Here is a 144179-nt window from a genome sequence, read left to right as displayed (position 1 = left end):
TCACTCATCTTACCAGCATTATGTGCCTGTTCCTTCATATTACCGGCATTATGTCCCTATTCCTTCATATTACAGGCATTATGTCCCTGTTCCTTCATATTACAGGCATTATGTCCTATTCCTTCATATTACCGGCATTAGGTCCCTGTTCCTTCATATTACCGGCATTATGTCCCTGTTCCCTCATATTACATGCCTTATGTCCCTGTTCCTTCATATTACAGGCATTATGTCCCTGTTCCTTCATATTACAGGCATTTTGTCCCTGCTCCTTCATATTACCGGCATTATGTCCCTGCTCCTTCATATTACAGGCATTATGTCCCAGTTCCTTCATATTACCGGCATTATGCCCCCGTTCCTTCCTATTACCGCCATTATGTCCCTATTCCTTCATATTACCGGCATTATGTCCCTGTTCCTTCATATTACCGGCATTATGTCCCTGTTCCTTCATATTACAGGCATTATGTCCTATTCCTTCATATTACCGGCATTAGGTCCCTGTTCCTTCATATTACCAGCATTATGTCCCTGTTCCCTCATATTACATGCCTTATGTCCCTGTTCCTTCATATTACAGGCATTATGTCCCTGTTCCTTCATTTTACCGGCATTATGTCCATGTTTCTTCATATTACCGGCATTATGTCCCAGTTCCTTCATATTACCGGCATTATGCCCCTGTTCCTTCCTATTACCGGCATTATGTCCCTATTCCTTCATATTACCGGCATTATGTCCCTGTTCCTTCATATTACAGGCATTAAGTCCCTATTCCTTCATATTACAGGCATTATGTCCCTGTTCCTTCATATTACATGCATTATTTTGCTGTTCCTTCATATTACTGGCATTATGTCCCTGTTCCTTCATATGTCCGGCATTATGTCCCTGTTCCTTCATATTGCCGGCATTATGTCCCTGTTCCTTCATATTACAGGCATTATGTCTCTGTTCCTTCATATTACCGGCATTATGTCCTTATTCCTTCATATTACCGGCACAATTTCCCTGTTCCTTCTTATTACCGGCATTATGTCCCTGTTCCTTCATATTACAGGCATTATGTCCCTGTTCCTTCATATTACCGGCATTATGCTCCTATTCCTCCATATTACCGGCATTATGTCCCTGTTCCTTCATATTACCAGCATTATGTCCCTATTCCTTCATATTACCGGCATTATGTCCCTGCTCCTTCATATTACAGGCATTATGTCCCTGTTCCTTCATATTACCGGCATTATGTCCCTGTTCCTTCATAATACCGGCATTATGTCCTTGTTCCTTCATATTACCGGCATTATGTCCCTATTCCTTCATATTACCGGCATTATGTCCCTGTTCCTTCATATTACCAGCATTATGTCCCTATTCCTTCATATTACCGGCATTATGTCCCTGTTCCCTCTTCTTACCGGCATTATGTCCCTGTTCCCTCTTCTTACCGGCATTATGTCCTTGTTCCCTCATATTACCGGCATTATGTCCCTGTTCCTTCTTATTACCGGCATTTTGTCCCTATTCACTTATCTACCTGGCATTATGTCCCTGTTCCTTCATATTACCGGCATTATTTCCCTGTTCCCTCATATTACCGGCATTATGTCCCTGTTCCTTCTTATTACCGGCATTATGTCCCTGTTCCTTCTTATTACCGGCATTTTGTCCCTATTCACTTATCTACCTGGCATTATGTCCCTGTTCCTTCATATTACCGGCATTATGTCCTTGTTCCCTCATATTACCGGCATTATGTCCCTGTTCCTTCTTATTACCGGCATTTTGTCCCTATTCACTTATCTACCTGGCATTATGTCCCTGTTCCTTCATATTACCGGCATTATGTCCTTGTTCCCTCATATTACCGGCATTATGTCCCTGTTCCTTCTTATTACCGGCATTTTGTCCCTATTCACTTATCTACCTGGCATTATGTCCCTGTTCCTTCATATTACCGGCATTTTGTCCCTATTCACTCATCTTCCTGGCATTATGTCCTTGTTCCTTCATATTACAGGCATTATGTCCCTGTTCCTTCATCTTACCGGCATTTTGTCCCTATTCTATTACAGCGTGTAGAAGAAACCAGAAACTGCTCCTCCAATAACCAGGCAATTACAATAACGACTAAACACACTAGAGTTTGCGGCTACAATAACCTTGCACCAAAAAAAAGAAACAACAAAGTTTGCTCCACCTGTATTACAATAATCCGGAACAGACTGGCAACTATAGTCTGCTCCACCTGTATTACAATAACCCAGAACAGACTAGCAACTATAGTCTGCTCCACCTGTAATACAATAACCCAGAACAGACTAGCAACTATAGTCTACTTCACCTGTAATATAATAACCCGGCACAGACAACAAACTATAGTCTGCTCCACCTGTATTACAATAACCCGGAACAGACGAGCAACTATAGTTTGCTTCACCTGTAATACAATAACCCGGCACAGAATAGACACCAGAGTCTACTTCACCTGTATTCATAAAACCCAGCACATACGTATTGATGTAATACAGATGGAACAGATTCTAGTGTACTGTAACAGACAAGACATTAGAGTACGCTCCACCTGTATTACAATAACCCAAGTCCCAGCACATACAGTACGCTAGAATCTGCTCCACCTGTATTACAAGAACCCAGCACAGGAAAGACACCAGCGACTGCTCCTTTCGTAATAGAATGACCAGGCACATACAAGACACTATAGTCTGCTCCACCTGTATTCAAATTACCCAGCACAGACAATACACCAGAATGCTCCTATTTTACTACAATGAGCCGGAATAGACTAGAACTAGAGCAGGGGTCTCAAGCACTCGGCCCGCGGGACACAGACCCGCTAATACAGGCTCTGCTCCGGGACTCTGTGGAATTCCCTGACATCGCTGCCCATATATGGACAGTGTTGTCAGGGTCTTCCCCAGAGCGGAGTCCCGAGCAGAGCGCTAGTACAGGCTTTGCTCCGGGACACGCTGGAATTCCCTGACATCACTGTCCATATATGGACCGAGTCCCGGAGCAGAGCCGATACTAGCGCTCTGCTCGGGACTCCGCTCTGGGGAAGACCGTGACAACACTGTTCATATATGGACAGCGATGTCAGGGATTCTAGAGTGTTGTCAGGGTCTTACCAAGAGCGGAGTCCCAGGTAAAACGCTAGTATAGGCTCTACGCCAGGACTCTGTGGAATCCCCTGACATCGCTGTCCATATATAGACACGCATTGTCTAGGGCTTTCCTAGAGCCGGAGTCCCAGGCAGAGCGCTAGTATAGGCTCTGCTCCGGGATTCTGTGACATCACTGTCCATATATGGCACTGTGGCAGCATCTACAGAGGGCACTGTGGCAGCATCTAGAGAGGGCACTGTGGCAGCATCTACAGAGGACACTGTGGCAGCAGCTACGGAGGGCACTGTGGCAGTATCTATAGGTGGGTGTGTGGCAGCATCTACAGAGGGCACTGTGGCAGTATCTACAGAGGACACTGTGGCATTATCTAGGGGTGTGTGGCATTATCTACAGAGGGAACTGTGGCAGAATTTACAGAGAGCTCTGTGGCAGTATCTTCAGAGGGCACTGTGGCAGCATCTACAGAGGGCTCTGTGGCAGCATCTACAGAGGGCACTGTGGCAGCATCTACAGAGGGCCCTGTGGCAGTATCTTCAGAGGGCTCGGTTGCAGCATCTTCAGAGGACACTGTGGTATTATCTAGGGGTGTGTGGCAGTATCCTCAGAGGGCTCTGTGGCAGCATCTACAGAGGGCACTGTGGCATTATCTAGGGGTGTGTGGCAGTATCTACAGAGGGCTCTGTGGCACTATCTACAGAGGGCTCTGTGGCACTATCTACAGAGGGCTCTGTGGCACTATCTACAGAGGGCTCTGTGGCAGCATCTACAGAGGGCTCTGTGGCAGTATCTACAGAGGGCTCTGTGGCAGCATCTACAGAGGGCACTGTGGCAGCATCTACAGAGGGCACTGTGGCAGCATCTATAGGTGGGTGTGTGGCAGCATCTTTAGAGGGCACTGTGGCAGCATCTACAGAGGACACTGTGGCATTATCTAGGGGTGTGTGGCAGTATCTACAGAGGGCTCTGTGGCACTATCTACAGAGGGCTCTGTGGCAGTATCTACAGAGGGCACTGTGGCAGCATCTAGAGAGGGCACTGTGGCAGCATCTATAGGTGGGTGTGTGGCAGCATCTTTAGAGGGCACTGTGGCAGCATCTACAGAGGACACTGTGGCATTATCTAGGGGTGTGTGGCAGTATCTACAGAGGGCTCTGTGGCACTATCTACAGAGGGCACTGTGGCAGCATCTACAGAGGGCACTGTGGCAGCATCTATAGGTGGGTGTGTGGCAGCATCTTTAGAGGGCACTGTGGCAGCATCTACAGAGGACACTGTGGCATTATCTAGGGGTGTGTGGCAGTATCTACAGAGGGCTCTGTGGCAGTATCTTCAGAGGGCTCTGTGGCAGTATCTACAGAGGGCTCTGTGGCAGCATCTACAGAGGGCTCTGTGGCAGCATCTACAGAGGGCTCTGTGTCAGTATCTTCAGAGGGCTCTGTGGCATTATCTACAGAGGGCTCTGTGGCAGCATCTACAGAGGGCTCTGTGGCAGCATCTTTAGAGTGCTCTGTGGCAGTATCTTTAGAGGGCTCTGTGGCAGTATCTTCAGAGGGCTCTGTGGCAGCATCTTTAGAGGGCTCTGTGGCAGTATCTACAGAGGGCTCTGTGGCAGTATCTACAGAGGGCTCTGTGGCAGCATCTTTAGAGGGCTCTGTGGCAGCATCTAGAGAGGGCTCTGTGGCAGCATCTACAGAGGGCTCTGTGGCAGTATCTACAGAGGGCACTGTGGCAGCATCTACAGAGGGCACTGTGGCAGCATCTACAGAGGGCACTGTGGCAGCATCTACAGAGGGCTCTGTGGCAGCATCTACAGAGGGCTCTTTGGCACTATCTTAATAGGGGCTGCCCAATCATGACATTTGTGTGTCTGCCAAACGCTTAGCGACACTTAATTGCTGAAATGCAGCCCGTCAACTTCTATTTATTCCTATATGTGGCCCACTTACCCGGCCGAGTTTGAGACCCCTGAACTGGAGGCTGTTCCACTTGTATTACAATTACTAGACGAGACACTAGAGTCTGCTGCTACTCTTCTACAATAAACCAGCACAGATGAGACACCACAGTCTGCTAATCATGTGTAACAATAACAAGACATACAAAACACCATAGTCTGCTCCGCCTGTACTACAATAACTTGACAGAGAACACACTGCAGTCTGCTTCACCTGTATTACAATTACACGACACACACTCAAGACACCATAGTCTGCTCCGCCTGTACTGCAATAACTTGACAGAGAACACACTGCAGTCTGCTTCACCTGTATTACAATTACACGACACACACTCATGACACCAGAGTCTCCTTCACCTGGATTACAGGGTAACTGAATGGTCAAATAAATTCTGACAGGTGATAGTGCCGGCAGTGCTCCGACCCCCAAACTTCTGAAACCCCGCCCGATCGCTAAGCCAATCAGCGGGAGGGATTGGTAATGTGAATTTACTGAAAGAAACGCCCATGTAAAAATACGCCCGCGTCAAACAAGTGCAGGACGCTTCTTGGGACGTTTTTGGAGTCGTTATTCATCGACTCCAATGAAGAACAGCTCCAATTACGTCCGTAAAAGACGCCACTAAAAACGCGAGTACTTGCAATTACGTCTGAAATTCAGGAGCTGTTTTCGCCTGAAAACATCTGTCATTTCAGAGGTGTTTTGCGTTTGCGTGTGAACATATCCTTCTTGTTACACATGATTAGCAGACGGTGGGGTCTCGTCTGTGCTGGTTTGTTGTAGAATAGTAGCAGCAGACTCATTGGCGTAACTACAGCAGCTGCTACGGGGCCCGCGGCTTGTGGGGGCCCGTGCCGCCAGCTGACACGCTCCCCCATATGCTCCCCCATAGCAGCCGTTATGGCTAGTACAGCGGTAGTGCTGCTATTATGTGACCCACGCCTCCGAGTCTCTAACAAGTATGGGCAGGACGACACAGGCCCTCTCATGCTCGTAGACGTCGCTACCACCGGAGGGGGCCCCAGTGCTAGCGACAGCCAGATACATGCATTAGCGCTGAATGGCCAGGCATGTTTCGTGCCTGACCATTCAGCGCCTTACAATGACGCTGATTGGCTAGCGGTGCGATGACATCATCGCGCCGCTTCCGTGCTTGAAAGGTGCTGATTGACGGGGCAAGTCATTCTGCCCCGCCAATCAGCGTCATTGAGCGACGTGTCGTTCAGCTCCTGCAGACCCGCTCAGTAGAGAGCATGTCAGCATTGTCAGCGGACAGGGTGGGAACGGGGTCATGTGAGTATGTAAAGTTTTTTTTCTCATAAAAATGTGAGTAGCATTTTCTATAGTGGGGGCTCTATCTACAGGGGGCTCATCTATATGTGGGCCACTATATACAGGGGGGTCTATTTGTGGTGATGTGGGCACTATCTACAGGGGTGGTCTATATGTGGGGATGTGGGTAACTATATACAGGGGAGGATCTATATGTGGGGATGTGGGGCACAATCTACAGGGGGGTCTATATGTGGGGATGTGGGCCACTATATACAGGGGGGTCTATATGTGGGCCACTATATACAGGGCGGTCTATATTTGGGCCACTATATACTGGGGTGGTCTATATGAGGGCCACTACATACAGGGGGTCTATATTTGGGCCATTGTCTACAGGGGGGTCTATATATGGAGATGTGGGCCACTATATACAGGGGGTCTATATTTGGGCCACTGTCTACAGGGGGGTCTATATGTGGGGATGTGGGGCACTATTTACAGGGGGTCTATATTTGGGCCACTGTCTACAGGGGGGTCTATATGTGGGGATGTGGGGCACTATTTACAGGGGGTCTATATGCGGGGAACTATATACAGGGGGAGCTATATGTGAGACTATACAGGGCTGGGCTATATGTAGAGCACTATCTATAGGGGAGCTATTTTTTTAGGGCACTTTCTATAGGGGTGGGCTATATGTGGGACACTATATACAGGGGTGGGTTACCTGTGGGCACTAGCTACAGGGTGGCTATATGTAGGGCACTGTCTACAGGGGTGGGCTATATTTGGGACTCTATATACAGGGGAGCTATATGTGAGACTATCTACAGATGTGGGCTATACATTGGGCACTGTCTATAGGGGAAGCTATATGTATGGTGGCTTAGTGGTTAGCACTATTGCCTTGCAGCTCTGGAGTCCATATGTGGGCAGTATCTACAGAGGACTGTATGTGGGACACTATCTACAGGGGCTTCTATGTAGGTCGCTTTCAACAGAGGCTCTATGGGGGTCACTATAGGGGGCTATGGGGGCACTATTTACAGGGGGCACGGTGTGTGTGACAGTGTATGGTACGATTATAATCAGGGACACAGTGTATGGCGCTATTATAGTTAGAGGTGCAGTGAATGGCGCTTTATTATATTTAGAGGTGTTGAGAATTTTTACTTTGTTTATAGGTGCAGAAATGTTTTAGAAGTGAGAAGCTGAAGACATCTGAGCGGAAAACTGCAGAAATGGGTCATGGCTGGTAGAAATCCATCATAGAGGTCTGGACCGGAGGGAGAAGAAAAGGACTCGAATCTGAGACGTCACCGGTGAGTCACTTAATGTAAATGTTTATTCTGCCTCTAATCAGCACTGTAGTCACTGTATGATCTGCAGCGAGATGATGGGTGGTATGATTTTTTTTGTGTGAAACAGCATCTCTCAGAATATCCTCACCATTGTTCAGGCCATGCTGGGAGCTGTAGCTTTACACCGTACAAACCTATACGGCAGGGGTTGCACTAAATTGAGCTGTATTTGATCTGGTGTTGTATATATGTACTACTCTTGGTTCTAATGCTGTATGTAAGTACTGAGCTTGGTTCTGGTGCTGTATATACGTATGAGTTTTGTTCTGGTGCTGTATATATGTAATGAGTTTTGTTCTGGTGCTGTATATATGTAATGAGTTTTGTTCTGGTGCTGTATATACGTATGAGATTTGTTTTGGTGCTGTATATATGTAATGAGTTTTGTTCTGGTGCTGTATATATGTAATGAGTTTGGTTCTGGTGCTGTATATACGTATGAGATTTGTTTTGGTGCTGTATATATGTAATGAGTTTTGTTCTGGTGCTGTATATATGTAATGAGTTTGGTTCTGGTGCTGTATATATGTAATGAGTTTGGTTCTGGTGCTGGATGTATTTATGTACTGAGGTTGGTTCTGGTGCTGTATTTATGTACTGAGGTTGGTTCAGGGATGAATTTATGTACTGAGCTTTGTTCTAGTGCTGTATTTATGTACTGAGCTTGGTTGTGGTACTGTATGTATGTACTGAGCTTTGTTCTGGTGCTGTATATATTTCAGAGCTTGTGTAAAGGATCTGCCAGGCACAGCTTCTGTGTCGACGCCCGTGGGTAATCAGTCTGCACCTGCTCCTATGTCTGTGAGACTGACTCCATCTTCCACCACTCAGGATGGCAGGCTTAGGAGTGGGAGAGCCTATCACAGCCTGGCCAGACGGAGCTAGCTCCCGCCCACTGTCTATTTATACCTGCCTTTCCTGTTCCTCCTTTGCCTGTGATTCTGCTCTGCTTGTTTCCTGGCTCTGCTGCTGCTGCTGCTGCTGCTTGAACTACTTATCCTCTGCTTGTTATTGACCTTGGCTTACTGACCACTATCCTGCTCAGCGTTTTGTACCTCGTGGACTCCTGGTTTGACTCGACTCGTTCACTACTCTCGTTGCTCACGGTGTCTCCGTGGGAAGTTGCCCCGTTTCCCTAGCTTCTTTGTACCCTTGTCTGTTTGTCTGTCGTGCACTTACTGAGCGTAGGGACCGTCGCCCAGTTGTACCCCATCGCCTAGGACGGGTCGTTGCAAGTAGGCAGGGACTGAGTGGCGGGTAGATTAGGGCTCACCTGTCTGTCTCCCTACCCCGTCATTACAGCTTGGCTCTAGTGCTGTATTTATGTACTGAGCTTGGTTCTAGTGCTGTATATATGTACTGAGCTTGGGTGTGGTACTGTATATATGACAGAGCTTGGTTCTATTGCTGTATATATGTACTGAGCTTGGTTCTGGTGCGGTATATATGTCAGAGCTTGGTTCTAGTGCTGTTAGGGATCTGCCAGGTACTACGTCTAGGTATACTCCTGGGATTAATCAATCCACACCTGAGGCCAGACCTGTTAGACTTACACCGTCTCCCACCAATGAGGGTGGCAGGCTCAGGAGTGGGAGAGCCTATCGCGGCCTGGTCAGTCGGAGTTAGCTCCGCCCCCTGTCCTTTATTACCTGCCCTGTTCTCTTCCTCAGTGCTTGTAATTCTTCTGGATTCCTGGCCCCACTGCTGCTTGCTCCAGCCTGCTTCTGCCGTGCTTCTGCCTTGCTGCAGTTCCGCTTAACCTGCTTCGCTTTGCCCCTGGCTTGCTTCCTTCTCCGTGCTCATGTTGGTATACTCCACTTCATCCTGGTCCTGACTACTCATTCACCGCTCCGTTTCCTCGCGGCGTTCCGTGGGCTACTGCCCCTTCCCTTGCGTGTTCCCTGTTTGTTCTCCCGTGCACTTAGACAGCGTAGGGACCGCCGCCCAGTTGTACCCCGTCACCTAGGTCGGGTCGTTGCAAGTAGGCAGGGACAGGGCGGTGGGTAGATTAGGGCTCACTTTCCCTTCACCTCCTTCCTGCCATTACATAATTACAAGCCCATACCTAGTCTACCATTTCTCCTACGCTGACGCTATCATGGACCCCCTTGAGACCCTGACCCAGCAGATGCAGGGCCTCTCCCTACAGGTCCAGGCCCTGGCCCAGAGGGTCAACCAGGGTGACGCTGCCTTAGTAGTACCCCTCACCTCACCTCTAGAACCCGACCTCAAGTTACCTGACCGGTTCTCAGGGGACCGTAAGACGTTTCTCTCCTTCCGGGAGAGTTGCAGACTGTATTTCCGCCTAAAACCCCACTCCTCAGGTTCCGAGAACCAGCGGGTGGGTATCATCATATCCCGACTCCAGGAAGGGCCCCAAGAGTGGGCCTTCTCCTTGGCTCCTGACGCCCCTGAACTTTCCTCTGTTGATCGTTTTTTCTCTGCCCTCAGACTCATTTACGACGAGACTGACAGGACTGCTTTAGCCGAGAGTCAGCTGGTGACCTTACATCAGGGTAGGAGACCGGTTGAGGAATACTGTTCTGATTTTAGAAAGTGGTGCGTAGCTTCTCGGTGGAACGATCCGGCCCTAAGGTGCCAGTTTAGGTTAGGATTATCTGACGCCCTGAAGGATCTGCTGGTTAGCTACCCCTCTTCTGACTCCCTTGACCAGGTTATGGCCCTAGCAGTACGACTTGACCGACGTCTCAGGGAACGTCAGCTTGAACGTTTCAATGTGCTCCCCTTTGACCTTTCTGCGATCCCCCCCGAGGTCCCGTCTCCTCGCCCCTCCACGGAGGACTCGGAGGTACCTATGCAACTTGGGGCCTCCATGTCCCCTCGACAACGTAGGGAGTTTCGCAGAATGAATGGTCTCTGCTTCTACTGTGGGGACGACAAGCATTTACTGAACACCTGTCCCAGGCGCAAGAATAAAAAGCCGGAAAACTTCCGCGCCTAAGTGATCATCGGGGAGGTCACTTGGGCGCACAGGTATTTCCCGTTAATGTGAAACGCAATAAAATTTTGCTTCCCTTTCAGGTCTCGTTTGCTGGCCGGTCTGCCACGGGCAGTGCTTTCGTGGATTCTGGCTCATCTGCTAATATTATGTCTGTGGAATTTGCTATGTCTCTAAAGATGCCTTTTATTGATTTACCTTATCCTGTCCCGGTAGTGGGTATCGACTCAACTCCCCTTGCTAATGGTTATTTTACACAGCATACTCCTGTTTTTGAACTCCTGGTTGGCTCCATGCATTTGGAGCAGTGGTCTGTACTGGTGATGCAGGGATTATCGTCTGATTTGGTTTTAGGCCTTCCCTGGTTGCAGTTGCATAATCCCACGTTTGATTGGAATACTGGGGAGCTAACCAAATGGGGTAATGAATGTCTTATGTCATGTCTTTCTGTTAACTCTATTTCTCCCCGGGAGGAGGTAAACACGCTTCCTGAGTTTGTTCAGGACTTCGCCGATGTGTTTTCTAAGGAGGCCTCCGAGGTGTTGCCCCCCGATAGAGATTACGATTGCGCCATCGATTTGGTGCCTGGTGCCAAGCTTCCTAAGGGTAGGATATTTAATCTTTCATGTCCTGAACGTGAAGCTATGAGGGTGTATATTCAAGAATGCTTGGCCAAGGGTTTCATTCGCCCCTCGACTTCTCCTGTAGGTGCTGGCTTCTTCTTTGTGGGGAAGAAGGATGGTGGTCTTAGGCCGTGCATTGATTATCGTAACCTGAATATGGTCACCGTAAGGAACCAGTACCCACTTCCTTTGATTCCGGATCTTTTTAATCAGGTTCAGGGAGCCCAATGGTTTTCTAAGTTCGATCTACGGGGGGCATATAACCTTATCCGCATAAAAGAGGGGGATGAGTGGAAAACTGCGTTCAACACACCCGAGGGTCATTTCGAATACCTGGTCATGCCCTTTGGGTTGTGTAATGCCCCTGCTGTCTTCCAGAATTTTATTAATGAAATCCTGAGAGATTACCTGGGTAATTTTCTTGTTGTGTACCTTGATGACATACTGGTGTTTTCCAAGGACTGGTCCTCCCACGTGGAGCATGTCAGGAAGGTGCTCCAGGTCCTTCGGGAGAATAATCTGTTTGCTAAGACTGAAAAATGTGTCTTTGGGGTACAGGAGATACCATTTTTAGGGCAAATCCTCACTCCTCATGAATTCCGCATGGACCCTGCCAAGGCTCAGGCTGTGGCGGAATGGGTCCAACCTGCCTCCCTTAAGGCGTTACAGTGTTTTTTAGGGTTCGCCAACTATTACAGGAGATTTATTGCCAACTTCTCGGTCGTCGCTAAGCCTCTTACGGACCTTACTCGCAAGGGTGCTGATGTCCTCCATTGGCCCCCTGAGGCCGTCCAGGCCTTTGAGACCCTCAAGAAGTGCTTTATCTCGGCCCCCGTGCTGATTCAGCCCAACCAAGAGGAGCCATTTATCGTGGAGGTTGACGCATCCGAGGTGGGAGTGGGGGCCGTCTTGTCCCAGGGTACCAGCTCCCTCACCCATCTCCGCCCCTGTGCTTACTTCTCTAGGAAGTTTTCGCCCACGGAGAGTAACTATGATATTGGCAACCGTGAACTTCTAGCCATTAAATGGGCTTTTGAAGAGTGGCGGCACTTCCTGGAGGGGCCAGACACCAGGTAACGGTCCTTACGGATCACAAGAATCTGGTTTTCCTAGAATCGGTACGGAGGCTTAATCCTAGACAAGCTTGGTGGGCACTATTCTTTACCAGATTTAATTTCTTGGTTACCTATAGGGCTGGGTCTAAGAATATTAAGGCTGATGCTCTGTCACGTAGTTTCATGGCCAATCCTCCTTCCGAGAAGGATCCTGCTTGTATTTTACCCCCTGGTATAATCGTTTCTGCCACAGATTCTGATTTAGCTTCTGATATCGCGGCTGATCAGGGTTCAGCTCCCGGGAACGTCCCTGGGGACAAACTGTTTGTTCCCCTGCAATACCGGCTAAGGGTACTCAGGGAAAACCATGACTCCGCTCTATCTGGTCATCCTGGCATCTTGGGCACCAAACACCTCATTACCAGAAACTATTGGTGGCCTGGGTTGCCTAAAGACGTTAGGGCTTACGTCGCCGCTTGTGAGGTTTGCGCTAGGTCCAAAACCCCTAGGTCCCGACCTGCGGGCCTACTACGTTCCTTGCCCATTCCCCAGAGACCTTGGACCCATATCTCCATGGATTTTATCACCGATTTGCCCCCATCTCAGGGCAAGTCGGTGGTGTGGGTGGTAGTAGACCGCTTCAGCAAGATGTGCCACTTTGTGCCCCTTAAGAAGCTACCTAACGCCAAGACGTTAGCTTCTTTGTTTGTGAAACACATCCTGCGTCTCCATGGGGCCCCAGTCAATATCGTTTCTGACAGAGGGGTACAATTTGTTTCCTTATTTTGGAGAGCTTTTTGTAAAAAGTTGGAGATTGATCTGTCCTTCTCCTCCGCCTTCCATCCCGAAACTAATGGCCAAACGGAAAGGACTAACCAATCCCTGGAACAATATTTAAGGTGTTTCATCTCTGACTGTCAATTCGATTGGGTCTCATTCCTTCCCCTTGCTGAATTTTCCCTGAATAACCGGGTCAGTAACTCGTCAGGGGTCTCCCCGTTTTTCTGTAATTTCGGGTTTAACCCAAGGTTCTCCTCCGTTTCCCCTGGTTGTTCCAATAATCCTGAGGTAGAGGATGTTCAGAAGAACCTAGAGGCGTCCCAGAGCGCACAAAAGATTCAGGCTGATAGTAGACGTTCTGCTAACCCCCGGTTTGTCGTCGGGGATTTGGTCTGGTTGTCGTCCAGGAACTTGCGCCTTAAGGTCCCGTCCAGGAAGTTTGCTCCCCGATTTATTGGACCTTATAAGATCATTGAAGTCCTCAACCCTGTATCCTTCCGTCTGGAGCTGCCCCCATCCTTTCGCATACATGACGTCTTCCACGCCTCCCTCCTTAAACGCTGCTCCCCGTCCTGGTCCCCCTCGAGGAAACCTCCTGTTCCCGTTCTCACCCCTGAGGGGGTGGAATTCGAGGTGGCCAAGATTATGGACAGTAGGATGGTCCAGGGCTCCCTCCAGTACCTGGTCCATTGGAGAGGATACGGGCCGGAGGAGAGGACTTGGGTACCTGCCCGTGATGTTCACGCTGGGGTATCGATCAGGAGGTTCCACCTTCTCTTCCCTACTAAACCGGGTCCTCTTAGTAAGGGTCCGGTGGCCCCTCATAAAAGGGGGAGTACTGTTAGGGATCTGCCAGGTACTACGTCTAGGTATACTCCTGGGATTAATCAATCCACACCTGAGGCCAGACCTGTTAGACTTACACCGTCTCCCACCAATCAGGGTGGCAGGCTCAGGAGTGGGAGAGCCTATCGCGGCCTGGTCAGTCGGAGTTAGCTCCGCCCCCTGTCCTTTATTACCTGCCCTGTTCTCTTCCTCAGTGCTTGTAATTCTTCTGGATTCCTGGCCCCACTGCTGCTTGCTCCAGCCTGCTTCTGCCGTGCTTCTGCCTTGCTGCAGTTCCGCTTAACCTGCTTCGCTTTGCCCCTGGCTTGCTTCCTTCTCCGTGCTCACGTTGGTATACTCCACTTCATCCTGGTCCTGACTACTCATTCACCGCTCCGTTTCCTCGCGGCGTTCCGTGGGCTACTGCCCCTTCCCTTGCGTGTTCCCTGTTTGTTCTCCCGTGCACTTAGACAGCGTAGGGACCGCCGCCCAGTTGTACCCCGTCGCCTAGGGCGGGTCGTTGCAAGTAGGCAGGGACAGGGCGGTGGGTAGATTAGGGCTCACTTTCCCTTCACCTCCTTCCTGCCATTACAAGTGCTCTTTTTATGTACTGAGCTTGGTTCTATTGCTGTATATATGTCAGAGCTTGGTTCTAGTGCTCTTTATATGTACTGAGCTTGGTTCTATTGCTGTATATATGTAATGAGCTTTGTTCTGGTGCTGTATATATGTCAGAGCTTGGTTCTGGTGCTGTATATATGTCAGAGCTTGGCTCTAGTGCTGTATTTATGTACTGAGATTGGTTTTGGTGCTGTATATATGTCAGAGCTTGGTTTTGGTGCTGTATATATGTACTGAGCTTGGTTTTGGTGCTGTATATATGTCAGAGCTTGGTTCTAGTGCTGTATATATGTCAGAGCTTGGTTCTAGTGCTCTTTTTATGTACTGAGCTGGGTTCTATTGCTGTATATAAATGTACTGAGCTTTGTTCTGGTGCTGTATATATGTACTGAGCTTGGTTCTAGTGCTGTATTTATGTACTGAGCTTGGTTTTGGTGCTGTATATATGTCAGAGCTTGGTTCTAGTGCTGTATATATGTCAGAGCTTGGTTCTAGTGCTGTATTTATGTACTGAGCTTGGTTTTGGTGCTGTATATATGTCAGAGCTTGGTTTTGGTGCTGTATATATGTACTGAGCTTGGTTTTGGTGCTGTATATATGTCAGAGCTTGGTTCTAGTGCTGTATTTATGTACTGAGCTTGGTTGTGGTACTGTATATATGTCAGAGCTTGGTTCTATTGCTGTATATATGTCAGAGCTTGGTTCTAGTGCTGTATTTATGTATTGAGCTTGGTTCTATTGCTGTTTTGATGTACTGAGCTTGGTTCTGGTGCTGTATATATGTCAGAGCTTGGTTCTAGTGCTCTTTTTATGTACTGAGCTTGGTTCTAGTGCTGTATATATGTCAGAGCTTGGTTCTATTGCTGTATATATGTACTGAGCTTGGGTGTGGTACTGTATATATGTCAGAGCTTGGTTCTAGTGCTCTTTTTATGTACTGAGCTGGGTTCTATTGCTGTATATATATGTACTGAGCTTGGTTCTGGTGCTGTATATATGTCAGAGCTTGGTTCTAGTGCTCTTTTTATGTACTGAGCTGGGTTCTATTGCTGTATATAAATGTACTGAGCTTGGTTCTGGTGCTGTATATGTGTACTGAGCTTGGTTCTAGTGCTGTATGTATGTACTGAGCTTGGGTGTGGTACTGTATATATGTCAGAGCTTGGTTCTAGTGCTCTTTTTATGTACTGAGCTTGGTTCTATTGCTGTATATATGTCAGAGCTTGGTTCTAGTGCTCTTTTTATGTACTGAGCTTGGTTGTATTGCTGTATATGTATGTACTGAGCTTGGTTCTGGTGCTGTATATATGTCAGAGCTTGGTTCTAGTGCTCTTTTTATGTACTGAGCTTGGTTCTATTGCTGTATATATATGTACTGTGCTTGGTTCTGGTGCTGTATATATGTCAGAGCTTGGTTCTAGTGCTCTATTTATGTACTGAGCTTGGTTCTATTGCTGTATATATATATGTACTGAGCTTGGTTCTATTGCTGTATTGATGTACTGAGCTTGGTTCTGGTGCTGTATATATGTCAGAGCTTGGTTCTATTGCTGTATATATGTACTGAGCTTGGTTCTGGTGCTGTATATATGTACTGAGCTTTGTTCTGGTGCTGTATATATGTACTGAGCTTGGTTCTGGTGCTGTATATATGTACTGAGCTTGGTTCTGGTGCTGTATATATGTCAGAGCTTGGTTCTAGTGCTGTATTTATGTACTGAGCTCGGTTCTATTGCTGTATATATGTACTGAGCTTTGTTCTGGTGCTGTATATATGTACTGAGCTTGGTTCAGGTGCTGTATATATGTCAGAGCTTGGTTCTAGTGCTCTTTTTATGTACTGAGCTTGGTTCTATTGCTGTATTTATGTACTGAGCTTGGTTCTATTGCTGTATATATATGTCTGAGCTTGGTACTGGTACTGTATATATGTCAGAGCTTGGTTCTGGAGCTGTAATTATATAGGATATATTTATAACAAAATTGCAGGGCAGATGGCATTTTTCTCAATTCATTGTATATTTCATGGGAACCTGTCTGGTAGTTTTAACCCCTTGAACCGTCACCATGCGGTAATACATGATCTGACTGTATTCCCCTGTATGTTTTTTCAGATGCAACAAAATCCTTAAAATCCACTTTTAAAACGACGCACACTATATGCTAATTACTCATTAGAGGGTCATGGGGTGGTGCCGATATCCTCACGAGTCACATAGTCCTGCCTCCAAACCCACCTTTTCATGTTTGAGTGACATCTCCCTGGCTGATACAACTTTCTCGGATGCGCCATTGCCTTGTGGCACTATACACAAGGGAGAGAGCTGTGTGGCACTATACACAAAGGGGGGCTGTGTGGCACTATACACAAGGGGGAGCTGTGTGGCACAATACACATAGGGGGGCTGTGTGGCACTATTTACAAGGGGGAGGGATGTGGCACAATCTACAGGGGGCTGAGTGTGGCACAATCTACAGGTGTCTGTGTGTGGCACTATCTACTAAGGGGGGGCTGTGCTGCACTTTCTACTAAGGGGGGCTGTGTGGCACTATATACAAGGGAGGGGGCTGTGTGGCACTATATACAGTGGGGGCTTTATGGCATTCTACAAGGGGGAGGTGGGTGTGCTATCTACAAATGGGGTGACACTGTCTATAGGAGGGGCTATATAGCACTGTCTACAGGGGGGCTGTATGGCACATTCTACAGGGGGCACTATTTATATGGGGGGGGCCCGGCCAAGAGTTTTCTTTGGGGCCCAGTCTTTCCTAGTTACGCCCCTGAGCAGACTAGTGTCTCGTCTAGTTATATAATGCAAGTGGAACAGCCTCTATAGATGATGCGCTGCAGGAAAAAACTTACAAAGTATAGAGAGCCACGGTGTGGTCACCGCGGGGAACTGTTTACAGTCAGAATCTTTGCTGTCCGTTTATTACGTGTCAGTGTGTGACGCATGATGCGCGTAGTATAAACATATTCAGCTTCTTTGTATGTGAGATTTTTACTAAAATGCTTATCAGGCGGATGATGAACGCAATCTGTACTATGGCCACCAGGTGGCGCTATGACATAACATTATTATATTATTACCATTTACATGTTCCAGAATCAAACCCAGTGGCGGATTATCATATGGGCGATTCGGGCGGCCGCCCGGGGCCCGAGGCTCGCAGGGGGCCCATGGCAGCCCGAACCGCACATCGACATGTAACCCTATTCAGCGCGCTAGCGCTGCTAACTTCCGAAGATGGGGAGGAGCAGGGAATTGGCCAGGATCCAGGGGTAGGACACGCCTCCCTGACAGTGCGGGCGCCGCCATTGAGTAACAGAACAGCGACGGACGGCTGTTCTGTTACTCCAAAGCTGCAAGAGAAGAGCCGGGCGGGCGGTCATCGGCGCTTAGGTTAGTTGACTTAACCCTGCCCAACTGGTTCCCGACCGCTGGCTGTATTTTTACGGCCAGCGGTCAGGGACGGGTCCTTAAAACCCGAGCCATAGACTTTCTACGGCTCGGGTTTTAACTTGCTGCCCGCGCGATCGGGCAGCTGAATGTCGGGTCTCCGGCTGTCAGTGACTGCCGGGGACCCTGAGAGGATAGAAGCAGCTTTCGCTGCTTCTGTCTTCTCTGATCACTTGTACACAGCGCTGAATGCGCGCTGTGTACAGGAATAGAGACAGCAGCAGCGGCGCTGTCTCTATTCCTCCCGGTGATCATGTGACTGGTCACATGATCGCCGGGTGCCGTTAGTGGCAGGCTGCTGCTGGGTCTTACTAGACCCAGCACAGCCCTATTAGTGACAATCGTCACTATGAGAGGGCTGATTTCCCCTGTAACTGGGGCTGCTGTGCAGCTCCAGTTACAGTGGAAAAACATGGTGTAAAAGAAAGAAAAAATATATATAAAGTTCCCCAAAGGTCTTCTTTGACCTTAGAGGGACAGACCATAGTAATAAAAAAATAATAAAGTAAAGTGCAAAAAAAAATGTAAATAATAAATACACATAAAATACCCACCCCAAAAAAAACGTTCCCCCCCGCCAATCATTGTTGTAAAGCTAGCGCTGACCCAATTACCCTAATATAGACATGTAATATATAAAAATTTACGGTAGACAATGACGATCACAAATAACAGGTCTATTTTAGGGTAAAACTATGTTATTACCAAAAAAAATAGCTGAAACGTAAAAAAGCTTATTTTTTTACTATTATATTCAAACTTTATGAATAAAAGTTCTAAAATAGCAAAAAAGGTGTGTATAAAAACGATAAAAAACGAAACCTGCATTGTCTACGGAAAAAACGTCGCAAAAATCACGTCGGTTTTATTTTTTTTTTAATAAAAATGTGTGTTTGGTGCAACTTTGTAATTACGTTTTATTAAAAAATATTTTCGCTTTTTGAGATACAGCTGCTTTGTATCCTGTATCCGTCAGGTCAGCAGGACTGACGGGATCAGTGAAACGGGCCCTGCGCTAAATTATAATCTTAGATGTGATAGATTTGAGGTGGATCCTGCGTGTCACTGATCCCGTCAGTCCTGCTGACCTGACGGATGCAGGATACAAAGCAGCTGTATCTCAAAAAGTAAAAATATTTTTTAATAAAATCAATCACACTGATACACACACATACTATATATATATATAATAAGTTTTTAAATGTGTACATAACCTTGTGGCACTATATACAAGGGGGAGCGCTGTGTGCCACTATATACAAGGGGGAGCGCTGTGTGGCACCATATACAAGGGGGAGCGCTGTGTGCCACTATATACAAGGGGGAGCGCTGTGAGGTACTATATACAAGGGGGAGCGCTGTGTGCCACTATATACAAGGGGGAGCGCTGTGAGGTACTATATACAAGGGGGAGCGCTGTGTGCCACTATATACAAGGGGGAGCGCTGTGTGGCACCATATACAAGGGGGAGCGCTGTGTGCCACTATATACAAGGGGGAGTGCTGTGAGGTACTATATACAAGGGGGAGCGCTGTGAGGTACTATATACAAGGGGGAGCGCTGTGTGCCACTATATACAAGGGGGAGCGCTGTGAGGTACTATATACAAGGGGGAGCGCTGTGTGCCACTATATACAAGGGGGAGCGCTGTGTGGCACCATATACAAGGGGAAGCGCTGTGTGCCACTATATACAAGGGGGAGTGCTGTGAGGTACTATATACAAGGGGGAGCGCTGTGAGGTACTATATACAAGGGGGAGCGCTGTGTGCCACTATATACAAGGGGGAGCGCTGTGTGGCACCATATACAAGGGGGAGCGCTGTGTGCCACTATATACAAGGGGGAGTGCTGTGAGGTACTATATACAAGGGGGAGCGCTGTGAGGTACTATATACAAGGGGGAGCGCTGTGTGCCACTATATACAAGGGGGAGCGCTGTGTGGCACCATATACAAGGGGGAGCGCTGTGTGCCACTATATACAACGGGGAGCGCTGTGAGGTACTATATACAAGGGAGAGCGCTGTGTGCCACTATATACAAGGGGGAGCGCTGTGTGCCACTATATACAAGGGGGGGCTGTGTAGTGCTATCCACAGTGGTATGTGTGTGGCGCTCTTTATAGGGGGGGCTTTTTGGTGCTATTTACAAAAGGGGAAGGGCTGTGTGGCGCTCTCTACAGGGGGGCTGTATGGCACTATCTATAGGGGGCTGTGTGTAACGCTCTCTACGGGGGGGTGATATATAGAGGGGGCTGTGTATGGCGATATCTATGGGGGTGTGTAATATCTACAGGGGCTGTGTGTGGCACTATGTACAGGGGGCTGTGTGTATGTGGTGTTTTACAGTGTGTGGTATTATTATATTCAGGCGCGCAGTGTTTGGTGCTATTATATTTAGGGGCACAGTCTGTGGCACCATGATAACTTTATTTTCGTTTATAGGTGTGGAAATGTTGGAAAAGTGAGGAGACGTCTGAGTGTCAAATTCTGCAGAAATGAGTCATGGCCGGGAGAAGTCGTCATGTGCTCTGGACCGGATGGAGAAGAAAAGAGGAAAAAACCTACTAGAATCTGAGACGTCGTCACCTGTGAGTCACTAGATTTATAGAGAATCTGTCACCTCTCCTGACATGTTTATTATAGGAAATCCTTGTATTTCACAAAAAGTCTTTCTGCAGTCCAGGACTGATAGACAATTCCCCTTGTCAGGAGGACGTGTCCCTGCACAGTGTGATCCTGTCATTATGTAGGGACACCGCGCTGTGACAAGGGAAATCGTAACACTGTTAATGCTTGCCCAAAAAGGTAGTGTTAAAAATAGTTACGACGCGGCAGGGCGGCGGTGAGGAAGGGGGGCCCAAGTTTGGATAACAGCCCAGGGCCCATGGTCTACTTAATCCGCCACTGCCCGCACGTTAGACATTGTGGTAAAGAACCCTGTGATAGTGACAAGTGCCGGGAATAGAGGGCACGAGCTCCCGCAAACACATTTATCTTGTCCGATCACAGCGATGTGCAGATCGGCAGGACTATGGCAGAGATCCCGGGGCCTCCTCCCGGCTCCTTCCCAGCATCTCTGCCAGTGAAGGCTAGAAATGAGTAGGGGGAATGTCAGGGAGGGGGAAGTCACGTCAACTACAACTCCCAGCATGTCCAGGCTGTTATTATGGGATATCAGAGGACATTACAGGAGGAGGTATAAGAGGAGAGAACTACAACTCCCAACATGTCCAGGCTGTTATTATGGGATATCAGAAGACATTACAGGAGGAGATATAAGAGAGAACTACAACTCCCAGCATGTCCAGGCTATTATTATAAGATATCAGAGGACATTACAGGAGGAGGTATAAGAGGAGAGAACTACAACTCCCAGCCTGTTCAAGCTGTTATTATGGGATATCAGAGGACATTAAAGGAGGAGGTATAAGAGAGAACTACAACTCCCAGCATGTCCAGGCTGTTATTATTGGATATCAGAGGACATTACAGAAGGCGGTATAAGAGGAGGGAACTACAACTCTCAGCATGTCCAGGCTGTTATTATGGGATATCAGAGGACAGTACAGGAGGAGGTATAAGAGGAGAGAACTACAACTCCCAGCATGTCCAGGCTGTTATTATGGGATGTCAGAGGACATTACAGGAGGAGGTATAAGAGGAGAGAACTACAACTCCCAGCATGTCCAGGCTGTTATTATGGGATATCAGAGGACATTACAGGAGGAGGTGGTATAAGAGGAGAGAACTACAACTCCCAGCATGTCCAGGCTGTTATTATGGGCTATCAGAGGACATTACAGGAGGAGGTATAAGAGAGAACTACAACTCCCAGCATGTCCAGGCTGTTATTATGGGATATCAGAGGACATTACAGGAGGAGGTATAAGAGGAGAGAACTACAACTCCCAGCATGTGCAGCCTGTTATTATGGGATATCAGAGGACATTACAGGAGGAGGTATAAGAGAGAACTACAACTCCCAGCATGTCCAGGTTATTAATATGAGATATCAGAGGACATTACAGGAGGAGGTATAAGAGGAGAGAACTACAACTCCCAGCATGTCCAGGCTGTTATTATGGGATATCAGAGGACATTACAGGAGGAGGTATAAGAGGAGAGAACCACAACTCTCAGCATGTCCAGGCTGTTATTATGGGATGTCAGAGGACATTACAGGAGGAGGTATAAGAGGAGAGAACTACAACTCTCAGCATGTATAGGCTGTTATGGGATATCAGAGGACATTACAGGAGGAGGTATAAGAGGAGAGAACTACAACTCCTAGCATGTCCAGGCTGTTATGGGATATCAGAGGACATTACAGGAGGAGGTATAAGAGGAGAGAACTACAACTCCCAGAATGTCCAGGCTGTTATTATGGGATATCAGAGGACATTACAGGAGGAGGTATATGAGGAAAGAACTACAACTCCCAGCATGTCCAGGCTGTTATTATGGGATATCAGAGGACATTACAGGAGGAGGTATAAGAGAGAACTACAACTCCCAGCATGTCCAGGTTGTTATTATGAGATATCAGAGGACATTACAGGAGGAGGTATAAGAGGAGAGAACTACAACTCCCAGCATGTCCAGGCTGTTATTATGGGATGTCAGAGGACATTACAGGAGGAGGTATAAGAGGAGAGAACTACAACTCTCAGCATGTATAGGCTGTTATTATGGGATATCAGAGGACATTACAGGAGGAGGTATAAGAGGAGAGAACCACAACTCTCAGCATGTCCAGGCTCTTATTATGGGATGTCAGAGGACATTACAGGAGGAGGTATAAGAGGAGAGAACTACAACTCTCAGCATGTATAGGCTGTTATGGGATATCAGAGGACATTACAGGAGGAGGTATAAGAGGAGAGAACTACAACTCCTAGCATGTCCAGGCTGTTATGGGATATCAGAGGACATTACAGGAGGAGGTATAAGAGGAGAGAACTACAACTCCCAGCATGTCCTGGCTGTTATTATGGGATATCAGAGGACATTACAGGAGGAGGTATAAGAGGAGAGAACTACAACTCCCAGTAAGTCCAGGCTGTTATTATGGGATATCACAGGACAGTACAAGAGAAGGTATAAGAGGAGAGAACCACAACTCTCAGCATGTCCAGGCTGTTAATATGTGATATCAGAGGACATTACCGGAGGCGGGATATAAGAGGAGAGAACTACAACTCCCAGCATGTCCAGGCTGTTATTATGGGATATCAGATGAGGTATAAGAGGAGAGAACTACAACTCCCAGCATGTGCAGGCTGTTATTATGGGATATCAGAGGACATTACAGAAGGAGGTATAAGAGGAGAGAACTACAACTCCCAGCATGTCCAGGACGTTATTATGGGATATCAGAGGAGGTAAAAGAGGAGAGAACTACAACTCCCAGTTTGTCCAGGCTGTTACTATATGATATCAGGGGCCATTACAGGAGGAGGTTTAAGAGGAGAGAACTACAACTCTCAGCATGTCCAGGCTGTTGTTATGGAATATCAGAGGACATTACATGAGGGGGTATAAGAGGAGAGAACTACAACTCCCAGCATTTCCAGGCTGTTATTATAAGATATCAGAGGACATTACAGGAGGAGGTATAAGAGGAGAGAACTACAACTCCCAGGATGTCCAGGCTGTTATTATGGGATAGCAGAGGATATTACAGGGAGGAGGTATAAGAGGAGAGAACTACAACTCCCAGCATGTGCAGGCTGTTATTATGGGATATCAGAGGACATTACAGAAGGAGGTATAAGAGGAGAGAACTACAACTCCCAGCATGTCCAGGACGTTATTATGGGATATCAGAGGAGGTAAAAGAGGAGACAACTACAACTCCCAGTATGTCCAGGCTGTTACTATATGATATCAGGGGCCATTACAGGAGGAGGTTTAAGAGGAGAGAACTACAACTCTCAGCATGTCCAGGCTGTTATTATGGGATATCAGAGGACATTACATGAGGGGGTATAAGAGGAGAGAACTACAACTCCCAGCATGTCCAGGCTGTTATTATAAGATATCAGAGGACATTACAGGAGGAGGTATAAGAGGAGAGAACTACAACTCCCAGGATGTCCAGGCTGTTATTATGGGATAGCAGAGGATATTACAGGGAGGAGGTATAAGAGGAGAGAACTACAACTCCCAGCATGTCCAGGCTGTTATTATGGGATATCAGAGGATATTACAGGAGGAGGTATAAGAGGAGAGAACTACAACTCCCAGCATGTCCAGGCTGTTATTATGGGATATCAGAGGACATTACAGGAGGAGGTATAAGAGGAGAGAACTACAACTCCCAGCATGTCCAGGCTGTTATTATGGGATATCAGAGGACATTACAGGAGGAGGTATAAGAGGAGAGAACTACAACTCCCAGCATGTCCAGGCTGTTATTATGGGATATCAGAGGACATTACAGGAGGAGGTATAAGAGGAGAGAACTACAACTCCTAGCATGTCCAGGCTGTTATGAGATATCAGAGGACATTACAGGAGGAGGTATAAGAGGAGAGAACTACAACTCCCAGAATGTCCAGGCTGTTATTATGGGATATCAGAGGACATTACAGGAGGAGGTATATGAGGAGAGAACTACAACTCCCAGCATGTCCAGGCTGTTATTATGGGATGTCAGAGGACATTACAGGAGGAGGTATAAGAGGAGAGAACTACAACTCTCAGCATGTATAGGCTGTTATTATGGGATATCAGAGGACATTACAGGAGGAGGTATAAGAGGAGAGAACTACAACTCTCAGCATGTCCAGGCTGTTATTATGGGATATCAGATGAGGTATAAGAGGAGAGAACCACAACTCTCAGCATGTACAGGCTGTTATTATGGGATGTCAGAGGACATTACAGGAGGAGGTATAAGAGGAGAGAACTACAACTCTCAGCATGTATAGGCTGTTATGGGATATCAGAGGACATTACAGGAGGAGGTATAAGAGGAGAGAACTACAACTCCTAGCATGTCCAGGCTGTTATGGGATATCAGAGGACATTACAGGAGGAGGTATAAGAGGAGAGAACTACAACTCCCAGTAAGTCCAGGCTGTTATTATGGGATATCACAGGACAGTACAAGAGAAGGTATAAGAGGAGAGAACCACAACTCTCAGCATGTCCAGGCTGTTAATATGTGATATCAGAGGACATTACCGGAGGCGGGATATAAGAGGAGAGAACTACAACTCCCAGCATGTCCAGGCTGTTATTATGGGATATCAGATGAGGTATAAGAGGAGAGAACTACAACTCCCAGCATGTGCAGGCTGTTATTATGGGATATCAGAGGAGGTATAAGAGGAGAGAACTACAACTCCCAGCATGTCCAGGACGTTATTATGGGATATCAGAGGAGGTAAAAGAGGAGAGAACTACAACTCCCAGTATGTCCAGGCTGTTACTATATGATATCAGGGGCCATTACAGGAGGAGGTTTAAGAGGAGAGAACTACAACTCTCAGCATGTCCAGGCTGTTGTTATGGAATATCAGAGGACATTACATGAGGGGGTATAAGAGGAGAGAACTACAACTCCCAGCATGTCCAGGCTGTTATTATAAGATATCAGAGGACATTACAGGAGGAGGTATAAGAGGAGAGAACTACAACTCCCAGGATGTCCAGGCTGTTATTATGGGATAGCAGAGGATATTACAGGGAGGAGGTATAAGAGGAGAGAACTACAACTCCCAGCATGTCCAGGCTGTTATTATGGGATATCAGAGGATATTACAGGAGGAGGTATAAGAGGAGAGAACTACAACTCCCAGCATGTCCAGGCTGTTATTATGGGATATCAGAGGACATTACAGGAGGAGGTATAAGAGGAGAGAACTACAACTCCCAGCATGTCCAGGCTGTTATTATGGGATATCAGAGGACATTACAGGAGGAGGTATAAGAGGAGAGCACTACAACTCCTAGCATGTCCAGGCTGTTATGGGATATCAGAGGACATTACAGGAGGAGGTATAAGAGGAGAGAACTACAACTCCCAGAATGTCCAGGCTGTTATTATGGGATATCAGAGGACATTACAGGAGGAGGTATATGAGGAGAGAACTACAACTCCCAGCATGTCCAGGCTGTTATTATGGGATATCAGAGGACATTACAGGAGGAGGTATAAGAGAGAACTACAACTCCCAGCATGTCCAGGTTGTTATTATGAGATATCAGAGGACATTACAGGAGCAGGTATAAGAGGAGAGAACTACAACTCCCAGCATGTCCAGGCTGCTGTTATGGGATGTCAGAGGACATTACAGGAGGAGGTATAAGAGGAGAGAACTACAACTCTCAGCATGTATAGGCTGTTATTATGGGATATCAGAGGACATTACAGGAGGAGGTATAAGAGGAGAGAACCACAACTCTCAGCATGTCCAGGCTGTTATTATGGGATGTCAGAGGACATTACAGGAGGAGGTATAAGAGGAGAGAACTACAACTCTCAGCATGTATAGGCTGTTATGGGATATCAGAGGACATTACAGGAGGAGGTATAAGAGGAGAGAACTACAACTCCTAGCATGTCCAGGCTGTTATGGGATATCAGAGGACATTACAGGAGGAGGTATAAGAGGAGAGAACTACAACTCCCAGTAAGTCCAGGCTGTTATTATGGGATATCACAGGACAGTACAAGAGAAGGTATAAGAGGAGAGAACCACAACTCTCAGCATGTCCAGGCTGTTAATATGTGATATCAGAGGACATTACCGGAGGCGGGATATAAGAGGAGAGAACTACAACTCCCAGCATGTCCAGGCTGTTATTATAGGATATCAGAGGACATTACAGGAGGAGGTATAAGAGGAGAGAACTACAACTCCCAGAATGTCCAGGCTGTTATTATGGGATATCAGAGGACATTACAGGAGGAGGTATAAGAGGAGAGAACTACAACTCCCAGCATGTCAAGGCTGTTATTTTGGAATATCAGAGGATATTACAGGAGGAGATATAAGAGAGAACTACAACTCCCAGCATGTCCAGGCTGTTATTATGGGATATCAGAGGACATTACAGGAGGAGATATAAGAGGAGAGAACTACAACTCCCAGCATGTCCAGGCTGTTATTATGGGATATCAGAGGACATTACAGGAGGCGGTATAAGAGGAGAGAACTACAACTCTCAGCATGTCCAGGCTGTTGTTATTATAAGATATCAGAGGACATTACAGGAGGAGGTATGAGGAGAGAACTACAACTCCCAGCATGTCCAGGCTGTTATTATGGGATATCAGAGGACATTACAGGAGGAGGTATATGAGGAGAGAACTACAACTCTCAGCATGTCCAGGCTGTTATTATAAGATATCAGAGGACATTACAGGAGGAGGTATGAGGAGAGAACTACAACTCCTAGCATGTCCAGGCTGTTATTATGGGATATCAGAGGACATTACAGGAGGAGGTATAAGAGGAGAGAACTACAACTCCCAGCATATCCAGGCTGTTATTATGGGATATCAGAGGACATTACAGGAGGAGGTATAAGAGGAGAGAACTACAACTCCCAGCATGTCCAGGCTGTTATTATAAGATATCAGAGGACATTACAGGAGGAGGTATAAGAGAGAACTACAACTCCCAGCATGTCCAGGCTGTTATTATGGGATATCAGAAGACATTACAGGAGGAGGTATGAGAGGAGAGGACTACAACTCCCAGCACGTCCAGGCTGTTATTATGGGATATCAGGGGACATTAATGGAGGAGGTGTAAGAGGAGAGAACTACAACTCCCAGCATGTCCCGGCTGTTATTATGGGATATCAGAGGACATTACAGGAGGAGGTGTAAGAGGAGAGAACTACAACTCCCAGCATGTCCCGGCTGTTATTATGGGATATCAGAGGACATTACAGGAGGAGGTATAAGAGAAGAGAACTACAACTCCCAGCATGTCAAGGCTGTTATTATGGGATATCAGAGGACATTACAGGAGGAGGTATAAGAGAGAACTACAACTCTCAGCATGTCCAGGCTGTTATTATAAGATATCAGAGGATATTACAGGAGGAGGTATAAGAGGAGAGAACTACAACTCCCAGCATGTCCAGGCTGTTATTATGGGATATCAGAGGACATTACAGGAGGAGGTATAAGAGAAGAGAACTACAACTCCCAGCATGTCCAGGCTGTTATTTTGGAATATCAGAGGATATTACAGGAGGAGATATAAGAGAGAACTACAACTCCCAGCATGTCCAGGCTGTTATTATGGGATATCAGAGGACATTACAGGAGGAGGTATAAGTGGAGAGAACTACAACTCCCAGCATGTCAAAGGCTGTTGTTATGGGATATCAGAGGACATTACAGGAGGAGGTATAAGTGGAGAGAACTACAACTCCCAGCATGTCCAGCCGGTTATCATGGGATATCAGTGGATATTACAGGAGGAGATATAAGAGAGAACTACAACTCCTAGCATGTCCAGGCTGTTATTATGGGATATCAGAGGACATTACAGGAGGAGGTATAAGAGGAGAGAACTACAACTCTCAGCATGTCAAGGCTGTTATTATGGGATATCAGAGGACATTACAGGAGGAGGTATAAGAGGAGAGAACTACAACTCCCAGCATGTCCAGGCTGTTATTATGGGATATCAGAGGACATTACAGGAGGAGGTATAAGAGGAGAGAACTACAACTCTCAGCATGTCCAGGCTGTTATTATGGGATATCAGAGGACATTACAGGAGGAGGTATAAGAGGAGAGAACTACAACTCCCAGCATGTCAAGGCTGTTATTATGGGATATAAGAGGACATTACAGGAGGAGGTATAAGAGGAGAGAACCACAACTCCCAGCATGTCCAGGCTGTTATTATGGGATATAAGAGGACATTACAGGAGGAGGTATAAGAGGAGAGAACTACAACTCTCAGCATGTCCAGGCTGTTATTATAAGATATCAGAGGACATTACAGGAGGAGGTATATGAGGAGAGAACTACAACTCCCAGCATGTCCAGGCTGTTATTATGGGATATCAGAGGACATTACAGGAGGTATATGAGGAGAGAACTACAACTCTCAGCATGTCCAGGCTGTTATTATAAGATATCAGAGGACATTACAGGAGGAGGTATGAGGAGAGAACTACAACTCCCAGCATGTCCAGGCTGTTATTATGGGATATCAGAGGACATTACAGGAGGAGGTGTAAGAGGAGAGAACTACAACTCCCAGCATGTCCAGGCTGTTATTATGGGATATCAGAGGACATTACAGGAGGAGGTATAAGAGGAGAGAACGACAACTCCCAGCATGTCCAGGCTGTTATTATTGGATATCAGAGGACATTACAGGAGGGGGTATAAGAGGAGAGAACTACAACTCCCAGAATGTCGAGGCTGTTATTATTGGATATCAGAGGACATTACAGGAGGGGGTATAAGAGGAGAGAACTACAACTCCCAGCATGTCCCAGCTGTTATTATGGGATATCAGGGGACATTACAGGAGGAGGTGTAAGAGGAGAGAACGACAACTCCCAGCATGTCCAGGCTGTTATTATGGGATATCAGAGGACATTACAGGAGGAGGTATAAGAGGAGAGAACCACAACTCTCAGCATGTCCAGGCTGTTATTATGGGATATCAGAGGACATTACAGGAGGAGGTATAAGAGGAGAGAACTACAACTCCCAGCATGTCCAGGCTGTTATTATGTGATATCAGAGGACATTACAGGAGGAGGTATAAGAGGAGAGAACTACAACTCCCAGCATGTCCAGGCTGTTATTATGGGATATCAGAGGACATTACAGGAGGAGGTATAAGAGGAGAGAACCACAACTCTCAGCATGTCCAGGCTGTTATTATGGGATATCAGAGGACATTACAGGAGGAGGTATAAGAGGAGAGAACTACAACTCTCAGCATGTCCAGGCTGTTATTATGGGATATCAGAGGACATTACAGGAGGAGGTATAAGAGGAGAGAACTACAACTCCCAGAATGTCCAGGCTGTTATTATGGGATATCAGAGGACATTACAGGAGGAGGTATAAGAGGAGAGAACTACAACTCCCAGAATGTCTAGGCTGTTATAAGATATCAGAGGACATTACAGGAGGAGATATGAGGAGAGAACTACAACTCCCAGCATGTCCAGGCTATTATTATAAGATATCAGAGGACATTACAGGGAGGAGGTATAAGAGGAGAGGACTACAACTCCCAGCATGTCCAGGCTGTTATTATGGGATATCAGAGGACATTACAGGAGGAGGTATAAGAGGAGAGAACTACAACTCCCAGCATGTCCCGGCTATTATTATGGGATATCAGAGGACATTACAGGAGGAGGTGTAAGAGGAGAGAACTAGAACTCCCAGCATGTCCAGGCTGTTATTATGGGATATCAGAGGACATTACAGGAGGAGGTATAAGAGGAGAGAACTACAACTCCCAGCATGTCCAGGCTGTTATTATGTGATATCAGAGGACATTACAGGGAGGAGGTATAAGAGGAGAGTACTACAACTCCCAGCATGTCCAGGCTGTTATTATGGGATATCAGAGGACATTACAGGAGGAGGTATAAGAGGGAACTACAACTCCCAGCATGTCCAATACCTTCCGTTCACGTTACGGTGAGTGTTATACATAGTGGTATATTATATCACGGACCTGTAAGAAATCCTATGGCCGTCATGGTGGAGCTGTGGTAGGTAACGCACCGGCCACGGTTAGTAATGTGAACACTGTGCACAGGCGTCGTCTATAAAAACTAACTGTAAAACTGTCTTTGTTGCCTATAGCAACCAATCAGAGCTCACCTTTAATTTTTAAAACTGTTCTAGAAAAATAAGAGTTGAGCTGTGATTGGGTAACACGGACAGCTTTGCTTTATGAGGCCCTCAGTATTTCGGCAGCATGGAGGCCTTAGGGTATGTTCACACGGCCAAATTTCAGACGTATACGAGGCGTATTATGCCTCGTTTTACATCTGAAAATAGGGCTGCCATACGTCGGCAAACATCTGCCCATTCATTTGAATGGGTTTGCCGACGTACTGTGCAGACGACCTGTAATTTACGCGTCGTCGTTTGACAGCTGTCAAACGACGACGCGTAAATTTACTGCCTCGGCAAAGAAGTGCAGGGCACTTCTTTGCCACGTAATTTGAGCCGTTCTTCATTGAACTCAATGAAGAGCAGCTCAAGATATACGAGCGTCTCAGACGCCTCGTAAATTACGAGGAGGAGCTTTTACGTGTGAAACGAGGCAGCTGTTAACAGTCTGTCTTTTCACACGTAACTGCCTCTCAGCGTGTGAACATACCCTTAAGACAACTGTCTCTTCTAGCTCCGCCCCCTCACGTGACTGATCACATGATGGTAACAGCAGCACAGGTCCTTCACCTCCTACTTATACTCTCCACTGCTGAGCACCGCCCCCTCATGTGACTGATCACATGATGGTGACATCAACACAGGTCCTTCAGCCAGTCTGATTGAGCAGATACAGATAAACTCCTGCTCTGGGTATGTATGATTGTAGTCACTGTTATATAGTATACATTAGACATGTTTGTATACAGTGTGTGTAATATGTATGTGTATATATGTATACAGTCTGTACGTGACACTCTATAATATTCTCTAGGACTCCTCTGTATTGCAGCTCGTCCATTATATATGATGAGGATGGTCTGGTTACTAGGGTCAGTTTTCCCTAGTAACGAGCTGTTTACAAAGTCACCACGCCCTTGTGACATCACGGCAGGGAGTTCCATGTCATTGGAGGATGAGAGTTCTGCATATACTTCGTGCTGGACGCTTTGTCAGCTCCACGGTATAAGGCGCCGTTTACACATACCGGATTTCCACGTGAAATCCGTCTCATTGATTTTAATGGGAAGTCGCTTCTCTGTACAGATTCGGCGGAAATTTTCCGCCCTCGATTTCACCAGCCAGTTTATAAAGCCAGAACGTCTCTTACAGATGTACCTTCTTGATCCCGCAGCAGTCCGTGCTTCCACGCCAACTTATAAAAAAATGGGAACTCCGCACTCCAAGGTGTTAGGCAATAAGTGATATTTTATTTCACATGTAGCGAAAAGCAGTAATCCAAAAACAGGTTTAACGTTTCAGTCTAGACATTCGACACTACAAAATGAATATACACAGAAATAAAAAAATGTCAAATGAAAACCACCAATATATACATTCAATATTAATCTCCCCTGGGCTTAGGTGGAGAGAAATCTTGGTTGACATTCTGGTGTACAGAAGTTTATCTATAGCTAGATCTGTTTTACAATGTATGGATCATTTAGAAGGATACATAGGACAAGATGTGTTTATGGGAGAGGGAGACACGGAGAGAGAAACTGTGATCTGACGTTGGTACAGAGCACACATTGAAGTGGTTACCAGTAATAAAGCAATGAGAGAAAAAGTAGTCTCTTACAGATGTAACATATGTGACATACTCCATACTTCTCAATCTCACGGGTGCTGGGTCCTCATGACACTCACCTCTCCATGTTCCTGCAGTCCTCTTCACTCCCGGGTGCTGGGTACTCATGACACTCACCTCTCCATGTTCCTGCAGTCCTCTTCACTCCTGGGTGCTGGGTACTCCTGACACTCCCCTCTCCATGTTCCTGCAGTCCTCTTCACTCCCGGGTTCTGGGTCCTCATGACACTCACCTCTCCATGTTCCTGCAGTCCTCTTCACTGCCGGGTGCTGCGTCCTCATGACACTCGCCTCTCCATGTTCCTGCAGTCCTCTTCACTCCCGGGTGCTGCGTCCTCATGACACTCACCTCTCCATGTTCCTGCAGTCCTCCTCACTCCCGGGTGCTGGGTCCTCATGACACTCACCTCTCCATGTTCCTGCAGTCCTCTTCACTCCCGGGTGCTGGGTCCTCATGACACTCGCCTCTCCATGTTCCTGCAGTCCTCTTCACTCCCGGGTGCTGGGTCCTCATGACACTCGCCTCTCCATGTTCCTGCAGTCCTCTTCACTCCCGGGTGCTGGGTCCTCATGACACTCCCCTCTCCATGTTCCTGCAGTCCTCTTCACTCCCGGGTGCTTGGTCCTCCTGACACTCCCCGCTCCATGTTCCTGCAGTCCTCTTCACTCCCGGGTGCTGGGTCCTCCTGACACTCCCCGCTCCATGTTCCTGCAGTCCTCTTCACTGCCGGGTGCTGCGTCCTCATGACACTCGCCTCTCCATGTTCCTGCAGTCCTCTTCACTCCCGGGTGCTGCGTCCTCATGACACTCGCCTCTCCATGTTCCTGCAGTTCTCTTCACTCCCGGGTGCTGGGTCCTCCTGACAATCCCCGCTCCATGTTCCTGCAGTCCTCTTCACTCCCGGGTGCTGGGTCCTCCTGACACACCCTGCTCCATGTTCCTGCAGTCCTCTTCACTCCCGGGTGCTGCGTCCTCATGACACTCACCTCTCCATGTTACTGCAGTTCTCTTCACTCCCGGGTGCTGGGTCCTAATGACACTCACCTCTCCATGTTCCTGCAGTCCTCTTCACTCCCGGGTGCTGGGTCCTCATGACACTCTCCTCTCCATGTTCCTGCAGTCCTCTTCACTCCCGGGTGCTGCGTCCTCATGACACTCAACTCTCCATGTTCCTGCAGTCCTCTTCACTCCCGGGTGCTGGGTCCTCATGACACTCACCTCCCCATGTTCCTGCAGTCCTCTTCACTCCCGGGTGCTTCGTCCTCATGACACTCACCTCTCCATGTTCCTGCAGTCCTCTTCACTACCGGGTGCTGCGTCCTCCTGACACTCCCCGCTCCATGTTCCTGCAGTCCTCTTCACTCCCGGGTGCTGGGTCCTCATGACACTCTCCTCTCCATGTTCCTGCAGTCCTCTTCACTCCCGGGTGCTGGGTCCTCATGACACTCGCCTCTCCATGTTCCTGCAGTCCTCTTCACTCCCGGGTGCTGGGTCCTCATGACACTCGCCTCTCCATGTTCCTGCAGTCCTCTTCACTCCCGGGTGCTGGGTCCTCATGACACTCGCCTCTCCATGTTCCTGCAGTCCTCTTCACTCCCGGGTGCTGGGTCCTCATGACACTCCCCTCTCCATGTTCCTGCAGTCCTCTTTACTCCCGGGTGCTTGGTCCTCCTGACACTCCCCGCTCCATGTTCCTGCAGTCCTCTTCACTCCCGGGTGCTGGGTACTCATGACACTCCCCTCTCCATGTTCCTGCAATCCTCTTCACTCCCGGGTGCTGGGTACTCATGACACTCCCCTCTCCATGTTCCTGCAGTCCTCTTCACTCCCGGGTGCTGCGTCCTCATGACACTCCCCGCTCCATGTTCCTGCAGTCCTCTTCACTCCCGGGTGCTGGGTCCTCATGACACTCACCTCTCCATGTTCCTGCAGTCCTCTTCACTGCTGGGTGCTGCGTCCTCATGACACTCGCCTCTCCATGTTCCTGCAGTCCTCTTCACTCCCGGGTGCTGCGTCCTCATGACACTCGCCTCTCCATGTTCCTGCAGTTCTCTTCACTCCCGGGTGCTGGGTCCTCCTGACAATCCCCGCTCCATGTTCCTGCAGTCCTCTTCACTCCCGGGTGCTGGGTCCTCCTGACACACCCTGCTCCATGTTCCTGCAGTCCTCTTCACTCCCGGGTGCTGCGTCCTCATGACACTCACCTCTCCATGTTCCTGCAGTCCTCTTCACTACCGGGTGCTGCGTCCTCCTGACACTCCCCGCTCCATGTTCCTGCAGTCCTCTTCACTCCCGGGTGCTGGGTCCTCATGACACTCTCCTCTCCATGTTCCTGCAGTCCTCTTCACTCCCGGGTGCTGCGTCCTCATGACACTCACCTCTCCATGTTCCTGCAGTCCTCTTCACTCCCGGGTGCTGCGTCCTCATGACACTCACCTCTCCATGTTGCTGCAGTCCTCTTCACTCCCGGGTGCTGGGTCCTCATGACACTCACCTCCCCATGTTCCTGCAGTCCTCTTCACTCCCGGGTGCTTCGTCCTCATGACACTCACCTCTCCATGTTCCTGCAGTCCTCTTCACTACCGGGTGCTGCGTCCTCTTGACACTCCCCGCTCCATGTTCCTGCAGTCCTCTTCACTCCCGGGTGCTGGGTCCTCATGACACTCTCCTCTCCATGTTCCTGCAGTCCTCTTCACTCCCGGGTGCTGCGTCCTCATGACACTCACCTCTCCATGTTCCTGCAGTCCTCTTCACTCCCGGGTGCTGCATCCTCATGACACTCACCTCCCCATGTTCCTGCAGTCCTCTTCACTCCCGGGTGCTGGGTACTCATGACACTCCCCTCTCCATGTTCCTGCAGTCCTCTTCACTCCCGGGTGCTGCGTCCTCATGACACTCACATCTCCATGTTCCTGCAGTCCTCTTCACTCCCGGGTGCTGCGTCCTCATGACACTCACCTCCCCATGTTCCTGCAGCCCTCTTCACTCCCGGGTGCTGGGTACTCATGACACTCCCCTCTCCATGTTCCTGCAGTCCTCTTCACTCCCGGGTGCTGCGTCCTCATGACACTCACCTCTCCATGTTCCTGCAGTCCTCTTCACTCCCGGGTGCTGCGTCCTCATGACACTCACCTCTCCATGTTCCTGCAGTCCTCTTCACTCCCGGGTGCTGCGTCCTCATGACACTCCCCGCTCCATGTTCCTGCAGTCCTCTTCACTCCCGGGTGCTGGGTCCTCATGACACTCACCTCTCCATGTTCCTGCAGTCCTCTTCACTGCCGGGTGCTGCGTCCTCATGACACTCGCCTCTCCATGTTCCTGCAGTCCTCTTCACTCCCGGGTGCTGCGTCGTCATGACACTCGCCTCTCCATGTTCCTGCAGTCCTCTTCACTGCCGGGTGCTGCGTCCTCATGACACTCGCCTCTCCATGTTCCTGCAGTCCTCTTCACTGCCGGGTGCTGCGTCCTCATGACACTCGCCTCTCCATGTTCCTGCAGTCCTCTTCACTCCCGGGTGCTGCGTCCTCATGACACTCGCCTCTCCATGTTCCTGCAGTCCTCTTCACTCCCGGGTGCTGCGTCCTCATGACACTCGCCTCTCCATGTTCCTGCAGTTCTCTTCACTCCCGGGTGCTGGGTCCTCATGACACTCACCTCTCCATGTTCCTGCAGTCCTCTTCACTCCCGGGTGCTTGGTCCTCCTGACAATCCCCGCTCCATGTTCCTGCAGTCCTCTTCACTCCCGGGTGCTGGGTCCTCCTGACACACCCCGCTCCATGTTCCTGCAGTCCTCTTCACTCCCGGGTGCTGCGTCCTCATGACACTCACCTCTCCATGTTACTGCAGTTCTCTTCACTCCCGGGTGCTGGGTCCTAATGACACTCACCTCTCCATGTTCCTGCAGTCCTCTTCACTCCCGGGTGCTGGGTCCTCATGACACTCTCCTCTCCATGTTCCTGCAGTCCTCTTCACTCCTGGGTGCTGCGTCCTCATGACACTCGCCTCTCCATGTTCCTGCAGTTCTCTTCACTCCCGGGTGCTGGGTCCTCATGACACTCACCTCTCCATGTTCCTGCAGTCCTCTTCACTCCCGGGTGCTTGGTCCTCCTGACAATCCCCGCTCCATGTTCCTGCAGTCCTCTTCACTCCCGGGTGCTGGGTCCTCCTGACACACCCCGCTCCATGTTCCTGCAGTCCTCTTCACTCCCGGGTGCTGCGTCCTCATGACACCCACCTCTCCATGTTACTGCAGTTCTCTTCACTCCCGGGTGCTGGGTCCTAATGACACTCACCTCTCCATGTTCCTGCAGTCCTCTTCACTCCCGGGTGCTGGGTCCTCATGACACTCTCCTCTCCATGTTCCTGCAGTCCTCTTCACTCCTGGGTGCTGCGTCCTCATGACACTCAACTCTCCATGTTCCTGCAGTCCTCTTCACTCCCGGGTGCTGCGTCCTCATGACACTCACCTCTCCATGTTGCTGCAGTCCTCTTCACTCCCGGGTGCTGGGTCCTCATGACACTCACCTCCCCATGTTCCTGCAGTCCTCTTCACTCCCGGGTGCTTCGTCCTCATGACACTCACCTCTCCATGTTCCTGCAGTCCTCTTCACTACCGGGTGCTGCGTCCTCCTGACACTCCCCGCTCCATGTTCCTGCAGTCCTCTTCACTCCCGGGTGCTGCGTCCTCATGACACTCACCTCTCCATGTTCCTGCAGTCCTCTTCACTCCCGGGTGCTGCGTCCTCATGACACTCACCTCTCCATGTTGCTGCAGTCCTCTTCACTCCCGGGTGCTGCGTCCTCATGACACTCACCTCCCCATGTTCCTGCAGTCCTCTTCACTCCCGGGTGCTTCGTCCTCATGACACTCACCTCTCCATGTTCCTGCAGTCCTCTTCACTCCCGGGTGCTGCGTCCTCATGACACTCCCCGCTCCATGTTCCTGCAGTCCTCTTCACTGCCGGGTGCTGCGTCCTCATGACACTCGCCTCTCCATGTTCCTGCAGTCCTCTTCACTCCCGGGTGCTGCGTCGTCATGACACTCGCCTCTCCATGTTCCTGCAGTCCTCTTCACTGCCGGGTGCTGCGTCCTCATGACACTCGCCTCTCCATGTTCCTGCAGTCCTCTTCACTCCCGGGTGCTGCATCCTCATGACACTCGCCTCTCCATGTTCCTGCAGTCCTCTTCACTCCCGGGTGCTGCGTCCTCATGACACTCGCCTCTCCATGTTCCTGCAGTCCTCTTCACTCCCGGGTGCTGCGTCCTCATGACACTCGCCTCTCCATGTTCCTGCAGTCCTCTTCACTCCCGGGTGCTGGGTCCTCCTGACACTCCCCGCTCCATGTTCCTGCAATCCTCTTCACTCCCGGGTGCTGCGTCCTCATGACACTCACCTCTCCATGTTACTGCAGTTCTCTTCACTCCCGGGTGCTGGGTCCTCATGACACTCACCTCTCCATGTTCCTGCAGTCCTCTTCACTCCCGGCTGCTGGGTCCTCATGACACTCTCCTCTCCATGTTCCTGCAGTCCTCTTCACTCCCGGGTGCTGGGTCCTCATGACACTCTCCTCTCCATGTTCCTGCAGTCCTCTTCACTCCCGGGTGCTGCGTCCTCATGACACTCACCTCTCCATGTTCCTGCAGTCCTCTTCACTCCCGGGTGCTGCGTCCTCATGACACTCATCTCTCCATGTTCCTGCAGTCCTCTTCACTCCCGGGTGCTGCGTCCTCATGACACTCTCCTCTCCATGTTGCTGCAGTCCTCTTGACTCCCGGGTGCTGGGTCCTCATGACACTCCCCTCTCTATGTTCCTGCAGTCCTCTTCACTCCCGGGTGCTGCGTCCTTATGGCACCCACCTCCCCATGTTCCTGCAGTCCTCTTCACTCCCGGGTGCTGGGTCCTCCTGACACTCACCACTCCATGTTCCTGCAGTCCTCTTCACTCCCGGGTGCTGCGTCCTCATGACACTCACCTCTCCATGTTCCTGCAGTCCTCTTCACTCCCGGGTGCTGCGTCCTCATGACACTCACCTCCCCATGTTCCTGCAGTCCTCTTCACTCCCGGGTGCTACGTCCTCATGACACTCACCTCTCCATGTTCCTGCAGTCCTCTTCACTCCCGGGTGCTGCGTCCTCATGACACTCACCTCTCCATGTTCCTGCAGTCCTCTTCACTCCCGGGTGCTGGTTCCTCATGACACTCCCCTCTCCATGTTCCTGCAGTCCTCTTCACTCCCGGGTGCTTCGTCCTCATGACACTCGCCTCTCCATGTTCCTGCAGTCCTCTTCACTACCGGGTGCTGGGTCCTCCTGACACTCCCCGCTCCATGTTCCTGCAATCCTCTTCACTCCCGGGTGCTGTGTCCTCATGACACTCCCCTCTCCATGTTCCTGTAGTCCTCTTCACTCCCGGGTGCTGCGTCCTCATGACACTCCCCTCTCCATTTTCCTGCAGTCCTCTTCACTCCCGGGTGCTGGGTCCTCATGACACTCCCCTCTCCATGTTGCTGCTGTCCTCTTCACTCCCGGGTGCTGGGTCCTCATGACACTCCCCTCTCCGTGTTCCTGCAGTCCTCTTCACTCCCGGGTGCTGGGTCCTCATGACACTCCCCTCCCCATGTTCCTGCAGTCCTCTTCACTCCCGGGTGCTGGGTCCTCATGACACTCACCTCTCCATGTTCCTGCAGTCCTCTTCACTCCCGGGTGCTGGGTCCTCATGACACTCACCTCCCCATGTTCCTGCAGTCCTCTTCACTCCCGGGTGCTACGTCCTCATGACACTCACCTCTCCATGTTCCTGCAGTCCTCTTCACTCCCGGGTGCTGCGTCCTCATGACACTCCCCTCTCCATGTTCCTGCAGCCCTTTTCACTCCCGGGTGCTGCGTCCTCATGACACTCCCCTCTCCATGTTCCTGCAGTCCTCTTCACTCCCGGGTGCTGCGTCCTCATGACACTCCCCTCTCCATGTTCCTGCAGTCCTCTTCACTCCCGGGTGCTGGGTCCTCATGACACTCCCCTCTCCATGTTCCTGCAGTCCTCTTCACTCCTGGGTGCTGCGTCCTCATGACACTCACCTCTCCATGTTCCTGCACTCCTCTTCACTCCCGGGTGCTGGGTCCTCATTACACTCTCCTCTCCATGTTGCTGCAGTCCTCTTCACTCCCGGGTGCTGCGTCCTCATGATACTCCCCTCTCCATGTTCCTGCAGTCCTCTTCACTCCCGGGTGCTGCGTCCTCATGACACACTCCCCTCTCCATGTTCCTGCAGTCCTCTTCACTCCCGGGTGCTGCGTCCTCATGACACTCCCCTCTTCATGTTCCTGCAGTCCTCTTCACTCCCGGGTGCTGCGTCCTCATGACACTCACCTCTCCATGTTCCTGCAGTTCTCTTCACTCCCGGGTGCTGCGTCCTCATGACACTCCCCTCTCCATGTTCCTGCAGTCCTCTTCACTCCCGGGTGCTTCGTCCTCATGACACTCTCCTCTCCATGTTGCTGCAGTCCTCTTCACTCCCGGGTGCTGGGTCCTCATGACACTCACCTCTCCATGTTGCTGCAGTCCTCTTCACTCCCGGGTGCTGGGTCCTAATGACACTCACCTCTCCATGTTGCTGCAGTCCTCTTCACTCCCGGGTGCTGCGTCCTCATGACACTCACCTCCCCATGTTCCTGCAGTCCTCTTCACTCCCGGGTGCTGGGTCCACATGACACTCCCCTCTCCATGTTCCTGCTGTCCTCTACGCTCCCGGGTGCTGCGCCCTCATGACACTCCCCTCTCCATGTTGCTGCTGTTCTCTTCACTCCCGGGTGCTGGGTCCTCATGACACTCCCCTCTCCATGTTCCTGCAGTCCTCTTCACTCCCGGGTGCTGGGTCCTCCTGACACTCACCTCTCCATGTTCCTGCAGTCCTCTTCACTCCCAGGTGCTGGGTCCTCCTGACACTCACCTCTCCATGTTCCTGCAGTCCTCTTCACTCCCGGGTGCTGGGTCCTCCTGACACTCCCCGCTCCATGTTCCTGCAATCCTCTTCACTCCCGGGTGCTGCGTGCTCATGACACTCCCCTCTCCATGTTCCTGCAGTCCTCTTCACTCCTGGGTGCTGCGTCCTCATGACACTCACCTCTCCATGTTCCTGCACTCCTCTTCACTCCCGGGTGCTGGGTCCTCATGACACACTCCCCTCTCCATGTTCCTGCAATCCTCTTCACTCCCGGGTGCTGGATCCTCCTGACACTCCCGCAGTCCTTTTCACTCCCGGGTGCTTCGTCCTCATGACACTCCCCTCTCCATGTTCCTGCAGTCCTCTTCACTCCCGGGTGCTGCGTCCTCATGACACTCATCTCTTCATGTTCCTGCAGTCCTCTTCACTCCCGGGTGCTGCGTCCTCATGACACTCACCTCTCCATGTTCCTGCAGTTTTCTTCACTCCCGGGTGCTGGATCCTCCTGACACTCCCCTCTCCATGTTCCTGCAGTCCTCTTCACTCCCGGGTGCTTCGTCCTCATGACACTCCCCTCTCCATGTTCCTGCAGTTCTCTTCACTCCCGGGTGCTGCGTCCTCATGACACTCACCTCTCCATGTTCCTGCAGTCCTCTTCACTCCCGGGTGCTGCGTCCTCATGACACTCACCTCTCCATGTTCCTGCAGTCCTCTTCACTCCCGGGTGCTGGGTCCTCATGACACTCCCCTCTCCATGGTCCTTCAATCCTCTTCACTCCCGGGTGCTGCGTCCTCCTGACACTCCCCTCTCCATGTTCCTGCAGTCCTCTTCACTCCCGGGTGCTGCGTCCTCGTGACACTCACCTCTCCATGTTCCTTCAGCCCTCTTCACTCCCGGGTGCTGGGTCCTCATGACACTCACCTCTCCATGTTCCTGCAGCCCTCTTCACTCCCGGGTGCTTGGTCCTCCTGACACTCCCCGCTCCATGTTCCTGCTATCCTCTTCACTCCCGGGTGCTGCGTCCTCATGACACTCACCTCTCCATGTTCCTGCAGTCCTCTTCACTCCCGGGTGCTGCGTCCTCATGACACACTCACCTCTCCATGTTCCTGCAGTCCTCCTCACTCCCGGGTGCTGCGTCCTTATGGCACCCACCTCCCCATGTTCCTGCATTCTTCTTTACTCCCGGGTGCTGGGTCCTCCTGACACACTCGCCTTTCCATGTTCCTGCAATCCTCTTTACTCCCGGGTGCCACGTCCTCATGACACTCCCCTCTCCATGTTCCTGCAGTCCTCTTCACTCCCGGGTGCTGCGTCCTCATGACACTCGCCTCTCCATGTTCCTGCAGTCCTCTTCACTACCGGGTGCTGCGTCCTCATGACACTCGCCTCTCTATGTTCCTGCAGTCCTCTTCACTCCCGGGTGCTGCGTCCTCATGACACTCACCTCTCCATGTTACTGCAGTTCTCTTCACTCCCGGGTGCTGCGTCCTCCTGACACTCACCTCTCCATGTTCCTGCAGTCATGTTCACTCCCGGGTGCTGCGTCCTCATGACACTCCCCTCTCCATGTTCCTGCAGTCCTCTTCACTCCCGGGTGCTGCGTCCTCATGACACTCACCACTCCATGTTCCTGCAGTCCTCTTCACTCCCAGGTGCTGCGTCCTCATGACACTCACCTCTCCATGTTCCTGCAGTCCTCTTCATTCCCGGGTGCTGGATCCTCATGACACTCACCTCTCCATGTTCCTGCAGTGCTCCTCACTCCCGGGTGCTGGGTCCTCATGACACTCACCTCTCCATGTTCCTGCAGTCCTCTTCACTCCCGGGTGCTGCGTCCTCATGACACTCACTTCTCCATGTTCCTGCACTCCTCTTCACTCCCGGGTGCTGCGTCCTCATGACACTCACCTCTCCATGTTCCTGCAGTGCTCCTCACTCCCGGGTGCTGGGTCCTCATGGCACTCACCTCTCCATGTTCCTGCAGTCCTCTTCACTCCTCGGTGCTGCGTCCTCCTGACACTCACCTCTCCATGTTCCTGCAGTCCTCTTCACTCCCGGGTGCTTCGTCCTCATGACATTCCCCTCTCCATGTTCCTGCAGTCCTCTTCACTCCCGGGTGCTGCGTCCTCATGACACTCACCTCTCCATGTTCCTGCAGTCCTCTTCACTCCCGGGTGCTGCTGAAGCTGCTGTCCAGACGTCTGCAGTGGCGCCTGGAAATAAAGTGGACTGTAGGACCATGGAGAGGTGTCTACAGAGGTGTTTCGTATCTTTGTTCTTTCTGAGGTATTTATGGGGCGTGTATGGTTTTTTTAGGGGCATTTATTTGTTTAGGTGTACACTGAGATATAATCTTATGTGAATATATGTTTGCTGCCCAACTATTAATTACATGGTGTCATAGTATCTCATGACAACGGTTACAAGTCATATATTATAACATACGTGACACTACATTACTCTGATGCCAGCCGTTCAACCCCGTATATACAGAGCATTTCTAATACATTATCTCAAACTTAAAATCATAAGTAATATTCCCCTAGTGGGGCGAAAACTAAAAGTAAAAATAAATCTGTTAATAAAATGGCAGTATTTATTTTTTTTAAGCACATTCACAAAGCAATTATTGAAAGTTAATCATTAGCCCCTGTCCGTCGCAGCCGGTTTTGTCCTTTCTCACAGAGTCTCATTTTTCAAGCCTGACATGTGGTAATAATTTTGTAGTGCTTTTACTTATCGAAGCAATTCGGAGATTTTCTCGTGATACATTGCACATCGCAGGGAATCCTGGGTGCAAAAACGCACCAAATTGTGGTGCAGTTTTTTGGGTGGAATGTCCCCTGCGAAAGACAGCACTTAAAAAACCCAAAAACCGCTTATACTTACCTGCAGCTGTAGCGACGCGTCCCTCTGATGTCCTGCAGCCCTTACTCCTGAGATGACGTTTCATCCCATGTGACCCCTGCACCCTGTGATTGGCTGCAGCAGTCACTTGGGGTGAGACATTGTATTATGCTTATTAAGCTCTGGATTAAGTAGATGGCGAAACCTGGAGAATAGCCATAGCAACAATCGTTGGAGTCCAATGGGATTCTAACTTTTTAAATTCCACGATCGCTATTAACTGCGGCGTCTAAGGGTTAAACAGCTGGGATTGGGACTAGTCAAGCGAAAAACAAAAACATTATAGCCATCCCTCCCTATGACACCCACTGAACTGCAATGTGAGGAATGCAATGTGACTGTGAGGAAGGATGGCGGCCTATGTACGGACATAAGTATCGCTGCAATGTCAACACATAGCGCACTCCGTTCAGTGGGCGCTGCTCTGAGGGACAGCATTAGTTTTTTGGTTTTTATTACAAACCTTAAAGGGTTTTCCCATAATCCATTATTTATCACCTATTTACAGGAGAAGTGATAAATATCTGATCGGTGGGGGTCCAGCCGCTGGAACACCCAACGATCACGAGAATTGGGTTTACGTTGTCGTTCCTGGGAGCCCCATAGGAAGGGAGCGGTAGTGCGCATGCTCGGCCGCCACTCCATTCGTTTTTATGGGGCTGCCAAGCTCGATCTTCAGTAGCCCCCTAGAAATGAATGGACGATGAAAAAATAACTTGGTCCTTAAGGGCCTAAAGGGAACTTCAAGATTAAGAGGGTTTAATAATAATCGTGGAGAACCCCTTTGAGTACAGGGTTCAAGGCTACTGTGTTAGGGTCAGTAAAAGAGGATAAAATATGGACATCTCGAAGATCACCGGGGAGTGAAGGGTTAAGGTCCCATGCATACGACCTTAAAAATTCCCTGTAATTGCGGACCGTGATGCCATTCAGTTCTATTGGCCGCGGACACCTTTCCATATCACTACGGATGGGTGTCTGTGCTGTAGAACTGTGCTGGGAATTATGGAGCATGTCCATTTTTTCGTGTTTTACGTGCCGTGCTCCCATACTTTGTATGGGAGCACGGCCCGAATATGCGGGTGGCCGTCAGATGCTGGTCATGATTACGGGCACGGCCGCGTGCATGGGGCCTTAGTTGTGAAGATTTCTGTGCATGTGTGATTTCTACCAAGGCGGTGGTTAGGGATGGGGGCAGAGGAAGCCAAAAAAACAATCCGTTATATCAAATTAATAACACTTGGGATATCAGAGGAAAGGAATTTGTAGAGCCATTCAGATAAATTGTCGTAGATACACTATATGGACATAAGTATTGGGACACCTACTGGAACTTTTTTGACGTCCCGTTCTACATCCATACACGTTAATATGGAGTTAATTCCTCCTAGGCAACTAAAACTTCTTCCACTTCTAGGAAGGCTTTCTACAAGATTTTGAGCATTTGTGAGGTCAGGCGCTGATGTTGGAGGAGAGGGCCCGGCTTGTAATCTCCGTTCTAGTTCATCCCAAAGGTGTTGGATGGGGTTGAGGTTAGGGCTTTGTGCGGCCAGTCAAGTTCTTCCACAACAAACGCAACCAACCAGCCAAACATGTCTTTATGGAGCTTGTGCTCTGGGGCGCAGTCATGGGGAACAGAAAAGGCTGAACCCCAAACTGTTCCCATACAGTTGGAAGGTACAATTTTCCAAAATGTCTTGTGTGCTGAAGAATTAACCCTTCACTGGAACTAAGGGGCCGACCTCTAAAAAACAACCGCATAGCATTACCCCTCCTCCACCAAACTTTACAGCTGGCACAATGCAGTCAGGCAGGTAACGTTCTCCCGGCATTCACCAAACCCAGACTCCTCATCAGACCTCCAGATAGAGAAGCGTCACTCCAAAGAACACGCTGCTCCAGAGTCCAGTGGCGGCGGCTTTACACCCCTCCATCTGACGCTTGGCATTGTGCTTGGTGATGTTCGGCTGGCATGCAGCTGCTCGGCCCCCATGCCATGAAGCTCCTGGGCACAGTGTGGATTTAAATACCAGAGGAGGTCTGTACTCTGCAGTTATGCAGTCAGCGGAGCGTTGGTGATTTTTCTGCACTATGTTCCTCAGCACTCAGCGCCCCCGCTCTGTAACTATTTTTGTATACAGAAAAAAAGAAAAGGGATGGAAGCGCATGGGAAATAATACAATCCAGTTTGCACATGTAATATTGTGTAATACATCGAGAAACATTCAGTCATATAGTACAATTACAAGTATTATGAACATACCATATACTATGCTAGGTACCGATATTAATATACTCTAATGTACAAATGCTGGTATTCAGTCCATGTTTCACGTGACCATACTTGATGAAAACTCCCATCCGGGGAAAAGGGGTAGAGCGAAGGCAGGAAATAAGAAGGAACGAGAAAGAGGAGGGGAAAAAAAACCTCATTCCCTCTCTGTCTCACCTCCCACATCACACTAAGCAAGAAGGGTCCTAAACATCCTTCGAGCTATCTCCAGAAGGCACACTGGGAATCCCTCGACATCTATCTGATGTATAAAAGGAGTACCAGTAAAACCAAGTCTTGCTAAATTGGGTTGCACGATCAGTTGAAGAATGGAGCAGATCGTCCATCCTCTGGATTTCATTAACACTCTTAAGCCATTGTCGAACAGATGGGGCCTCAGAGGATCTCCAACAAGCTGGAATACAAGCCTGTGCTGCATTCAACAAGCGTCTCCGCAATGATTTCTTATATTTCCCTATAGATACATTATAGTGATGTAGAAGAATCCAGGCTGGGTCATCTCTCAAGGACCACCCCGTCATCTCATGTATAAGATCTTGAACCTCATTCCAAAAATGTCTACGTTTGTCACCGATCCAAAATATGTGTAAAAGAGTCCCTTCTTCCTGACCACATCTCCAACAAAGGGGAGACACGTCAGGGAACATTTTGTGTAGAACATGTGGGACTTCGTACCACCAGGAAAGTTTTTTTTAAAGTTTGTTTCTTGATATTCATTACTAATTGATGCTTTATGAGATAGGCTCTTGATTTTTTCCCTCTGTTCCCTCAATAATGAGATCTGGAGATCTCTCTCCCATTTCTCAATATATGGAGGTGCGTATCCCTCATCGGGTGTAAGCAGCAGGCTATAAATAGTCGATAATGTACGTCTCACATGGCCCTTTTGACAACACAGGAGGTAGAAAGAAGTTAATGTGCGAGCATATGTAGAGGGCACTGGGAGAGAAGACCGATAATGTGTCAGTTGTAATGTCTGCCACTAGGTAGCCACAGGGAGGTCTGTAGGCATCAATAGCTCCTCTCCCTGTAACCAGATGTTGTTCTTGTAGAGATGACTAACCCTGAAATGTCCCCCACTCGTTCAAGTCCTAAATTTATGATCAGTCAGGCCTGGATCGAAGTCCGGGTTGCCCAAGACCGTGGTCATAGGTGAATGCAGGGGCGAAATCAAGTTACAGGTGTGTAAAGTCCTAAACACCTGCAAGGTCGGATAGATAGTGGGATGGTCAGCTAGAGACCTCCAATGAGTTGGTGCTATCCAAGGTAAACATTTCAGGGGGATGTTAATAAAACTTTGTTCCACAGCAATCCAAGCCTTGAATGGGTGCTGTCTGCGCCAGTGTACCATCCTAGTCCGATTCCCCCCCACGCCTTGGCAAGAGAAAAAATCTTTCTCTGACGGATTATGAGCCCACACAAAGGATGTGAAGAATTTATATAATGTCTTAAAGAAAGAAGGCTGTATCTTAACTGGCAGCGCCTGCATTGGGTATAAAAGACTAGACAGAATATTCATTTTAATAATACCCACACGGCCAAACCAAGAAAAAGTCCCCCTCGTCCACCGATCCAAGTCACCCTTCACAGATTGCTTAAGAGGTATGTATAAAGTTGAGTTTAAATGTCTGATCTAAATGACTTGGCAATTGGATGCGCAAATACTTGATCGAGTCACATATCCGCCTAAAAGGAAACCTAAAACTCCGTAGTCCTCTCTGGTCTTGTGGAACATTTTAGTGTCATCGCCTCCGACTTCTGAAAATGTATTTTAAAGTATGATAAAGAGCCAGATTTCCGAAACTCCTCCATAAGGTTGGGGATGGATATACAAGGAAAGGTCAAGAAGAACAATAAATAATCTGCATATGCAGCTATTTTAAAGGGTTGACCCCTCATCACTAAACCCTCCACGTTCATGTTATTCCTAATCCTACAGAGGAGAGGTTCTAGGGATAGGGCAAAGAGCAGGGGTGATAAAGGGCAACCCTGTCTAGTGCCATTATGAATCAGAAAAGAGGAGGAATAAGTACCATTAACCCTCACAGAAGCCGAAGGCAAGGAATAGAGGGCTCTACCCCATGCCAGGATATTAGGACCTAGACCAAGATGTTCCAGAGTTCCAAATAGAAAAGGACACCCGACCCGATCAAAGACCTTTTCTGCATCCGTAGACAAAATCGCTGTTTTGGATTTCTGTGTATTGGCCGAATGGACGAGATTAAGGGACTTGGTCGTATTGTCTATCACTTCTCTAGATGGAATAAATCCTGTTTGATCTCCATGAACCACAGAAGTTATCAGCGGAGCTAAGCGAGGACGGATAATTGCCTTCTTTTGGGATAACGATAGTAGCTTTTAAAGAGTTTGAGGGGACTGAACTGCCCGATGCCACCGCGTTAAGATCAGTCAATGGTCTGAGAGCTGGTCTATAAACATTTTATAGTAGCCAACAATCCGTTGGGGCCTGGAGCTTTTCCTGATTAGCTATCTTTCAAAGCTCTCGAAAGTTCCTCAGAAGTGATTGGATGATCTAGAGTGGAACATGCCTCTTCAGGAAACTGAGGGAAACATGATGAGGATATATAGTCATGTATGTCCGCATGAGTGGATGGTCTATGTGGCTCCAACTGGTATAGAGAGTAGAACTCCAGAAGGGAGCGGGCGATGTCCCTCGGAGATGTAACTTTTGTGCCCATCGAGGAAGTGATATGTGGAACGTAAATGCTCTTGAGTTCTCAGAGCATTTGCCAAGATCATTCCAGGTTTATTGCCACATTCATAGAATGCTTTACGACATCTAACCAAGGCTTCTTTGGCTTTTATTTCATAGAACGATCTTCGTTCCTCCCGAAGCGAGATCAACAGCACCTTAGTTTCCTGTGAATGGCCAGGTTTATGTTTGGATTCAACATCTCTAATCTGCATCCGTGGTGTATTTGCTCTCTTAGTCCTTTCTCTCTTAGTCCGCCCCCCATTTAATGAAAACACCTCTTATGTAACCATTATGAGCCGCCCAGAGAATCAGGGGGTTCGATACTGAACCGGAGTTAGTAGACAAATATTGTTCCATCTCTTCGTATTTCGGATTGATCTTCAGGATGTCGAAGTAGAATGTCATTGAGTTTCCGGAACGGACTTCTTACAATGGTGGCGTCCTATTACAGGACCGATCTGGAATTCAGTGAGGTCTTTACCACAATCCATTCTATCACTGTCTGTAACGTGACAGCAGGGCGAGTACCGGATGTTATACACCGGGGGGGACGGATGAAACACCGGAATACAATGATTAAGAGGGGGGCACATACTTTTCTCCATATAGTGTATCTCAGAACGACATGAAGGAGGTCTATACTGTGGCATGGAGAGTAGATACGAATTACTGGTGCTCAGAAGAGGGAGAGCAGGTATAGGAAGCATTATCAGGGTACCGACTCTAAAATTAGAATGCCGAGGGAAAACTAGATATTTTCGTTTAGGGATTGGGAAGGTGGATGAAAACTGTCAGGTGTAGGGACAAGGACTAGTAGCAATATCTCCAGTAATTGGGAAGATAAAGAAAAGGTATGACGTCACATACCACCAGTACGTATGCCAAGATGACACTCTTTTGGCATATTTCGGGTCAATTCCTGGCGTATACACCGAACGTAAAGTATGATGTGAACATAGCCTTACATACTATGATAAAGAAAGTCTGCGGTGGTGAAAATGTAATGTATCGTATAGCAAAGAAAGCCACGACTCTTGTGGATCAGATTTTAAATGTGAATGGGATATCTTTAAAGGGTTTGACCACATTACATATGTATAGTCTATACAAGTGTGTGGGAAACCTGAAGATAGCCAACTTTTTTACATATATTAGCTAGAAATGTTCCTCCGTTTTATCCCTCTGGATTCATGACGCTTGGTTACCAAAGTCTTCTCCAGTTTTCGAGCAACCATACGATAAAAGGAAAGATATGATAAATATGCCGATTAAATTCTAGTCTCCCTTTATTGTCGAGTATATGTCACAAATCCTCAGTCATCAGGACACCACTAACCATTCCCCTCATCCCTGACCCCCAGGAGCTCGCCGTCTATACTCCCTACGTTCCAGGGATCCTAGACTTCGCTTCAATATATTCTTATGTTTTCATTTATAATTCCCAATTAGTGATATTACATATGTCACACAAGACAATGAGATTTATCAAAAGTAGTCCAAGAAAAAAAGGAAGTAGTTTCCCACAGCAACCAATTATATCCCAACTCTGATTTTTTTCTTAGAGGCCCTTAGGGAAATTAATTGATTGCTACGGGCAACTGCTTCATTCATCATATTTATCCAGTTTTGATAAATCTCCATTGTTTTGTAATGTGGTTTTAGAATCGGTCCTCTTTTTCCCAATCAGGTTCCTACAGTGTAGGATCCTCCACAAGACAATGGTCCTTTTCCTGCCTGACCCACCGAGGATGGACCAGGACAGGAGCAAGATGACTGAGAAGATATTAAACCTCACCCTGGAGATTATCTACCTACTTACCGGAGATGTAAGGGATTCTGGGAATTATGTCACATGGCATCAATCTTATCGCTATTAAAAGGGTATTCCCATCTTAGACATTTATGGCATATCATTAGAATATGCCATAAATGTCTGGTAAATTCATGTCTCCGCTCATGGACCTGCACCTACCTCGAGAACTTGGGTCCCCAGACCTGGTTTCCGCCATAGATGTGAATGGGGGTTACCGAAACAGCATAGCGAAGAGAGCTTGGCTGTTTCCGAATCCCGGCCACCTCTCCACCGAGTCTCCGCATGGATGCGTAGGCCAGTTGGATCTATGTTCTCGAGATGGTTTCGGGTTCAAGAGGTGGAACCTCTGACATTATCCTGTGAATATGCCATAAATGTCTAAGATGGAAATGCCCCTTTAATATTATAGTGACATGACCAGATAGGTGGGCGATTCTGTCAATGTATATAGTGATATTTATCAGGGACTCTTTCCATACACAGAATTACACCATAGCGAAGAAGAAATCTAGAGAGTGTGTGACATCAAGCAGCCATCTCTGTGTGCTGGGAGGATGGAGCAAGACCAAAAGCCCCATCACGGAGCCTCCACCGCATCCATCAATAAATGAGAGAAACCATGATGAGAAGATCCTGGACCTCACCAACAAGATCATCGAGCTGCTGACCGGAGAGGTGAGGATGCTGGGACATTGTACATTAACATCCCGGCATAATATGGCAGATAAATGAACATGGTCCTAAAGATAGACGGGATAGAAGTAGACGGGATAGAAGTAGACCAAATGGGCTAAAAATACATTTGCCACAACTGGCTAGACACTTTTCCTTACACCACTTCTTGGCTGCCGTACTAAAGCCCTTACCGACCCATAATCTACATTTACGTCATATGAACAATCCAGTACCCGCGAAATGACGTAAATATATGGCATGGAGCTGTGCCCTCTCCATCAGCTGCGGGTGCCGGCTGTATTATTTAGCTGGCATCTCGCTCTATCGGCTGGGATCAACCCCTTTGATTCCGCTGTCCATGCTGATCGCAACATCTAAGCGTTTAGACAGAGCGGACTCCCTCTATCACCCCATCCTTTCCTGGTGATGCAATCGCGGGAAGCCTCCAGGTCTGCCACCTTTGCCACACCTAGAAGCATTTCGCAGACCGTCATGCACTACGGTACAGAAGTATTGCAGTGTATTATTATATGAGCGATCACATAGTCTAGTGCCCTACTGGGACTAACAGTAAAGTGTAAAAAAAACAAAACTTAAACCCTTTGCTGTATTGTGTAAAAAAAAAAGTTATTTGGTATAGCCACGTCTCTAAAAAGCGAAATTATAAAAGAACGCAATGACGAGAGTTGCTTTTTATCCTGCCTCACAAAAAAACACAGTAAAAAGCCAACAAAAAGTCATATGTACCCAAAAAAAAGTAGTAAAACGTAAAATAGATTGTATAAGTTTGGTATTGCCATAATCGTACTGACCGGCATAGTAAAGTTAATGTCATTTATACCGCCCGCTGAATTTCAAAAAAACAAAACCTGAAAAATAATGGCAGAATTGCTGTTTTTTTCCAGCCCCCCCTCCCTCAAACAGAAATTTATACTATGTACCCCCGAAACGGTGCCATTGAAGAATACAACTGGTCCCACAAAAATCGAGCCCACCTGCAGCTACATTGATGGAAAAATAAGTCTCTTAGAATGTGACGATGAAAATGCGAAAAACATCGCCGTGTCCTGAAGGCCAAAATAGGCCGCGTCCTTAACCCCTTCCCTCCTCGGCCATTTTTCGGATTTTCACTTTTTAGTTTTTTCCTCCCCACCTTCCAAAAGCCATATTTTTTCTTTCCGTCTATATAGCCATATGAGGGCTTGTTTTTTTTGTGGGACAAGTTGTAGTTTTTAATGGAACCATTTATTCTATCGCATAATGTAGTGGGAAGCTGTAAAAAAATAATTTGTGGGGTGAAATGCGCAAAAAACTGCGATCGACGCCATTTTTTGTGGGGGTTTTTTACGGTGACCAAAAAACAGCAATTTGCGTGTTTGTTATATTTTAGTTTTTTTACGTTTTTTTAACTTATAATACTTTTTTTTTTTGGAACATAAAAAAAAACCTGATTTTTTTTTACTTTTTTTTTATTAGTCCCCCTAGGGGACCTGAAGCAGCGATGCAGGCTGCTATAACAACCATTGTAACCAGCCGATCGTGCCGCCGGGGGGGGGGCTGGGGTGCAATGGCGTGTTTGAGGAGGCGTCCCCCTTGATTCTAACAATTTAAATGCTGCTGTCTCGATTGACCGCGGCATTTAAGGTGTTAAATGGGCGGAATCAAAGTGATCTTTTATTCCGCCCATTGCAGTGAGGTGTCGGCTGTATAACACAGCCTTCTTCTCACGTACAGTTACGTGATAATGCGTTAAGGGGTTAACACCAATATTTTGCGTTGTTTAAAAAATATGGCGCGTTTTATGAATTAACACTGGGTGATGACTGTATCGTTGTGTGTCAGGTTCCTATAAGGTGTCAGGATATCACCGTCTATTTTTCCATGGAGGAGTGGGAATATGTAAAAGGACACAAGGATCTGTACAAGGAGGTCATTATGGAGGACCAAAGGAACCGCACACCTCCGGGTAAGAGGGATCTGTACAAGGACGTCATGATGGAGGACCACCGGGACCGCACACCTCCGGGTAAGAGGGATCTGTACAAGGACGTCATGGAGAATCGCCAGCCCCTAAAAACACGAGGTAAGAGGACACTTATTAATAGTAAAGGTGAAAGCGTTTTTCAGGTTCATTTTGATTCATCCTCTGATCATTCCATATAATGTGCCAACGCTGGGGGGAATTTATAAAGAGATTTCCGACAGTTTTCTGGCGTAAAAAAGATGTTGGTGCACGCCATAGTTGTGCTAAAATTAGTTTTTACTTTTCTCGCCACTTTCAGAAAGTGCAGAGAAAAGAGACGGTGCTTTGCCGAAGGGGGCATCCACCGGAATGACAAATTTATTATAATTCACGCCAGGAAACTGGTGTAAATTATAGCAAAAACCTCCCAGCTGGCGTGGGTCTCAGTCTGTGTGCCATGCAGGTTAGAGGCCCATGCCAAGTCTCTACCTTGCCCGCCCTTCCAGTTTGACTACCCCCACCCTTCCTTTTTGGACCAAAAAAAAATCAAAATTCACACTCCCCTTACCGCTCCTCTTCTCCACACAGGGTTCCCTCTGGCACCCTCTTCATCCGGCGGCTATTTTGAGGTACTGATGGCGGGCAGCATCAGTGCCGGTGCAACACTCAACGTCATCAATTCTGTGTTGTTGCTTGGTTACTGACACCGCCCCGGCATCAGTACTTGGATTTAGCTGCGGCATGAAGAGGGAGTCGGAGGGGAGAAGAGGTGAGTATGTATTTTTTTTACATTTAAGTGTTGGGGATGGTGGGCGTTTCGTCTCTTAATAATTGTGTCTTATCTTTTGCCCGTGAATTGGTTATTAAGACTTCAAAAATCTGCCCCATTATCCTAATTTTACACCGTTTAGAACTTGAGTAGATGCGCCAAATTTATCACAGTGGCTGATGCTGGATGATGAATTTGGCGCACCTTTAGACACTTTGGCTTTTTATACCACCTCTTGGTTGGCTTACTTTGGACCAACCTATTGGCACATCTTAAGCCACACCTTTTCCGTTAAGCCACTCGCCTTGTCGGATGAGACACAAAGCGTTTCAAAAACACTTTTTAAATGTGGCTAACGCCATGTGCTCTAGAACTGCGGTGCCTTTTGATTTGTAAAACTGTCCCCTTGTATTTAACCGCTATGTGTGGGTTTCCTACAGATGGACCCAGTAACAGAAACCCATCAGAGAAGTCTTCGAGGCCTCAGTATTCCCAGGATTGTACAGAAGACGATCTCAATGTCCCAGAGGATCATCAGGTACATGGAGCTCCGGTCCCAACATATTCTTGATTCAATCTGAAGAGGAGCTGTGTGGCTCTTATCCTCCATTATTCTTCTTATCACTATTTAGAATGAAGGTTTCCTCAATATTAAAATTGAAGATTTCGACGATGAAGATGACACCTATTCTATGGAAATGGAACATCCTACTGATATCAGCGCGGGTGAGTAATAACCATTATATACACAATATAAGCTCTTATTTCCAGTGATCCATCTTTTAGGAACCATATTATACATTTGTTTTTCTGATTTGTTCTGGTTCATTTCAAGCTGAAGATCAAATTGTTTTGTTCAAATTTTGAATACACCGTGAATGAATTGGAAGTGGTCGCCAACACTAAAACGTTAAGGATAGACTGACCTATCTGACCACAAATTCAGAAACCTCATTGTATGCGTCAATGAGCTTTTATTTCTTACAGAGGAGTCCAGTAAGGGAAATCCACCGGAGACATGTTCCAGTCCGTCATGCACCCAGGAAGGTCCAGATGAAGATCTCAATGTTTCTGAGGATCATCAGGTACATGGAGCTGGGGTCCCACCATGCACTTTCAGAGGCGTAGGGATTTAGCCCAGGGGGCCCCCCAACGCATGTAAGACGCAGGATCGAGCTGTTACCGATCACATCTAAGGCTTCTAATCATGGGTTTCGTCAGACTTTTCCATCAGGGGAACCCATGAACGGAAACCGAATGGAAACCATAGCTAGTCAACTGCGCTATTGATTCCACCGTATAAACGGAAAACCTTACGGAAAGGAGACAAATGGAAACCATTAGCAACGGAAGCATTACCTTGGAAATGGTAATTCAAATGGAAAGCTATGGTTTTCATTTGGTTGCCGTTCATGGGTTCCCCTAAAAGAAAGGTCTGACAGAACCCATGAATGGAACCACAACGCAGATGTGAACGAAGCCTAAATTCATAACTTTGATATGATAGAGAACAGGTGGATCCTAGATGTCAGACATGCAGGACCCGCTGACACTGAGCCAGTCAGTTCCACTGACGTGATGGATCCAGGTCTCCGTGCTAGATACGGCCGCTCTATATACAGGATACAAAGCAGCTGTATCTCAAAAAGTAATACATTTTCTTAATAAAAACTAATTAGAAAGTTGCACGAATCACACTGATATATATGTCTATTATTATACACTTGGGGGTCATATACAGGCATGATGGCTGGTGTGTGTGTGTGTGTGTGTGTGTGTGTGTGTGTGTGTGTATATATATATATATATATATATATATATATATATAATATAGGGATGATGGGGGTTGTATACATGGTTGATGCCTGGTCTAGCCGTCGTCCCTGTATAAAACCATCATCCCCATATATAACCCCATCATCACTGTATATAGTCTGGCTGCTATATGCAGAAATAATGGGGGTTATGTACAGGAATGATGGCTGGTATATACAGGGATGATGGGGGTTGTATACAGGGATGATGGGTAGTACTAGAGTGCGGCTCGTCTGCAAGATTGAATAATACTGCAGTGCTGCCATGCCAGTCATAGTGGGAGTGGCGGGCTCCACCATCTCAGTGGGCCCGGGGCCACCCCCCCCCCCCCCCCCCCGACATCTTGCCAGCTACGCCACTGTGCATTCTATATGATTGGTAGAGGAGCTGTGTTGGTGTCTTGGTCAGTCTTAGTTCATATAATATGACCTGAAGTGTTAATTTTATTTAATTCGGGGGAGCAGAAGAAGGTAAATTATTGTTTGTATTTAGTCATTTTGTCATGCAAGTTATTGGCTGCTAATTCTATTCTGTTCCCTAAAGCTGGCCATACACATTATACGCGTTTCAGCGGGACCGGCCGACCATCTAATGTGTATGGCGGTGTCTAGACTCTCAACCGATGGCAAATGTCAGGAGAAAGAAGGGTCGGCATGTTGAATATTAACATGCCCGATCCTTTCATTCGTTATTAGAAAAGCCACTGCCAGAGGAGTCCCTGAGAACATGTGTATGGGGGAGTTGGGAGGAGCAGCAGCCATATAAAATGTATGACCAGCCTTAAAACTGTTCCACTAGACGTCTCCGGCTGTCATGTGAATTGTACTTTTATTTCTTTTATTCGTTGAATCAGGATGAAGATCTGCTTGATATTAAAGTTGAAGTTGTTGATGAAGAAGAGGAGGAGGAGATGTATTTCAGGGCTGATCAGCAGTGTAAAGAGGAGGAGGAGGAAATCCCTGTATTTATTGGTATAGGTGAGCTATTGGCTGTTCTTGTTTGGGATTCCTTCCTCCAATCTTACACTACCAATTCAAGATGGCACATGTGAGGTTCTATGACAAGTGTCTTCATATTTCAGCCCTTAGAGACGGCCAATACACCTTTTCACAGCGGTCACTAAGGGGCCTTATTCTGATGTATTAGCCTTTTTAAGGTGCCTTGGAATAAGCCTGGCACGGGTGTCCCATGCCGGGAGGAGCAGATGCTTAGCTGTGTGATGACATCCGGGCTCCTGCTCTAACGCCCGGAATCAGAGTTCCCTCCAAACTCGGCGGTTTTGCCCCTTAGATGCTGTGGTCAGTAGCAATTGCGACATCTAAGTGGTTTACAGAAGCAGAAGGCTCCCTCTGTCACCCATCCGTAGCAATCACGAGCTGCCGATGGGTTGCCATGGTAGTCTAACAAAGGCCCTTAAGCCTGCCAAGACTATACGCCTATCGGGCTGTATAGACTGCCTGTCCACTTTACACTGACAGGCAGTAATGCTTTGGTATACCAAGTACACCAAAGCATTGTCAGCGATCAGAAGATGACATTGTGAAGTCCCCTGGTGGGACTAAAACAATAATTAAGGACAAATAAATGTAATTAATAAAACGTTGCACAGTGAAAAAATGTCCCACGTAAACCAAGTGATACCAAAGAAAACGACATCTCGTCATGCAAACCACAAACCCTCGTATGACGACGTCGACGGAAAAATAAAGTTATGACTTTTTGAATGCGACGAAGAAGAAAACTGAAAAAAATGGATTGCTCATTAAGGGCAAAAATAGGCCGGTCATTTAAGGGTGAAGGTGGGAAGTTACATGTGACACCGACCTAGGCAGCTCCTGGTGTGGAGATGCTGGGCAAACGGCTGCCCCTCGCTAGTGCTCATCCTGCCTCTTTGGGATCCTTGGTATAAAAAACAAAACAAATACAAGAGTCGTGTTTTCTCTGTCCAGTTACATTGTTATAAACTATAAACTAAGCCCTAATGCACACGACGTGTGTGCCAACCGAGTCCCGTCCGTGCTCCGTGGAAAGATAGGACATGTCCTATCTTACTATGGATCGGAGAGTCGGGTCGGTTTTCATGGACCCGATTCACCCGCTAAAGTGCAGGGGTCCGTGAAAACTACCGGGCGCCACTCGGATGCCGTGTAAAACAGCCTAAGTGGCACTTGGTCGTGGGCGAACATCAACTATATGACAAAAAAGTAGAGCGGATCTTGCCCCTAAAAGCTTACAATCTAAACGGGATTTAAGTGGGATGGTTTAAGGTAAAAGGTTTTATAGGATGAGTGCAGGGTGGGAGCAGGACTGGGCAATGAGATAATCTAATGAGGGAAGATGGTAGAGATGAGAGCTGAAATTTATGATAGATGGTGCAGTATTGTGGAGCGCTTAGGAGTTTTTAACTTAATCCTAGGACAGTTTGGTAGAACCGAGGGAGGTCCAACTATTCCAAACAAAGCTGCGGGCGAAATACGGAAACGAATGGGCTCCTGCGTTACGGCCATCTGAAAGCAGGCTAAGACCCCCTGCGCACCAAGTTTATGCCCTACGTATATCTCCTGGCATACATGCCTAACATGTCCATAGGGCACCATTGACCCGACGGAGTCAAAAACAGTGTCCGTTTGGCCTCAATCGGGCTGGTATACACCAGTACAGGGTGGGCCATTTATATGGATACACCTAAATAAAATGGGAATGGTTGGTGATATTAACTTCCTGTTTGTGGCACATTAGTATATGGGAGGGGGGAAACTTTTCAAGCTGGGTGTTGACCATGGTGGCCATTTTGAAGTTGGCCATTTTGTATACAACTTTAGTTTTTTCAATGGGAAGAGGGTCATGTGACACATCAAACTTATCGAGAATTTCACAAGAAAAACAATGGTGTGCTTGGTTTTAACGTTACTTTATTCTTTCATTAGTTATTTACAAGTTTCTGACCAAAAATGTGTTCAAAGTGCTGCCCATTGTGTTGGATTGTCAATGCAACCCTCTTCTCCCACTCTTCACACACTGATAGCAACACCGCAGAAGAAATGCTAGCACAGGCTTCCAGTATCCGTAGTTTCAGTTGCTGCACATCTCGTATCTTCACAGCTTAGACAATTGCCTTCAGATGACCCCAAAGATAAAAGTCTAAGGGGGTCAGATCGGGAGACCTAGGGGGCCATTCAACTGGCCCACGACGACCAATCCACTTTCCAGGAAACTGTTCATCTAGGAATGCTCGGACCTGACACCCATTATGTGGCAGTGCACCATCTTGCTGGAAAAACTCAGGGAACGTGCCAGCTTCAGTACATAAAGAGCGAAACACATCATCATGTAGCAATTTCAGATATCCCGTGGCCTTGAGGTTTCCATTGATGAAGAATGGCCCCACTATCTTTGTACCCCATATACCACACCATACCATCAATTTTTGTGTTCCAACAGTCTTGGAGGGATCTATCCAATGTGGGTTAGTGTCAGACCAATAGCGGTGGTTTTGTTTGTTAACTTCACCATTCACATAAAAGTTTGCCTCATCACTGAACAAAATGTTCTGTGTAAACTGAGGGTCCTGTTCCAATTTTTGTTTTGCCCATTCTGCAAATTCAGTGCGCCGATCTGGGTCATCCTCGTTGAGATGCTGCAGCAGCTGCAGTTTGTAAGGGTGCCATTTGTGAGTAGCTAATATCCGCCGAAGGGATGTTGGACTGATGCCACTCCAGTGACCTGCGGCTAGTGCTACGCTGTGGGCTCTTGCTGAATGAAGCTAGGACAGCCACTGATGTTTCTTCATTAGTGACAGTTTTCATGCGTCCACATTTGGGCAAATCCAACACTGAACCAGTTTCATGAAACTTGGCAAGCAGTTTGCAAACTGTAGCATGGGAGATGGGTGGTCTCGTAGGGTGTCTTGCATTGAAATCTGCTGCAATGACCCGGGTACTGCGTTCACCAGACATCAACACAATTTCTATCCGCTCCTCACGTGTTAACCTCTGCGACATGTCAATGGCTGTAAACAAAGCGAAGCTTGTAAATAACTCATGAAAGAATAAAGTAACGTTAAAACCAAGCACACCATTGTTTTTCTTGTGAAATTCTCGATAAGTTTGATGTGTCACATGACCCTCTTCCCATTGAAAAAACTAAAGTTGGATACAAAATGGCCGACTTCAAAATGTCCGCCATGGTCAACACCCAGCTTGAAAAGTTTCCCCCCTCCCATATACTAATGTGCCACAAACAGGAAGTTAATATCACCAACCATTCCAATTTTATTTAGGTGTAACCATATAAATGGCCCACAATGTAGTTAGAGAATGTTAGCCTAAGTTCGCACCATGTTTAGGAATGTGTACATATATATATATATATATATATATATATATATATATATATATATAATTTTGGAGAAAAAAAACATGAAAAATGAAACTTTGGTATAAGTTGCACTTATCGAAAAAAATGGGATACCTTACACGTGTCTAAATGCGTTTTTTTAGGTAAGAAAAAAGATTTTCAAAAGAAGATGGTGTGCAAGGGGCTTTACAAGTAGATTTTGGGGAGAGAGCTAAAGGTAATAGCATTTTAAAGGAAAAAGATATTTGGGGAATTGATGAAGTCAGAAACTAGTGAAAATCAGATGACAAGATTTGTTGGTGGACTGGTGAGTTGGGGAACTCAGAGGCAAGGAAATGTGTGAGCCAGGCAAAAGAAATATCAATAATCAGAGTGGGTGGGCACAGAGGACTGGAACTCTCATAAAAAATGGGTGGCAGGACCCTCACAATTACTTATGCCAGAGACTTTACTTTAAACTACGACATTGGCTTGTCATCTCGGAAGATATCGGTGACGGTTTGTGTCGTGTGAAGACTATGCCCCATTGTGTTCTGACCAGGAGATCTTTGAATCTCCTAGTCTGTAGACAGAATTTTATATTCTCTTCAATGGGACTACATGTGCATTACAGTATGGTTGAGGGGAATGGTTGTAGATGAGCTTAAATCGATCCTCTGGTCTCAGGACAAAAAGATAAATGTGATGGTGTATATGGAGTAATATTACCTGGTGCCCTCCAGTTGAGTCCCTATGCCGTGGATCTGCTGTCTCAGGGTCCCCTCTGTGTTGTCTCAAAATGGCCACAGTGCTTCCCAGACTCAGTCCAATACACTCTCTCTGTTCATGGATTGGAAAGAACTGCTCATGTGAGCACCTCTGGCCAATCCGAGAACAGTGGGAGTGCCTCAGACTCGTAGTCTAAGAAATGCTGCAGAAAATTTGGGGCAGCTGGAGGGAACCCTGAAACGGTGGATCCACGTCCGAGGGGCACAACTGGAGGGCATCAGATATTATTGCTCCATATACACCATCATATTTAAAATGTTGTTCCGTGTTATATATATATATATATATATATATATATATATATATATATATAATACAAAGTTTTCTTTTTCCACAGATGGTCACAGCAAGAACCTCTTTTTATCCCCAGATTGTGAAGGAGAGGATAATATAACACCAAATTCTGCAGTACGAAATCAATTTTCATGTTTGGAGTGTGGGAAAAGCTTTCCACGCAAATTAGATCTTGTTAAACATCAAGAAATTCACACAGGCGAGAAGCCGTTTTTATGTTTGGACTGTGGGAAAGGCTTTGCCAGAAAATCTAATCTAATTCAGCACCAGAGGACACACACGGGGGAGAAGCCATTTACATGTTCAGTTTGTGGGAAATGTTTTAGCCAGAAGTCAGGACTTCTTGGGCATCAGAAAACTCACACGGGGGAGAAGCCTTTTTCATGTTCGGAATGTAGGAAGTGTTTTACCCAGAAATCATGTCTCGTTGAACATCAGAAAATTCACTCAGGAGAGAGGCCGTTTTCATGTTCAAAATGTTTAAAATGTTTTATCCATAAATCAGATCTTGTTAGACATCACAGAATTCACACAGGGGAACGACCATTTTCCTGTACTGAATGTGGGAAATGTTTTACCCAGAAACAAGACCTTGCTAAACATGAAAAAATTCACACGGGGGAGAAGCCATTTTCATGTTCAGAATGTGGAAAATGTTTTACTCTGAAATCTGATCTTGTTAAACATCAGAGAATTCACACGGGGGAGAAGCTATTTTCGTGTTCAGAATGCGGGAAATGTTATACCCAGAAATCGGGTCTTGTTGACCATCAGAAAATGCACACGGGAGAGAAACCATTTTCATGTTTAGATTGTGGAAAACGATTTACCAAGAAATCAAGTCTTGTTGACCATCAGAGAACTCACACCGGGAAGCCGTTTTCATGTTTGGAATGTGGGAAAAGTTTTAACAGAAAATCATCTCTTGTTGAACATCAAATACTTCACACGGGGGAGAAGCCATATTCTTGTCTGGAATGTGGGAAAGGTTTTAACCAGAAGTGGGGTCTTGTTGAGCATCAGAAAATTCATAGAGGAGAGAAGCCGTTTTCATGTTCAGAATGCGGGAAATGTTTTACCCAGAAATCGGGTCTTGTTGACCATCAGAAAACTCACACAGGGGAGAAACCATTTTCATGTTTAGAATGCGGAAAATGTTTTACCCGGAAATCAGTTCTTGCTGAACATCAGAGAATTCACACCGGGGAGAAGCCGTTTTGCTGTTTGGAATGTGGAAAATGTTTTTCTAAGAAATCCGTTTTTGTCGACCATCAGAAAATTCACACGGCAACAAAGCGGTTCTCATGTTTGGAATGTGGGAGAGGATTCAACCGGAAATTAGATCTTGTTGAACATCAGAGAAGTCACACGGGGGAAAAGCCATTTTCATGTTTGGAATGTGGCAAATGTTTTTCTAAGAAATCGGTTCTTGTCGACCATAAAAAAATTCACACAAGGAAGAAGCAGTTTTCTTGTTTGGAATGTGGGAAGTGTTTTTCCAAAAAATCAGTTTTCGTTGACCATCAAAAAATTCACGCAGAGAAGCCGATGAATCGTCAAAATGCAGATAATCTTTCGAGCAATGATCAAACTCTTTAGTTCGTCCGATTCTTCACACATAATCCAGTCTCTCCAGTTTTTTAATGTTTTTTTTTTCTCATTGAATTTCCTTTGAACTTTCATCACAAATTGGACTTTTGTGAGATTTATGATGGCTATCCTCCAAAAAGGGATAAAGAATCGCAGAGAGCATACATAGAATGCTGTGCATCAGGCCCAATGCTGTAAATGTATCCAATTGGTTAGACGTTTTTGTTCTGTTTCTAGTAAAAATTGAACATTTGATAAAATGATCCACCAACATTTCAAAAGTTGTCTGGTAAGCATTTTTAATAGCTTGTTTGTACCATTTCAAGGTTTTTTTTATTACTATTATTCTTCTTATTGTTGTTGTTATTATTAATATTATTATTATTATTATTATTTAGTATTATTATTAGTATTATTGTACATTGAATTACAAAAAGAAAAAAGTTTTTTGTATCCAATTAAATGCCTTGTCAATTTTGGTTTATGAAGTTTTGTTTTTTGTTTTGTGTCTGACGTATGACTGGAAAACCAAGAATGCCGGACACATCTAATCGATAAAAACTAAGAAATGCACAATGGGGCTTTTTTTGCTAGAATGATTGGTAATCTTGATTCGCGTATTAAAATAGGATAACCGAATTGTATTGGGGGGGGGGGGTGGTGAGCTACCATACATTTTCTGACAATACGGGGGAACATAGAAACAGAAATGTAGAAAGACAACATGTCCGATCCTTCTTTTCCCTGGCAGTTATCAGAATATTGTTTGGCTACCCCCGTACACCCTAAATTCTTGGACAATCCTACTGAAATGGGAGTGTGGATGATATTTATCTGAGTATGGTCAGTTTAAGGCCTTATTCACACGAACGTGTTATACGTCTGTGTGACGGTCGTTAAATCAACGGCCATCACACGGACCTATGTTATTCAATGGAGCCGGTCACACAGCCATTGTTTCAATGGACCGTGTGAAGAGTCCGTGAGAAAATAGCACATGTTTTTTTTTGCGCTTCACGCATCCCTACATAGACTCTAGTCTGTAGGGGAGGCGTGATCACGCATAGCACAGGGAAAAGCACGGATGCACCTTGGTCGTGAAAAATGGTCATTTTTCACGGCAGAGATGCGCAACGCTCGTGTGAAAGTAGCCTTCGAGAGATCATCTCTGCTTAATCATTTTTAGATTTATCACTTTTCCCGCCTCCCCCCTCCCACCATACATTCATCAGTGATTTATCTTCCAATCCTCAGATTCCTAGGCCATGCTGGTACCACAATGGTTTAAATTCTAACTCTATAAAAAATCTAACAATCTGTAAGGCTTGGTTCACATATGAGTCAGGGCTCTATTCTGACGTTCCGTTAGAGCTTTCCGTCAGAATGGAGCCCTGTAAACCATTGGCACCGGACCCGTCACCATTGAAATCAAAGGTGATATAAGTGGAGACCTAAGGTTTATGTTTGTTTCAGTCAAGGTCCCGTTCTGACGAAAAGCTCAGATGAAACGTCTGAACGGGACCCTGACGCAGATGTGAACAAAGCCTTAGTTCTAAGTAGATTTTCAACCTAAGGCTGGGTTCACACGACCACATTAACGTCCCTAATGGACGGACGTATTTCGTCCGGAAGTCCCGGACCGAACTCAGTGCAGGGAGCCGGGCTCCTAGCATCATAGTTATGTACGATGCTAGGAGTCCCCGCCTCTCTGCAGGACAACTGTCCCGTACTGTAATCATGTTTTCAGTACGGGACAGTAGTTCCGCGGAGAGGCGGGGACTCCTAGCATCGTACATAACTATGATGCTAGGAGCCCGGCTCCCTGCACTGAGTTCGGTCCGGGACTTCTGGCCGAAATACGTCCGTCAATTACGGACGTTAATGTCGTCGTGTGAACCCAGCCTCAAAATGATAGTCAGTATTTTTGGGGCTTAAAGAGGCTCTGTCACCAGATTATCAAATCCCTATCTCCTATTGCATGTGATCGGCGCTGCAATGTAGAGAACAGTAAAGTTTTTGTTTTTTTTAAAAACGTTCATTTTTGGCCAAGTTATGCGCTATTTTATATATATATGCAAATGAGCTTTGAAATTAACAACTGGGCGTGGTTTTTTTTTTTGTATCTCCAACTGGGCGTGTATCGTGTTTTTAACTGGGCGTGTTTACGTGTTTTACTAACTGGGCGTTGTGAATAGAAGTTTATGACGCTGACGAATCAGTGACCAATCAGCATCATGCACTCCTCTCCATTCATTTACACAGCACATAGTGTTCTTACTAGAACGATGTGCAGCCACATACACAAGTGTCCTGATAATGAATACACATGACCTCCAGCCTGGACGTCATGTGTACTCAGAATCCTGACACTTCTGAATCTTTTCTGTGAGATTCCAGCAAGCCACTCGTAATCTCGCGAGATTACGAGGTAAACGAGATTTCGTTTCCCTTGCTGGAAATCTCACAGAAAAGAGTCAGAAGTGTCAGGATTCTGAATACACATGACGTCCAGACTGGAGGTCATGTGTATTCATTATCAGGACACTTGATTAACGTTAATCTCTGTGTATGTGGCTGCAGATCGCTGCTGTGTAAATGATTGGAGAGGAGTGTATGATGCTGACTGGTCACTGATTGGTCAGCGTCATACACGTAAACACGCCCAGTTAAAAACACAATACACGCCCAGTTGGACATATGAAAAAAACCACGCCCAATTGTCCATTTCAAAGCTCATTTGCATATATATATATAAAATAGCTCATAACTTGGCCAAAAATGAACGTTTAAAAAAAAACTAAAAACGTTGCTGTTATCTACATTGCAGCGCCGATCACATGCAATAAGAGATAGGGATTTGAGAATCTGGTGACAGAGCCTCTTTAATATCTCTCCATAATGGCCCAATTGTCAAATAGAGCTGTAACTGCACACACATTATACCACCAGACAACTACAACAGCACCATGTCATAAAATAACGACATTTACTGCTAGCTTCCCGGCTTTGACCCTGGTCCTGCCTTTCTATTCTGTTCATGGTTTCTTTTTTTAGTGACACCGATTTTGGTTGGCCATCCTAGATTTGCTCTTCAGATGCTCCTGGTTCGGGTTAGCCAAGTCCATACCTTATTGTGGAAGTTTAGAGTGAATACTTGCGAAATGCCGTAAACTTTGTGATTGATTATTGATTGTTATCGGCTAAAGACCTACCAAGGCCCACGCTTTTCCTAGGACGTGTATCCCTCTGCTCCTCTTAAGGCCTCTTTCTTATGGTAGCATTTTTGGACGGCATTTTGCATCAGTATTTGGAAGCCAAAACCAGAAGTGGTCCAAAAACACTCAAGAGGTTCATGTCTTTTCATTATACTTTTTCTCTGCTTAGGTCCCACGACAACACTAAGGGTATGTGCACACACACTAATTACGTCCATAATTGACGGACGTATTTCGGCCGCAAGTACCGGACCGAACACAGTGCAGGGAGCCGGGCTCCTAGCATCATAGTTATATACGATGCTAGGAGTCCCTGCCTCTCTGCAGGACAACTGTCCCGTACTGTAATCATGTTTTCAGTACGGGACAGTAGTTCCACGGAGAGGCAGGGACTCCTAGCATCGTACATAAGTATGATGCTAGGAGCCCGGCTCCCTGCACTGTGTTCGGTCCGGTACTTGCGGCCGAAATACGTCCGTCAATTACGGACGTAATTAGTGTGTGTGCACATACCCTAAAGCAAAATACTTACATAGTTACATAGTTAGTACGGCTGAAAAAAGACACATGTCCATCAAGTTCAACCAAGGGAAGGGAAAAGGGAAGGAAAAATTTCTACACATAGGTGTAAAAGATCTGCCAGGCACAGCTTCGGGGTTAACTCCCAGAACTAATCAGTCAGCACCTGAGAATACATCCCTGAGACTGACTCCTGCTTCCACCATTCAGGCTGGCAGGCTTAGGAGTGGGAGAGCCTATCGTAACCTGGCCAGACTCAGCTAGCTCCCGCCCTCGGTCTATTTAAGCCTGCACTTCCTGTCCCTCGGTGCTTGTGATTCTTTCCTTGTGGTTTCCTGGCCCAGCTACAGCTCCTGCTATTTCTGATCCTGCTCCATACAGACCCTGGCTTACCGACTACTCTTCTGCTTTTCATTTTGTACCTCGCACACTCCTGGCTTGACTCGGCTCGTTCACCACTCTGGTTGCTCACGGTGTTGCCGTGGGCAACGGCCCCTTTTCCTTGCTTGTGTTCCTTTTGTATGTTTGTCGTGCACTTACTGAGCGCAGGCACCGCCGCCCAGTTGTACCCCGTCGCCTAGGGCGGGTCGTTGCAAGTAGGCAGGGACAGAGTGGCGGGTAGATTAGGGCTCACTTGTCCGTCTCCCTACCCCCTGCCATTACAATAGGAGCTAATATTTTTTTGTTCTAGGAAATTATCTAACCCTTTTTTAAAGCCATCTACTGTCCCTGCTGTGACGGCTCCTGCGGTGTCTCCTGTCCCTGCTGTGACGGCTCCTGCGGTCGGCTATTCCATAGATTCACAGTTCTCACGGTAAAGAAGCCTTGTCGCCTCTGCAGCTTGAACCTTTTTTTCTCCAGACGGAGGGAGTACCCCCTTGTTTTTTGAGGGGGTTTTACATGGAACAGGATTTCACCATATTTTTTGTATGCGCCATTAATATATTTATATAAGTTAATCATGTCCCCCCTTAGTCGTCTTTTCTCATGGATAAATAGGTTTAATTCTTTCAATCTTTCCTCATAACTTAAATTCTCCATGCCCCTAATTAGCTTCGTTGCTCTTCTTTGTATTTTTTCCAACTCCAGGGCATCCTTTCTATGAACTGGAGCCCAGAACTGAACTGCATATTCTAGATGAGGCCTCACTAATGCTGTGTAAAGTGGTAATATTACATCCCTGTCTCGCGAGTCCATGCCTCTTTTAATACACGACAATATCCTGCTGGCCTTTGAAGCAGCTGATTGACACTGCATGCTGTTATTGAGTTTATGATTTACAAGTACACCCAGATCCTTCTCAACAAGTGAATCCGCCAGTGTAGCTCCCCCTAGGACATATGATGCTTGCAGGTTGTTGGTACCCAGATGCATAACTTTACATTTATCTACATTAAACTTCATCTGCCAAGTGGACGCCCAAACACTTCGTTTGTTTAAATCTGCCTGCAATTCATGAACATCTTCCATAGACTGAACTATATTGCATAGCTTGGTGTCATCTGCAAAAATAGAAATAGTGCTATTAATCCCATCCTCTATATCATTAATAAATAAGTTGAATAATAGTGGTCCCAGCACTGAACCCTGGGGTACACCACTTATAACTGGGGACCATTCAGAGTTGGAATCATTGACCACAACTCTCTGGATACGGTCCTTGAGCCAATTCTCAATCCAATTACAAACTATATTTTCTAAACCTATAGTCCTTAATTTACCCATTAGGCGTCTATGGGGGACAGTGTCAAATGCCTTTGCAAAGTCCAAAAACACTAAATCCACAGCGGCCCCTCTGTCTAGACTTCTGCTCACCTCTTCATAAAAACAGATTAGGTTAGTTTGACAACTTCTGTCCTTAGTAAAACCGTGCTGGCTGTCACTTATAATGCTATTTATTGTCACATAATCCTGTATATAGTCCCTCAATAGCCCCTCAAACATTTTCCCCACGATGGATGTTAAGCTTACTGGTCTATAATTACCTGGGGAAGACCTAGAGCCCTTTTTGAAAATAGGCACCACATTTGCGCTGCGCCAGTCCCTTGGCACTATACCAGTCACTAGAGATTCTCTGAATATTATGAAAAGGGGGGCAGAAATAACTGAACTAAGCTCCTTAAGAACTCTAGGGTGTAACCCATCTGGTCCCGGGGCCTTGTGCACATTTATTTTATTTAATTTAGCTTGGACCATCTCTACATTCATCCAATTCAGTATATCAACTGATATATTAACAGCACTGGCACCGGCTACATCAGCTGCTCTTTCTTCTGTTGTATATACAGAGCTAAAGAACCCATTTAGTAACTCTGCCTTCTCTTGATCCCCTGTGACCAACTCCCCATTACCATTATCTAGGGGTCCTACATGTTCAGACCTTGGCTTTTTTGCATTTATATACTTGAAGAATTTTTTAGGATTTGTTTTACTATCATTGGCCACCTGCCTTTCATTTTGTATTTTTGCTAATTTTATTAAATTTTTACAGATTTTATTAAGCTCTTTATATTTTACAAAGGCTGCAGCTGTACCCTCAGATTTGTATTTTTTAAATGCCCTTTTTTTGTCGTGTATTGCCCCTTTCACAGAAGGTGTAAGCCATGTGGGGTTTAATTTGAGTCGTTGTGAAAGAGTTTTTAGGGTATGTTCACAGGGCCTATTTTCAGCCATTTTTCGGGCCGTAAGTACGGGGACTGAACTCGTCCAAACATCTGCCCATTGATTTCAACGGGAAAAATTGCGTTTCGTTCCTACGGTTCATTTTTTTACGCGCCGTTCGTAGAAGAACGCCCCATAAGAAAGTGCTTGTCGCTTCTTGAGCTGTTTTTGGAGCCATTTTTCATTGTCTCAATAGAAAAACAGCTCCAAAAACTTCCATAAAAAATACCGCCTGATGCTTAAAAAAAACGGCTGTAAATCAGAGGCTGTTTTCCCTTGAAAACAGCTTCGTATTTTACAGCCGTTTCTTGTTAAGTGTGTGAACATCGCCTTAGCCTGTTTAGTGACTCCTGCTATGTTTTTAATACATTTTGGCCTGACATGGCAACTCAATGAGAACAACAAAAAACATTTTCTGAATACTTCGAGATTCACACTTTTAAAAAAACTATCCAACTTTTTTTTTTTTTTTTAACCTTTCAATCCACATTCAACTTCCAGAGATGCAAGCCCTGGGAACTTCAGCTGCTCAGACATTCTCTTCGATCACAGTTTAAACCTCTGAGGTTTCATTTCTTGCCTAAAAGAACCTTATGGCACAGCGTGGATAATGGACAGACACGTGGTTACATAGAAGGGAGGAGAGCACGTCATACGTTCTCTATGTGACTGGCACTCTATGATGCAGTAAACCAGGAGGCAGGGCCTAAGAGACTCGTGTTGTTTTTTTCGTTATTCGCCTTAAAGACAAGGAGCGGGACATTGGCGACACAGGTAGAGCAGCCTCTCATTATAATGAGGTAACTGCTGTGACCAGATTGATTATACTTGGCAGTGTATTTTGATGTCTCCTCCTCTTTCTATAATTATTGTAGGAAGAGATACACCATATGGACAAAGGTAGTTGGACCCAACAGCACCTCGCAATCACCTGGGGAGAGAGGCGATGGGCTAAAAGAGGGAGCTCCTTCCCTCTCAAAGACCTCAGATGCAGATTTGACCATAGCATCTAAGGGGTTAAATGGCCAGGATCGGTGTTCTCTCGGATCCCGGCCATTAGCTATCGCCATGACATGCTGTTCCATCAATTTGCAGGAACTACTTAGTTCACATGACGTCAATGCGTAGCTAGGGGTTTAGCATGGGGGCCAAACACATCTGAGTGTGCCCCAAACACAGTATAATGACCCCTTAGTGACACCCACACAATATAATGCCCTTATAGCTTCTCCTACACAGGATAATGCCCTTATAGCTGCCCCAAGACAGTGTAATGCTCCTACAATGCTGCCCCCACACTAACATCCCTATAGCTGTCCCCACAAAGTATAATGCCCACATAGAGCCTTCCACACAGTATAATACTCCCATAGCTGCCCTCATACAGTATAATGCCCCCATAGAGCCTAAAATAAAACAATAAATACTCCCTTATCCATGTTCCCAAGACAAGTGGAGAAGATCCATCTGCTCCTCCGCTCTGTGCACTGTGTGGCTTGATGGAGAGAGGCGCTATGACGTCATTACATCTCTCCTGTCTGCGCCGAGCCGCTCACGTCCGGCATTACATAGTGAATGCTGGAGTAAAGAGCCATCAGCTCCCTGCTCCAGCATCGGATTCAACCGTATCTGCTTCCCGAGGATGCAGATACGGTTGAAACCGGTACATGCCAGCTCTAAGGGTCTTGCTCTGGGCCCCACCATCTCAGAATTTTAAACATATGATACTTTCTTAAACATTTTTTGTCAAATGCTGAACCCCTGCTGAGATGATGTCCAACTTATAATGTTTGACAAATGTCAAGTAGGACGACCACGTGGCGGCTCAACAGATTTATTCTAGTGTGACCTCTCGCTGCCCAAGAAGCCGATGGTGATCTATTTAAATGCACTTTAACATGTAAAGGAGTTCAGATCTTCCAATTTTCCCGAGGGCCTCCAACTTCTAGTCTATGATCTTTCTCAGAACTTGAGGAATTAGGGGAAAAAGAAACAGATTAATCAGAGTGTATTTCCAATTGACAATGTCCACCTATCACTTCTGGATGATCTGCCATATTTAGGGATCAGAATATCTCCTGATTCCAGTACCTTAAGTCACCTGTGACCTTTCGAATAGGTAAAACCTTCAGTGTTTGTCGGGGAAAACCACATATGTGTCATGTACTAACTATGGTCAAGGGAGTGTGATGATAGGCTTGTAGTTCGCTCCGTTTCTGGTGATGTAGAGGATGAAAAGGGGACCACAGTAGAGAAAGCTATGGCTGACATGGTGGCCATTATATCTGAAACTGAGCCGACACTGTTAACCTCTAACTACCATCAGGTGGCTATATTTCAAATGGAGCCCTGTAAACCATTGGCACCGGACCCGTCACCATTGAATGAAAAACATAAGGAGAGATGTTTAAAAACGGGTGGCTCGGACTCCCAGAATATACCGTCTTTATATGAGGAAAAGCTGATCAGTGTGGGGTCCGGGTCTCCGACCCCCACCGGTCATATACTGATGACCTGTTCTGTGGATAAGTCATCAGTATGAAAAATCGTCCCGTGCCCGGACAACCCCTTTAATAAGTTCCACCTGTAAAGGAAAATGGCGGCGAGTCTTCACCATGATGGCGCAACACTGAGGCGACCGTGCTTAGTGCGTATGTTAGGATAGGAGCTGGACCAGGTAACCACGTCATGACCCCCACCTCCATGTCAACATGTACGCACTGGAGTACATCATTTCATTGCTAGCAGTAATCCGCTGAGTTTGGATATTTTCGTGTGACTCCACCTCTATATGTCTTCTGTCTTATTCAGTATATAGGTTGGTAGTACATCATATGCTATATCCAGTCAGAACTTGTGATGACATATAAATATATATATATTTCTAACAATACTGTTAGTTCTACCCTAAGGACCTATTCCCATCAGCGTTTGGTTTCCGTTCAACCTTTCCGTTGGAGGAACCGATAAACGGAAAGCAGGAACCATAGCTTCCCTTTGCATTACCATTGATTACAATGGTATTGTTTCCGTTGCACTTGGTTTCCGTTTGATTCCGTTCCGTAAAGCATCCGTTTTCTTTCACGGAAACAAAAGTGCTGTCGACTGCGCTATTGTTTCCACGAAGAAAAAACTGAAACTGCACGAAACGGAAACCAACTGCAACGGAAGCAATACCATTGTAATCAATGGTAATGCAAAAGGAAGCTATGGTTCCGGCTTTCCGTTTATCGGTTCCTCCGACGGAAAGGTTGAACGGAACCGATGAACGGAAACCAAACGCTGATGTGAATAGACCCTAAGCCGAAAGCGCTGTTCTTTTTATTGGTAGTGGTATTTTGGGAGGCTTTACGTATGTTGTAGTGTTCAGGGTCATGTCATCCTAGCTCTTTTTTTTTTTTTTTTCCTTATTTTTTCCAAAAATATTATTTTTGTTGTGTGTGATACTTCTTGTCTCCCTTTTGGTTTTTTGATCGCTTATTCAAGTCAAGTTTATTTATATATATATATATATATTATTTTTTTTATAGCTTTTAATATTTTTATATATATATATGTTATAAAAAAAATAAGTTTTCCCATTTTTTTTTAGCAAAAGCAATGTGAAAGGAGAATAAAACGTAATTGGTATCGCCGCGTCGGTGAAAGTCCGCATTATTACAATATAACATTATTTATCCCACACGGTGAACACCATAAAAAAAAAATTAGAAATGCCAGGATAGTTGTTTTTTGGTCACCTCGTCTCCCACAAAAAATAACGTATAAAAAGTGATTAAAAGGTCTTATGTACTGAAAATGGTACCAATAAAAACTACAGCTCGCCCAGCAAAAAACGAGCCCTCGCACCGCTCCATCAACGAAAAAACAAAAAAGTTCCGGCTCTCAGATTTTTTTTTTTTAGCAATTCGTTTTTTCCCTGTAAAAGTAGTAAAACATAAAACTATATACATTTAGTATCGCGGTAATCGTATTGACACGCAGAATAAAATTAACATGTCGTTTTTACCGCATGGTGAACATCGTAAAAATGAAACCCAAAAAACAATGGAGGAATTTCAGTTTTTTTCCCATTTGACCTCACAATGTTTTCCAGTTCCCAGCACAGTATATGGTACAATAAATGGCGCCGTGAAAAACTACAACTCGTCCCGCCAAAAACAAGCCCTCATATGGCTTTGTTGCCTCTTTTGGAAGGTGGGATGGAAAAAAATGAAAAAACAAGGTGCGTGGTATAGTATATCATACCTCCCAACCGTCCCGGATTCCGGGCGGTGTCCCACTGTGCCAGGCGGCCAGGGGTTTGTCCTGCTGTCAACTGTATCTGCATCCCCAGGACGTAGATACAGTTGAACCGAATACTGAAGCCGGGAACCATCAGCTCCCTGATTCAGAATTAGTTCAGAGCGGAGGAGCAGAGGGAGCTCCTCCACTCGCCGGGGACTCCCCGGGCTGTTGTGCTCGGGGAAGCCCCTGATATCACTGTTCATATATAGAATCCCCGTTGCCGATGATCTGGCAGGGGGTTCCGCTCCTAGAGGAAATTCCTGAGGTCACTGTCCATATATGGACATTGATGTCAGGGGCTCCTCCTGGAGTGGAATCCCCGGCCAGAGTCGGCAACGGAGATTCGATAATAAGACAGTCACATCAGGGCTTACCTCTAGGATCGGAATCCCTGGCCTACGCTCTGGTCGGGGATTCCGCTCCTAGAGGAAGTCCCAATGGCGCTATCTACAGGAATGTGATGTGGGGGGGGGGGGGAGTTGTGCTATTTTCAAGGGAGTGTGGCACTATCAACATGGACACTGGCACTATATAGAGGCACTATTTACATGGGCACTGGCACTTTATATGTGGGCACTGGCACTAGGGGCAGCTTTGGGGGCATTATACTGTAAAGGGCAGCTAGGGGGAATTATACTGTATGGGGGCATTAAGCTTTATGGGGGCAGCTATAGGGCATTATACCGTATGGGGCATCTATGGGGTTGTATACTGTATGGGGCAGAATACTGTATGGGGGCATGATACTGTATGGGGGCATCTATGGGGCAGTATACTGTATGGGGGCATCTATGGGGCATTATACTGTATTGGGGCATGATACTGTATGGGGCATCTATGGGGCAGTATACTGTATGGGGGCATCTATGGGGCATTATACTGTATGGGGGCATGATACTGTATGGGGCATCTATGGGGCATGATACTGTATGGGGGCATCTATGGGGCAGTATACTGTATGGGGGCATCTATGGGGCATTATACTGTATGGGGGCATCTATGGGGCAGTATACTGTATGGGGGCATCTATGTGGGCATTATAATGTATGGGGGCATCTATGGGGCATTATACTGTATGGGGGCATCTATGGGGCATTATACTGTATGGGGGCATGATACTGTATGGGGGCATCTATGGGGCATTATACTGTATGGGGGCATCTATGGGGCATTATACTGTATGGGGGCATCTATGGGGCATTATACTGTATGGGGGCATCTATGGGGCATTATACTGTATGGGGGCATCTATGGGGCATTATACTGTATGGGGGCATCTATGGGGCAGTATACTGTATGGGGGCATCTATGGGGCATTATACTGTATGGGGGCATGATACTGTATGGGGGCATCTATGGGGCATTATACTGTATGGGGGCATCTATGGGGCATTATACTGTATGGGGGCATCTATGGGGCAGTATACTGTATGGGGGCATCTATGGGGCATTATACTGTATGGGGGCATCTATGGGGCAGTATACTGTATGGGGGCATCTATGTGGGCATAATGTATGGGGGCATCTATGGGGCATTATACTGTATGGGGGCATCTATGGGGCATGATACTGTATGGGGGCATCTATGGGGCAGTATACTGTATGGGGGCATCTATGGGGCATTATACTGTATGGGGGCATCTATGGGGCAGTATACTGTATGGGGCATCTATGTGGGCATAATGTATGGGGGCATCTATGGGGCATTATACTGTATGGGGGCATCTATGGGGCATTATACTGTATGGGGGCATCTATGGGGCATTATACTGTATGGGGGCATGATACTGTATGGGGGCATCTATGGGGCATTATACTGTATGGGGGCATCTATGGGGCATTATACTGTATGGGGGCATCTATGGGGCATTATACTGTATGGGGGCATCTATGGGACATTATACTGTATGGGGGCATCTATGGGGCAGTATACTGTATGGGGGCATCTATGGGGCATTATACTGTATGGGGGCATGATACTGTATGGGGGCATCTATGGGGCATTATACTGTATGGGGGCATCTATGGGGCATTATACTGTATGGGGGCATCTATGGGGCATGATACTGTATGGGGGCATCTATGGGGCAGTATACTGTATGGGGGCATCTATGGGGCATTATACTGTATGGGGGCATCTATGGGGCATTATACTGTATGGGGGCATCTATGGGGCATTATACTGTATGGGGGCATCTATGGGGCAGTATACTGTATGGGGGCATCTATGGGGCATTATACTTTATGGGGGCATGATGCTGTATGGGGGCATCTATGGGGCACTATACTGTATGGGGGCATCTATGGGGCATTATACTGTATGGGGGCATCTATGGGGCATTATACTGTATGGGGGCATCTATGGGGCATTATACTGTATGGGGGCATCTATGGGGCATTATACTGTATGGGGGCATCTATGGGGCAGTATACTGTATGGGGACATCTATGGGGCAGTATACTGTATGGGGCATCTATAGGGCAGTATACTGTATGGGGGCATCTATGGGGCAGTATACTGTATGGGGGCATCTATGGGGCAGTATACTGTATGGGGGCATCTATAGGGCATTATACTGTATGGGGCATCTATGGGGCAGTATACTGTATGGGGGCATCTATGGGGCAGTATACTGTATGGGGGCATCTATGGGGCAGTTTACTGTATGGGGGCATCTATGGGGCAGTATACTGTATGGGGGCATCTATGTGGCAGTATACTGTATGGGGGCATCTATGGGGCATTATACTGTATGGGGGCATCTATGGGGCATTATACTGTATGGGGGCATCTATGGGGCAGTATACTGTATGGGGGCATCTATGGGGCATTATACTGTATGGGGGCATTATACTGTATGGGGGCATCTATGGGGCATTATACTGTATGGGGGCATCTATGGGGCATTATACTGTATGGGGGCATCTATGGGGCATTATACTGTATGGGGGCATCTATGGGGCAGTATACTGTATGGGGGCATCTATGGGGCATTATACTTTATGGGGGCATGATACTGTATGGGGGCATCTATAGGGCACTATACTGTATGGGGGCATCTATGGGGCATTATACTGTATGGGGGCATCTATGGGGCATTATACTGTATGGGGGCATCTATGGGGCATTATACTGTATGGGGGCATCTATGGGGCATTATACTGTATGGGGGCATCTATGGGGCATTATACTGTATGGGGGCATCTATGGGGCAGTATACTGTATGTGGACATCTATGGGGCAGTATACTGTATGGGGCATCTATAGGGCAGTATACTGTATGGGGGCATCTATGGGGCAGTATACTGTATGGGGGCATCTATGGGGCAGTATACTGTATGGGGGCATCTATGGGGCATTATACTGTATGGGGGCATCTATGGGGCAGTATACTGTATGGGGGCATCTATGGGGCAGTATACTGTATGGGGCATCTATGGGGCAGTATACTGTATGGGGGCATCTATGGGGCAGTATACTGTATGGGGGCATCTATGGGGCAGTTTACTGTATGGGGGCATCTATGGGGCAGTATACTGTATGGGGGCATCTATGTGGCAGTATACTGTATGGGGGCATCTATGGGGCATTATACTGTATGGGGGCATCTATGGGGCATTATACTGTATGGGGGCATCTATGGGGCAGTATACTGTATGGGGGCATCTATGGGGCATTATACTGTATGGGGGCATTATACTGTATGGGGGCATCTATAGGGCACTATACTGTATGGGGGCATCTATGGGGCATTATACTGTATGGGGGCATCTATGGGGCATTATACTGTATGGGGGCATCTATGGGGCATTATACTGTATGGGGGCATCTATGGGGCATTATACTGTATGGGGGCATCTATGGGGCATTATACTGTATGGGGGCATCTATGGGGCAGTATACTGTATGTGGACATCTATGGGGCAGTATACTGTATGGGGCATCTATAGGGCAGTATACTGTATGGGGGCATCTATGGGGCAGTATACTGTATGGGGGCATCTATGGGGCAGTATACTGTATGGGGGCATCTATGGGGCATTATACTGTATGGGGGCATCTATGGGGCAGTATACTGTATGGGGGCATCTATGGGGCAGTATACTGTATGGGGGCATCTATGGGGCAGTTTACTGTATGGGGGCATCTATGGGGCAGTATACTGTATGGGGGCATCTATGTGGCAGTATACTGTATGGGGGCATCTATGGGGGCATCTATGGGGCAGTATACTGTATGGGGGCATCTATGGGGCATTATACTGTATGGGGCATCTATGGGGCATTATACTGTATGGGGGCATCTATGGGGCATTATACTGTATGGGGGCATCTATGGGGCAGTATACTGTATGGGGGCATCTATGGGGCATTATACTGTATGGGGACATGATACTGTATGGGGGCATCTATGGGGCATTATACTGTATGGGGGCATCTATGGGGCATTATACTGTATGGGGGCATCTATGGGGTAGTATACTGTATGGGGGCATCTATGGGGCAGTATACTGTATGGGGGCATCTATGGGGCAGTATACTGTATGGGGGCATCTATGGGGCATGATACTGTATGGGGGCATCTATGGGGCATGATACTGTATGGGGGCATCTATGGGGCAGTATACTGTGTGGGGGCATCTATGGGGCAGTATACTGTATGGGGGCATCTATGGGGCAGTATACTGTATGGGGGCATCTATGAGGCATTATACTGTATGGTGGCAGCTAGAGGGCATTATACTGTATGGGGGCATCTATGGGGCATTATACTGTATGGGGGCATCTATGGGGCATTATACTGTATGGGGGCATCTATGGGGCAGTATACTGTATGGGGGCATTTATGGGGCATTATACTGTATGGGGGCATATATGGGGCAGTATACTGTATGGGGGCATCTATCGGGCAGTATACTGTATGGGGGCATCTATGGGGCATGATACTGTATGGGGGCATCTATGGGGCATGATACTGTATGGGGGCATCTATGGGGCAGTATACTGTGTGGGGGCATCTATGGGGCAGTATACTGTATGGGGGCATCTATGGGGCATTATACTGTATGGGGGCATGATACTGTATGGGGGCATCTATGGGGCATTATACTGTATGGGGGCATCTATGGGGCATTATACTGTATGGGGGCATCTATGGGGCAGTATACTGTATGGGGGCATCTATGGGGCAGTATACTGTATGGGGGCATCTATGGGGCATTATACTGTATGGGGGCATGATACTGTATGGGGGCATCTATGGGGCATTATACTGTATGGGGGCATGATACTGTATGGGGGCATCTATGGGGCATTATACTGTATGGGGGCATCTATGGGGCATTATACTGTATGGGGGCATCTATGGGGCATTATACTGTATGGGGGCATCTATGGGGCATTATACTGTATGGGGGCATCTATGGGGCATTATACTGTATGGGGGCATCTATGGGGCAGTATACTGTATGGGGGCATCTATGGGGCAGTATACTGTATGGGGGCATCTATGGGGCATTATACTGTATGGGGGCATTATACTGTATGGGGGCATCTATGGGGCATTATACTGTATGGGGGCATCTATGGGGCATTATACTGTATGGGGGCATCTATGGGGCATTATACTGTATGGGGGCATCTATGGGGCAGTATACTGTATGGGGGCATCTATGGGGCATTATACTTTATGGGGGCATGATACTGTATGGGGGCATCTATAGGGCACTATACTGTATGGGGGCATCTATGGGGCATTATACTGTATGGGGGCATCTATGGGGCATTATACTGTATGGGGGCATCTATGGGGCATTATACTGTATGGGGGCATCTATGGGGCATTATACTGTATGGGGGCATCTATGGGGCATTATACTGTATGGGGGCATCTATGGGGCAGTATACTGTATGTGGACATCTATGGGGCAGTATACTGTATGGGGCATCTATAGGGCAGTATACTGTATGGGGGCATCTATGGGGCAGTATACTGTATGGGGGCATCTATGGGGCAGTATACTGTATGGGGGCATCTATGGGGCATTATACTGTATGGGGGCATCTATGGGGCAGTATACTGTATGGGGGCATCTATGGGGCAGTATACTGTATGGGGGCATCTATGGGGCAGTTTACTGTATGGGGGCATCTATGGGGCAGTATACTGTATGGGGGCATCTATGTGGCAGTATACTGTATGGGGGCATCTATGGGGGCATCTATGGGGCAGTATACTGTATGGGGGCATCTATGGGGCATTATACTGTATGGGGCATCTATGGGGCATTATACTGTATGGGGGCATCTATGGGGCATTATACTGTATGGGGGCATCTATGGGGCAGTATACTGTATGGGGGCATCTATGGGGCATTATACTGTATGGGGACATGATACTGTATGGGGGCATCTATGGGGCATTATACTGTATGGGGGCATCTATGGGGCATTATACTGTATGGGGGCATGATACTGTATGGGGGCATCTATGGGGCATTATACTGTATGGGGGCATCTATGGGGCATTATACTGTATGGGGGCATCTATGGGGCATTATACTGTATGGGGGCATCTATGGGGCATTATACTGTATGGGGGCATCTATGGGGCATTATACTGTATGGGGGCATCTATGGGGCAGTATACTGTATGGGGGCATCTATGGGGCATTATACTGTATGGGGGCATGATACTGTATGGGGGCATCTATGGGGCATTATACTGTATGGGGGCATCTATGGGGCATTATACTGTATGGGGGCATCTATGGGGCAGTATACTGTATGGGGGCATCTATGGGGCATTATACTGTATGGGGGCATCTATGGGGCAGTATACTGTATGGGGGCATCTATGTGGGCATAATGTATGGGGGCATCTATGGGGCATTATACTGTATGGGGGCATCTATGGGGCATGATACTGTATGGGGGCATCTATGGGGCAGTATACTGTATGGGGGCATCTATGGGGCATTATACTGTATGGGGGCATCTATGGGGCAGTATACTGTATGGGGCATCTATGTGGGCATAATGTATGGGGGCATCTATGGGGCATTATACTGTATGGGGGCATCTATGGGGCATTATACTGTATGGGGGCATCTATGGGGCATTATACTGTATGGGGGCATGATACTGTATGGGGGCATCTATGGGGCATTATACTGTATGGGGGCATCTATGGGGCATTATACTGTATGGGGGCATCTATGGGGCATTATACTGTATGGGGGCATCTATGGGACATTATACTGTATGGGGGCATCTATGGGGCAGTATACTGTATGGGGGCATCTATGGGGCATTATACTGTATGGGGGCATGATACTGTATGGGGGCATCTATGGGGCATTATACTGTATGGGGGCATCTATGGGGCATTATACTGTATGGGGGCATCTATGGGGCATGATACTGTATGGGGGCATCTATGGGGCAGTATACTGTATGGGGGCATCTATGGGGCATTATACTGTATGGGGGCATCTATGGGGCATTATACTGTATGGGGGCATCTATGGGGCATTATACTGTATGGGGGCATCTATGGGGCAGTATACTGTATGGGGGCATCTATGGGGCATTATACTTTATGGGGGCATGATGCTGTATGGGGGCATCTATGGGGCACTATACTGTATGGGGGCATCTATGGGGCATTATACTGTATGGGGGCATCTATGGGGCATTATACTGTATGGGGGCATCTATGGGGCATTATACTGTATGGGGGCATCTATGGGGCATTATACTGTATGGGGGCATCTATGGGGCAGTATACTGTATGGGGACATCTATGGGGCAGTATACTGTATGGGGCATCTATAGGGCAGTATACTGTATGGGGGCATCTATGGGGCAGTATACTGTATGGGGGCATCTATGGGGCAGTATACTGTATGGGGGCATCTATAGGGCATTATACTGTATGGGGCATCTATGGGGCAGTATACTGTATGGGGGCATCTATGGGGCAGTATACTGTATGGGGGCATCTATGGGGCAGTTTACTGTATGGGGGCATCTATGGGGCAGTATACTGTATGGGGGCATCTATGTGGCAGTATACTGTATGGGGGCATCTATGGGGCATTATACTGTATGGGGGCATCTATGGGGCATTATACTGTATGGGGGCATCTATGGGGCAGTATACTGTATGGGGGCATCTATGGGGCATTATACTGTATGGGGGCATTATACTGTATGGGGGCATCTATGGGGCATTATACTGTATGGGGGCATCTATGGGGCATTATACTGTATGGGGGCATCTATGGGGCATTATACTGTATGGGGGCATCTATGGGGCAGTATACTGTATGGGGGCATCTATGGGGCATTATACTTTATGGGGGCATGATACTGTATGGGGGCATCTATAGGGCACTATACTGTATGGGGCATCTATGGGGCATTATACTGTATGGGGGCATCTATGGGGCATTATACTGTATGGGGGCATCTATGGGGCATTATACTGTATGGGGGCATCTATGGGGCATTATACTGTATGGGGGCATCTATGGGGCATTATACTGTATGGGGGCATCTATGGGGCAGTATACTGTATGTGGACATCTATGGGGCAGTATACTGTATGGGGCATCTATAGGGCAGTATACTGTATGGGGGCATCTATGGGGCAGTATACTGTATGGGGGCATCTATGGGGCAGTATACTGTATGGGGGCATCTATGGGGCATTATACTGTATGGGGGCATCTATGGGGCAGTATACTGTATGGGGGCATCTATGGGGCAGTATACTGTATGGGGCATCTATGGGGCAGTATACTGTATGGGGGCATCTATGGGGCAGTATACTGTATGGGGGCATCTATGGGGCAGTTTACTGTATGGGGGCATCTATGGGGCAGTATACTGTATGGGGGCATCTATGTGGCAGTATACTGTATGGGGGCATCTATGGGGCATTATACTGTATGGGGGCATCTATGGGGCATTATACTGTATGGGGGCATCTATGGGGCAGTATACTGTATGGGGGCATCTATGGGGCATTATACTGTATGGGGGCATTATACTGTATGGGGGCATCTATAGGGCACTATACTGTATGGGGGCATCTATGGGGCATTATACTGTATGGGGGCATCTATGGGGCATTATACTGTATGGGGGCATCTATGGGGCATTATACTGTATGGGGGCATCTATGGGGCATTATACTGTATGGGGGCATCTATGGGGCATTATACTGTATGGGGGCATCTATGGGGCAGTATACTGTATGTGGACATCTATGGGGCAGTATACTGTATGGGGCATCTATAGGGCAGTATACTGTATGGGGGCATCTATGGGGCAGTATACTGTATGGGGGCATCTATGGGGCAGTATACTGTATGGGGGCATCTATGGGGCATTATACTGTATGGGGGCATCTATGGGGCAGTATACTGTATGGGGGCATCTATGGGGCAGTATACTGTATGGGGGCATCTATGGGGCAGTTTACTGTATGGGGGCATCTATGGGGCAGTATACTGTATGGGGGCATCTATGGGGCAGTATACTGTATGGGGGCATCTATAGGGCATTATACTGTATGGGGCATCTATGGGGCAGTATACTGTATGGGGGCATCTATGGGGCAGTATACTGTATGGGGGCATCTATGGGGCAGTTTACTGTATGGGGGCATCTATGGGGCAGTATACTGTATGGGGGCATCTATGTGGCAGTATACTGTATGGGGGCATCTATGGGGCATTATACTGTATGGGGGCATCTATGGGGCATTATACTGTATGGGGGCATCTATGGGGCAGTATACTGTATGGGGGCATCTATGGGGCATTATACTGTATGGGGGCATTATACTGTATGGGGGCATCTATGGGGCATTATACTGTATGGGGGCATCTATGGGGCATTATACTGTATGGGGGCATCTATGGGGCATTATACTGTATGGGGGCATCTATGGGGCAGTATACTGTATGGGGGCATCTATGGGGCATTATACTTTATGGGGGCATGATACTGTATGGGGGCATCTATAGGGCACTATACTGTATGGGGGCATCTATGGGGCATTATACTGTATGGGGGCATCTATGGGGCATTATACTGTATGGGGGCATCTATGGGGCATTATACTGTATGGGGGCATCTATGGGGCATTATACTGTATGGGGGCATCTATGGGGCATTATACTGTATGGGGGCATCTATGGGGCAGTATACTGTATGTGGACATCTATGGGGCAGTATACTGTATGGGGCATCTATAGGGCAGTATACTGTATGGGGGCATCTATGGGGCAGTATACTGTATGGGGGCATCTATGGGGCAGTATACTGTATGGGGGCATCTATGGGGCATTATACTGTATGGGGGCATCTATGGGGCAGTATACTGTATGGGGGCATCTATGGGGCAGTATACTGTATGGGGCATCTATGGGGCAGTATACTGTATGGGGGCATCTATGGGGCAGTATACTGTATGGGGGCATCTATGGGGCAGTTTACTGTATGGGGGCATCTATGGGGCAGTATACTGTATGGGGGCATCTATGTGGCAGTATACTGTATGGGGGCATCTATGGGGCATTATACTGTATGGGGGCATCTATGGGGCATTATACTGTATGGGGGCATCTATGGGGCAGTATACTGTATGGGGGCATCTATGGGGCATTATACTGTATGGGGGCATTATACTGTATGGGGGCATCTATAGGGCACTATACTGTATGGGGGCATCTATGGGGCATTATACTGTATGGGGGCATCTATGGGGCATTATACTGTATGGGGGCATCTATGGGGCATTATACTGTATGGGGGCATCTATGGGGCATTATACTGTATGGGGGCATCTATGGGGCATTATACTGTATGGGGGCATCTATGGGGCAGTATACTGTATGTGGACATCTATGGGGCAGTATACTGTATGGGGCATCTATAGGGCAGTATACTGTATGGGGGCATCTATGGGGCAGTATACTGTATGGGGGCATCTATGGGGCAGTATACTGTATGGGGGCATCTATGGGGCATTATACTGTATGGGGGCATCTATGGGGCAGTATACTGTATGGGGGCATCTATGGGGCAGTATACTGTATGGGGGCATCTATGGGGCAGTTTACTGTATGGGGGCATCTATGGGGCAGTATACTGTATGGGGGCATCTATGTGGCAGTATACTGTATGGGGGCATCTATGGGGGCATCTATGGGGCAGTATACTGTATGGGGGCATCTATGGGGCATTATACTGTATGGGGCATCTATGGGGCATTATACTGTATGGGGGCATCTATGGGGCATTATACTGTATGGGGGCATCTATGGGGCAGTATACTGTATGGGGGCATCTATGGGGCATTATACTGTATGGGGACATGATACTGTATGGGGGCATCTATGGGGCATTATACTGTATGGGGGCATCTATGGGGCATTATACTGTATGGGGGCATCTATGGGGTAGTATACTGTATGGGGGCATCTATGGGGCAGTATACTGTATGGGGGCATCTATGGGGCAGTATACTGTATGGGGGCATCTATGGGGCATGATACTGTATGGGGGCATCTATGGGGCATGATACTGTATGGGGGCATCTATGGGGCAGTATACTGTGTGGGGGCATCTATGGGGCAGTATACTGTATGGGGGCATCTATGGGGCAGTATACTGTATGGGGGCATCTATGAGGCATTATACTGTATGGTGGCAGCTAGAGGGCATTATACTGTATGGGGGCATCTATGGGGCATTATACTGTATGGGGGCATCTATGGGGCATTATACTGTATGGGGGCATCTATGGGGCAGTATACTGTATGGGGGCATTTATGGGGCATTATACTGTATGGGGGCATATATGGGGCAGTATACTGTATGGGGGCATCTATCGGGCAGTATACTGTATGGGGGCATCTATGGGGCATGATACTGTATGGGGGCATCTATGGGGCATGATACTGTATGGGGGCATCTATGGGGCAGTATACTGTGTGGGGGCATCTATGGGGCAGTATACTGTATGGGGGCATCTATGGGGCATTATACTGTATGGGGGCATGATACTGTATGGGGGCATCTATGGGGCATTATACTGTATGGGGGCATCTATGGGGCATTATACTGTATGGGGGCATCTATGGGGCAGTATACTGTATGGGGGCATCTATGGGGCAGTATACTGTATGGGGGCATCTATGGGGCATTATACTGTATGGGGGCATGATACTGTATGGGGGCATCTATGGGGCATTATACTGTATGGGGGCATGATACTGTATGGGGGCATCTATGGGGCATTATACTGTATGGGGGCATCTATGGGGCATTATACTGTATGGGGGCATCTATGGGGCATTATACTGTATGGGGGCATCTATGGGGCATTATACTGTATGGGGGCATCTATGGGGCATTATACTGTATGGGGGCATCTATGGGGCAGTATACTGTATGGGGGCATCTATGGGGCAGTATACTGTATGGGGGCATCTATGGGGCATTATACTGTATGGGGGCATTATACTGTATGGGGGCATCTATGGGGCATTATACTGTATGGGGGCATCTATGGGGCATTATACTGTATGGGGGCATCTATGGGGCATTATACTGTATGGGGGCATCTATGGGGCAGTATACTGTATGGGGGCATCTATGGGGCATTATACTTTATGGGGGCATGATACTGTATGGGGGCATCTATAGGGCACTATACTGTATGGGGGCATCTATGGGGCATTATACTGTATGGGGGCATCTATGGGGCATTATACTGTATGGGGGCATCTATGGGGCATTATACTGTATGGGGGCATCTATGGGGCATTATACTGTATGGGGGCATCTATGGGGCATTATACTGTATGGGGGCATCTATGGGGCAGTATACTGTATGTGGACATCTATGGGGCAGTATACTGTATGGGGCATCTATAGGGCAGTATACTGTATGGGGGCATCTATGGGGCAGTATACTGTATGGGGGCATCTATGGGGCAGTATACTGTATGGGGGCATCTATGGGGCATTATACTGTATGGGGGCATCTATGGGGCAGTATACTGTATGGGGGCATCTATGGGGCAGTATACTGTATGGGGGCATCTATGGGGCAGTTTACTGTATGGGGGCATCTATGGGGCAGTATACTGTATGGGGGCATCTATGTGGCAGTATACTGTATGGGGGCATCTATGGGGGCATCTATGGGGCAGTATACTGTATGGGGGCATCTATGGGGCATTATACTGTATGGGGCATCTATGGGGCATTATACTGTATGGGGGCATCTATGGGGCATTATACTGTATGGGGGCATCTATGGGGCAGTATACTGTATGGGGGCATCTATGGGGCATTATACTGTATGGGGACATGATACTGTATGGGGGCATCTATGGGGCATTATACTGTATGGGGGCATCTATGGGGCATTATACTGTATGGGGGCATGATACTGTATGGGGGCATCTATGGGGCATTATACTGTATGGGGGCATCTATGGGGCATTATACTGTATGGGGGCATCTATGGGGCATTATACTGTATGGGGGCATCTATGGGGCATTATACTGTATGGGGGCATCTATGGGGCATTATACTGTATGGGGGCATCTATGGGGCAGTATACTGTATGGGGGCATCTATGGGGCATTATACTGTATGGGGGCATGATACTGTATGGGGGCATCTATGGGGCATTATACTGTATGGGGGCATCTATGGGGCATTATACTGTATGGGGGCATCTATGGGGCAGTATACTGTATGGGGGCATCTATGGGGCATTATACTGTATGGGGGCATCTATGGGGCAGTATACTGTATGGGGGCATCTATGTGGGCATAATGTATGGGGGCATCTATGGGGCATTATACTGTATGGGGGCATCTATGGGGCATGATACTGTATGGGGGCATCTATGGGGCAGTATACTGTATGGGGGCATCTATGGGGCATTATACTGTATGGGGGCATCTATGGGGCAGTATACTGTATGGGGCATCTATGTGGGCATAATGTATGGGGGCATCTATGGGGCATTATACTGTATGGGGGCATCTATGGGGCATTATACTGTATGGGGGCATCTATGGGGCATTATACTGTATGGGGGCATGATACTGTATGGGGGCATCTATGGGGCATTATACTGTATGGGGGCATCTATGGGGCATTATACTGTATGGGGGCATCTATGGGGCATTATACTGTATGGGGGCATCTATGGGACATTATACTGTATGGGGGCATCTATGGGGCAGTATACTGTATGGGGGCATCTATGGGGCATTATACTGTATGGGGGCATGATACTGTATGGGGGCATCTATGGGGCATTATACTGTATGGGGGCATCTATGGGGCATTATACTGTATGGGGGCATCTATGGGGCATGATACTGTATGGGGGCATCTATGGGGCAGTATACTGTATGGGGGCATCTATGGGGCATTATACTGTATGGGGGCATCTATGGGGCATTATACTGTATGGGGGCATCTATGGGGCATTATACTGTATGGGGGCATCTATGGGGCAGTATACTGTATGGGGGCATCTATGGGGCATTATACTTTATGGGGGCATGATGCTGTATGGGGGCATCTATGGGGCACTATACTGTATGGGGGCATCTATGGGGCATTATACTGTATGGGGGCATCTATGGGGCATTATACTGTATGGGGGCATCTATGGGGCATTATACTGTATGGGGGCATCTATGGGGCATTATACTGTATGGGGGCATCTATGGGGCAGTATACTGTATGGGGACATCTATGGGGCAGTATACTGTATGGGGCATCTATAGGGCAGTATACTGTATGGGGGCATCTATGGGGCAGTATACTGTATGGGGGCATCTATGGGGCAGTATACTGTATGGGGGCATCTATAGGGCATTATACTGTATGGGGCATCTATGGGGCAGTATACTGTATGGGGGCATCTATGGGGCAGTATACTGTATGGGGGCATCTATGGGGCAGTTTACTGTATGGGGGCATCTATGGGGCAGTATACTGTATGGGGGCATCTATGTGGCAGTATACTGTATGGGGGCATCTATGGGGCATTATACTGTATGGGGGCATCTATGGGGCATTATACTGTATGGGGGCATCTATGGGGCAGTATACTGTATGGGGGCATCTATGGGGCATTATACTGTATGGGGGCATTATACTGTATGGGGGCATCTATGGGGCATTATACTGTATGGGGGCATCTATGGGGCATTATACTGTATGGGGGCATCTATGGGGCATTATACTGTATGGGGGCATCTATGGGGCAGTATACTGTATGGGGGCATCTATGGGGCATTATACTTTATGGGGGCATGATACTGTATGGGGGCATCTATAGGGACCTATACTGTATGGGGCATCTATGGGGCATTATACTGTATGGGGGCATCTATGGGGCATTATACTGTATGGGGGCATCTATGGGGCATTATACTGTATGGGGGCATCTATGGGGCATTATACTGTATGGGGGCATCTATGGGGCATTATACTGTATGGGGGCATCTATGGGGCAGTATACTGTATGTGGACATCTATGGGGCAGTATACTGTATGGGGCATCTATAGGGCAGTATACTGTATGGGGGCATCTATGGGGCAGTATACTGTATGGGGGCATCTATGGGGCAGTATACTGTATGGGGGCATCTATGGGGCATTATACTGTATGGGGGCATCTATGGGGCAGTATACTGTATGGGGGCATCTATGGGGCAGTATACTGTATGGGGCATCTATGGGGCAGTATACTGTATGGGGGCATCTATGGGGCAGTATACTGTATGGGGGCATCTATGGGGCAGTTTACTGTATGGGGGCATCTATGGGGCAGTATACTGTATGGGGGCATCTATGTGGCAGTATACTGTATGGGGGCATCTATGGGGCATTATACTGTATGGGGGCATCTATGGGGCATTATACTGTATGGGGGCATCTATGGGGCAGTATACTGTATGGGGGCATCTATGGGGCATTATACTGTATGGGGGCATTATACTGTATGGGGGCATCTATAGGGCACTATACTGTATGGGGGCATCTATGGGGCATTATACTGTATGGGGGCATCTATGGGGCATTATACTGTATGGGGGCATCTATGGGGCATTATACTGTATGGGGGCATCTATGGGGCATTATACTGTATGGGGGCATCTATGGGGCATTATACTGTATGGGGGCATCTATGGGGCAGTATACTGTATGTGGACATCTATGGGGCAGTATACTGTATGGGGCATCTATAGGGCAGTATACTGTATGGGGGCATCTATGGGGCAGTATACTGTATGGGGGCATCTATGGGGCAGTATACTGTATGGGGGCATCTATGGGGCATTATACTGTATGGGGGCATCTATGGGGCAGTATACTGTATGGGGGCATCTATGGGGCAGTATACTGTATGGGGGCATCTATGGGGCAGTTTACTGTATGGGGGCATCTATGGGGCAGTATACTGTATGGGGGCATCTATGTGGCAGTATACTGTATGGGGGCATCTATGGGGGCATCTATGGGGCAGTATACTGTATGGGGGCATCTATGGGGCATTATACTGTATGGGGCATCTATGGGGCATTATACTGTATGGGGGCATCTATGGGGCATTATACTGTATGGGGGCATCTATGGGGCAGTATACTGTATGGGGGCATCTATGGGGCATTATACTGTATGGGGACATGATACTGTATGGGGGCATCTATGGGGCATTATACTGTATGGGGGCATCTATGGGGCATTATACTGTATGGGGGCATCTATGGGGTAGTATACTGTATGGGGGCATCTATGGGGCAGTATACTGTATGGGGGCATCTATGGGGCAGTATACTGTATGGGGGCATCTATGGGGCATGATACTGTATGGGGGCATCTATGGGGCATGATACTGTATGGGGGCATCTATGGGGCAGTATACTGTGTGGGGGCATCTATGGGGCAGTATACTGTATGGGGGCATCTATGGGGCAGTATACTGTATGGGGGCATCTATGAGGCATTATACTGTATGGTGGCAGCTAGAGGGCATTATACTGTATGGGGGCATCTATGGGGCATTATACTGTATGGGGGCATCTATGGGGCATTATACTGTATGGGGGCATCTATGGGGCAGTATACTGTATGGGGGCATTTATGGGGCATTATACTGTATGGGGGCATATATGGGGCAGTATACTGTATGGGGGCATCTATCGGGCAGTATACTGTATGGGGGCATCTATGGGGCATGATACTGTATGGGGGCATCTATGGGGCATGATACTGTATGGGGGCATCTATGGGGCAGTATACTGTGTGGGGGCATCTATGGGGCAGTATACTGTATGGGGGCATCTATGGGGCATTATACTGTATGGGGGCATGATACTGTATGGGGGCATCTATGGGGCATTATACTGTATGGGGGCATCTATGGGGCATTATACTGTATGGGGGCATCTATGGGGCAGTATACTGTATGGGGGCATCTATGGGGTAGTATACTGTATGGGGGCATCTATGGGGCATTATACTGTATGGGGGCATGATACTGTATGGGGGCATCTATGGGGCATTATACTGTATGGGGGCATGATACTGTATGGGGGCATCTATGGGGCATTATACTGTATGGGGGCATCTATGGGGCATTATACTGTATGGGGGCATCTATGGGGCATTATACTGTATGGGGGCATCTATGGGGCATTATACTGTATGGGGGCATCTATGGGGCATTATACTGTATGGGGGCATCTATGGGGCAGTATACTGTATGGGGGCATCTATGGGGCAGTATACTGTATGGGGGCATCTATGGGGCATTATACTGTATGGGGGCATTATACTGTATGGGGGCATCTATGGGGCATTATACTGTATGGGGGCATCTATGGGGCATTATACTGTATGGGGGCATCTATGGGGCATTATACTGTATGGGGGCATCTATGGGGCAGTATACTGTATGGGGGCATCTATGGGGCATTATACTTTATGGGGGCATGATACTGTATGGGGGCATCTATAGGGCACTATACTGTATGGGGGCATCTATGGGGCATTATACTGTATGGGGGCATCTATGGGGCATTATACTGTATGGGGGCATCTATGGGGCATTATACTGTATGGGGGCATCTATGGGGCATTATACTGTATGGGGGCATCTATGGGGCATTATACTGTATGGGGGCATCTATGGGGCAGTATACTGTATGTGGACATCTATGGGGCAGTATACTGTATGGGGCATCTATAGGGCAGTATACTGTATGGGGGCATCTATGGGGCAGTATACTGTATGGGGGCATCTATGGGGCATTATACTGTATGGGGGCATCTATGGGGCAGTATACTGTATGGGGGCATCTATGGGGCAGTATACTGTATGGGGGCATCTATGGGGCAGTTTACTGTATGGGGGCATCTATGGGGCAGTATACTGTATGGGGGCATCTATGTGGCAGTATACTGTATGGGGGCATCTATGGGGGCATCTATGGGGCAGTATACTGTATGGGGGCATCTATGGGGCATTATACTGTATGGGGCATCTATGGGGCATTATACTGTATGGGGGCATCTATGGGGCATTATACTGTATGGGGGCATCTATGGGGCAGTATACTGTATGGGGGCATCTATGGGGCATTATACTGTATGGGGACATGATACTGTATGGGGGCATCTATGGGGCATTATACTGTATGGGGGCATCTATGGGGCATTATACTGTATGGGGGCATCTATGGGGTAGTATACTGTATGGGGGCATCTATGGGGCAGTATACTGTATGGGGGCATCTATGGGGCAGTATACTGTATGGGGGCATCTATGGGGCATGATACTGTATGGGGGCATCTATGGGGCATGATACTGTATGGGGGCATCTATGGGGCAGTATACTGTGTGGGGGCATCTATGGGGCAGTATACTGTATGGGGGCATCTATGGGGCAGTATACTGTATGGGGGCATCTATGAGGCATTATACTGTATGGTGGCAGCTAGAGGGCATTATACTGTATGGGGGCATCTATGGGGCATTATACTGTATGGGGGCATCTATGGGGCATTATACTGTATGGGGGCATCTATGGGGCAGTATACTGTATGGGGGCATTTATGGGGCATTATACTGTATGGGGGCATATATGGGGCAGTATACTGTATGGGGGCATCTATCGGGCAGTATACTGTATGGGGGCATCTATGGGGCATGATACTGTATGGGGGCATCTATGGGGCATGATACTGTATGGGGGCATCTATGGGGCAGTATACTGTGTGGGGGCATCTATGGGGCAGTATACTGTATGGGGGCATCTATGGGGCATTATACTGTATGGGGGCATGATACTGTATGGGGGCATCTATGGGGCATTATACTGTATGGGGGCATCTATGGGGCATTATACTGTATGGGGGCATCTATGGGGCAGTATACTGTATGGGGGCATCTATGGGGCAGTATACTGTATGGGGGCATCTATGGGGCATTATACTGTATGGGGGCATGATACTGTATGGGGGCATCTATGGGGCATTATACTGTATGGGGGCATGATACTGTATGGGGGCATCTATGGGGCATTATACTGTATGGGGGCATCTATGGGGCATTATACTGTATGGGGGCATCTATGGGGCATTATACTGTATGGGGGCATCTATGGGGCATTATACTGTATGGGGGCATCTATGGGGCATTATACTGTATGGGGGCATCTATGGGGCAGTATACTGTATGGGGACATCTATGGGGCAGTATACTGTATGGGGGCATCTATGGGGCAGTATACTGTATGGGGGCATCTATGGGGCAGTATACTGTATGGGGGCATCTATGGGGCAGTATACTGTATGGGGGCATCTATGGGGCAGTTTACTGTATGGGGGCATCTATGGGGCAGTATACTGTATGGGGGCATCTATGTGGCAGTATACTGTATGGGGGCATCTATGGGGCATTATACTGTATGGGGGCATCTATGGGGCAGTATACTGTATGGGGGCATCTATGGGGCATTATACTGTATGGGGGCATCTATGGGGCATTATACTGTATGGGGCATCTATGGGGCAGTATACTGTATGGGGGCATCTATGGGGCATTATACTGTATGGGGGCATGATACTGTATGGCGGCATCTATGGGGCATTATACTGTATGGGGGCATCTATAGGGCATTATACTGTATGGGGCATCTATGGGGCAGTATACTGTATGGGGGCATCTATGGGGCAGTATACTGTATGGGGGCATCTATGGGGCAGTTTACTGTATGGGGGCATCTATGGGGCAGTATACTGTATGGGGGCATCTATGTGGCAGTATACTGTATGGGGGCATCTATGGGGCATTATACTGTATGGGGGCATCTATGGGGCAGTATACTGTATGGGGGCATCTATGGGGCATTATACTGTATGGGGGCATCTATGGGGCATTATACTGTATGGGGCATCTATGGGGCAGTATACTGTATGGGGGCATCTATGGGGCATTATACTGTATGGGGGCATGATACTGTATGGGGGCATCTATGGGGCATTATACTGTATGGGGGCATCTATGGGGCATTATACTGTATGGGGGCATCTATGGGGCATTATACTGTATGGGGGCATCTATGGGGCAGTATACTGTATGGGGGCATCTATGGGGCAGTATACTGTATGGGGGCATCTATGGGGCAGTTTACTGTATGGGGGCATCTATGGGGCAGTATACTGTATGGGGGCATCTATGTGGCAGTATACTGTATGGGGGCATCTATGGGGCATTATACTGTATGGGGGCATCTATGGGGCAGTATACTGTATGGGGGCATCTATGGGGCATTATACTGTATGGGGGCATCTATGGGGCATGATACTGTATGGGGCATCTATGGGGCAGTATACTGTATGGGGGCATCTATGGGGCATTATACTGTATGGGGGCATCTATGGGGCATTATACTGTATGGGGCATCTATGGGGCAGTATACTGTATGGGGGCATCTATGGGGCATTATACTGTATGGGGGCATGATACTGTATGGGGGCATCTATGGGGCATTATACTGTATGGGGGCATCTATGGGGCATTATACTGTATGGGGGCATCTATGGGGCATTATACTGTATGGGGGCATCTATGGGGCAGTATACTGTATGGGGGCATCTATGGGGTATTATACTGTATGGGGGCATATATGGGGCAGTATACTGTATGGAGGCATATATGGGGCAGTATACTGTATGGGGGCATATATGAGGGCATGATACTGTATGGGGGCATCTATGGGGCAGTATACTGTATGGGGGCATCTATGGGGCAGTATACTGTATGGGGGCATCTATGGGGCATGATACTGTATGGGGGCATCTATGGGGCATGATACTGTGTGGGCTGAAACGGTTGTGTATGGGCGGGCATTGTGTGGGATTAGAGGCGTGGCTTAATAGAAACATTTTCCGCGAGCAGTTGTCCCTCTTTGGCCCTGTTCACACGGAGTTTTTTGCAGGAGGAAAATTCCTCCTGTAAAAACTGACCCTGGAGGTTTTCATGTTTGATGTGGTTTTTGACGTGGTGTTTGACGTGGTTTTTGAGGCGGTTTTCCAGGCGGTTTTTGCCGAGGTTTTCACACGCATGAGGCTGGGTTCACACAACCATGTTACGTACATAATGTACGGAACGTATTTCGGCCGCAACCGGGTCTTCCGGCCGAAATACGTTCCGTACATTATGTACGTAACATGGTTGTGTGAACCCAGCCTCATGCGTGTGAAAACCTCGGCAAAAACAGCCTGAAAAACCACCTGGAAAACCGCCTCAAAAACCACGTCAAAAACCACATCAAACATGAAAACCTCCAGGGTCAGTTTTTACAGGAGGAATTTTCCTCCTGCAAAAAATTCCGTGTGAACAGGGCCGAAGGGTCATGTCCCTTCTTTTTGCCGCGAGGCGTTTTTTTTACTCGTGGTAAAAAAACGCCTCCGTCTCCCATTGAAATCAATGGGAGTCATTTTGGGTCGTTTTTGGCGCGTTTTCCGACGCGTTTTCCGCGTCAAAAAACGTGTCAAAAAACTCCGTGTGAACAGGGCCTTTGTGATACTGTTGTTGGGAGTTATGGGAATGTCTGGAATTGTTGCCGCTGTTTTAATGAAGTCTTTTCCCAAAAGTAGTCAATTACGCTATTACTTCATTTAATGTACAAGTCGAGATATTATTTGGGAACATCGAATCCTTTCGGCCCCTAAAAAAAACTTTGTTGCATCCTGCTAAGAAAATTGCATTCAACTCTGCGTTAAACAATAACGTCCTACACTACATCTAATAACAGGTCACACACAGAGGTGCCCATAGCGCCAGGAGCTGCTGATAATAGTAATATTTGTGTATTACGACCTGACCCCAATTCCGCTTCTTCTCCCACATACTGAGAAATAAGTCCATGATAAAATGGCGGCTGGATTTCTTCCACGGCGGACTACAAGAAAATGGCTACCCGGCCGTATTGAATATTGCGTTCTTGTATGTAAACGTTGCTATGACACGATTCAGGCAGGGCAGCCAATCGCGTACCGAGAAAAAAATCACGTGTGGAGAGAGAGCGGAAGTGAGCTGTGCAGCCGGGTAACGTGCGGAAGTGAAGCAGGGGATAGGAGGAATAGTTCCGGGGCAGTTAGTGGCTGGTGGTAATGAGGAGCAGGCACTGCGCTGGATGCAGGTATATGACTTGTATGACATTATGGCGCCTGGTCTGTGCATTTATATATGATACATATCTGTGGTGCTTGTGTTAGGTGTGACGCCCTAGGTAACTACATCCCTACAGCTTCTCTCCAGTGCAGGCTAGAGACCCCCTACTAAACAATGTTTGTTATGCTAATCCCCCCTCCCATAAACAGAGCCCCCCCCCCCCCATAAGGGGTGCAATCCATAGTCCTCTGCTATAAACAGTATCGTCGCACATCTGGTCTGTGTGGGTCTGACTGGCAAGACCCCCTCCAGATAATTCTCAGAATTAACAGGCTGCAGTGCTTAATGTTTCTCCCTGCACGGTGACGTTCCTAGCCTTCCACTGTGCTGTAAACTGCAGCACTGCTCTATTCAATTCCCAATGGTCGTTGGGGGTACGACACAGAACCAGACCCTCATAGACAGAATGATGTGGCGTATCCTAGCTATATACCGTAACTGAACGTCGTAGGAGGGAGTATGGACTGGTGGGCTGAGCCCGCTCCTTAGTATACGACCGCTGACCCCCATCTCTAATGGCTGCGATCGGACAGAACGCTGATCCTGGTCGTTTTTTACTCCATCGGCGTCCCCCCCCCCCCCTAACGTGATCGTGGAGCACCGATGGTTGTCATGGTAGCCTGGAGGCCATCTTGGTGCTCCCGTCTAATAGGAGCCATTATGTATGAAATACATAAGTGACCATCACGTGATCAAGTCTCCAAGTGGGACTAAAAAACTTTTCAAAAACAGTTAGTTTTTAGTAATGTACAAAAAGAAATATTAAAAGTTCACGAAAACAGCCTTTAATTAAAAAAATAAATAAAATGGACGTCATTGGCATCGCAAAACGAAAAACGGCTGTGAAATACGGAGCTGTTCCCAAGGGAAAAATGTCTCTGATTTCACTCCCCGTCGGATCGAAACGCCGTTTCTCCCATTGAAATCAATGGCAGGATGTTTGGAGGCGATTAAGGGCCGAAAAACGGCTGAAAATCAGCCGTGTGAACATACCCTGACCGTTTCACGGTGACGCGACACTGGAACCGACTGCGGCATGATGGAGTGATCGGAGGGGTTCCTCATCTACGTACTGTTATTATTACTACCTGTGCTGCTTTGTGTTGGTGTTTTAGATCACTTTATATAGGCCTCATGCACACGACCGTATCGGTTTTGCGGGCCGCAAAACCACGGGTCCGTTGGACCACAAACAACCCTTGTTGTGCCTCCGGACTGACGGATCCACAACAATTAGTGAATCCGCAAAAAAAGAACGGTAAAATGATTGGTCCTGAGTTTTTCCGCCCCCCCCGCACCGATCCGTGTACACCACAGTCGCGTGCGTGAGGCCATAGAACAGAGTGGGTCCGCAAATACCCGGTCGGGTGCCTGAGGCTGGATATCTGGAAACCGTTGCGTGTATTTCTCTGATATATTCTGAATATCTACTATTATATGACTCTTTACGTGTACAGTCGTGTGGTTTGTTTTTTTTCTTTCTTAGGTTCCTGCGGTGAAATATTCTCCCCGTTGTAGTCTCCGTCCTATAATGTCCTCATCCCCGACTCTCTGAGCATGGACAAGTATGGAAATAAAATAACAGACAGGATATTAAACCTCACCCTGGAGATCATATACCTGCTGACCGGAGAGGTGAGGGATTCTGGGAATTTACAGTGCCGTGAAAAAGTTTTTTTCCGTATTTTTATATCTTGAAACAAAATGTAATACAAGACCAGGAAACATGAGTTACCGCAGTATAACGTTTTAAATGTTGTAAAATGTATTCTTCCGGTTATTATGGTCGTGTAGATGCCTAATATGTGAAGAATTTTAGCATTATTTTTGGACATTGTTGTATTATTTTTGGACATTTTAGTATTATTTTTGGACATTTTAGTATTATTTTTGACATTGTTGTATTATTTTTGGACATTGTTGTATTATTTTTGGACATTGTTGTATTATTTTTGGACATTGTTGTATTATTTTTGGACATTTGTGTATCAATTTTGGACTTTTTTGTATTTTTGGAAATTTTTGTAAAATTATTGTATTTTTGGACATTTTAGTATTATTTTTTGACATTTTAGTATTATTTTTTGACATTTTAGTATTATTTTTTGACATTTTTGTATTATTTTTGACATTTTTGTATTCTTTTTGGACATTGTTGTATTCTTTTTGGACATTGTTGTATTCTTTTTGGACATTTGTGTATCAATTTTGGACTTTTTTGTATTTTTGGAAATTTTTGTAAAATTTTTGTATTTTTGTCATTTTTTGACAATTTTGTATGATTTTTGGTCATTTTTGTATGATTTTTTTTGTTACTTTTTTTAATCCAATGATGGGTTAACTTTCCAATCATTTTATTTTTCGCTTATAATGTATTAGCATACTCGTGTGTATTAATACATTATACGGTGTCCTTATGACAACACATAATGTGCCCTAACAGCACAGACAGCCCCGAAGTCCTTTCTACGTCTCTAGGGCTGACTGCAGAGGGTTCCCCCAGTTATTGTTTGAGTGCCTGGGTTTCCGGTGATGCAATGGAAAAAGGGAGTCCCCTTTGATTATGCCATGGTCACGGATGAAGGGGTTAATCAGCTGGGGTCGGAGGTTCCTCCGATTACAGCTGTATTCACTACGCTTCTCTGTCAGTGCTTATAAGACAGTACTCGTCCCATACACCTTAAATGTTCTATCCTTTGCTTTCCTATGGGATCCCTTCATTTATACGAGGCCAAAATAGCCGACACTCTTTCTAATTACTACGATGACCTATATAGGGCCTCACCCCGCCATACACTTTCTTCTTGATTCACTCTCGTTGCCCAACTTGACAGAGGAGTAGAGGACTTCAAATGTGACATTAGCAAGGAGGAAATTAAATAGGCCATACACTCTGCCTCTAATAACAAAACACCCCCCAGGCCTGACGGCCTGTTCATTGAATACTGGGAGTTACTCACTTCAGGTATTCTCCTATATCGAACGCAATTATATAATCTTGGATATAAAAATCAAGTCCCAGTGGAGGGTTTCATCGATGCTAGAACCAGTCTACCTCCTAAACCCACCAAAGACCCACCATTCCACAAATTCTTTAGATACCCAACAGCCTGGATACGGAAAAGTGTTTTATGGCAATATATATAGTGATATTTATGTTATCAGGGTCTATCCCAAACACAGGATTACACAGTAGTGAAGAAGACATCTGGAGAGTGTGTGACCCCCAACAGCCATGCCCATGAGTTCGGAGGATGGAGCAGAACCAAGACCCCCATCACGAAGATTCCACCTCACTCACTAATACATGAGAGGAACAATGAGAAGATCCTGGACTTCACCCACAAGATCATTGAGCTGCTGACGGGGGAGGTGAGCGCTGCCGGGAATGCTGGGACATTATATAATAATACATGGTATAAATTTTCTGGGTGATGACTTTATCATTGTGTGTCAGGTTCCTATAAGATGTCAGGATGTCGCCATCTATTTCTCCATGGAGGAGTGGGAATATATAGAAGAACACAAGGATCTCAAGGACGTCATGATGGAGGACCACCGGAACCGCACATCAATGGGTAAGAAGGATCTGTACAAGGACGTCATGATGGAGGACCACCGGAACCACACACCACCGGGTAAGAAGGATCTGTACAAGGACGTCATGATGGAGGACCATCGGAACCGCACACCAACGGGTAAGAAGGATCTCCACAAAGATGTCATGATGGAGGACCACCGGAACCACACACCTCCGGGTAAGAAGGATCTCTACAAGGACATCATGATAGAGAACCACCGGAACCGTACACCACCGGGTAAGAGGGATCTGTACAAGGACGTCATGATGGAGGACCACCGGAACCGTACACCACCGGGTAAGAAGGATCTCTACAAGGACGTCATGATGGAGGACCACCGGAACCGTACACCACCCGGTAAGAAGGATCTCTACAAGGACGTCATGATGGAGGACCACCGGAACTGTACACCACCGGGTAAGAGGATATTTGAATTTTTTAAACACCCATCTAATGCTCATCAAGTATACACCCGTAGTAAGCCATCAGATCCCATCTCGAAAATGAAAGGAGCAATCTGCTGCCGACAACTTCTCCAATTTTGTTTGTATTAATTTTCGAAAAACTCCCCCAATATCTTTAGTCCTAGTGTGTGTGTGTGTGTTACAGATGGATCTAGTAAGAGAAATCCACCAGAGAGATGTCCAAGTCCGAATACATTGGATTGCCCAGAGGAAGATCTCAATGATCATTCGGAATCTCAGGTCATTGGAGCTTTGGTCTAACTATATTCTTGTATTATGGGTAGAGGTTCGGCGTGGTTCTGATGCAGCGGTTTTTGGTTTTATTAAGGATGCCGATTTTCTCAATATTAAAGTTGAAGATCTAGATGATGAAGAGGACACTTACGTGATGAGTGATCACCACTTTTTGGAGATGGAACATCCTACTGACATCCACACAGGTAATAACTATATACAGAAAACGGATAGCCGAGGCCAAGTCAGTCGTTTGATTCGCGGTGGTTATTTGAGTGCCGCAGAAGAAACTCTGTGATTAGAAAAGCCCCTTAACGACGAGCGACCGGTATATCCGTCGCTCGTATCTCATGGGCACTGTCACTGTACCCACGAGATCAGCGGCGGCAGGAGCACAGCCGTTATACGCAGCCAGGCTCCAGCCGCGTCTGCTGGAATTGAAGAGTCCTCCGATTTTGGCAGTTTAACTCCAATATCGCCTGCGGCATCTAAGATGCTTGGCAGACGGAGGGAGCTCCCTCTATCACCCCATGGGCACACCCGCTGTGCGATCGCAGGGCGCCGGTGGGTATCTATGGCAGACGGGGGCCTAATACTATACTAAGTATACCAAAGTATTATATCTGTGATCAGAATATCGCATTGTGGAGTCCCCTAGAGAGACTAAAATAATAAAATTACAAACTGTTAAATAAAGTTTATGAATAAAATAAATAAAATTGCAGTAAAAATAAAATTAAAAAATGTTTTTATTTTGTAAAAGTGTAAAAAAAAATACACATATGTGGTATCGCCGCAATGGTAACGATTCGAACAGTGAAGATAAGACCTTGATTAAACCGCCAGGTGAACGGCGTACAAAAAAAATGCAAAAAACAACTAAAATAGTTTTTTTTTTTTTTTTTTCATTCCCCCCCTAAAATAAAAGTTAATCAATAAGTCCCACGTATCCCAAAATAATATCAATGAAAACACCTCGTCCTGCAAAAAACAAGCCCACCTATGGCCACACCGACGAAATATAAAAAAGTTACGCCACTTGAATTGCAGCAATACAAAAACAAATATTTTTTTTTTTAAAAAGGTTTTTATTTAGCAGACGTAGTAAAACATAAAAAAACTACATATTTAGTATCGCCGCAATTGTACCGACTCATAGATTACAGGTAACACGATATTTACGCCTCATAGTGAATGCGTAAATTTAAACCGTGAAAATCTGCTGGAATAGCGGGGTTTTGGTTCTTTTTTTTTCAATTCCCTCCCAAAAAAAATTTGTACAATTATTTGCAACCCGAAACTACAACTCGCCCTGCCAAAAACAATCCCTCATACGGCTGTGTCGGCGAAAAACTAAAAAGTTACGACTCTTGGAAAAACAAAAAAGAATGCTTGGCCAATAACACCCAAAAAGGCCTGGTCATCCAGGGGTTAAGTAGAGCAGTCTATAAACTGGGAGTCAGAATTTTCCGTGAAATATTGGAAAAAAAACTCCACCGATAATATTGGAAGGTCTTATAATTCTCCCCTGTGTCATATGGGATTTGTTTTTTACAGATGGATCCAGGAAAATAAATCTTCCAAAGCATCGTCCCGGCTCACCGTTCTCCAAGGATTGTCCAATTGAAGATGTGAATGTTGTGGAGGACCGTCAGGTGGATCCGAGGTCTCCCGATACCCGCTGTAGACGAGCAGCGTGGGCGTTTGGCCCTCAGTTCATTGAATATAACATTCGTTTTTCCATCGTCGCGTTCCAAGAGCTATAACTTTTTTATTTTTGCGTCGACATAGCTGTATAAGGTCTTGTTTTTTGCGGGACAAGTTGTATTTTTTAATAGCATCATTTTGGGGTACATATAATTTATTGATTAACCTTTTATTAACTTTTTTTTGGGGGGAATAGAAAAAACAGCAATTTCGACACACTTTTTTGCGTTTTAAAAATACGCCGTTTACCGTGTGGTATAAATAACACAATAACTTTATTCAGCGGGTTGTTACGATTGCAGTGATACCAAATTTGTATAGATTTTGTATGTTTTACTACTTTTACACAGTAAAAACACTTTTTTTTTTTCAAAATTATTTTGTGTTTGTGTCTCCATATTTGAAGAGCCGTAACTTTTTTATTTTCTCGCCGATGCAGTTGTATGAGGGCTTTTATTTTGCGGGACGACTTGTAGCTTTTATTGGTACCATTTTGGAGTAGATGCGACTTTTTGATCACTTTTTATCACATTTTGTTTATGGCAGGATTCACAGAAAACAGCAATTTTTCCATTGTTTTTTATTTTATTTTTTACGGCGTTCACCGTGCGGGTTAAATAATATAATAGATTTATAGCCGGGGTCGTTATGGACGCGCCGATACCAAATATGTGTAACTTTTTTACTTCTTTTTTTTTTTTTAACATTGAAGCAGTTTGTAAGGTGAAAAAGTGGGTTTTTCATTTGTTTTTTTAAATGAACTTTATTCAACTTTTATTTTACTAGTCCCACTAGGGGACGTCACTATGCGATCGTCTGATCGCTTTTATAATACACTGCAAAACTTCTGTATTGCAGTTTATTATGCCTGTCCGTGTAAAACTGACAGGCATCTGCTAGGATTGCGGCATGATCTAGCAGGCATTCACTACAGGCAGACCTGGGGGCCTTTATTAGGCCCCCGGCTGCCATCGGAGACACAGACACTGGGATGAGAGGAGCCCCCCCCCCTCTCTCCAAAATCACTCAGATGCGGCACTCACTATTGATCGCCGCATCTGAGGGGTTAAACGAGCGAGATCGATACTGATATAAAAACACTATGGGGCGGTCACTAACGGGTTAAAACCACTCGTTCTACTAGATTTCTCCTTCTATCTTCTGTCTCTTACTTTATTTTTTTATTCCATATGTTGAATAAGGATGAAGATCTGATTGATATTAAAGTTGAAGTTGTCGATGAAGAGGAGGAGTCACCCACGAGGGGCGATCAATCATGTAAGGAGGAGGCTAGCCCTGTATATATTGGCATAGGTAAGTTATCAGGAGCGATTATCGACCCGGCTGCTGTCAAATTGGACCAAACTCCAATGGAACCACGTACAGAGGAACTTTATGGGAAGGGTCCAGACACTATGCTGGGCCTCGCACTTACAGCCCGATCCTGTACTGTGACATGGAACTGAAATTATCACCTAAGTCTAGCAAAGTTGCTGACCGGTTCTCTCTAAGATATTAAAACCATGTTAAATTATTTAAAACGTAAATATATATTCCAAAACATCTATCCTTAGATATTCAAAGGAGGATATTATTTTCAGTCACTATATTTAAATCCACTGGCATTAAAGAAGCACTCCTCCATCAAATTGTTATTTTTGCACATAGTGTCATTTATTTATTCCCAGCTCTTTTGCATCTATACATTTTGAACCCTTTTATTATGGGCACCTGTGTCATGTGATCTCAGTCTGACCACCCATACAGACCATGCTCTCATGTGTAGAGTGGAAGTCAGTCTCTCCTCTGTGGCAGACTTCCTGTAAACTACAAAATGACATCACCACCAATCAAATCTCTCCTGACAACTCCGAGTCGCATGCCCACCCTGCTCCGCCCTCCTTTCTCTGTATGCCCCCCCCCTACATATAGTGCTGCTGAAGAGATCATTTCTTCCCTATCTAAGGGAGTAGGAGTGCAGTGATATAAGAGGTGAGTCCATGCAATCATTAGCTGCAGAGTTATAAAACTCCCGTGACTCACACTATGAGTGGATGGTGTATGCAGAGTCCATTGTATTTTTCTGAGATGCAGCTTATCACTGTCTCCTGCTCGTAAGGTATGACATGGAAAAATGTATTACTAGCTGGAGGCAGAGGAGACAGGCTGAAGCTGCATCACATAGGGATAAAGTGAAACTCTGCAGTGTGAGTACAGAAATGATGTCACTCATCTATCACTTGCTGCATTTAGATAGCACTCAAGTGCAGTGTGATGAGACTCCAACCCCTCTGCCTCCGCAAAGCCAGAAGCATCATGGGAAATGTAGGCTGCATTAGGGGAACCATATCAGAGGGGAAGAAAGAACCAAGATGGCAGACAAGGCATAAATGGCACATCAATACATCAACATAAAAAAAAAGTAATGACCGATTCTCCCCAGTTTTTCCATTATCCAGAAAATCTTCCAAATCTTTTACTATTTCTGTTGCCTTCGTGTTTCTCAAGAAAATAAATTTGGCATCTGCATGTAACAAGGTATGTAAGGGACCCTAACCTAACTCTTATAACTTCTCGTCAATATCTTGAAGGGGTTGTCCGATAGTTTGAGAAATTAAATAGGGGGCAGTAAATGTTTTAAAATAAAAAAATATAACATTTCTCACCTAATAAATTATCTGCTGCTCCAGCGCCAATGTTTTGGTGGTCACACTTTGTTTATTTTCCTGCAGGAATAATGTGCCTTACATCCACGTAACTGCTGAAGCCAATCACTCGCTTCAGCGGTCACGTCTCGTACATGCTAAACTTACTGCTAAGGCCAGTGATTGGCTGAAGTGGTCACATGGATGTACGGCGTGTTATCAGCAGTATTCCCTATAAGGTGCGCGGCCGCGCACCTTCCACGGTCCCCCCGCTCACTAAACTTTAATGCCCGCACACTGTCACGGGCGGCGGGCGGAAATCTTTGGAGCGAGAGACGTCACGTTTCTCAATCTCCTCCCTCTCTCACCATCACGGAGAGAGGGGGGACATAGCCCGACTTTAGTATCGGAGAGCGTCGAGCGGCCGCTGATTGAAATAAGTACTATGGCTGCTGTCTCCTCCCACTGTGGCCGTCATTACGTTCCGCAGCACTGGCACAGCATCTGCCAGCATTGCCAATGTTACTTTTCTGTTGGCTGGCAGCTTATCATGTCATAAGGATGGAGGTGGGTGCGGGTGGTTCATTGACTAATTTCATTTTGGATTGGTGGGCAGTGTTAGGGGCAGCCTTAGCCTGTGTCTAGTAGCGAGGGCCAGTCCTTTCTGGCTTTTTGCAGGCTGAGCTGCGTGCTTTTAGGGTGGGTAATGGATCGTATGTATGTTTTTTTGCCACACACACCCTTCCCTGCTGCAACCTAATGTCTTTCTGTAATTGCTGGCAGTTTAATTACAGTCTTTTTTTCTCTGAACTGCCTAAGCCGTCCATCGACATGTGCTTTGCTGGCCGTGTTGGCCCTGCCTGGTCGGCATTAAGGCAGCAACAGAGCCAGCAAGGCACATAGCGATGGGCAGTATAAAAAAAACTGTCATTAACCTGGCAGCAATTACACCACCTTCAGCGCCTCTGATGTGCCTTGTGGGCGAGGATGTGACCTTTCACCTGCCATGAACCCTGCCCCCTGACGGACCTGTCAGTCTTAATTAGACACCTCACTTGCCCTGAACGGACCTTGCTCGCTGCCTTCGATGGAGCAGCACATCCACTCAGCATATTTGCATTTGCTGGGGGTATTATTTTTGGTTATCAGATCGCCCACCATTGATGGAGACTTGTCCTCTCCATAACTTCTCCGCTCAGAAGCTGACAAGGCTGAGAGGGAACATTGGTCACCTCTTCAGTAAAATTAACAAAGACTGGCTGGGACCACTGGAGCGGCAGGGGATTTAAACATTTCCTGAAGCCTTTTATTTTCCTAAACTATCAGACAACCCTTTAAGAAATTGCCGAGAAGTTATAGGCTTTTGGTTGGGGTCCCTGACCTATTTTGTTACATGCAGATGATGAATTTATTTTCTTGAGGAACATAAAGGCAATAGAAATGGTAAAACATTTTTTAAGATTTTATGAATTAGGGAAAAACTGGGAAAGTCTGTTTTGATGCCAGTGGATTCAAATATATTGACTGAAAAAAATGTCCTCCTTTACATATCACCTTTAGTTAAAACTGCTATTGGTCCTATAATGGTAACAGAGTTAGAGTGTCTCCTACTAAAACCAATTATTTTACACATAAATCAATTGAATCTTATAAATTACTTACATATAGTGTTCACAAAATAATGCCATAAAGCGGTCCTATAAATGTGCCATACAGCACAGTAATAATACAGCAATACATTGTGCAAAAAGTGTGCCACACAACTCCCGCATTGATTTGCCAATGTGCCCGTCACTTATAGAGATAGGCGGTTTGGAGTACAGACCAGGTTGGATGTAATTTTCCTGTTTAGATGCTTGTGGGAAAGATCTATTAAAGGGGACCTGGCAATAGGTCATAAGTTGAACTGATTACTGACCTGAATAGCGCTGTCTCCCCGATTCCAGCACTGTTTTTCTTTTTTTTTCTGGACCCCCCCGTTCCAGAGATATGGCCCACTGTTGTGTTGGCTCCCCCTATGCTAATTTGATATAGTTAGCCAAAGGGGTGGAGTTAGCTTCCCTGCCTGTGATGCTGACCAGTCAGGGCAGGGCAGCTTGAGGGTAGTTCACATCCTGTTGGCTAACTACAGCCAATTAGCATGGAGGGAGCCAACAAAACAGTGGGCCATATCTCTAGAATGGGAGAGTCCAGGAAAAAAATTAAAACAGCGCTGGAATCAGGGAGACGGCGCTCTTCAGGTCACTTAAACAGTTCAACTTATATGACCTTGGGACAGCTCCTCTTTAAATGGTGGCTTGATATTACAGTCTATTGGTATCCAGTTTGTGACTGAACAGTTGATCATAATCATCACATTGGCCAGATTTGCATTAGAAATTTATATGACAATGATTTGACAATAAAATTGAAAATTACAAGTCCTGTTTATTTTCAGATGGCCACAGCAAGAGCTTAGAGGACCATCTCTTTTTAGCCTCGGATGTTGAAGACGGTCATAATAATACACTGCAAGATTCTCCAGGAGGAAATCAATTTCCATGTGTAGAGTGTGGGACATGGTTTACACAGAAATTAGATCTGTTTAAACATCAGGAACTTCATAATGGGCCAAAGCCATTTTCATGTTTGGATTGTGGGAAAAGCTTTGCCAGGAAATCAAATCTAGTTCAACATCAGAGAACTCACACGGGAGAGAAGCCATACTCATGTTCAGAATGTGGGAAATGTTTTGCGCAAAAATCAGGTCTTTTTGACCATCAGAAAATTCACACTGGGGAGAAACCGTTTTCATGTATGGATTGTGGGCGAAGCTTTAACAGAAAATCAATTCTTGTTGAACATCAGCGAATTCACACAGGGGAGAAACTGTTTTCATGTTCAGACTGTGGGAAACATTTCACCCAAAAATCTGATCTTGCCAGGCATCAAAGAACTCACACAGGGGAGAAGCCATTTTCATGTTCCCTTTGTGGGAAATATTTTAGTCAGAAGTCAGGTCTTGTTGGACATCTGAAAATTCACACAGGAGAGAAGCCCTTTTCATGTTCTGAGTGTGGAAATTGTTTCACTCAGAAGTCTTGTCTTGTTGAACACTGGAAAATTCACACAGGAGAGAGACCATTTTCATGTTCGGAATGTGAGAAATGTTTTATCCATAAATCAGATCTTGTTAGACATAAGAGAATTCACACAGGCGAGAAGCCATACTCTTGTGTTGAATGTGGGAAATGTTTTACCCAGAAACAAGATCTTGTTAAACATCAGAGAATTCACACGGGGGAGAAGCCATTTTCATGTCCAGAATGTGGGAAATGTTTTACACTGAAATCATATCTAGTAGATCATCAGAGAATTCACACGGGGGAGAAGTTATTTTCATGTTCGGAATGTGGGAAATGTTTTACCTTGAAATCGGGTCTTGTTGCCCATCAGAAAATTCACACTGGGGAGAAACCGTTTTCTTGTTTGCAATGTGGGAAATGTTTTAACAAGAAATCAACTCTTGTTGACCATCAGCAAACTCACACCGGGAAGCCGTTTCCATGTTTGGAATGTGGGAAAAGTTTTAACAGGAAATCATCTCTTCTTGAGCATCAGATGGTTCACACGGGGATGAAACCATATTCTTGTCTGGAATGTGGAAAAGGTTTTAACCAGAAGTGGGGTCTTGTTGAACATCAGAAAATTCATAGAGGAGAGAAGCCGTTTTCATGTTCCGAATGCGGGAAATGTTTTACCCAGAAATCGGGTCTTGTTAATCATCAGAGGAGTCACACAGGGGAGAAACCATTTTCATGTTTGGATTGTGGGAAATGTTTTACCCGGAAATCGGTTCTTGCTGAACATCAAAGAATTCACACCGGAGAGAAGCCATTTTCATGTTTGGAATGTGGAAAATATTTTTCCAAGAAATCAGTGTTTGTTTACCATCAGAAAACTCACACAGGAGAGAGGCAGTTTTCATGTTTGACTTGTGGGAGAGATTTTACCAAGAAATCAGATCTTCTTGAACATCAGAGGAATCACACAGAGGAGAAGCCAATGTTTTAAGCACAGATCAAATCATTTAGGGCACCAGATTCTTCACACATAATTGAGACCCTTGGTTTATTAATGTTAGTTTTGAGTTGAATTTACCTTGGTCTTTGACTCCAAAATCAGACGTTTCTGAGAGCTATGTTGGCTAGACTTCAAGGAGGGGAAAAAGAATTGCAGAGATCCTTAGACCCACTTCACATTATGTTTTTGCTCTAAGTTTAGCATGTCCATAGGACACCATTAGCCCGATGAAGGCCGAAGCTTTTGGCCACCATCGTGTTGATATACGTCACTGTGCCTTTTTTGACATATGGAATAGCGTATTAGACAAAGTTATTCCATCCCGCCGGGTCCCGAAAGAAACGTACACCGTGCCGTACACAATTTTTTTTCTAACTAGGAGCCTAGGGGTGACGTATGCCTCTGTATGGCATGTGTCCCAGGTAAATGTTCAACGTATACGTCATGGGCTTTTCAATAGTACTTTCATGACCTATACGTTAAACAGATACCATCAAATTCTAAGGGCTACGGATACGTTAAACGAATGCCTAATAGTGGAATTCGTCACCCATAGACTATAATAGTCTCTGTTTAACGGATACTATCGGGCACTTGTCACAGCCTACGTTTTTTCGTCAAACGTACGCAAGACGTGATGTGAACATAGCCTTATCTTTGAGTAGATGAACTTTGACCTCTACCCATCAACAAATACAGGGCCTACAGGTACCAAGTCTCCCATCCGTCTGCTGAGTCTCCTGGACCATTCATATAAAAAGTTATTATTCCATTAAACTGAATTTCCGCATTCAATAAACACGGAGAAAAAAATCACCGTCGTCTAAAAAAAAACATATGTGGGGCAATGTAAGGGTATAAACGTGCCCACTATATGAACAATTTTCCACGAGTATAATCGTTAGTTTTTGGGGAATAACTACTCGTGTTTCCCAACAGGAAAAAAAAAATTCGAAATATTTGTTGGAGTGGGGAAAAATGGACCCATATACAACTGGCTTCCAGCATTATTCACATGGCCTTACTTTGACAGGATCAGATCTCAAGATCTTCTCAAAAATTAATTCTCACAGTTGATGTTTGCAGCCCAATTGATGATAATAATACAGTTTATATTTTTGTATAGCTTTAGAATACTTCGTACCGGATTTCGATTGATTGTTGTAGTGTTTATGTGTGTTGTACGAGCGTCATTAAAGCCTACCAATCGGAATCTACTTCTCTTACGAAGGCGTCGTGACGTTTTACCAAGGTAGGAGTGTATTCATACGTATATGGCATAAGCACATGATATTGGCAATTGATTATGATTATAGTATATTCACATCACATTGTGAATTCTGGTTTCTAATCTAGAATGTTTGCACACTCTATTTCAGTACGGGGCAGAGTAGGAGAAGACTTGATAAACTGCAGCTCCTTTCTGCTGATGGGGCCTATTAAACGCTCTTACATTGCACGCCTGGGGGCAGTTCTTCGGCACTCCACAATGGCGCCAATGGGTTTACAGACTGAGCCGTTCCCTCTGTAAATCCACTTAGAAGTCGCAGTCAATACTGACAGAAGAGTCTAAGTGGTTAAATTTGTGATTCTAGTTATCTCTGATGCCAGCCGTTAGAGCGGGTATTGGCTGTATACTACAGTCGACACACGCAAAATGATAGCGTGGGCATAGCTCCTGTGCTTGCACCATCACTGATCCGTAACAGTACGGTGGTTCGCGGGAACGACCTGTTTACCGCAACTTACTATTATGGCGCAGGGCGGAAAGGGGCTTAACTTACTGAGCTTGTTAGTACGATTCATACTATTTGCAGTGTTTGTCTATGTAGATTACATGGCCGTGTACTTGATCTTGTTTACCTGTTTGCAATGGACTGGCTGAGACACCTAAACTTAACCCTTTCATGACCAAGGGTCATTGATAACCGTGTGTCCAGGTCAAATTTTCAATTTCTGATATGCACTTTAAATGATAATATCTTTGCAACCGCTTTGAATATCCTAATTATTTTTATTTTGTTTTTTTAAAAGACTAATGAGTTTTCATTTTCTAGATTAGTTTAAATAACTCCATGTTTTAATTTTTTATTATGAGCAGACAAATCACCAAAAAATTGAAAAAAACACTTTTGTAATTTGTTCAAATATATTTATCTGTTTATCTGTGCGCGTGTATGTGTGTGTCACAGGCTCTGATTTCCTGTTGGAGTCAGAAAGTTAAGGAGATCTGAGCCTGTGGACGGTGGAGAGAAACAGCAGTCAACTCAAAGGCCAAAAAAACACCCATTAACCCATTGATCACAGCCTTTAACTGTGATCACCCCCACCCTTCCTCTCCCAGTCTATAAGGGAGCTTTTTTCTGTTCTTTTTTTATTAAAAAAAAATTCATAAAACTGTAAAAAAAAGTTTAGTGAGTGTTAGGCCCCATGCACACGACCGTATTTTTGTCCACCCGTAAATACTGGCGTAAATACGGGTCCTTGGTCACACGTTTTCGACCCGTATTCCACCCGTATTTACAGGCACGTTTTCGCTGCAAAATTGCACTGCAGTAATCGGGAGCCCCTTCTCTCTATCAGTGCAGGATAGAGAGAAGGGGCAGCCCTTTCCGTAATAAAAGTAAAATTCATACTTACCCGGCCGTTGTCTTGGTGACGCGTCCCTCTCGACATCCAGTCCGACCTCCCGGGATGAGGCGGCAGTCCATGTGACCGCTGCAGCCAGTGATTAGCCTGTGATTGGCTGCAGCCGTCACATAGACTGAAACGTCATCCCAGGAGGCCGGACTGGAGGAAGAAGCAGGGAGTTCTGGGTAAGTATAAACGGCTTTTTTTTTTTTTACAGCTTTATCTATATTGTGATCGGTAGTCACTGTCCCTGGTGCTGAAAGAGTTACTGCCGATCGTTTAACTCTTTCAGCACCCTGGACAGTGACTATACACTGACGTCGCATAGCAACGCTCCCATAATTACGGATGCACACACGTAGTCACCCGTAATTATGGGAGCCCCATAGACTTCTATGGGCCTACCCGTGCCGTTATTACAGCCTGAAATAGGACATGGTCTATATTTTTCAACGGCACGGGCACCTTCCCGTAAGCATACGGGGAGGTACCCGTGGCCAATAGAAGTCTATGGGGCCGTAATTACGGGCGTTTTTATGTTCGTGTGCATGAGGCCTTAGTCCGCATCAATTTAGTCAGCTTCAATTTAGTCAATGTCAGACCGTCCGTTTGTCAATCATTCAGCGTCAGTTAGTCATCGTCTTTTTGTCAGTGTAGTTTAGTCACTGTTAGGGCCTGTTCACATCACCGTTCATTTCCGTTCCGGGGTTCCGTCGGGTGAACCCCGCAACGGAAAGTGACAGCACAGCTTCCGTTTCAGTCACCATTGATCTCAATGGTGACGGAAACATCGCTAATGCTTTCCGTTCGTCACCATTCCGGCTGGTTTCCGGTTTTCTGACGGAATCAATAGCGTAGTCGACTGCGTTATTGATTCCGTCGGAAAACCGGAAAGCAGATGGAATGGTGACGAATGGAAAGCATTAGCGATGTTTCCGTCACCATTGAGATCAATGGTGACTGAAACGGAAGCTGTGCTGTCACTTTCCGTTGCGGGGTTCACCCGACGGAACCCTCCGCCGGAACGGAAATGAACGGTGATGTGAACAGGCTCTAAGTCATCGTCTGTTTGTCAGTGTATTTTAGTCCGTTTTAGTGTCCTAACAAAACAAATATATTCGTGTTAGTATTTAGTGTTTTATGTAAAAAGAAAAAAGACAAAAAAAGTTCTATTTTACATTTGTTGTATACAGCACTTTAGTATACAAGTCCACATATACAGTTAGTAAAAATAATAAAAATGGCCCGCAAAACAGTTACTGCAGAGGAGGCGTATGAGATGCTGGCATCGGACACCGATACTGCGAGTGATGCTGGGTCCGGTCTTGTTTTGTCCTCCTCAAGCGACACCACGGAACCTCGCATTCGCAGGAGGGTCAGTGCTCAGGTTACACCTGCACCTGAACCCAATTGGTTGCCCCCAACCTCCTACACCACCCCCCCCCCCCCCCCCCAAGTACCGGGCTGTCCGAAATGGAGTTTTTCAAGCTCTTTTTTTCGTACAGCCTTGTGGACAAAATTGTTGAGAAAACAAACCTTTGGGCTCAACAATTTATTGCTGTCAACCCCGAAAGTTTTTATGCTAGGCCATACAGGTGGCATCCCACTGACAAAGCAGAAATGCTGCAGTACTGAGGATTGGTCCTAAATATGGGTCTAACGAAGAAGCCATCGGTGAGGGCCTATTGGTCCACGGATATTTTGTACCACTGCCCCTTATACCGCACCACAATGCCCATTGCTCGTTTTGAGGTGATCAAAAAATTCTTACATTTCAATGATAATTCCCAGTGCCCCCCCCCCCCAGAATGACCCCAATTTCGATCGACTCTATAAAATTAGACCCCTTTTCCCATTTGGCCCAAACATTTTAATCGTCCTATACCACCTGGTAGAGAAATTGCCATTGACGAGTCCCTGGTGCATTTCGAGGGAAGGGTGAAGTTCAGGCAGTATTTTTGCCCAGCAAACGTGCCAGGTATGGCATCAAGATCTATAAGTTGTGTGAGTCGGAGTCGGGCTACACACATAGTTTTAGAATAGATGAGGGAAGGGACAGTCAGATTGAGCCCCCAAACTGTCCACACATCCTGACCAAAAAGAAGACAAGATTGTCTGGGACCCCCTGCACCCACTGTTTAATCAGGGGTACCACTTGTATATAGACAACTGGTACACAAGTGTATCCCTGTTCAAATGCCTGGCGGAGCAAAAAACAGTGGCGTGTGGGACGGTCCGCAAAAACCAACTACAGCCACCAAAAACACTTCTAGGCCAACCCCTGCAGCAGGGCACTCCATAGCGAAGGGGTCCTATTTCTAAAATGTAGGGACAAGAAGGATGTGTTGATGCTAACATCCATTCATGACGCCACCTGCTCCCTTGTCCCTGTGCGTGGTGCAACACCCACCACCACGTCACCGCCTGTCTGCATCCAGGCCTATAACAAATACATGGGGGGAGTGGACCATTCTGACCAGATGCTCAAGCTGTACAATGCCATGCGGAAATCAAAAATTTGGTACAAAAAAATGGCAGTGTACTTAGTCCAAATGGCATTGTACAACTCCTTTGTAATATACAGGAGCACTGGTCAGGAGGGGACAAACCTGGAGTACCAGGAGAAGGTGATCAAATCCCTTCTCTTTGGGAATGTGGCAGAGGTAGGAGAACGTTCTACCTCTGCAAGTAGTGATGTCCCCAGGATAGTTCCAGGGCAACACTTACTTGGTGAAGTGCCGTCCACAGAAAAAAAAAAGCGCCACGAGAAAAGGTGTCGTGTATGTGCCAAAAGAGGCATAAGAAGAGACACGACATACCGGTGCAACACCTTTCCCACCCATATATGCTTCCAGATATATCACACCTCCCTGGAGTTCTAAATTAAATTTGTATCTACCCCTTTCATTTACAATTACAGCCCCTTACCATAACCATTTCACCATTTAAAAATTGAACATCCCCTCCATAACAAAACAAAAAATACCCATTATACCCCTAGATGAATACCTAGGATTTGTAATACCGTGTAGTATCTGCACAATTATTTTAGGCCTATGCAAACATGACATGTGCCCAAAAATCATCCAAGTAAAATAAGGCCTCAAAATCCTTGTGGTGTTCCAATACTTTCTGGCCCTGCCCTATGTCCAGCAACAGCAGATTAGGGACAAGTTGGGGGTATTTCTAAACTCAGAAGAAATAGCCTGATAAATGTTGAGGTGCTTTTCTTCACTTGCATGCTCTGAACAATCTGTCCTATAAATTAAGCATTTGTCAAAAAATGTAAATACATTTTGTTCACGCCACATTTCCACAAGATTCTGCCCAAAAACTGCGGTCAAAAAAGTGATGACACCCCTAGATAAATTCCTTGAGGGGTGTAGTATTTGAAATGGGGTCATTTATGGATGTTTTCCATCATTATGCGGGCTCAGAGTCTCTTCAAAGATCAAATGGGGCTGTTGAACCAATCATGCAAAACTTGGGCCCTGAAAATCTAAGGCTGCTCCTTCACTTCCATGCACTGCCATGTGCCCACACAACATATTTGGACCACTTTGGGGGTATCCCTGAACTCGGTACAAATGGGCCAATAAATGTTGAGGTGCTTTTCTTCACTTGCATGCTCTTAACAAACTGTCCTATAAATGAAGCAGTGGTAAAAAAAAAAATATTAAATGTTCTTTCTCACGCTAGATATCCAAAAGATTCTGCAAAAAAAACTATGGGGTTAAAAAAGTGATCACATCCCTAGAAAAAAATCCTTGACAGGTGCAGTTTCCAAAATGGGCTCACTTTTGGGGGGTTTCCACTGTTTTGGTCCGTCCAGTGCATTGCAAATGCGACATGACACTGAAAACTATTCCAGCAAAATGCGTGCTTCAAAATCCAAATGACGCTCCTTCTCTTCTAAGCCCCGCTGTGGGTCCAAACAGCAGTGTATTACCACATATGGGGTATTGCCGTAATCGGGAGAAATTGCTTTACAAACGTTGGGGTGCTTTATCGCCTTTATTCCTTGTAAAAATTAAAAATGTCTACGTTTTTTCAGAAAAAAAGTAGATTTTCATCTTCACACACTAATTCAAATAGATTTAGCAAACAAACTGGGGTCAAAATGCTAACTATACCCCTAGAAAGATTCCTTAAGGGGTGCAGTTTCCAAAATGGGATCACTTTTTCTGTGTTTTTACTGTATCGGCAACACAAGAACTCTTCAAACCTGACATGGTGCCTAAAATATATTCTAAAAAAAGGAGGCCCCAAAATCCACTAGGTGCTCCTTTGCTTTTGAGGCCTGTGTTTCAGTCCATTAAGACACTAGGGTCACATGTGGGATATTTCTAAAAACTGCAGTATCTGGGCGATAAATTTTCAGTTGCATTTCTTGGGAAAAACCTTCTGTGTTACAGGAAAAAATTTATTACATATGAATTTTGGCAAAAAAAAATGTAATTTTTAAATTTCACCTCTACTTTGCTTTAATTCCTCTGAAACGCCTAAAGGGTTAAAACACTTTCTGAAGGCTGTTTTGGATACTCTGAGGGGTGCAGTTTTCAAAATGGGGTGATTTATGGGGACTTTCTAATATATAAGGCCCTCCAACTAACTTCAGAACTGAACTGGTCCCTGAAAAAATAGGCATTTGAAATTTTCTTGAAAATATGAGAAATCGCTGCTAAAGTTCTAAGCCTTGTAACGTCCTAGAAAAATAAAAGGATGTTCAAAAAACGATGCATACATAAAGTAGACATAAGGAAAATGTGAACTAGTCACTATTTTGTGTCGTATTACTATCTGTCTTCCAAGCAGATAGATTTACATTTAAAAAGAATGGTAATTTTGCAAATTTTCTCTAAATTTTGATGTTTTTCACAAATAAATATTGAATTTATTTACCAAATTTTTTCACTAACATAAAAAACAGCCTCAGAATCGCTGGGATAGGTAAAAGCATTCCCAAGTTATTACCACATAAAGTGAACATGTCAGATTTGAAAAAATCTGCCTCGTCCTCCAGGCCAAAACAGGCTCGGTCCTGAAGGGGTTCATATTTATAAGGAGTGTTTACATACTTTTGGCCATATAGTGTATGTAAACAGGTCTGTATTCAGGACATATTCGCTTTATTGTTGGGTGTCTTTCCAAAAGCTTTCAGCATTTAATTGATCAAATTCATTTCTAAAATGGACTCGAAATTATTATACTTAAGAATATTATGTTTTCTCGAGTCCTAAGGCCGGGCTTAACAACCGAAATCTAAAATTAGACTGTACCTATCTGCTGATTATCAGAGAACAGCCCAGATCTTGACTGCGTCTGTTCCAAGCAGAAAGAATGCAATCCTGTTGTGAAAAATGGAATTACTATAATGCTCTGAAGTCTGAGAGCGGCAGCCAAGACCACAATGATCTCTGTAACTAGATCATAGGGCGGACAGGTAAACGGAAAATGATCAATTGCCTCTCCGTGAGCCACTTCCCCTCTCCGAAATCTTCTCTGAGACCCTCCACCAGATCACGTCTCAACTGGCTAATCCACATTCTAAGGGCTCTCGCAACCGCCACAGGCTCCAGAGAGGCATTGTCAGCTACAGCCAATGTAGAGCATGGTCATCTCATCATCGAGTAGGCCTGTTCTTTATGATCATCTCATCATCGAGTAGGGCTGTTCTTTATGATCATCTCATCATCGAGTAGGCCTGTTCTTAATGATCATCTCGTCATCGAGTAGGCCTGTTCTTTATGGTCATCTCATCATCGAGTAGGCCTGTTCTTTATGATCATCTCATCATCGAGTAGGCCTGTTCTTTATGATCATCTCATCATCGAGTAGGCCTGTTCTTTATGATCATCTCATCATCGAGTAGGCCTGTTCTTTATGATCATCTCGTCATCGAGTAGGCCGGTTCTTTATGGTCATCGAGTAGGCCTGTTCTTTATGGTCATCTCATCATCGAGTAGGCCTGTTCTTTATGATCATCTCATCATCGAGTAGGCCTGTTCTTTATGATCATCTCATCATCGAGTAGGGCTGTTCTTTATGATCATCTCATCATCGAGTAGGCCTGTTCTTTATGATCATCTCATCATCGAGTAGGCCTGTTCTTTATGGTCATCTCATCATCGAGTAGGCCTGTTCTTTATGGTCATCTCATCATCGAGTAGGGCTGTTCTTTATGATCATCTCATCATCGAGTAGGCCGGTTCTTTATGATCATCATCATCGAGTAGGCCTGTTCTTTATGGTCATCTCATCATCGAGTAGGGCTGTTCTTTATGATCATCTCATCATCGAGTAGGCCTGTTCTTTATGATCATCTCATCATCGACTAGGCCTGTTCTTTATGATCATCTCATCATCGAGTAGGCCTGTTCTTTATGATCATCTCATCATCGAGTAGGGCTGTTCTTTATGATCATCTCATCATCGAGTAGGCCTGTTCTTTATGATCATCTCATCATCGAGTAGGCCTGTTCTTTATGATCATCTCATCATCGAGTAGGCCTGTTCTTTATGATCATCTCATCATCGAGTAGGCCTGTTCTTTAGCGGATCGTGCAGTAGGGAGGATTCCTCACAAAGAAAATCTGCATTTATTGATAACTTGGCCACCACCAAATCTTCCTTCGGGGAATTTTCTCATGGTTTCTTTTGGATCTTTTTTGTACACCGCCTTAAATCATCACCCCCACATCAGGGTTTTCTCAGAATTTAGCCATTCACCCTCGAGGATAACCTTTACATCTGGATGACTTGGAAGGAATCTTGCCTGCAGAAAAAAACTGTCCTTATTGACCGCCCAGTCACGAGATTCATCTGTCTCCATCACGTCCTTAACCGCTCTGGTTAGCCACGGACTTTATAAAACAAGAAATAGTCCTCCAATATCTCAACTTTGGACTCATCAAAAAAAACTTTCCCCATAGAAACTTTTATAACCAAACTGGATGAAGATGAAGGTTCATGATTCCTTTTGGCATTTGGACTTATAGGAATATTTCTTGGAGCTTTTGCCCTTTTTAGAAGACCTCACCTCCCCTATCACCTCCGCTAATAGGGGTTAATGGCGACTTGAGCATAATCCGTGTCTTGACTTTCTAAGGGACTTTCCTCCCACCGAAGGGTAATGGTTAGACATCTAAAAATGAAGGAGAACCAATTAGTCTACAACCCTTTACAACACCTCACCAGACCCCCTGCATTGACATTAAAGGGAATGTGTCGCTAGAAAAAATTATTTTTTTAATGTTAAACAATTATTATTTAAGTGATTAAACATTGTTTTCATTTTTTTTATTTTTTCACAAGTCAGGAAATATTATAAATTCGATTCTAATTTATAACATTTCCATGTGCTGGCCACTAGAGGGAGCAGTTCCCAAAATTGCAGCATGGTCAATGTGGTAAAGCAACCTCATTGATTTATGCTGCAAATTTGGGGTAGACACACTCTCTCTAGTGTCGTCACACAATCCCCCCTCCCTTATTCTGGCTAGTGCCAGGAGAAGGAAGGGTTTGAATCTTCAAACCTCCTACACTGAGTGCTGCCATTTTCTGAGCGACTGAACAGTGTAGGAAGATTAGATACAGGGCTCAACAGACAGTATCACACGAACATACACAAACATAATACACACATCGCATACACGAACATAAATTACCTGCTCCTGCCGCCTCCGCTGGTCTACGCTCCTATTCCTTGCACCTTCGCTTCGTTGAACATATGGCCGGAAGCCGCGGCCGGAAGTCACCATCTTACTGTCCGGCCGCGGCTTCCAGTCCACATGAAAATGTCGCCGGATTTCACTCTGCGAACGAGCTTCGTTTTAGTCTGTGCGGGAGCGGCGCATGCGCCGTTCCCACACAGACGGTGTACGCTTCAGAGAATGGAACGGCTCCCGTTCGCATTCTCTATGGGGTTGTATGTGCCATATTCCATCTCTGTATGTGTCGTTATTCGACACATCCAGAGATGAAAATAAAATGGCAGCCCCCACAGAGAAGTAAAAGTAAGAAAAAAGTAAAAAGTAGAACATCAGAGCACAAATAAAATGTATGTTAATCTCATATTAAAAGCAATATGATTAAAAAAAAAAAATCATGACGCCTTCCCTTTAAGCAATGATGAGTGTTCATAGCCAAAGCACCTCTGACTGCAAGGCCAAATACGTAGGGCACTAAGGAGGCAAACATCTTGGCACTCCAGACTCCTAAGTACGTTTCTTGCCTTCACTCTAAAGAAGCTGTGCTGTCTGGGCGGTGCGCACGGCAATGCAGAAATGTCAAAACTTGAAATCCCTCGGACTGGAAGGGACGCGGGGCCGGTGCAGAAATTGATGGAGTATTCATTCTGATATCAGTGGTGCCAACCAAACTGCGTCCCACACCAACCACAGGGCCAGGGCCGGATTATCATTGGTGCTCTTGGAGCTCCAGCTCCGGGCCCCGCGTTCCCCCTCGCTCAGGGGGGGGCCCCGGCGTCTTCCATATTCAATTGTACCTGCATTCTCAGGATGCAGGTACAAACAGTGGCGTGACTGCGACCGGGCCCAGAAGCCAAGGGGGCCCACGGCCCCCTTCACCACATCAATGAAAAGTTACTATAGTAACTGGGGCCTATGTAATAAACTACACGGGCCCCTGTTACTATAGTAACTGACAGCACTTACCCCTCCTCATCCTGGAGCGCATCGGAGGCTCTGACGTCACAGCGCTGTGCGCAGCATCCCGACACTTGATGGAGTGAGGACCTGCGGCCGAAGAGGAGGTAAGTTTAATTTTAGTGTCTTGCTGAAGCTGATGAGTCGGGGTCAGACACCCGGGACCCCCGCCAACCAGCTGTTTTGAAGGGGGTAGAGCCGCTCATACGAGCGCTACTTCCCCTTCATTCCGGTCACTTTCTCACACTGAATCGCCGACATGGAAGTGTCATTGAGTAACAGTGTGAGCAAGTAAGGGAAATGAAGGGGAGGCAGCGCTCGTACGAGTGTCTGTACCCCCTTCAAAACAGCTGATTGTCGGGGGTCCCGGGTGTCTGACCCCAACCCATCAGCTATTGATGGCCTATACTGAAGATTGGCCATCAATGTTTAGGGACTGGACCTTCAAAGCCTACCGTGTGTTAGGCTTAGATACAAGGCCCCAGCTTATACTGCATAAGAATATTGTCTGCTGCACCCTGTATCTAAGCCTACATTAGGCTTAGATACAGGGTCCAACAAACAGTATCACACATGCACATGAGCCCTGTATCTAAGGCCTTCTGCACATCACCGCTGCCCTTCAGTTGACGGGTTCCGTCTGGTTAACCCCTCAACGGAAAGGTAAACGGAAACCTCTGCTTTCGTTTGCATCACTATTGATCTCAATGGTGATGGAAACTTTGCTAATAGTTTCCGTTTGTCACCGTTGTGAACGGGTTCCGTTGTTTTGGCGGAATCAATAGCGCAGTCGACAATGCAAAACAACGGAATCCGTTCACAACGGTGACAAACGGAAATCTAAAGCAACGTTTCCGTCACCATTGAGATCAATGGTCAGAGAAACGGAAGCGGAGGTTTCAGTTTGCCTTTCTGTTGAGGGGTTAACCCGACCGAACCCATCAACGGGAGGGCAGCGGTGATGTGAACAGGGCCTTACTAATGGGTTTTGTGTGTTTTTTTACAGGTTCGGTTGTTGGACTACGTCGGATTCAAGGACGGCTTTTTTATTCCCAATAAAATGGTTAATGAGGGTTGTGTGGGGGGAGGGGGGGTTTATTTCAATAAATATATTTTTTCTATGGCTTTGTATTATTTTTTTTACTTTATCGCTATCCACTTCTAATCCTATCATGTGTGATACTGTCTGCTGAGCCGTGTATCTAATCCTATCATGTGTGACACTGTCTGCTGAGCCCTGTATCTAATCCTATCATGTGTGACACTGTCTGCTGAGCCGTGTATCTAATCCTATCATGTGTGATACTGTCTGCTGAGCCGTGTATCTAATCCTATCATGTGTGATACTCTCTGCTGAGCCCTGTATCTAATCCTATCATGTGTGATACTGTCTGCTGAGCTGTGTATCTAATACTATCATGTGTGATACTCTCTGCTGAGCTGTGTATCTAATCCTATCATGTGTGATACTCTCTGCTGAGCTGTGTATCTAATCCTATCATGTGTGATACTGTCTGCTGAGCCGTGTATCTAATCCTATCGTGTGATACTCTCTGCTGAGCCCTGTATCTAATCCTATCATGTGTGATACTGTCTGCTAAGCTGTGTATCTAATACTATCATGTGTGATACTGTCTGCTGAGCTGTGTATCTAATCCTATCATGTGTGATACTCTCTGCTGAGCTGTGTATCTAATCCTATCATGTGTGATACTGTCTGCTAAGCTGTGTATCTAATACTATCATGTGTGATACTGTCTGCTGAGCTGTGTATCTAATCCTCTCATGTGTGATACTGTCTGCTGAGCTGTGTATCTAATACTATCATGTGTGATACTCTCTGCTGAGCTGTGTATCTAATCCTATCATGTGTGATACTCTCTGCTGAGCTGTGTATCTAATCCTATCATGTGTGATACTGTCTGCTGAGCCGTGTATCTAATCCTATCATGTGTGACACTGTCTGCTGAGCCGTGTATCTAATCCTATCATGTGTGATACTGTCTGCTGAGCCGTGTATCTAATCCTATCATGTGTGATACTCTCTGCTGAGCTGTGTATCTAATCCTATCATGTGTGATACTCTCTGCTGAGCCCTGTATCTAATCCTATCATGTGTGATACTGTCTGCTGTGCCCTGTATCTAATCCTATCATGTGTGATACTGTCTGCTGAGCCCTGTATCTAATCCTATCATGTGTGATACTGTCTGCTGATCCGCTGTATCTAATCCTATCATGTGTGATACTGTCTTCTGAGCTGTGTATATAATCCTATCATGTGTGATACTGTCTGCTGAGCTGTGTATCTAATCCTATCATGTGTGATACTCTCTGCTGAGCCGTGTATCTAATCCTATCATGTGTGATACTGTCTGCTGAGCCGTGTATCTAATCCTATCATGTGTGATACTGTCTGCTGAGCTGTGTATCTAATCCCATCATGTGTGATACTGTCTGCTGAGCTGCTGTATCTAATCCTATCATGTGTGATACTGTCTGCTGAGCTGTGTATCTAATCCTATCATGTGTGATACTGTCTGCTGAGCTGTGTATCTAATCCTATCATGTGTGATACTCTCTGCTGAGCCGTGTATCTAATCCTATAATGTGTGATACTGTCTGCTGAGCCGTGTATCTAATCCTATCATGTGTGATACTGTCTGCTGAGCTGTGTATCTAATCCCATCATGTGTGATACTGTCTGCTGAGCCCTGTATCTAATACTATCATGCGTGATACTGTCTGCTGAGCCGTGTATCTAATCCTATCATGTGTGATACTGCCTGCTGAGCCGTGTATCTAATCCTATCATGTGTGATACTGTCTGCTGAGCTGTGTATCTAATCCTATCATGTGTGATACTGTCTGCTGAGCTGTGTATCTAATCCTATCATGTGTGATACTGTCTGCTGAGCTGTGTATCTAATCCCATCATGTGTGATACTGTCTGCTGAGCTGCTGTATCTAATCCTATCATGTGTGATACTGTCTGCTGAGCTGTGTATTTAATCCTATCATGTGTGATACTGTCTGCTGAGCTGTGTATCTAATCCTATCATGTGTGATACTCTCTGCTGAGCCGTGTATCTAATCCTATCATGTGTTCATGTGTGATACTGTCTGCTGAGCTGTGTATCTAATACTATCATGCGTGATACTGTCTGCTGAGCTGTGTATCTAATCCTATCATGTGTGATACTCTCTGCTGAGCCGTGTATCTAATCCTATCATGTGTTCATGTGTGATACTGTCTGCTGAGCTGTGTATCTAATACTATCATGCGTGATACTGTCTGCTGAGCCGTGTATCTAATCCTATCATGTGTGATACTGTCTGGTGAGCCACTGTATCTAATCCTATCATGTGTGATGCTGTCTGCTGAGCCGTGTATCTAATCCTATCATGTGTGATACTGTCTGCTGAGCTGTGTATCTAATCCTATCATGTGTGATACTCTCTGCTGAGCCCTGTATCTAATCCTATCATGTGTGATACTGTCTGCTGAGCCCTGTATCTAATCCTATCATGTGTGATACTGTCTGCTGAGCCCTGTATCTAATCCTATCATGTGTGATACTGTCTGCTGAGCTGTGTATCTAATCCTATCATGTGTGATACTCTCTGCTGAGCCCTGTATCTAATCCTATCATGTGTGATACTGTCTGCTGAGCCCTGTATCTAATCCTATCATGTGTGATACTGTCTGCTGAGCCCTGTATCTAATCCTATCATGTGTGATACTGTGCTGAGCTGTGTATCTAATCCTATCATGTGTGATACTGTCTGCTGAGCTGTGTATCTAATCCTATCATGTGTGATACTGCCTGCTGAGCCGTGTATCTAATCCATCATGTGTGATACTGTCTGCTGAGCTGTGTATCTAATCCTATCATGTGTGATACTGTCTGCTGTGCCCTGTATCTAATCCTATCATGTGTGATACTGTCTGCTGAGCCCTGTATCTAATCCTATCATGTGTGATACTGTCTGCTGATCCGCTGTATCTAATCCTATCATGTGTGATACTCTCTGCTGAGCCGTGTATCTAATCCTATCATGTGTGATACAGTCTGCTGAGCCGTGTATCTAATCCTATCATGTGTGATACTGTCTGCTGAGCTGTGTATCTAATCCCATCATGTGTGATACTGTCTGCTGAGCCGTGTATCTAATCCTATCATGTGTTCATGTGTGATACTGTCTGCTGAGCTGTGTATCTAATCCTATCATGTGTGATACTGCCTGCTGAGCCGTGCATCTAATCCTATAATGTGTGATACTGTCTTCTGAACTGTGTATCTAATCCTATCATGTGTGATACTGTCTGCTGAGCCCTGTATCTAATCCTATCATGTGTGATACTGTCTGCTGAGCTGTGTATCTAATCCTATCATGTGTGATACTGTCTGCTGCGCCCTGTATCTAATCTTATGTGTGATACTGTCTGCTGAGCCACTGTATCTAATCCTATCATGTGTGAAACTGTCTGGTGAGCCACTGTATCTAATCCTATCATGTGTGATGCTGTCTGCTGAGCCGTGTATCTAATCCTATCATGTGTGATACTGTCTGCTGAGCTGTGTATCTAATCCTATCATGTGTGATACTGTTTGCTGAGCTCTGTGTATCTAATCCTATCATGTGTGATACTGTCTGCTGAGCTGTGTATCTAATCCTATCATGTGTGATACTGTCTGCTGAGCCCTGTATCTAATCCTATCATGTGTGATACTGTCTGCTGAGCTGTGTATCTAATCCTATCATGTGTGATATTGTCTGCTGAGCTGTGTATCTAATCCTATCATGTGTGATACTGTCTGCTAAGCCCTGTATCTAATCCTATCATGTGTGATACTGTCTGCTGAGCCCTGTATATAATCCTAACATGTGTGATACTGTCTGCTGAGCCCTGTATATAATCTTATCATGTGTGATACTGTCTGCTGAGCTGTGTATCTAATCCTATCATGTGTGATACTGTCTGCTGAGCCCTGTATATAATCCTAACATGTGTGATACTGTCTGCTGAGCTCTGTGTATCTAATCCTATCATGTGTGATACTGTCTGCTGAGCTGTGTATCTAATCCTATCATGTGTGATACTGTCTGCTGAGCTGTGTATCTAATCCTATCATGTGTGATACTGTCTGCTGAGCCGTGTATCTAATCCTATCATGTGTGATAACGTCTGCTGAGCTGTGTATCTAATCCTATCATGTGTGATACTGTCTGCTGAGCTGTGTATCTAATCCTATCATGTGTGATACTGTATGCTGAGCCGTGTATCTTATCCTATCATGTGTGATACTGTCTGCTGAGCCGTGTATCTAATCCTATCATGTGTGATACTGTCTGCTGAGCTGTGTATCTAATCCTATCATGTGTGATACTGTCTGCTGAGCCGTGTATCTTATCCTATCATGTGTAATACTGCCTGCTGAGCCGTGTATCTTATCCTATCATGTGTGATACTGTCTGCTGAGCTGTGTATCTAATCCTATCATGTGTGATACTGTCTGCTGAGCTGTGTATCTAATCCTATCATGTGTGATACTGTCTGCTGAGCCGTGTATCTAATCCTATCATGTGTGATACTGTCTGCTGAGCTGTGTATCTAATCCTATCATGTATGGTACTATCTCCTGAGCTGTGTATCTAATCCTATCATGTGTGATACTGTCTGCTGAGCCCTGTATCTAATCCTATCATGTGTGATACTGTCTGCTGAGCTGTGTATCTAATCCTATCATATGTGATACTGTCTGCTGAGCCCTGTATCTAATCCTATCATGTGTGATACTGTCTGCTGAGCTGTGTATCTAATCCTATCATGTGTGAAACTGTCTGGTGAGCCACTGTATCTAATCCTATCATGTGTGATGCTGTCTGCTGAGCCGTGTATCTAATCCTATCATGTGTGATACTGTCTGCTGAGCTGTGTATCTAATCCTATCATGTGTGATACTGTCTGCTGAGCCGTGTATCTAATCCTATCATGTGTGATACTGTCTGCTGAGCTGTGTATCTAATCCTATCATGTATGGTACTATCTCCTGAGCTGTGTATCTAATCCTATCATGTGTGATACTGTCTGCTGAGCCCTGTATCTAATCCTATCATGTGTGATACTGTCTGCTGAGCTGTGTATCTAATCCTATCATATGTGATACTGTCTGCTGAGCCCTGTATCTAATCCTATCATGTGTGATACTGTCTGCTGAGCTGTGTATCTAATCCTATCATGTGTGATACTGTCTGCTGAGCTGTGTATCTAATCCTATCATGTGTGATACTGTCTGCTGAGCCCTGTATCTAATCCTATCATGTGTGATACTGTCTGCTGAGCCCTGTATCTAATCCTATCATGTGTGATACTGTCTGCTGAGCTGTGTATCTAATCCTATCATGTGTGATACTGTCTGCTGAGCTGTGTATCTAATCCTATCATGTGTGATACTGTCTGCTGAGCCCTGTATCTAATCCTATCATGTGTGATACTGTCTGCTGAGCCGTGTATCTTATCCTATCATGTGTGATACTGTCTGCTGGGCCCTGTATCTAATCCTATCATGTGTGATACTGTCTGCTGAGCTGTGTAACTAATCCTATCATGTGTGATACTGTCTGCTGAGCTGTGTATCTAATCCTATCATGTGTGATACGGTCTGCTGGGCTGTGTATCTAATCCTATCATGTGTGATACTGTCTGCTGAGCTGTGTATCGAATCCTATCATGTGTGATACTGTCTGCTGAGCTGTGTATCTAATCCTGTCATGTGTGATACTGTCTGCTGAGCCCTGTATCTAATCCGATCATGTGTGATACTGTCTGCTGAGCCACGTATCTAATCCTATCATGTGTGATACTGTCTGCTGAGCTCTGTGTATCTAATCCTATCATGTGTGATACTGTCTGCTGAGCTGTGTATCTAATCCTATCATGTGTGATACTGTCTGCTGAGCTGTGTATCTAATCCTATCATGTGTGATACTGTCTGCTGAGCCCTGTATCTAATCCTATCATGTGTGATACTCTCTGCTGAGCCCTGTATCTAATCCTATCATGTGTGATACTGTCTGCTGAGCTGTGTATCTAATCCTATCATGTGTGATACTGTCTGCTGAGCCCTGTATCTAATCCTATCATGTGTGATACTGTCTGCTGAGCCGTGTACCTAATCCTATCATGTGTGATACTGTCTGCTGAGCCGTGTATCTTATGCTATCATGTGTGATACTGTCTGCTGGGCCCTGTATCTAATCCTATCATGTGTGATACTGTCTGCTGAGCTGTGTAACTAATCCTATCACGTGTGATACTGTCTGCTGAGCCGTGTATCTAATCCTATCATGTGTGATACTGTCTGCTGAGTGGTGTATCTAATCCTATCATGTGTGATACTGTCTGCTGAGCTGTGTATCTAATCCTATCATGTGTGATACTGCCTGCTGAGCCCTGTATCTAATCCTATCATGTGTGATACTGTCTGCTGAGCCACTGTATCTAATCCTATCATGTTGGATACTGTCTGCTGAGCCGTGTATCTAATCCTATCATGTGTGATACTGTCTGCTGAGCCACTGTATCTAATCCTATCGTGTGATACTGTCTGCTGATCCGCTGTATCTAAGCCTATTGTGTGATTTTGTCTGTTGAGCCCTGTATCTAATCCTATAATGTGTGATACTGTCTGCTGAGCTGTGTATCTAATCCTATCATGTGTGATACTGTGCTGAGCTGTGTATCTAATCCTATCATGTGTGATACGGTCTGCTGAGCTGTGTATCTAATCCTATCATGTGTGATACTGTATGAGCCGTGTATCTTATCCTATAATGTGTGATACTGTCTGCTGAGCTGTGTATCTAATCCTATCATGTGTGATACTGTCTGCTGAGCCGTGTATCTAATCCTATCATGTGTGATACTGTGCTGAGCTGTGTATCTAATCCTATCATGTGTGATACTGTCTGCTGAGCTAATCCTATCATGTGTGATACTGTCTGCGGAGCTGTGTATCTAATCCTATCATGTGTGATACTGTCTGCTGAGCTAATCCTATCATGTGTGATACTGTCTGCGGAGCTGTGTATCTAATCCTATCATGTGTGATACTGTCTGCTGAGCCCTGTATCTAATCCTATCATGTGTGATACTGTCTGCTGAGCCCTGTATCTAATCCTATCATGTGTGATACTGTCTGCTGAGCTGTGTATCTAATCCTATCATGTGTGATACTGTCTACTGAGCTGTGTATCTAATCCTATCATGTGTGATACTGTCTGCTGAGCTCTGTGTATCTAATCCTATCATGTGTGATACTGTCTGCTGAGCCGTGTATCTAATCCTATCATGCGTGATACTGTCTGCTGATCCGCTGTATCTAATCCTATCATGTGTGATACTGTCTGCTGATCCATGTATCTAATCCTATCATGTGTGATACTGTCTGCTGAGCCGTGTATCTAATCCTATCATGTGTGATACTGCCTGCTGAGCTGTGTATCTAATCCTATCATGTGTGATACTGCCTGCTGAGCTGTGTATCTAATCCTATCATGTGTGATACTGTCTGCTGAGCATTATATCTAATCCTATCATGTGTGATACTGCCTGCTGAGCTGTGTATCTAATCCTATCATGTGTGATACTGCCTGCTGAGCCGTGTATCTAATCCTATCATGTGTGATACTGTCTGCTGAGCTGTGTATCTAATCCTATCATGTGTGATACTGTCTGCTGAGCCGTGTATCTAATCCTATCATGTGTGATACTGTGCTGAGCTGTGTATCTAATCCTATCATGTGTGATACTGTCTGCTGAGCTAATCCTATCATGTGTGATACTGTCTGCGGAGCTGTGTATCTAATCCTATCATGTGTGATACTGTCTGCTGAGCTAATCCTATCATGTGTGATACTGTCTGCGGAGCTGTGTATCTAATCCTATCATGTGTGATACTGTCTGCTGAGCCCTGTATCTAATCCTATCATGTGTGATACTGTCTGCTGAGCCCTGTATCTAATCCTATCATGTGTGATACTGTCTGCTGAGCTGTGTATCTAATCCTATCATGTGTGATACTGTCTACTGAGCTGTGTATCTAATCCTATCATGTGTGATACTGTCTGCTGAGCTCTGTGTATCTAATCCTATCATGTGTGATACTGTCTGCTGAGCCGTGTATCTAATCCTATCATGCGTGATACTGTCTGCTGATCCGCTGTATCTAATCCTATCATGTGTGATACTGTCTGCTGATCCATGTATCTAATCCTATCATGTGTGATACTGTCTGCTGAGCCGTGTATCTAATCCTATCATGTGTGATACTGCCTGCTGAGCTGTGTATCTAATCCTATCATGTGTGATACTGCCTGCTGAGCTGTGTATCTAATCCTATCATGTGTGATACTGTCTGCTGAGCATTATATCTAATCCTATCATGTGTGATACTGCCTGCTGAGCTGTGTATCTAATCCTATCATGTGTGATACTGCCTGCTGAGCCGTGTATCTAATCCTATCATGTGTGATACTGTCTGCTGATCCGCTGTATCTAATCCTATCATGTGTGATACTGTCTGCTGAGCTGTGTATCTAATCCTATCATGTGTGATACTGTCTGCTGAGCATTATATCTAATCCTATCATGTGTGATACTGTCTGCTGAGCTGTGTATCTAATCCTATCATGCGTGATACTGCCTGCTGAGCCGTGTATCTAATCCTATCATGTGTGATACTGTCTGCTGATCCGCTGTATCTAATCCTATCATGTGTGATACTGTCTGCTGAGCCGTGTATCTAATCCTATCATGTGTGATACTGTCTGCTGAGCTGTGTATATAATCCTATCATGTGTGATACTGTCTGCTGAGCCGTGTATCTAATCCTATCATGTGTGATACTGTCTGCTGAGCCGTGTATCTAATCCTATCATGTGTGATACTGTCTGCTGAGCCGTGTATCTAATCCTATCATGTGTGATACTGTCTGCTGAGCTGTATCTAATTCTATCATGTGTGATACCTTCTGCTTAGCCGTGTATCTAATCCTATCATGTGTGATACTGTCTGCTGAGCTGTATCTAATCCTATCATGTGTGATGCTGTCTGCTGAGCCGTGTATCTAATCCTATCATGTGTGATACTGTGCTGAGCTGTATCTAATCCTATCATGTGTGATACTGTCTGCTTAGCCGTGTATCTAATCCTATCATGTGTGATACTGTCTGCTGAGCTGTGTATCTAATCCTATCATGTGTGATACTGTCTACTGAGCTGTGTATCTAATCCTATCATGTGTGATACTGTCTGCTGAGCTGTATCTAATGCTATCATGTGTGATACTGTCTGCTGAGCCGTGTATCTAATCCTATCATGTGTGATATTGTCTGCTGAGCTGTGTATCTAATCCTATCATGTGTGATACTGTCTGCTGTGCCGTGTATCTAATCCTATCATGTGTGATACTGTCTGCTGAGCTGTGTATCTAATCCTATCATGTGTGATACTGTCTGCTGAGCTGTGTATCTAATCCTATCATGTGTGATACTGTCTGCTGAGCTCTGTGTATCTAATCCTATCATGTGTGATACTGTCTGCTGAGCTGTGTATCTAATCCTATCATGCGTGATACTGTCTGCTGAGCCGTGTATCTAATCCTATCATGTGTGATACTGTCTGCTGTGCCGTGTATCTAATCCTATCATGTGTGATACTGTCTGCTGAGCTGTGTATCTAATCCTATCATGTGTGATACTGTGCTGAGCTGTGTATCTAATCCTATCATGTGTGATACTGTCTGCTGAGCTGTGTATCTAATCCTATCATGTGTGATACTGTCTGCTGAGCTCTGTGTATCTAATCCTATCATGTGTGATACTGTCTGCTGAGCTGTGTATCTAATCCTATCATGTGTGATACTGTCTGCTGAGCCGTGTATCTAATCCTATCATGTGTGATACTGTCTGCTGAGCTGTGTATCTAATCCTATCATGTGTGATACTTTCTGCTGAGCTGTGTATCTAATCCTATCATGCGTGATACTGTGCTAATCCGCTGTATCTAATCCTATCATGTGTGATACTGTCTGCTGAGCTGTGTATCTAATCCTATTATGTGTGATACTGTCTGCTGTGCCGTGTATCTAATCCTATCATGTGTGATACTGTCTGCTGAGCTGTGTATCTAATCCTATCATGTGTGATACTGGCTGCTGAGCCGTGTATCTAATCCTATCATGTGTGATACTGTCTTCTGAACTGTGTATCTAATCCTATCATGTGTGATACTGTCTGCTGAGCCCTGTATCTAATCCTATCATGTGCGATACTGTCTGCTGATCTGTTTATCTAATCCTATCATATGTGATACTGTCTGCTGAGCTGTGTATCTAATCCTATCATGTGTGATACTGTCTGCTGCGCCCTGTATCTAATCCTATCATGTGTGATACTGTCTGCTGAGCTGTGTATCTAATCCTATCATGTGTGATACGGTCTGCTGAGCCCTGTATCTAATACTATCATGTGTGACACTGTCTGCTGAGCTGTGTATCTAATCCTATCATGTGTGATACTGCCTGCTGAGCCGTGTATCTAATCCTATCATGTGTGATACTGTCTGCTGAGCTGTGTATCTAATCCTATCATGTGTGATACTGTCTGCTGAGCTGTGTATCTAATCCTATCATGTGTGATACTGTCTGCTGAGCTGTGTACCTAATCCTATCATGTGTGATACTGTCTGCTAGGCTGTGTATCTAATCCTATCATGTGTGATACTGTCTGCTGAGCTGTGTATCTAATCCTATCATGTGTGATACTGCCTGCTGAGCCGTGTATCTAATCCTATCATGTGTGATACTGTCTGCTGAGCTGTGTATCTTATCCTATCATGTGTGATACTGTCTGCTGAGCTGTGTATCTATTCCTATCATGTGTGATACGGTCTGCTGAGCCGTGTACCTAATCCTATCATGTGTGATACTGTCTGCTGAGCTGTGTATCTAATCCTATCGTGTGATACGGTCTGCTGAGCCGTGTACCTAATCCTATCATGTGTGATACTGTCTGCTGAGCTGTGTATCTAATCCTATCATGTGTGATACTGTCTGCTGGGCCCTGTATCTAATCCTATCATGTGTGATACTGTCTGCTGAGCTGTGTAACTAATCCTATCATGTGTGATACTGTCTGCTGAGCTGTGTATCTAATCCTATCATGTGTGATACTGTGCTGAGCTGTGTATCTAATCCTATCATGTGTGATACGGTCTGCTGAGCCGTGTATCTTATCCTATAATGTGTGATACTGTCTGCTGAGCTGTGTATCTAATCCTATCATGTGTGATACTGTCTGCTGAGCCTTGTATCTAATCCTATCATGTGTGATACTGTCTGCTGAGCCTTGTATCTAATCCTATCATGTGTGCTACTGTCTGCTGAGCACTGTATCTAATCCTATCATGTGTGATACTGTCTGCTGAGCTGTGTATCTAATCCTATCATGTGTGATACTGTCTGCTGAGCCCTGTATCTAATCCTATCATGTGTGATACTGTCTGCTGTGCCCTGTATCTAATCCTATCATGTGTAATACTGCCTGCTGAGCCCTGTATCTAATCCTATCATGTGTGATACTGTCTGCTGAGCCTTGTATCTAATCCTATCATGTGTGATACTGTCTGCTGATCCGCTGTATCTAATCCTATCATGTGTGATACTGTCTGCTGAGCCGTGTATCTAATCCTATCATGTGTGATACTGTCTGCTGAGCCACTGTATCTAATCCTATCATGTGTGATACTGTCTGCTGAGCTGTGTATCTAATCCTATCATGTGTGATACTGTCTGCTGATCCGCTGTATCTAATCCTATCATGTGTGATACTGTCTGCTGAGCCGTGTATCTAATCCTATCATGTGTGATACTGTCTGCTGAGCTGTGTATCTAATCCTATCATGTGTGATACTGTCTGCTGAGCCCTGTATCTAATCCTATCATGTGTGATACTGTCTGCTGAGCTGTGTATCTAATCCTATCATGTGTGATACTGTCTGCGGAGCTGTGTATCTAATTCTATCATGTGTGATACTGTCTGCTGAGCCCTGTATCTAATCCTATCATGTGTGATACTGTCTACTGAGCTATGTATCTAATCCTATCATGTGTGATACTGTCTGCTGAGCTGTGTATCTAATCCTATCATGCGTGATACTGTCTGCTGATCCGCTGTATCTAATCCTATCATGTGTGATACTGTCTGCTGAGCCGTGTATCTAATCCTATCATGTGTGATACTGCCTGCTGAGCATTATATCTAATCCTATCATGTGTGATACTGCCTGCTGAGCCCTGTATCTAATCCTATCGTGTGATACTGTCTGCTGAGCTGTGTATCTAATCCTATCATGTGTGATACTGTCTGCTGAGCGGTGTATCTAAGCCTATCATGTGTGATACTGTCTGCTGATCCGCTGTATCTAATCCTATCATGTGTGATACTGCCTGCTGAGCCGTGTATCTAATCCTATAATGTGTGATACTGTCTGCTGATCTGCTGTATCTAATCCTATCATGTGTGATACTGTCTGCTGAGCCGTGTATCTAATCCTATCATGTGTGATACTGTCTTCTGAGCTGTATCTAATCCTATCATGTGTGATACTGTCTGCTGAGCATTATATCTAATCTTATCATGTGTGATACTGTCTGCTGATCCGCTGTATCTAATCCTATCATGTGTGATACTGTCTGCTGAGCCGTGTATCTAATCCTATCATGTGTGATACTGTCTGCTGAGCCCTGTATCTAATCCTATCATGTGTGATACTGTCTGCTGAGCCCTGTATCTAATCCTATCATGTGTGATACTGTCTACTGAGCCGTGTATCTAATCCTATCATGTGTGATACTGTCTGCTGAGCTGTGTATCTAATCCTATCATGTGTGATACTGTCTGCTGAGCTGTGTATCTTATCCTATCATGTGTGATACTGTCTGCTGAGCTGTGTATCTAATCCTATCATGTGTGATACTGTCTGCTGAGCACTGTATCTAATCCTATCATGTGTGATACTGTCTGCCGAGCATTATATATAATCCTATCATGTGTGATACTGCCTGCTGAGCCGTGTATCTAATCCTATCATGTGTGATACTGTCTGCTGAGCCGTGTATCTAATCCTATCATGTGTGATACTGTCTGCTGAGCCGTGTATCTAATCCCATCATGTGTGATACTGCCTGCTGAGCTGTGTATCTAATCCCATCATGTGTGATACTGTCTGCTGATCCGCTGTATCTAATCCTATCATGTGTGATACTGTCTGCTGAGCCGTGTATCTAATCCTATTGTCAGGGATCATTACTATGTATATTGTCTGAAAATATTATCCTCACATATATGTATATACATTTCAGTTCTTTGTGTAATATACTGATATATATAACAAGTTCTTTGTTCATGTCGGACACACCTATGGAAGACACCGCCCCCTGGAATGCAAAGAGGAGTGTGCAGAAGAATGTATAGCAAAAGTTACAGCAGAAGAGCCAATGGAATTCAAGCAAGTCACACATCTATAGGGAGGGGCATGTGTCTTCTCTGTGTGTGTTTCTTTGTTCTGAATAAAGTTCAGTCCCTCCTGGCTGACATTGAAGCTGTACCTCAGACATTTGTGTGGTGTACTTCTCTCCAGGCATGCCTTCAGCTTTCAATTTACAGAGGTGGTTATTCGGTGTGAAATGCGGACCTGACACTATCACGTGTGATACTGTCTGCTGATCCGCTGTATCTAATCCTATCATGTGTGATACTGTCTGCTGAGCCGTGTATCTAATCCTATCATGTGTGATACTGTCTGCTGAGCACTGTATCTAATCCTATCATGTGTGATACTGTCTGCTGAGCTGTGTATCTAATCCTATCATGTCTGATAACGTCTGCTGAGACAATGTATCTAACTCCATTCGGTGGTGTAGCTATAGGGGGTCATGGTCTTTTTGATCTATATATCTTTTTTTTTATGTTTGGGGGTGGTGCATGTTTTGGGCCTTGTGCCTGATCTTATAAGACCCTAACATTGCCCCTGGTATAGATACATAGGGCCCCGTCGCCAGTTGATGTTTGCGCCGCCATCACCAGCAGGCATAAAATGTAATCTGTCCCTTTGGTGTAGTTTACAACTGGTGAGTAGATGTCGAACCAATGTCTACACAGTGCATACCTCCCAACCGTCCCGATTCCGGTGGGACAGTCCCGGTTTCTCACCGCTGTCCCGCCGTCCCGGCCGGTCTTCAAAATATCCCGCTGGGCGCTGCATCAAAACAGCTGATCGCTGCTGACTGCAGCAGCGATCAGAAGGAGGCAGGAGTTTTGCGGCGGTGTTCTCACTGGGATCGATGCCGGCCCGGGAGTGGACCAGTCTAGTCACCTGACCTGTCATCTGAAATCACCGGTCAGGTGACTAGACTGGTCCACTCCCGGGCCGGCATCGACACCAGTGAGAACGGCGCTGCAAGACTCCTGCCTTCTTCTGACGGTGAGTGAAAGCAGAGCGGAGAGTGGCAGCAGTAGGGCCGGCAACCTCTACCGCTCTCCGCACAAAGTATAAGGGGCAGTGTTTGGAGCAATCTACAGGGGGGCAGTGTTTGGAGCAATCTACAGGGGGGCAGTGTTTGGAGCAATCTACAGGGGGGCAGTGTTTGGAGCAATCTACAGGGGGGCAGTGTTTGGAGCAATCTACAGGGGGGCAGTGTTTGGAGCAATCTACAGGGGGGCAGTGTTTGGAGCAATCTACAGGGGGGCAGTGTTTGGAGCAATCTACAGGGGGGCAGTGTTTGGAGCAATCTACAGGGGGGCAGTGTTTGGAGCAATCTACAGGGGGGCAGTGTTTGGAGCAATCTACAGGGGGGCAGTGTTTGGAGCAATCTACAGGGGGGCAGTGTTTGGAGCTATCTACAGTGGGGCAGTGTTTGGAGCTATCTACAGGGGGGCAGTGTTTGGAGCTATCTACAGGGGGGCAGTGTTTGGAGCTATCTACAGGGGGGCAGTGTTTGGAGCTATCTACAGGGGGGCAGTGTTTGGAGCTATCTACAGGGGGGCAGTGTTTGGAGCTATCTACAGGGGGGCAGTGTTTGGAGCTATCTACAGGGGGGCAGTGTTTGGAGCTATCTACAGGGGGGCAGTGTTTGGAGCTATCTACAGGGGGGCAGTGTTTGGAGCTATCTACAGGGGGCTGTGTGTGGCGCTATCTACAGGGGGCTGTGTGTGGAGCTATCTACAGGGGGCTGTGTGTGGCGCTATCTACAGGGGGCTGTGTGTGGCGCTATCTACAGGGGGCTGTGTGTGGCGCTATCTACAGGGGGCTGTGTGTGGCGCTATCTACAGGGGGCTGTGTGTGGCGCTATCTACAGGGGGCTGTGTGTGGCGCTATCTACAGGGGGCTGTGTGTGGCGCTATCTACAGGGGGCTGTGTGTGGCTCTATCTACAGGGGGCTGTGTGTGGCGCTATCTACAGGGGGCTGTGTGTGGCGCTATCTACAGGGGGCTGTGTGTGGCGCTATCTACAGGGGGCTGTGTGTGGCGCTATCTACAGGGGGCTGTGTGTGGCGCTATCTACAGGGGGCTGTGTGTGGCGCTATCTACAGGGGGCTGTGTGTGGCGCTATCTACAGGGGGCTGTGTGTGGCGCTATCTACAGGGGGCTGTGCGTGGCGCTATCTACAGGGGGCTGTGCGTGGCGCTATCTACAGGGGGCTGTGCGTGGCGCTATCTACAGGGGGCTGTGCGTGGCGCTATCTACAGGGGGCTGTGCGTGGCGCTATCTACAGGGGGCTGTGCGTGGAGCTATCTACAGGGGGGTGTGCGTGGAGCTGTCTACAGGGGGGGTGTGCGTGGAGCTGTCTACAGGGGGGCTGTGTGTGGAGGTGTCTACAGGGGGGCAGTGCGTGGAGCTGTCTACAGGGGGGCTGTGCGTGGAGGTGTCTACAGGGGGGCAGTGCGTGGAGCTATCTACAGGGGGCTGTGCGTGGAGCTATCTACAGGGGGGCTGTGTGTGGTGCTATCTACAGGGGGGGGGGGCTTCTGCTCACCTCTTCATAAAAACAGATTAGGTTAGTTTGACAACTTCTGTCCTTAGTAAAACCGTGCTGGCTGTCACTTATAATGCTAATTTTTGTCACATAATCCTGTATATAGTCCCTCAATAGCCCCTCAATAGTCCCACGATGGATGTTAAGCTCACTGGTCTATAATTACCCGGCGAAGACCTAGAGCCCTTTTTGAAAATAGGCACCACATTTGCGCTGTGCCAGTCCCTTGGCACTATACCAGTCACTAGATATTCTCTGAATATTATGAAAAGGGGGACAGAAATAACTGAACTAAGCTCCTTAAGAACTCTAGGGTGTAACCCATCTGGTCCCGGGGTATCTGTTGTTGATACACTGTTATGGGGGTATATGTAGATGATACACTGTTATGAGGGTATATGTAGATGATACACTGTTATGAGGGTATATGTAGATGATACACTGTTATGGGGGTATATGTAGATGATACACTGTTATGGGGGTATATGTAGATGATACACTGTTATGGGGGTATACGTGGATGATACACTGTTATGGGGGTATATGTGGATGATACACTGTTATGGGGTATATGTAGATGATACACTGTTATGGGGTATATGTAGATGATACACTGTTATGGGGGTATATGTAGATGATACACTGTTATGGGGGTATATGTAGATGATACACTGTTATGGGGGTATATGTAGATGATACACTGTTATGGGGGTATATGTAGATGATACACTGTTATGAGGGTATATGTAGATTATACACTGTTATGGGGGTATATGTAGATGATACACTGTTATGAGGGTATATGTATATGATACACTGTTATGGGGTATATGTGGATGATATACTGTTATGGGGGTATATGTAGATGATACACTGTTATGAGGGTATATGTAGATGATACAGTTATGGGGGTATATGTAGATGATACACTGTTATGGGGTATATGTGGATGATACACTGTTATGAGGGTATATGTAGATGATACACTGTTATGGGGTATATGTAGATGATACACTGTTATGGGGGTATCTGTTGTTGATACACTGTTATGGGGGTATATGTAGATGATACACTGTTATGGGGGTATATGTAGATGATACACTGTTATGGGGGTATATGTAGATGATACACTGTTATGGGGTATATGTAGATGATACACTGTTATGGGGGTATATGTAGATGATACACTGTTATGGGGGTATATGTGGATGATACACTGTTATGGGGGTATATGTGGATGATACACTGTTATGGGGGTATATGTAGATGATACACTGTTATGGGGTATATGTAGATGATACAGTTATGGGGGTATATGTAGATGATACACTGTTATGGGGTATATGTGGATGATACACTGTTATGAGGGTATATGTAGATGATACACTGTTATGGGGTATATGTAGATGATACACTGTTATGGGGGTATCTGTTGTTGATACACTGTTATGGGGGTATATGTAGATGATACACTGTTATGGGGGTATATGTAGATGATACACTGTTATGGGGGTATATGTGGATGATACACTGTTATGGGGGTATATGTAGATGATACACTGTTATGAGGGTATATGTAGATGATACACTGTTATGGGGTATATGTGGATGATACACTGTTATGGGGGTATATGTAGATGATACACTGTTATGGGGTATATGTGGATGATACACTGTTATGAGGGTATATGTAGATGATACACTGTTATGGGGTATATGTAGATGATACACTGTTATGGGGGTATATGTGGATGATACACTGTTATGGGGGTATATGTGGATGATACACTGTTATGGGGTATATGTATATGATACACTGTTATGAGGGTATATGTAGATGATACACTGTTATGGGGTATATGTGGATGATACACTGTTATGGGGGTATCTGTTGTTGATACACTGTTATGGGGGTATATGTAGATGATACACTGTTATGGGGCTATATGTAGATAATACACTGTTATGAGGTATATGTGGATGATACACTGTTATGGGGTATATGTGGATGATACACTGTTATGGGGTATATGTGGATGATACACTGTTATGGGGTATATGTGGATGATACACTGTTATGGGGGTATATGTATATGATACACTGTTATGGGGTATATGTGGATGATACACTGTTATGGGGGTATCTGTTGTTGATACACTGTTATGGGGGTATATGTAGATGATACACTGTTATGGGGCTATATGTAGATAATACACTGTTATGGGGTATATGTGGATGATACACTGTTATGGGGTATATGTGGATGATACACTGTTATGGGGTATATGTGGATGATACACTGTTATGGGGTATATGTGGATGATACACTGTTATGGGGGTATATGTATACGATACACTGTTATGGGGTATATGTGGATGATACACTGTTATGGGGTATATGTAGATGATACACTGTTATGGGGGGTATATGTAGATGATACACTGTTATGGGGGTATATGTGGATGATACACTGTTATGGGGGTATATGTAGATGATACACTGTTATGGGGGTATATGTAGATGATACACTGTTATGAGGGTATATGTAGATGATACACTGTTATGGGGGTATATGTAGATGATACACTGTTATGGGGTATATGTAGATGATACACTGTTATGGGGGTATATGTAGATGATACACTGTTATGGGGGTATATGTGGATGATACACTGTTATGGGGGTATATGTAGATGATACACTGTTATGGGGGTATATGTAGATGATACACTGTTATGGGGGTATATGTAGATGATACACTGTTATGGGGGTATATGTGGATGATACACTGTTATGGGGGTATATGTGGATGATACACTGTTATGGGGGTATATGTAGATGATACACTGTTATGGGGTATATGTGGATGATACACTGTTATGAGGGTATATGTAGATGATACACTGTTATGGGGGTATATGTAGATGATACACTGTTATGGGGTATATGTAGATGATACACTGTTATGGGGGTATATGTGGATGATACACTGTTATGGGGTATATGTGGATGATACACTGTTATGGGGGTATATGTAGATGATACACTGTTATGGGGGTATATGTAGATGATACACTGTTATGGGGGTATATGTAGATGATACACTGTTATGGGGGTATATGTAGATGATGCACTGTTATGAGGGTATATGTAGATGATACACTGTTATGGGGGTATATGTAGATGATACACTGTTATGGGGGTATATGTAGATGATACACTGTTATGGGGGTATATGTAGATGATACACTGTTATGGGGGTATATGTAGATGATACACTGTTATGAGGGTATATGTAGATGATACACTGTTATGGGGGTATATGTAGATGATACACTGTTATGGGGGTATATGTAGATGATACACTGTTATGGGGTATATGTAGATGATACACTGTTATGGGGGTATATGTAGATGATACACTGTTATGGGGTATATGTAGATGATACACTGTTATGGGGGTATATGTAGATGATACACTGTTATGGGGGTATATGTGGATGATACACTGTTATGAGGGTATATGTAGATGATGCACTGTTATGGGGTATATGTGGATGATACACTGTTATGGGGGTATATGTAGATGATACACTGTTATGAGGGTATATGTAGATGATACACTGTTATGGGGTATATGTAGATGATACACTGTTATGGGGGTATATGTAGATGATACACTGTTATGAGGGTATATGTAGATGATACACTGTTATGGGGTATATGTGGATGATACACTGTTATGGGGGTATATGTGGATGATACACTGTTATGGGGGTATATGTGGATGATACACTGTTATGAGGGTATATGTAGATGATACACTGTTATGGGGGTATATGTAGATGATACACTGTTATGAGGGTATATGTAGATGATACACTGTTATGGGGGTATATGTAGATGATACACTGTTATGGGGGTATATGTAGATGATACACTGTTATGAGGGTATATGTAGATGATACACTGTTATGGGGGTATATGTAGATGATACACTGTTATGGGGGTATATGTAGATGATACACTGTTATGGGGTATATGTAGATGATACACTGTTATGGGGGTATATGTAGATGATACACTGTTATGGGGGTATATGTGGATGATACACTGTTATGGGGGTATATGTAGATGATACACTGTTATGAGGGTATATGTAGATGATACACTGTTATGGGGGTATATGTAGATGATACACTGTTATGGGGGTATATGTAGATGATACACTGTTATGAGGGTATATGTAGATGATACACTGTTATGGGGGTATATGTAGATGATACACTGTTATGGGGGTATATGTGGATGATACACTGTTATGGTGGTATATGTAGATGATACACTGTTATGGGGGTATATGTAGATGATACACTGTTATGGGGGTATATGTAGATGATACACTGTTATGGGGTATATGTAGATAATACACTGTTATGGGGGTATATGTAGATGATACACTGTTATGGGGGTATATGTGGATGATACACTGTTATGGGGGTATATGTAGATGATACACTGTTATGAGGGTATATGTAGATGATACACTGTTATGGGGTATATGTGGATGATACACTGTTATGAGGGTATATGTAGATGATACACTGTTATGGGGTATATGTGGATGATACACTGTTATGGGGGTATCTGTTGTTGATACACTGTTATGGGGGTATATGTAGATGATACACTGTTATGGGGCTATATGTAGATAATACACTGTTATGGGGTATATGTGGATGATACACTGTTATGAGGGTATATGTAGATGATACACTGTTATGGGGGTATATGTAGATGATACACTGTTATGGGGTATATGTGGATGATACACTGTTATGGGGGTATATGTAGATGATACACTGTTATGGGGGTATATGTGGATGATACACTGTTATGGGGTATATGTGGATGATACACTGTTATGGGGTATATGTGGATGATACACTGTTATGGGGGTATATGTATATGATACACTGTTATGGGGTATATGTGGATGATACACTGTTATGGGGGTATCTGTTGTTGATACACTGTTATGGGGGTATATGTAGATGATACACTGTTATGGGGCTATATGTAGATAATACACTGTTATGGGGTATATGTGGATGATACACTGTTATGGGGTATATGTGGATGATACACTGTTATGGGGTATATGTGGATGATACACTGTTATGGGGTATATGTGGATGATACACTGTTATGGGGGTATATGTATATGATACACTGTTATGGGGTATATGTGGATGATACACTGTTATGGGGTATATGTAGATGATACACTGTTATGGGGGGTATATGTAGATGATACACTGTTATGGGGGTATATGTGGATGATACACTGTTATGGGGGTATATGTAGATGATACACTGTTATGGGGGTATATGTAGATGATACACTGTTATGGGGTATATGTAGATGATACACTGTTATGGGGGTATATGTAGATGATACACTGTTATGGGGGTATATGTGGATGATACACTGTTATGGGGGTATATGTAGATGATACACTGTTATGGGGGTATATGTAGATGATACACTGTTATGGGGGTATATGTGGATGATACACTGTTATGGGGGTATATGTGGATGATACACTGTTATGGGGGTATATGTAGATGATACACTGTTATGGGGTATATGTGGATGATACACTGTTATGAGGGTATATGTAGATGATACACTGTTATGGGGGTATATGTAGATGATACACTGTTATGGGGGTATATGTAGATGATACACTGTTATGGGGGTATATGTGGATGATACACTGTTATGGGGTATATGTGGATGATACACTGTTATGGGGGTATATGTAGATGATACACTGTTATGGGGGTATATGTAGATGATACACTGTTATGAGGGTATATGTAGATGATACACTGTTATGGGGTATATGTAGATGATACACTGTTATGGGGGTATATGTAGATGATACACTGTTATGGGGGTATATGTAGATGATACACTGTTATGGGGGTATATGTAGATGATGCACTGTTATTAGGGTATATGTAGATGATACACTGTTATGGGGGTATATGTAGATGATACACTGTTATGGGGGTATATGTAGATGATACACTGTTATGGGGGTATATGTAGATGATACACTGTTATGGGGGTATATGTAGATGATACACTGTTATGAGGGTATATGTAGATGATACACTGTTATGGGGGTATATGTAGATGATACACTGTTATGGGGGTATATGTAGATGATACACTGTTATGGGGGTATATGTAGATGATACACTGTTATGGGGTATATGTAGATGATACACTGTTATGGGGGTATATGTAGATGATACACTGTTATGGGGGTATATGTGGATGATACACTGTTATGAGGGTATATGTAGATGATGCACTGTTATGGGGTATATGTGGATGATACACTGTTATGGGGGTATATGTAGATGATACACTGTTATGAGGGTATATGTAGATGATACACTGTTATGAGGGTATATGTAGATGATACACTGTTATGGGGTATATGTAGATGATACACTGTTATGGGGGTATATGTAGATGATACACTGTTATGAGGGTATATGTAGATGATACACTGTTATGGGGTATATGTGGATGATACACTGTTATGAGGGTATATGTAGATGATACACTGTTATGGGGTATATGTAGATGATACACTGTTATGGGGGTATATGTGGATGATACACTGTTATGGGGGTATATGTGGATGATACACTGTTATGAGGGTATATGTAGATGATACACTGTTATGGGGGTATATGTAGATGATACACTGTTATGAGGGTATATGTAGATGATACACTGTTATGAGGGTATATGTAGATGATACACTGTTATGGGGGTATATGTAGATGATACACTGTTATGGGGTATATGTAGATGATACACTGTTATGGGGGTATATGTGGATGATACACTGTTATGGGGGTATATGTGGATGATACACTGTTATGGGGGTATATGTAGATGATACACTGTTATGAGGTATATGTGGATGATACACTGTTATGGGGTATATGTGGATGATACACTGTTATGGGGGTATATGTAGATGATACACTGTTATGGGGTATATGTAGATGATACACTGTTATGGGGGTATATGTAGATGATACACTGTTATGGGGGTAT

At 45.9% G+C, this 144179-nt stretch overlaps 2 protein-coding genes across 2 annotated transcripts; both read left to right on the top strand.

Moving 5' to 3' along the window:
- Positions 1 to 31533: 31533 nt before the first annotated feature.
- Positions 31534 to 109846, top strand: LOC142663544 (uncharacterized). The gene is made up of 10 exons (XM_075842278.1): positions 31534 to 31615; positions 50103 to 50241; positions 50712 to 50903; positions 52746 to 52986; positions 54076 to 54173; positions 54268 to 54361; positions 54623 to 54720; positions 56304 to 56427; positions 60912 to 62293; positions 107143 to 109846. The coding sequence occupies exons 2-10, from the start codon at positions 50134 to 50136 to the stop codon at positions 108622 to 108624; spliced, it is 3819 nt and encodes a 1272-aa protein (XP_075698393.1). The 5' UTR covers positions 31534 to 31615; positions 50103 to 50133; the 3' UTR covers positions 108625 to 109846.
- On the top strand, positions 95825 to 103229 carry LOC142663524 (uncharacterized). Its single transcript, XM_075842247.1, has 8 exons — positions 95825 to 95908; positions 97427 to 97575; positions 99106 to 99312; positions 99398 to 99938; positions 100131 to 100225; positions 100314 to 100425; positions 101777 to 101885; positions 103129 to 103229. Exons 2-8 carry the CDS (start codon positions 97498 to 97500, stop codon positions 103139 to 103141), a joined length of 1155 nt encoding a protein of 384 aa, XP_075698362.1. The 5' UTR covers positions 95825 to 95908; positions 97427 to 97497; the 3' UTR covers positions 103142 to 103229.
- Positions 109847 to 144179: the final 34333 nt, after the last annotated feature.

The sequence above is a fragment of the Rhinoderma darwinii genome, chromosome 11 (genome assembly GCF_050947455.1).
Source record: "Rhinoderma darwinii isolate aRhiDar2 chromosome 11, aRhiDar2.hap1, whole genome shotgun sequence".
Taxonomy (NCBI): Eukaryota; Metazoa; Chordata; class Amphibia; order Anura; family Rhinodermatidae; genus Rhinoderma; species Rhinoderma darwinii.
This window is presented reverse-complemented; position numbering and strand designations above follow the sequence as displayed.

Coding starts and splice junctions, on each gene's coding strand:
- LOC142663544 (XM_075842278.1), top strand. CDS start 50,134: ATGGTCCTTTTCCTGCCTGACCCACCGAGGATGGACCAGGACAGGAGC. Junction 50,242..50,711: donor TCTACCTACTTACCGGAGAT/GTAAGGGATTCT, acceptor TTCCATACACAG/AATTACACCATAGCGAAGAA. Junction 54,721..56,303: donor ATGTTTCTGAGGATCATCAG/GTACATGGAGCT, acceptor TCGTTGAATCAG/GATGAAGATCTGCTTGATAT.
- LOC142663524 (XM_075842247.1), top strand. CDS start 97,498: ATGGACAAGTATGGAAATAAAATAACAGACAGGATATTAAACCTCACC. Junction 99,313..99,397: donor TTGAGCTGCTGACGGGGGAG/GTGAGCGCTGCC, acceptor ATTGTGTGTCAG/GTTCCTATAAGATGTCAGGA. Junction 100,226..100,313: donor ATGATCATTCGGAATCTCAG/GTCATTGGAGCT, acceptor GGTTTTATTAAG/GATGCCGATTTTCTCAATAT.